General features: G+C 37.6%; 3 protein-coding genes across 8 annotated transcripts; 2 read left to right on the top strand and 1 right to left on the bottom strand.

Annotated features, from left to right (window-relative positions):
• Nucleotides 1–7,966: 7,966 nt before the first annotated feature.
• On the top strand, nt 7,967–30,652 carry LOC102973519 (zinc finger protein 345). Of its 2 annotated transcripts, XM_055079286.1 has the most exons (8): nt 7,967–8,053; nt 8,638–8,692; nt 12,485–12,825; nt 14,766–14,835; nt 16,212–16,338; nt 16,622–16,717; nt 20,023–20,790; nt 30,119–30,652. In XM_055079286.1, the coding sequence occupies exons 4-8, from the start codon at nt 14,827–14,829 to the stop codon at nt 30,244–30,246; spliced, it is 1,128 nt and encodes a 375-aa protein (XP_054935261.1). In that variant the 5' UTR covers nt 7,967–8,053; nt 8,638–8,692; nt 12,485–12,825; nt 14,766–14,826; the 3' UTR covers nt 30,247–30,652. The 2 variants fall into 2 exon arrangements, with proteins under 2 accessions (XP_054935261.1, XP_023988244.1); XM_024132476.3 differs by lacking the exon at nt 30,119–30,652 and having other exon boundaries at nt 20,023–23,379.
• Nucleotides 30,653–43,799: 13,147 nt separating this feature from the next.
• LOC102983850 (zinc finger protein 420) lies at nt 43,800–93,005 on the top strand. Of its 4 annotated transcripts, XR_003676591.2 has the most exons (8): nt 43,853–44,110; nt 45,748–45,798; nt 54,803–54,891; nt 56,161–56,287; nt 69,324–70,850; nt 77,872–77,998; nt 83,018–83,091; nt 92,920–93,005. XR_003676591.2 is itself a non-coding variant. In XM_028478105.1 (6 exons), the coding sequence occupies exons 3-6, from the start codon at nt 54,883–54,885 to the stop codon at nt 77,892–77,894; spliced, it is 1,686 nt and encodes a 561-aa protein (XP_028333906.1). In that variant the 5' UTR covers nt 43,853–44,110; nt 45,748–45,798; nt 54,803–54,882; the 3' UTR covers nt 77,895–78,991. The 4 variants fall into 4 exon arrangements, 3 of the variants coding, with proteins under 3 accessions (XP_007117553.1, XP_028333906.1, XP_054935260.1); XM_028478105.1 differs by lacking the exons at nt 83,018–83,091; nt 92,920–93,005 and having other exon boundaries at nt 77,872–78,991; XM_007117491.2 differs by lacking the exons at nt 77,872–77,998; nt 83,018–83,091; nt 92,920–93,005 and having other exon boundaries at nt 43,800–44,110; nt 69,324–72,013.
• Nucleotides 90,993–110,915, bottom strand: ZNF570 (zinc finger protein 570). Of its 2 annotated transcripts, none has more exons than XM_007117486.4 (5): nt 110,698–110,915; nt 109,746–109,820; nt 105,900–106,026; nt 105,475–105,570; nt 90,993–93,132 (listed from the first exon to the last, which is right to left on the bottom strand). In XM_007117486.4, exons 2-5 carry the CDS (start codon nt 109,776–109,778, stop codon nt 91,778–91,780), a joined length of 1,611 nt encoding a protein of 536 aa, XP_007117548.2. In that variant the 5' UTR covers nt 109,779–109,820; nt 110,698–110,915; the 3' UTR covers nt 90,993–91,777. The 2 variants fall into 2 exon arrangements, with proteins under 2 accessions (XP_007117548.2, XP_028333947.1); XM_028478146.2 differs by lacking the exon at nt 110,698–110,915 and adding an exon at nt 110,600–110,679.
• Between the last annotated feature and the right edge of the window lie 6,395 nt (nt 110,916–117,310).

Here is a 117,310-nt window from a genome sequence, read left to right as displayed (position 1 = left end):
CGCAGGCTCAGCGGCCATGGCTCACGGGCCCAGCCGCTCCGCGGCACGTGGGATCCTCCCAGACCGGGGCACGAGCCCATGTCCCCTGCATCAGCAGGCGGACTCGCAACCACTGCGCCACCAGGGAAGCCCCTCTGGGTGGATTTTTTAATTTTTATTTTTTGCCTAGCTTTCTAGTAAGTATTGTTCAAAATGTAACAATGTTCCTAATATAATATATTATTAATATTTATATGTAATATATTAATAGCATTTTAATATTTATATTTGTGTTAATATATATTATATGTTATATGTTATTATTTTTAAAAAAATTTTTATTGAAGTATAGTTGATTTACAATGTTGTGTTAGTTTCTTTTTCTTTTTCTTTTCTTTTTTTTTTTTTGGCTGCGTTGGGTCTTTGTTGCTGCACGCGGGCTTTCTCTAGTTCCAGTGAGCAGGGGCTACTCTTTGTTGCAGTGTGTGGGCTTCTCATTGCGGTGGCTTCTCTTCTTGCAGAGCATGGGCTCTAGGCACATGGGTTTCAGTAGTTGTGGCACGCGGGTCAGTAGTTGTGGCTTGCAGGCTCTAGAGCGCAGGCTCAGTAGTTGTGGCGCACAGGATTAGTTGCTCCACAGCATGTGAGATCTTCCTGGACCAGGGCTTGAACCTGTGTCCCCTGCATTGGCAGGCAGATTCTTAACCACTGCACCACTAGGGAAGTCCCTATGTTATATATTATTAATATGTAATATATATTAATTGCAATTTTCACATAGTCAAACATTATTTCCTGGAGAGTCTCTCATGGTCTTCCATGTGCCAACTGCTTCTATCTGGACAGATTTTTCTTTATCTCTGTTTCCTAGCTGTTGTCCTAGTTTTCCTGGTTTATATTTACACTGATACCTTCTCTTGCCCCTCTGCCATGTTGCTTTTTCCCCCCTGATTCCTTGTGTAACTCTTTGCTCTTTTAGTACTTGATCTTAACATAACACAACCTCTACTACTCTCTTAGAAAAAAGAAGTCCACAGAAAAGGCTGAAAGAAAGTATTTCCCTCCCAAAGCCATTCAGTAAAGAGTGGAGGAGGAGACTCCTTCAAATGTGAACATGACATAAGACTTCAAGGAACACACACAAAAAATCAAGGAAACATGATACCACCAAAGGAATACAGTAACCATCCCCAAGGAAAAATCAGTAACCATCCCCAAAGAAATGGAGATCTGCAATTTGCCTGATAAAGAATTCAAAATACTTGTTCTTAGGAAGTTTGGTGAGAAAAAAGAAAGCACAGAAAGACAATTCAATGAAATAAAAAAAAATGTACAAAAAGTTTAACAAAGAGATAGAAATCATAAAAAAGAACCAAACAAATTTTCGAGCTGAAGAAAGCAATGAATGAAATGAAAAATGCAATAGGGAGCATCAACAGCAGACTTAATCCATCAGAAGAATGAATCTGTGAGGTCATAGACAGGTTATTTGAAATAACTCAGAGGGGAACAAAGAAAAAAGAATGAAAAAAAGTGAAGAAAATGTAAGGTCTGAAACCATAAAACTATTAGAAGAAACTATTAGAAAAAATCATAGGGAATAGCTTCTTGACACTGGTCTGGGCAATGATTTTTTGGATATGACACCAAAAGCACAGACAACAAAAGCAAAAATAAACAAGTGGGACTACACCGAACTAAAAAGCTTTTGCACAGCAATGGAAATAGTCATCAAAATGAAAAGCCAACATACAGAATGAGAGAAAATATTTTCAAACCACATGTCTGATAAAGCTATTAATATCCATGATATATAAAGATTTATACAACTCAACAGCAAAAACAAACAAAAAGTGAATAACCTCATTAAAAAATGGGGAAAGGACCTGATTAGACATTTTTCCAAAGAAGATATATTAATGGCCATCTGGTACATAACAGGGCTCAACATCACTAATCATTAGGGAAAAGCAAATCAAAACCACATTGAGATATCACCTCATACCTGTTAGGATGGCTTCTATCAAAAAGACAACATAGGGCTTCCCTGGTGGCGCAGTGGTTGAGAGTCCGCCTGCCGATGCAGGGGATGCGGGTTCGTGCCCCGGTCCGGGAAGATCCTACGTGCCGCGGAGCGGCTGGGCCCGTGAGCCATGGCCGCTGAGCCTGCGCGTCTGGAGCCTGTGCTCCGCAACGGGAGAGGCCACAGCAGTGAGAGGCCCGCGTACCGCAAAATACAAACAAACAAACAAACAAACAAAAAAAGACAACATAGCACAGGGAACTCTACTCAATACTCTGTAATAACCTATATGGGGAAAGAATCTAAAAAAAAGTGGATATATGTATAACTGATTCACTTAGCTGTACAGCAAGAACTAACCCAACATTGTAAATCAACTCTACTCCAATAAAAATTAATTTAAAAAATGCAACAGGGACTTACCTTGTGGTCCAGTGTGTAAGACTCCGCACTCCCAATGCAGGGGGCCAGGGTTCGATCCTTGGTTGGGGAGCTAGATCCTGCATGTGTATCACAACTAAGAGTCCACATGCCGCAAATAAAGAAGCCCACGTGCCGCAACTAAGACCTAGGGCAGCCTAAAAAAAATAATAAATAAATAAATATTTTTTTAAAAGACAACAGATAAGTGTTGGTGAGAATGTGGAGAAAAGGAAATCTTTGTACACTGTTATCTGGAATGAAAATTGGTAACGCCATTATGGAATACAGTATGGAGATTCCTCAAAAAATTAAAAATAGAACTATTATATAATCCAACAGTCCCATTTCTGGGTATATATACAAAGGAAACAAAATCAGTATCTTGAAAAGTTATCTGCACTCCCATGTTCATTTTTATTGCAGCATTATTCACAGTAAGATATGGAAACAACCTAAGTGTCCATTGATGGATGAACAGATAAAATGGATATGAGATATTCTTCACTCACTGGGACCTTCTCTTGCCACTCTGCTATGTTGATTTTTTTCTTTTTCTTTTTCTATTGATAGATAGTTAGATATACATACATATAATGGAATATTATTCAGCTATGAGAAGGAAGGAAATTCTGCCATTTGCAACAACATGGATGTATCTAGAGTACATTATGCTAAGTGAAATTGGCCAAAGACAAATACTATATGGTTTAATTTATGTGTATATCTTAAAAAAAAAGAAAAGGTCCAACTCATAGAAGCAGAATAGAATGGTGTGGTTATTAGGGGCTGGAGCATGGAGGAGATAGGGATATGCTGGTCAAAGGGTACAAGCCTTCATTTATAAGATGCTCTGGGAATCTAATGTACATTGTGGTGACTATACTGTACTTGAAATTTTCTAAGAGAGTAGATCTTAAGTATTCTTACTCCCCCACCCCCCAAAAAAGAAAGGTAAGTATTTGAGGCAATGGATATGTTAAATAACCTTGTTGTGGTAATCATTTCACAAAGTATATGTATGTCAAATCATCACTTTGTATACTTTAAATATGCACAATTTATTTGTCAATTATATCTCATTAAAGCTGAAAAATCTGTTTTAAATAAAAGGAAAAACAATAAAAGAGGAAAAAGAAAGAAAAAGCGTTCATAGGAGATACATATTTGAGCCTTTGCTTATCTAGAAATGTCCTATACAACCCTCACATTAGTGTGAATTTTGGCTGGATAAGTAACTCTAGTCAAGAACTCGTTTCTCTCTTATTATTGAAAAATTCATCACATTTTTTTGGTTTTTTTTTCTTTTGTTCGCTTGTTTTTTCATTTCAGGGTACTATTGAGCAGGCCATTGTGTTTCTGTTTCCTGGTGCCTTCATGTGACCTGTTTTCTGATTGTTAAAAATGTTCGGGTCTTCTTTATATTCCTATTATTGTAAAATTTTATCCTTTGATACCCTGCCAAGGGGCTACTAATTATTTATAACTTGAGTTTTCAGGGGAGAGGAGGAAGCAGGAAGGTACTCCTCTTTATTGAGAATATACTATATGCCTGTTGGCTTTTTAATTGGGATATTCATCTTAAATGAATTTAGTATACTTTTAAATCAGAAAGGATCTTGGAATCCTCACTGTGCACAGGATTTTTGTCTGAAAGAACTGGGTTGTGTGAGACCTGCTCACTGATTAACACTAACTCTCTATTCGTCACTCACATCACAGACATTGACCCCAACCTGTTTGCTCTCCATTTCTCTTCTTTCCTGTAAAATTCTCCTGTACTTCCTTACTTTTATCTTTTTTTGGTCTTTCCTTCCATCTTGAAATCATTTATTTTCATTACACAAGTTTTCATTTCAGGAATTTGTGATATTCAAGGATGTGTCCATAGACTTCTCTCAGGAGGAGTGAGAATGCCTGGACTCAACTCAAAGGAATTTGTACAGATATGTAATGTTGGAGAATTACAGCAACCTGGTCTCAGTCGGTAAGCACAACTATCTCCAAAAAGTCTTAGTTTGCCCTCTGGATTATATGCTTTCCCCAAGAAGAATTTTTCAACGCCTTTCATATATCCTATGAATTTCTTCTCCCTATTCCTAAAGAAATGGCTTGAGCTTTGCAGAGTCTGGGTAGCATCGTTGGGCCTAAGGCCAAAGTTCCATCTTCTGTGCTTTTTGTGGCCCTTGCAATAGTGCCATCCTCCTTTATTTGCTGATCACAGGACAGGATTTGAGTGCTGGAACATCTACAACATAAAAATCTTTCTTCTCTCATGAGTAGGACTTTCCATTGCCAAGCCAGAAGTGATCTCTTTATTGGAGCAAGGGAAGGAGCCTTGGGGTGTTTTTGACAGTGAGCTGACAAGGGGCCTGTATCTAGGTAAGCGACTGATAGTCATGCAAGAGGAGAGGAGTGCAGGATGTAACTTAGTTGTTCAATGAGGAGACCATGTCTGAGATATTTTGGGAAATCTCCCCTCAGAGGTCCACAACTATATAGAAAAGTAAACCTCACTATGAGCTTCCAAATGCCCACACCTCCACCTCCAAGATACCCCATCTCTGCTTCTTTTCTCTCATTTTTCCCTCCTATTCATAGCAGGTGATTCTGATGACAAGCTTCTATCTTTATTTGGGATCTTATTCCTTCTTATTGGTTCACTCTCTTTTATCTTTTGGTTTATATATGTGTCACTCCCTTGAACGTTTTGGTATTTAGTATATTTAGTTTTTGGATTCATTACTTCATTTATGTATTCATTCTTTCAACCAACACTCCCTTATATTCTATGTTGTAGAGGATATTTTTCTAGGAGACATAGAGGTTATAAAATAATATGAGCTATTAAGAAATGTATAGCCTGAGGATTGGGAAAATATCTTTTCAAATCATTCAAAAAGTACAATTAATTGTAAGAGGAGTTCACATATTGCAGCCAGAAGAAATGGCTAAGATTGAAAGGTGGAAAAGCCTCACAGAGCTATAATAGTTGGAGCCTTGGGAGTGATTGCAGTCACCTTGGTAGAGAGTTTTGGGTGTAAAGGTTATGTGCTTGTAATGGGAAGGCAAAGACTGCAGATGAGAAAAGATTGAGGTAAAGGTTGATGATCAAACAATTGCATTAATGCATGCAATCAAAATAATAGAGTGGGAGTGAAGGATGATTTAAGGCAGAGGGCACAGTAACTACAAAAGTCCTGAGGCAGGCAGGCTCATTGTGTATGAGAAGCACCAAGGGCCAATCTGTCTAAGACAGAGTAAACAAGGAAAGGAGTACGAGATATGATCAGAGAGGTGTATGTTGGAAAGAGTCAGTTTATGGTGACCTTGTAAATTGTGGTTGAACTTTTTCTGAGTAAAATGGGACATAAATAGAAGATTTTAAGCAGGGCTATGACATGATTTTTATTTTTTTAATACTTTTTTCCCCACTTACAGAAGAGGAAACTGAGGCACAAGGACTTGAAGTAACTTGTCCAAGGTCAACAGCTAGTAAGTTTTGGAGATAAGGTCTGAACCCAAGCTGTACGTGTTCCAAGCTCCTAAGCTATGTTGCCTCTCCAAATCAAATCAAAAGGGTGCAGACAAAATGGACATGTTTTTATCTGAATTACAGGTGAACAGACAGAAGTTAACTTTAAAAAATTAATTTGAAAATGAGTTTTTACAGTCCATAAAGAAATAGCTAGCTATAGCACACATATTACATGCATTTATGTATGTGTGTGTGTGTCTCTCTCTCTTTATATATATATACACATTAGATGTATATAAAAGCATCATGAATTTCCTCCAAAATACTATATCATATGCCTTCCTATCCCAGTAAACTTTTATATATTATATCAGTATTATAGGTACATTATAATATAGCAATTTATGAATAATTAGGTTGCCTTCCAAATCTTCCAATTTCAATTTCTAATTAAAATTGCCATTTTTCTATACCTTTTGTTGTAAATGGATTTTCCCCCATAATTTCTTGATTGATTTTTGTTTTTTGGGTTTTTTTGGCCACACGGTGCGGCTTGTGGGATCTCAGTTCCCAGACTAGGGATCAAACCCAGGCCCCGGCAGTGAAAGCGCCGAGTCCTAACCACCGGACTTGCCAGGGAATTCCCTTTTGCAGGAAATTTCTAAAGCTTTTTCCCAGCAATGCATATAATGCCTGTGCTCAATTTTATTACATTATCTTCTGGAATGTGTACCTTTAAAAAAAATAAATCAATTCTATGTTTTTCAAAATAAGAACATTTTATTTTAATATTTATTTATTTATTTATTTGGTTGTACTGGTTCTTAGTTGCATCACACAGGATCTTTGTCTGCTGCATGTGGGATCTTTGTTGTGGCATGCGGGATCTAGTTCCCTGACCACGGATTGAACCCAGGCCCCCTACATTGGGAGCATGGAGTCTTAACCACTGGACCACCAGTGAAGTCCCCAAAAGAAGAACATTTTTGGCATGGCCAAAAAAAAGAACCCATAATGCAACCATTAAAGCAGGATCCTGGTTCCTCCTCAAGGGATATACATAATAATAACTTTGCGTTCTTCTGCAGGAACTAAGGCTCCCACCTAGGTGGAGGATGGTAACTTCAGGCTGAGCACAAGAGTCCTGGAACACTGCCCTATTACCTCACCACCAATCAGAAGAAAGTCACACACCCTGCAGCCCTCACCTCAAATTTTGCTTGTTAAAACCAGCAGGGAGTTTGGGGTTTTTGAGCACAAGCCACCCATTCTCCTTACTTGGACCTGCAATAAACCTTTCTCTGCTCCAAACTCCAGCACCTCAGTTTGGCCTCACTGTGCTTCAGGCACACGAACTTGTATTCAGTAACAGTTACTCTAAGTTTGAACAATTTATAAAAATTCACCCATCTTTAACGATTTGGGCACTTTTTGGCATGCTACATTCAGAAAGTGGACTTTAAACACTTTATTATTTTTTTAATCATAAAAACTGTATCAGGAACAGCTGCACAACCACACCCCCAAGGTCACAAACTGAAGCAAATGCACTCACCAGCAGTAAAGGGTCACTCTCCTTACGTCCTCCTCCACAGGCCAGGCTGCGGTAACGGCCTGGAGATTCATCTCTTTTAGCCTCCTCAGAATCCGCTCTATCTTCCCCTCCACCTGCCAGAGCCTTCGGACTCTGTGGCGGCATCCACCGCCAAACCGTGGTGAACTGAGGCTGAAAGAACAGGACGACCCCTTTTGGCCCTCTGGGGCTCCCAGTCCACACTACACGTCCCAGACGTCCCCGCGGCCGGAAATAAGCTTCCCGCCAGAGCGCGACCGGAGGTGCCACATCACAGCTGGGACAGCAGACGCGCGGAGTGATTCGCGGAGTCGGCGGAGGACCCGCCGGTCGCGGCTTGTACTCTTGGGAGGAGTACGGTACTGAGAGGGGCTTGGAAGGCTTGGGTAGCTGGCTCTCTCGGATCTTTTGGGTACTGGACTACATTTTCCAGAAGCCTGCGGATGTAACGTCACTTCCTACTAGGTTGTCAGCGCTGCTAATGCTGGAACGAGCTGACCCGCGCAGCGGCTGAGGGAGCGCGGACTGTTAATCTGGACCCGGACCGCTGGGACCCGGCAGGACGCCGGAGAAGCAGAAGGTGAGACGTTGTCTGAGCCCCCGGACAAAGACCGGCCGTGTCTAGAGCCTCAGGCCTCAGCACGCCGGTGTGTGTGTGTGTGTGTGTGTGTGTGTGTGTGTGTGTGTGTGTGTAACGTGACGTGCCTGTGGGACTGCATGATTTTGTGTATGACCACTTGAGAGAGTGGTAATTGTGTCTTCAGACGTGAGAGCGGTTGTGTTGAGCTGCGAGAATGACCAGATAAAGAAGCTTGTCTCCCAGTCACAGACCTGATCTCAGAATGAGAATTTTAGAGCCAGAAACAGCCTCAAGTTCGGGGGGCTGAGAAGAGAGGAGGCAAAAATCGAGGTAGTAAGATTCCAGTCTCCCCTCAGGAATCCACCTGGGGAGCCCTATGCGGATTCTCGACTTCCACTCTGGTTCCCAAAGAGGGAGGGTATCATTACTCAGGTCACTCGCTGAGCTTCGGCTGAGTGTCTACTTTAACTCGTGGGGTGGGGCAGGGGGAGTAGAAGATGTTTGTTTCTAACAAATCAGTCTGGGCTCAAAGAAAGGCTTGGTGTCTCAAGATTATTTAACTCTTACCAACTTCTCTGACACAGGTGACCAGAGGACAAGGGAAGAGTAGCTGTTGGACAACTAAGAGTTTTATCCAAGGTAAGTTGTTTTTCTTTTTTGTCTCTGAATTGCTTTCTGGATTTTCAGGATATATCTTTCTGCCCTCGAAAATCTATAGCAAGGATCCTTTTAGTGATCTGGTTCTTGGGCGTTGCTATTCCTAAGAATAATGGGGATGGGGGGAGGTTAGAGGAATGGACCCAAAGATGTTCCACTCCATTTCTGTCCTTTTAACCTGAGGTACACATATTCATGTGCCAAATATTTTAATGCCGCCTGTATACTTAGTCCTTTTCTAAGATTTTTGAAGGAATAGAATAAATCCCACAGTGAAATTTGAAGCCTTTCTTTTAGTATTTTCTTCTCAATTTTATTGTTTAAGAGATGATATTGTAAGTATTTAAAAGGTTCAAAAGAGCTTTCAGCGAATTCTCCCTCCCAACTCTGCCTTTAGTCACGGAATTTTCCCACTTCAGAGGGCAACCAGTGTGACTAGTTTCTTGAGTACTTCCAGGGAGATTCTATGCATATATTAGTACATGACGGGCTTATTCGTTTTTTATAGCTGAACTGTATTCCATACTTCCATGTTTAAAAACTGACCCTTACTAACTTTCAGATGGCTATCAGTCTTTTACTCTTGTAAACGGTGGTGGGATAAATATAGATGCTCATTTGATGAGTTTATTAGTAGGATGAATGCTACTTTCTGGGCCAACTTATGTGTGGACTTTAAATTTTAATACTTCTTGCTATATTTTCCCTCAGAGAGGCTGTATCATTACTTACTAATCACTATTTTTTGATTTTATGTTTTATTCAAGGTACTTTGCTAGTTGTTGGAAAGCTTAAGAAAATTATTAATATGCTATTGTAGAGTTTTCAAACCATGGTGTTGTTACCTTATTTTTTGTGTGTGTGTGGTAAAATCAATTCACTGAGCCATGATCAGCATTTTTTTAAACTTTTTATTATGAAAAATTCAAACTGTACAAAAATAGACAAGATAGTAATGAACCTCCATGTACCATCCTTTGTTCAGCTTCAATAATGATTGACTCATAGCTAGTCTTGTATGATCTATACCTCTGCCCACCCCAGAATTATTTTGTAGCAAATGCCAGATGTTGTATTACTTCATCCATAAACATTTCAGTGTGTCTGTGAATGATGAGTCATTTTAAAAACGTAATCACAATACCATTATTTTCTCTCAAACAATATTTCTTTAATATCAGATATCCAGTTAGAGTTTAGACTGCCTCTCAGGGCATATCTTTTTTAAATTTTAAAATTTCTTTGAATCTGGGTCCAAATAAGACCTCTTTGTTGCGATTGGTTTATAATGTGTTTGTTGAAGAAACTGGGTGATTTGTTCTGTATAGTTTCCCACAGTCTGGTATCATTAACATGTTTTTCTGTATTTCCTATAGATTAAGAGCCTTAGCCTACATGCACCAATTTGAATTTCCTGGATGGGATCAGAAGGAGATTCCAGATTAATTTTCAACACCTTATAATCCAAATATTGGGGAAGGTTTCCTGGGTAGGGAAAGTTCAGGCTCAAATGGATCACATACCAGGTGGACAGTTGCTTCTCCCATGGGACAATCTATGGTTAATGGGTCTGAGGAGAGTATGTGCCCTCAATCTGACCTACAGCCCTTATGAAATGGCAGCAGGATTGAAAATCCATAAAGTTAGAGGGAGACGTTATTATTAAAAGACCTCATATGTGATGAGTCTTCATGTGCATGGAGGGTGAGACATTCTCCCTCTAAATATAGGAAATAGTGATAAGGAGGTTTTCTAAAGTTTCTTTGAGATGTGAGTCAGACAAGGGGCCTTTTTAAGAGAGATTAAGGCTTGAGGCAAGAGAGAGACACGTGTAGGTGTCCTTTTGCCACACTGCCATTTATTTATTTATTTTTCACATCTTTATTGGAGTATAAATGCTTTATAATGTTGTGTTAGTTTCTGCTGTACAACAAAGTGAATCAGCTATATGTATACATATATCCCCATACACACTGCCACTTAAAAGGGAGCTGTTTAAAGAGACCATTGTGTCTCTTAATTAAGCCAGCTGCCTGGGACCTATTGGGAGATGAAAGTTCCATTGAATGCCTTTCCCAAGAGCCCAGCATTGTGTGTTTTGAGAAGTGAAATGTATGCCTTGGTCACTACTAGTAGTGTCTTGAACTCTGAAGGGAATAAGGATTGTCCTGGTGAATCCTTGTATATATAGAGATGAGTGACTTTGATTTATATTTGAGCATCTGTAAGGCAAGAGATTTCCAGATTTCTTTACCCTTAAAGGGACAACTGTTAGGCAGTGGCCCAAGAGTTTGTAAAAATATGCAGATGGGACCTTTTGTTTGTCAGGACATTTGTGCAAAGATGACTTCCTAAAGTTTGAACACTTGTTCTGATCCTTGGATCCTGTCCTTTATGGGGGACATCCTAGTTAAGGAATGGAAAGCAGCAACATTCCACTTAGCTCCATCACCTATGATGGTGGCAGTGCTATCCATAAAGTCTGTGGGCTCACATTGCTGTTTACTTAGTTAACCCCAGGGGGATTCCTAGTCAAGGGCTCTGAGGGAGGGGTGACCTCCTCTAGCACCATGGCATCTGGCAAGGGTCTAAGGACAGGGAAGACCACTCCCTCCTGTAGTTGGAACATTCCAGAGGGCTCAGGCTTGGCTGAGCCTATGGGATGTACCTGTGCTGAGTTTGTGGGGGTGCTGCCTCCATGATCCAAGGCATAGTAGGCATCTGGGTTCAGAGTGTCCCAGGCTTAGGGTCTTTGAGAGCCTTTATCTCCAAGAGATCTTAGTATGTAGCCAGCAGTTGTCACTCTAATGGTGTATAGCCTAGGGCCAAAAGGGGTACTTTCTTGCATCATAAGCCTGTAGGCACCTGGTGGCCGTCAGAGGGGGTTCAGAGGCATGAGAGGAGATTGTTGCAGCCTCTGCAGAGACGGAGTCTCTGAGGGCACTAACAGGAGTGACTGCTGATGTTAATTTGAACAGATTCTGTTAATTTGTAAGTAAGGAATATGTTGCTTCCAGACCCAAATAAGACTGAAAGACATTATGGGTGCTGAGAGATTTTACTGTAGTTTCTTGACAGTGTCAGGCATAGAGTTGCCCTGTTTTACCAATACTTTTCAGGAATTTAACCAAGGTGTCAGGGCTTTGCATTATGTGTGAGGCAGTGGCCCATGCCTTTTTTTGTGAGCTCTTTTGTGAGTATTTTTATGTCCTTAATGAGCATGTTAAATGAATCTCCTCAGAGGAGGATGTCTTCCATATAATGTCATACCTCCTGGGAAAAGGTGGATGCAGTTAAGATTGTGTACAATGGCAAGGCTACTGAGGTATCCGTGGATAGCCTGGCAAAGGTACATTGTGTTAGACCTTGATAAGAGAAGTATTTAGGATGTGGGTTTAGCAAACTTCCTGTGAAGAGGAATTGAGAGTTTTTAGCCATGACATCAACTTGTGAAATATTTTATCACAGGCTCGTACCTCAAGCCACACACAAAAAATGCACCATCGACCTAAATGTAAGAATACAAGCAGCCAAAGGGGAAAAAATACATAAATTGGATTTCCTCAAAATTAAAAACTTTCAAGCTTCAAGGGACACCACCAAGAAAGTGAAGATACAGCCCACAAAGTGGGACCCGAAATTTGAAAATCAGAAGTTCAGGAAGGGAATTGTATTTTGGAATATATGAGGAATTATTACAACTGAACAATAAATAGACAAATAACCAAAATTTTTTTCTTTTTTCTTCCTTTTTCCTTTTGGCCACGCCACGAGGCATTCCCCGACCAGGGATCGAACCCGTGTCCCCTACAGTGGAAGCACGGAGTCTGAAGCACTTGGACCTCCAGGGAAGTACCACCAAATTTTTTAAATGAGCAAAGAATTGGAATACACATTTCTCCAAAGAAAATACGCAAATGACAAATAAGCACATAAAGATGTTCAACATCATTGGGGAAATGCAAATTAAAATCACGACATACCACTTCAAACCCACTAGAATGAATTTAATCCAAAAGATGGCGAAGATGTGGAAAAAATGGAACTTTGATATATTGGTGGAACTGTAAGATGATGCAGCTGCTTTGAAAAAGAGTTGGCAGTTCCTCAAAAAGGTAAACATGGAGTTACCATATGATCCAGCAATTCTATTCCTAGGTGTATATATCTAAGAGAAATGAAACATATGTCCACACAAAAACATGTACATGAATGTTCTTAGTAGCATTATTCTTAGTAACAATAAGTGAAAACAATGCAAATGTCCATCAACCGATGAATGGGAAAAATGTGGTGTAGCCATACAATAGAACATTATTTAGCAATATGTATAAAGGCAAAAGTACTAATCTATGCTGCAACATATGCTAACCTGAAACATTATGCTATGTGAGAGAAGCCCATCACAAAGACCACATATTGTATGATTTCATTTATATGAAATGACTAGAATAAGCATATGTGTAGATATAAAGAGTGGATTAGCAGTTGCCAAGGTCTGAGGGAACAAGAGTGGGAAGTGACTGCTAAGGGGTATGGGGTTTTGGATAATGAGAATATTCTAAAATTAGATGGTTGTGAGTATACTAAAAACCACTCAGTTGTATTTTTAAAAGGATGAATTTATGGAATGTGAGTTATATGTCAATGAAGCTGTTACGAAAAGAAACAAGTATAAGGAAGATTCTATAGCCAGTGGGTGCAGAGAGTGGTTAAATTCACAGACCTGTTTGCTGATCACATAAGTGTTAATTGTATAAAGAATCTAGCGCATAGTATGTGCTCTGTGAAAATTATTTGTTGTACAGCCACCTTCTCTAGTCATCCCCAGCCTTACATTTAGAGGCAGAATGATGTTCAGCAGGATAACAAGGGAGTGCTGCCTCCAGAATTCCTGAGTTCAGCTGAGGCCATGATTGGATGCAACAGGCAGCCTTCTTCTTTTTTTTTTTTTTTTTTTTTTTGCGGTACGCGGGCCTCTCACTGTTGCGGCCTCTCCCGTTGCGGAGCACAGGCTCCGGACGCGCAGGCTCATGGGCCATGGCTCACGGGCCTAGCCGCTCCACGGCATATGGGATCTTCCCGGACCGGGGCACGAACCTGTGTCCCCTGCATTGGCAGGCGGATTCTCAACCACTGCACCACCAGGGAAGCCCTTCTTTTTTTGTTTTTAATTTTTTGGCAGTGCCACGTGGCATGCGGGATCTTAGTTCCCCAACCAGGGATTGAACCTGCACCCCCTGCAGTGGAAGCGAGGAGTCTTAACCACTGGACCGCCAGGGAAGTCCCCAGGCAATTTTCTGGTAAAGGATACTTTGGGGAAATTCCCTGGCGGTCCACTGGTTAGGACTCTGTGCTTTCACTGCCGAGGGCCCAGGTTCAGTCCCTGGCTGGGGAACTAAGATACCACAGCCATGCAGCCAAAAAATAAATTAATTAAATAAAAATTTAAAAAATTAATTAAAAACAAAAAGAATGCTTTGGATTTGTTCCTTGGTTACTTGATGAGTCTAGTGTGACTTTGCGTGGCCTGGATGAAGCCTACAATTTGGACTCAGAATGCTTCTTGCACCTTGGAATGTGAGAATGAGCCAGGGAGGCACCCTGAGCTATTTAGTGTGTTGGGCCTGGGGGAAAAAGGCAGATCTTTGTTGTGGGAAGTGTTTGTTCCAGGATTTGGCCTACATGGATACAGAGCACTTCTAGGCCTGAGGGCCCCATAACTGTCCTTGAAGCAGGTATGACTTGGATACATTTTGGATCAGAGGTCCCTAGTCTGAAAATATTAACCACTTAGGACAGGTCAGAGAACCCTAAGAACATCATAGGAATTGGGTACTGCTTTAGCATAAATTAATTCTTCTGTATCTATGTTTTTTGGGATTGGGGAAGGGATTTGATTGTTTATATTTCTGCAAATCTCAGTATATATATTGGGGCATGGAAGGGACCAGGTGCCATGAAAAGGGAAGGAAATATTTATCTTAACTTAGTCATTTAGAAGGAAGCCTATTCTCACGGTTTCCTTTTTCTTTCCTGACTCTTGTATTCTCAGGACTCAGCACGTCTCCACGAGAAGAAGCCAGAGGAGGACTAATAATTTGCCCTTCTAAGCCATGCCCCATGTGAGTTGGTGTTTTTTCTTCCCCTCATCAAATAGTCATTGTTTTCTAGGATATGAATGCTCAATATTCTTATCTCCAGATTTTCTGCCTCACTAAGCCCCACCCCTCTCTTCTCTAGCCATATTTAGGGATCCATTTTGCAAATCAGGAAGTGTATTAAGGAAACAGTAGAACCTCTTGTGTCAGAATGTGGTTTGATGAGATGGGACTACACATGCAAAATTCATTCTTTCTCATTGATCTCCATTTTCTGGTTGATTAGGATAGAAGATTGCTGTTTATCTCAGAATGTGGTGAAATCTTTGGTCTGTGAGGCTTTTAAGATTGGAAATGTGATCAAATATAGGATTGAGAACAGAGAGAGAGCGTGTCATGTCAGTGAATACCTCAGAGGTGAGGTAATATTAGTAACAAGGTCCATTTCAAATTTGAATAGAATGTGTAAGTCAGGGGCCACATCTGTGTGAGTTTAGCTCATCTTTCATTGGTTTTCTGTTGCTCAGAATAAGCAAAGTGTACAGTGAGCAATGATGAGTGGTAAAATGATCAGCCAGAGGGTTAGATATTTGTGAATTTTAGAAACAGAGCTGATGTTAGAGAAGGAAAACAAACTAAATACTGGAAAATAAGAAAATGATTACAGGGAATTCCCTGGCGGTCCAGTGGATAGGACTCTGCGCTTTCACTGCCGAGGGCCGGGTTCAATCCCTGGTGGGGGCACTAGGATCCCACAAGCTGCGCTGTGCAGCAAAAAAAAAAGAAAAAAAGAAAAAGATTATAATTACAATATGGAATATTGTATACCTTATAAAAATGATGTCTATGAAAGGATTTGCCAGGACAAGGAAGAATATTATTGCTAAGTTATTCTGAGACTTGAGTTGGAAATAAATTCTTAAATTATATAGAAATCTTATTTTCTAAGATAAACATTTTAAAAGACATTTGAAATGGGCCCATCAGTTTTGTTTTTTTCTCCCTCCCTTCCTCCTTCCATCCTCTCTTTCTTCCCTCCCTTCCTTCCTTCCTTTTTCTTATTTTCAATTCTTTAAAGGGAAGAGGGGAGGAAGGAATTTGCAACTTATTTGAGAATTTGCCTGTGTTATGTGCTTGCACGCAGTATTTCATTTAATCAGAGAACTCCACTTACCTGGCTTTTGTTCATTCTTGTAACTGTTCACAAGAAGCTATGACAGAGTAATAGGAATGTTTAGAAACTGTTTAGGTGCTCTGCATTTATCACACTCCCTTCCTTTCCATTACTTAGCCATATTGCAAGCTTCCAGCTTCAACGTATTTCTGTTTTGGCCACTTTATGTAATACTTTTCTTTATTTATTTCTTTATTTTACCATTAACCCTGGGTTGTCATTTCAGAGTTTGGTGTCATTCAAGGATGTGGCCATAGACTTCTCACAGGAAGAGTGGGAGTGCCTGGACTTGGAACAGAAGCATTTGTACAGAGACGTGATGTTGGAGAACTACAGCAACCTGGTCTCACTGGGTAATTTTGTCTGTTCCCAATAATTCAGCTTCAGTCTTTGTGAAATTTAGAAAAGTTTCCAAGTGCCTAGCTGAATTTCAGACCCCTAGTCCCAAATAAATTTTTTGTGCCTTATAGACTTTGAAATGGACAGCTCCATTGGGCACTTTTATCTACTCTTTTCTTCAGATATCCTTTCTCTGAATCTTTTTGTAATTGACCTTCTTACTTGATGAACAGTGGACTCAATTTTAATTCTGGACAAGCAGAGTGTAACCATATCCATTTCCATTCTTATAAGCAGGATTTTCCATTTCTAAGCCAGATGTGCTCTCCTTATTGGAGCAAGGGAAGGACCCTTGGAAGGTTGTATGGGATGTGACAAGAGGTCTGAGCCCAGGTGAGTAAGAGATGATCAGGCAAAAGGAGGCCGTTGTTAAATTCCTTAATAAGTTGGCCACACCTTTGAGTTATTGGCTCCGAAGTTCTCCTCACAGACCCAACCAAGGCCTTTTAATCTTAGGCCTGTGGAGTAAAATCCCGAGCCCTGGAGGACAAAACTGTTTTAGCATCAGTTACCTAAGGAATCCCCTTCTTTGCTCCATTTACCACTTCCCTTGTTTTCTTTCATGTTCCCCTGTATTTTCAAACAGGGAATAGCCCTCCTTTTTCAATGATAACCATTTTAACATTTTATATTTTTGATCCAGTGAAACCTGTATGAGTCTTTATCCAAAAAATATTTTTAAATACCCTCTATATTCTAAGTATTGAGAATATAACAGTAAACAAGAAAAATTCCCTATCCCTATTGATCTTTCCTAGCAGAAGAAATAGTAACAAATAAAAATATACAAAGGGTGATGAGTGTTATGAAGCAAAACAAAAAGCATAGAGAATCACACAGTAATGGGGGGAGGTGTTCTTATGGAAAGAGTGGTTAAGGATGGCTCTCTGAGGTGCTTGCATTTGAGGGGAGACATGAATAGAGTAAGCCATGCAAATTTTGGGAGGAGAGCAGGTTTTTGTTTTGGGGGGTTTTTTGTTTGTTTGTTTTTTGGCCGCCCTGCGTGGCTTGTGCGATCTTAGTTCCCCAACCAGGGATCAAACCCAGGCCCTCGGCAGTGAAAGCTTAGAGTCCTAACCACTGGACTGCCAGGGAGTTCCCAAGAAGAGCAGTTTAAGGCAGAGGGACTAGCAGTTGCAGAGGAACTGAGGTAGCAGTGAGTTTGATCCTTTTGAGGATCAACAGATAAGTGTGGCTAGGGTGAGTCAGGGCGAACAGAAATAGAAGAAAGTAACGTATCAATATAGATTCATCAATTTTAACAAATGTACTGCACTAGTGCAAGATATTAAGTTATTACTGATAAGGGAACCTGGAGGGGAAGGAAAAGGGAGCATGTGGGAACTCTCTGGACTTAGTTCAGTTTTTCTGTAAACCTAAAACTACTCTAAGAAATAAAATCTTAATTAAAAAACATAAGATAAACTATAGCATGAGTTCATACCAATTCAATTCAAATTCTGAATTATAGGCTTTTTATTTAACCCTTTTTATGATCTTACAGCTGCATCTATTCTCTCCCATGCCAGGAGTCCCAGTTATCAAGGACACTAAGAATGATGCAATTAGAATATCACATAATTACATATTTTATCCCACATTATACAAGAAGGCTCTAAAATAAGAAGATCAGCACTACCACTAACAATATGATTACTCAAAACAGTTTAAGATAATTGTTTTGGCAGTTTTTTGTTCCCTTCATGGGGTATATCTCACAGTCAAATTACTATGCTTGAAAGTTATTTCTAGTATTTTCCTTGTATGGTTATGCCACCAATTGTAAATACTGGTTCTTTTTTTTTTCTTTCAATTTTTAAGCTGTGCTTTCTTGTAATTTAAATTTGTTTTATAATTATTTAATATATTTATATACCACCAAAGTCAAATCTACAAAACAAGTTATATTCAAAGAAATCTGACTTCTATTCCTGGTTCCTCCACCTGTTCCTTCCCTACCCTGTAACTATGGGGTTTACTCCTCCCCCTTTTTAAAATAAAAGCAAATGTATATTATACATTTATACTTCTTCCACCTCCTCTCCTTCCTAAGATAAAAGGAGCATAACTATACATACTTTAGTTGACATTTCTTTTTTTTTTCTTAATTAATTTATTTATTTTTGGCTGCGTTGGGTCTTCGCTGCTGCGTGTGGGCTTTCTCTAGTTGCGGTGAGTGGGGGCTACTCTTCGTTGTGCACAGGCCTCTTATTGCGGTGGCCTGTCTTACTGTGGAGCATGGGCTCTAGGCGCACGGGCTTCAGTACTTGTGGTGCCTGGGCTTAGTTGCTCCATGGCATGTGGGATCCTCCCGGACCAGGGCTTGAACCCATGTCCCCTGCATGGCAGGTGGATTCTTAACCACTGCGCCACCAGGGAAGCTCGACATTTCTTTTTACAATTAACAGTGTATTTCAATCAGCACTTCATATTAATATAAAGAGATATTCCTTTTTAACTTCTTCATAGTACTCCATGATGTAGATATACCATGAATTATTTCAACCAGCCACCTACTGATGGAAAATTGGGTTATTGTTAATCTTTTTCTGTAACAAATCATGCTTCAGTGAAAACTTTCTGCATCAGAATTTTTGAAATTTGCTGGTGCAATTAAAATAAAATTTTGTTTGCTTTATTTTTTTGTTTGTTTTTTGTCCATGCTACGCAGCATGTGGGATCTTGGTTCCCTGACCAGGGATCGAACCTGTGCCCCCTGCAGTGGAAGCGTGGAGTCTTAACCACTGGACCACCAGGGAAGTCCCGCTAGTGCAATTTTGAGATAGAGTTCACATAAGTATAGATATCTATACATATCTATATTTTCCCAGCTTGTCCTTTTACTTTCCTTAATGTGTTTTTGACATGCTAACCTTTTCTTTTGTTTTTGTTTTTTACTGTAACATGGTCATTTTTAAAAATTTTACTTTTTCTACATAGATAATTAATCCAACATCATTTTTTTTTTGGCCCCACCGCACGGCATGTGGGATCTTAGTTCCCCAACCAGGGATTGAACCCATGCCCCCTGCAGTGGAAGCATGGCGTCTTAACCACTGGATGTAGGAAGTCCCAATGTGGTCATTTTTATCAAGTTGTGATTTGGAAAAATTTCCGCATTCCTAAGTTATAGAAGAAGTCACCCAAGTTTTATTCTAGTTATTTCTGTGTTTTCATTTCTCTAAGTAAGGGTATCTGATCCATTTGGAATTTATCCTACTGTAAGCTCTAAGGTACTAATGCAATTTCATCTTTTTTCTGTATGTTTATCCTTATGTCGTATTGTTATTTTGTTTTTGTTTTTTTAAGGGAGAAGGAAGGTTTCATTATTTGCAGCAAGTAAGGAGAGCGCTGGGGATCTTTCCCAAAGCAGTGTCTCCTATGTTTATCCTTATGTTTATCACTTTCATTTATTAAAAATGAGTCCATCTTTTCCCTACTTGTTTTAGCTGCTACCTTTATTGTATGCTAAATTTGCACTTATAATTGTGTCTATTTATGGATTTTTCTTTTCTGTTCCATTGGTTGCACTGACATCTTATGAGTATGATATTCAGTTTGAGTCCACCATTTCTACCTTAGAAGTTTCATTTTTCCAGGAATATGAAAATAGCATTTGTTTACTTGTTATCTTACAGACTGGGAATCCAGATGTGAAACAAAGAAGCTATCATCAAAAAGAGAAATTTATGAACTAGAAGCATCTCAATGGGAGATAGTAGAACAACTTACAAGCCGTAAGTGTGAGTGCAAAAGTTTTCAAGATGATAAGGAATGCAGAGACCAGTTTGAAAGCCATTTAAAAAATAAAGAGGGACTTTTTAGGCAACTAGTAGTCTATGAAGAAATGCCTAATTTTAGTCAAACCACATCCCTTACGTTACAACAGAGAATTCATTCTACTGAGAAATTCTGTGAATGTAAAGCGTGCAGAAAATATTTTATCCTTGGCTTTCAGCAGACTGAACATCAGAAAAATCATTCTGATGAAAAATTCTATGAATGTAAAGAATGTGGAAAGGCCTTTATTTGGGACTCACAACTTAATTACCATCAGAGAGTTCATGTTGCTAAGAAACCCTATGAATGTAAGGAATGTAGAAAAGCTTTTATCTGTGCCTCACAACTTATTTATCATCAAAGAATTCATACTGGAGAGAAACCTTATGAATGTAAAGAGTGTGGGAAGGCCTTTATTCGTAGCTCTCATCTTACTCAGCATCAAAGAATTCATACTGGTGAAAGACCCTATGAATGTAATGCATGTGGGAAGGCCTTTTTTCGTGGCTCACAACTAACTTACCATCAGAGAGTTCATACTGCAGAGAAACCCTATCAATGTAAGGAATGTGGAAAGGCCTTTATTCGTGGCTCTCAACTTACTGAACATCAGAGAATTCATACTGGTGAGAAACCCTTTGAATGTAAGAAATGTGGGAAAGCCTTTAGTTATGGTTCACAGCTTACTCTACATTATAGACTCCATACTGGTGAAAAGCCTTATAAATGTAAAGACTGTGAGATGTCCTTTATTCGTGGCTCACAACTTACTGAACATCAGAGGATCCATACAGGTAAGAAACCACACGAATGTAAGCAGTGTGGAAAGGCCTTTAACTATGGCTCACAGCTTATTCGACATCAGAGGATTCATACTGGTGAGAAACCATATGAATGTCAAGAATGTGGTAAATCATTTATTCGTGGCTCACAACTTACTGAACATCAAAAAATTCACACTGGTGAAAAACCCTTTGAATGTAAGGAATGTGGGAAAGCCTTTATTCGTGGCTCTCATCTTACTCAGCATCAAAGAATTCATACTGGTGAAAAACCCTATGAATGTAAAGAATGTGGAAAGGCCTTTATTTATGGCTCACAACTGTCTGAACATCAGAAAATTCATACAGGTGAGAATCCCTATGAATGTAAGCAGTGTGGGAAGATCTTCATTTGTGCCTCACAACTTAATCTACATCACATTTTTCATACTGGTAAGAAACCATATGAATGTAAGGAATGTGGTAAGACTTTTATTCGTAGCTCACAGCTAACTTACCATCAGAGAGTTCATACTGGTGAGAAGCCCTATGAATGTAATGAATGTGGGAAGGCCTTTATTCGTGGTTCACATCTGACTCAGCATCAGAGAATTCATACTGGTGAGAAACCATACAAATGTAACGAATGTGGAAAGGCCTTTAATCGTGGATCACAACTTACTCAACATCAGAGAATTCATTCTGGCGAGAAGCCTTATAAATGTAATGCATGTGGTAAGGACTTTAGACGTCATTCACACCTTACTCAACATCAGAAACTTCATAATGGAGAAAAACTGTATGAAAAAATTAATTTAGTAAATCCTTTACCTGTTTGCCCATGACATTCAGCTTTGGGATATCAAAAAATTCAGATTATGAATGTGAGAATCCTTTTTTACGTAAACTCATAAATAACTCACCTTCAGAGAATTCACATTTAAGAAAGGCTAGACTACTATAAGTGCAGAATTACTTTCCATCATATTTCAATCCTAGTTAGACATTAATGAATTCATATGAGAGCTCAACCCTAAAATGTAGGGTTCTCTTGTACAGTATCACCTGAGCTCCACTGTTTACTATGTGGGTGTCCCTTTGCAAAAGTTACTTAACCCCTGTTTGTTTTAGTTTCCATTAATATCATATATTTCATCATAGTGTTCTGCAATTTAAGAAGTAAATACATATACCGTAAAGCCTTAATGTGTACTACATAGTTAATGCTTAATAAATGTTAGCTATTATTGTAAACATTACTTTTATTTAGTGTTTTAATCATATACTATTACAGAATTCAAATGAGAAGGAAATTTTACAAATACAGTACATACAGAAAATCATCACTCTTACTAAGCATCAGGTAAATCATTTTGGAACAAAACATTCTAATATTATTAATGTGAGGTTATACCTTGTTCTGAATCAAAATTCTTACTAAAAGTAAACCCTAAGGGGAAAAAAGTGTTTTGCCCTTACAAATAAAGCTGCTTGTGAACATTTTTGTATAAATTTTTGCGTGAACATAAACTTCCATTTCTCTGGTCTAAATGTTTAAGAGAGTAGTTTCTGGGTTATATGGTAAATGAATGTTTCTCTTATAAGAAATGAACAAATCATTTTCCAAAGTGGCTTTTCCATCTTACATTCACACCAGGAACATGAGTGACCCAGTTTCTCTGTATCTCTACCAGCATTTGTTTTTTTCACCACTTTTTATCTTAGCCATTCTGATAGGTTTGTAATGATATCTCTTTGTGGTTATAATTTCCATTTCCCTAGGGGCTAATGATGGTGTGTTTATTTGCCATCCCTGTATCCATTGTGGTGAAATGACTGTGTCTTTTACTCCTTCATTTTTGAATTGTATCTTTTAACTGTTGGATTGTGAGAGAGTGCTTTCTTTATTCTAGACAATACTAGTCCTTTGTTTGATATGTAGTTTGCAAAAATTTTCCCCAGTGCGTAGCTTTTCATCCTTTTAGCAGGGTCTTTTGAAAAGCAAAACTTTTTAATTTTGATAAGGTCTAGCTTATTACTTTTTCCTTTTATGGATCTAGCTTTTGGTGTCAAATCTAAGGACTCCTTTTCTAGCTCCACATCCCAAAGATATTCTCCTACATTTTTGCCTGAAGTTTTCATGGTTTTATGTTTTGCATTTAAGTCTGTGATCCATTTTGAGTTAATATTTGCATACATTATAAACTTTAGCTTCATGTTATCTCTTTGTGTTGCCTTATGGGTGTCCAGTTGTTCTAGTACCATTTGTTGAAAAGGCTACCTTCAATAAATTGATTTTGTGCCTTTATATTTGTGTATGTCTATTTCTGGATTTTCTGTTCTCTTCTGTTGACCTATGTGCCTATCCTTCTGCCAAGACCACCCTTGGTTACTGTCACTCTATAGGATGTCTTACTATTGGGTAGAGTGATTCCTCCCACTTTACCTTTTTAAAATTGACTTAACTATTGTAGGTCTTTTGCCATTTCATATAAATTCTAGAATAAACTAACCTATATCTACAAAAAAAGTTTGCTGAGTTGTAATAGAATTTCAATTTGGGGATAATTGACATCTTTACTCTCTTTAGTCTTCCAATCCATGAACATGATATGTCTCTCCATTTTTAGGTCTTTATTATGGGTTTAATTGTGTTCCCCAAAATATTCAAGTCCTAACTCTCAGTACCTGTGAATGTGACCTTATTTGGAAATAGAGACTTTGCAGATGTAATCAAAGTAAGGTGAGGTCATAATGGATTAGAGTAAGCACTACTCTAATGACTAGTATCCTTAAAAGAAGAGGGAAATATGGACACAGACACATAAGGAAAACCATGTGAAGTCAGAGGCAAGGTTGGAATGATGCATCTACAAGCCACGGAACACCAAGTCTTACTAATAACTACCAGAAACTGGAAAGGGCAAGAAGGAATCATCCCCTAGCACCTTTAGAGAAAGCATGGCCCTGCCAATACCTTGATTTTGGACTTCTAGCCCCCAGAATTGTGAGAAAATAAAGTTAAGTTGTTTTAAACTAAGTTTGTGGTAATTTGTTATGGCAGCCCTATAAAACTAATATAGTCTTTGATTTCTCTTATTAGGATTTGTAATTTTTGGCATACAGATCGCATACATGATTTATACGTGTATATCTAAGTTTCATTTTCTTTGGAAAAGTTGTAAATGGTGTGTTTTTCCTTTTACCTGTTAATCACTAGTATACATAAATTATATATGTACATATACATATATACAAATCAAAATACAAATTATATAATTGGTGAGTTCTACAGCAAAGTCATAGACTAATATCAATATAATTTGTATATGGGTTACAAATAACTTGTATATTGATCTTGTAATCTATTAGCTTGCTGCAGAGCTCACTAATTAGTTCTGGAAGTTTTTGTTTTGTACCTTCCTTGGGATTTTCTACATAGATAATCATGTCAGCTATAAACAGGGACAGTTTTTTTCTTCTAGTCTATCTGTCTTGTTTCCTTTCTTCCCTTATTATGGTGACTATTACTTCCAGTGTTATGTTGAGTAAGAGTGGTACAAGCATATATCCTTGCCTTGTTTCTGATCTTAGGGGGAAACTCTCAGTCTTTCACTATTAAATATTATGTTAGCTATAGGTTTTGTGTAGGTGCTCTTTTTTATTTTTTTATCTTTATATTTTTTAACATCTTTATTGGAGTGTAATTGCTCTACAATGTTGTGTTCGTTTCTACTGTATAACAAAGTGAATCAGCTATATGCATATGTATATCCCCATATCCCCTCCCACTTGTGTCTCCCTCCCACCCTCCTTATCCCACCCCTCTAGGTGGTTGCAAAGCACAGAGCAGATCTCCCTGTGCCATGCAGCTGCTTCCCACTAGCTATTTTATATTTGGTAGTGTATATATGTCAATGCTATTCTCTCACCTCATCCCAGCTTAACCTTCCCCCTCCCTGTGTCCTCAAGTCCATTCTCTACATCTGTGCCTTTATTCCTGTCCTGCCCCTAGGTTCATGAGAACCTTTTTTTGTTTGTTTTTAGATTCCATATATGTGTGTCAGCATACGGTATTTGTTTTTCTCTTTCTGACTTACTTCACTCTGTATGACAGACTCTAGGTACATCCACCTCACTACAAATAACTCAATTTCGTTTCTTTTTATGGATGACTAATATTCCATTGTATATATGTGCCACGTCTTCTTTATCCATTCATCTGTCGATGGACGCTTAGGTTGCTTCCATGTCCTGGCTATTGTAAATAGTGCTGCAATGAACGTTGTGGTACATTGTCTCTTTTTGAATTATGGTTTTCTCAGGGTATATGCCCAGTAGTGGGATTGCTTGGTCATATGGTTCTATTTTTAGTTTTTTAAGGAACCTCCATACTGTTCTCCATAGTGGCTGTATCAATTTACATTCCCACCAACAGTGCAAGAGGGTTCCTTTTCTCCACACCCTCTCCAGCATTTATTATTTGTAGATTTTGTGATGTTGGCCATTCTGACCAGTGTGAGGTGATATCTCATTGCAGTTTTGACTTGCTCTTCTCTAATAATTAATGACATTGAGCATTGTTTCATGTGTTTGTCAGCAATATGTATATCTTCTTTGGAGAAATGTCTATTTAGGTCTTCTGCCCATTTTTGGATTGCGTTGTTTGTTTTTTTCATACTGAGCTGCATGACCTGCTTGTATATTTTGGAGGTTAATCCTTTGTCAGTTGCTTCGTTAGCAAATATTTTCTCCCATTCTGAGGGTTGTCTTTTCGTCTTATTTATGGTTTCCTTTGCTGTGCAAAAGCTTTTGAATTTAATTAGGTCACATTTGTTTGTTTTTATTTTCATTACTCTAGGAGGTGGATCAAAAAAGATCTTGCTGCAATTTATGTCATAGAGTGTTCTGCCTATTTTTCCTCTAAGAGTTTAATAGCATCTGGCCTTACATTTAGGCCTTTAATCCATTTTGAGTTTATTTTTGTGTATGGTGTTAGGGAGTGTTCTAATTTCATTCTTTTACATGTAGCTGTCCAGTTTTACCAGCACCACTTATTGAAGAGGATGTCTTTCCTCCATTATATATTCTGGCCTCCTTTGTCATAGATTACGTGACCATAGATGTGTGGGTTTATCTCTGGGCTTTCTCTCCTGTTCCATTGATATATATTTCTGTTTTTGTGCCAGTAACATACTGACTTGACTACTGTAGCTATGTATAGTCTGAAGTCTGGGAGCCTGATTCTTCCAGCTCCATTATTTTTCTCAAGATTGTTTTGACTATTTGGGGTCTTTTGTGTTTCCATACAAATTTTGCAATTTTTTGTTCCAGTTCTGTGAAAAATGCCGTTGGTAGTTTGATAGGGATTGCATTGAATCTGTAGATTGCTTTGGGTAGTATAGTCACTTTCACACTGTTGATTCTTCCAATCCAAGAACATAGTATATCTCTCCATATGTTTGTATCATCTTTAATTTCTTTCATCAGTATCTTATAGTTTTCTGCGTATAGGTCTTTTGTCTCCTTAGGTAGGTTTATTTCTAGGTATTTTATTCTTTTTCTTGCAATGGTAAACGGGACTGTTTCCTTAATTTCTCTTTCAGATATTTCATCATTAGTGTATAGGAATGCAAGAGATTTCTGTGCATTAATTTTGTATCCTGCTACTCTACCAAATTCATTGATTAGCTCTAGTAGTTTTCTAGTAGCATCTTTAGGATTCTCTATGTATAGTATCATGTCATCTGCAAACAGTGACAGTTTTACTTCCTTTCTGATTTGCATTCCTTTTATTTCTTTTTCTTCTCTGATTGCTGTGGCTAAAACTTCCAGAGCTATGTTGAATGATAGTGGTGAGAGTGGGCAACCTTGTCTTGTTTCTGATCGTAAAATGATTTCAGTTTTTCACCATTGAGAACGATGTTGGCTGTGGGTTTGTCATATATGGCCTTTATTATGTTGAAGTAGGTTTCCTCTATGCCTCCTTTCTGGAGTTTTTATCATAAATGGGTGTTTAATTTTGTCAAAAGCTTTTTCTGCATCTATTGAGATGATCATATGGTTTTTCTCCTTCAATTTGTTAATATGTTTTATCACATTGATTGATTTGTGTATATTGAAGAATCCTTGCATTCCTGGGATAAACCCCACTTGATCATGGTGTATAATCCTTTTAATGTGCTGTTGGATTCTGTTTGCTAGGATTTTGTTGAGGATATTTGCATCTAATGTTCATCAGAGATATTGGCCTGTAGTTTTCTTTTTTTGTGACATCTTTGGTTTTGGTATCGGTGATGGTGGCCTCGTAGAAGGAGTTTGGGAGTGTTCCTCTCTCTGCTATATTTTGGAAGAGTCTGAGAAGCATAGGTGTTAGCTCTTCTCTAAATGTTTGATAGAATTCGCCTGTGAAGCCATCTGGTCCTGGGCTTTTGTTTGTTGGAAGATTTTTAATCACAGTTTCAATTTCAGTGCTTGTGATTGGTCTGTTCATATTTTCTATTTCTTCCTGGTTCAGTCTCGGCAGCTTGTGCATTTCTAAGAATGTGTCCATTTCTTCCAGGTTGTCCATTTTATTGGCATACAGTTGCTTGTAGTAATCTCTAATAATCTTTTGTATTTCTGCAGTGTCAGTTGTTACATCTCCTTTTTCATTTCTAATTCTATTGATTTGAGTCTTCTCCCTTTTATTCTTGATGAGTCTGGCTAATGGTTTATCAATTTTATTTATCTTCTCAAAGAACCAGCTTTTAGTTTTATTGATCTTTGCTATTGTTTCCTTCATTTCTTTTTCATTTATTTCTGATCTGATCTTTATGATTTCTTTCCTTCTGCTAAATTTGGGGTTCTTTTGTTCTTCTTTCTCTAATTGCTTTAGGTGCAAAGTTAGGTTGTTTATACGAGATGTTTCCTGTTTCTTAAGGTAGGATTGTATTGCTATAAACTTCCCTCTTAGAACTGCTTTTGCTGCATCCCATAGGTTTTGGGTCGTCGTGTCTCCATTGTCATTTGTTTCTAAGTATTTTTTGATTTCCTCTTTGATTTCTTCAGTGATCACTTCGTTATTAAGTAGTGTATTGTTTAGCCTCCATGTGTTTGTATTTTTTACAGATCTTTTCCTGTAATTGATATCTAGTCTCATAGCGTTGTGGTCAGAAAAGATACTTGATATGATTTCAATTTTCTTAAATTTGCCAAGGCTAGATTTGTGACCCAATATATGATCTATCCTGGAGAATGTTCCATGAGCACTTGAGAAAAATGTGTATTCTGTTGTTTTTGGATGGAATGTCCTATAAATATCAATTAAGTCCATCTTGTGTAATGTATCATTTAAAGCTTGTGTTTCCTTATTTATTTTCATTTTGGATGATCTGTCCATTGGTGAAAGTGGGGTGTTAAAGTCCCCTACTATGATTGTGTTACTGTCGATTTCCCCTTTTATGGCTGTTAGTATTTGCCTTATGTATTGAGGTGCTCCTATGTTGGGTGCATAAATATTTACAATTGTTATATCTTCTTCATGGATCGAACCCTTGATCATTATATAGTGTCCTTCTTTGTCTCTTGTAATAGTTTTTACTTTAAAGTCTATTTTGTCTGATATGAGAATTGCTACTCCAGCTTTCTTCTGATTTCCATTTGCATGGAATATCTTTTTGTTCCATGAGCACTTGAGAAGAAAGTGTATTCTGTTGTTTTTGAATGGAATGTCCTGTAAATATCACTTAAGTCCATCTTGTTTAATGTGTCATTTAAAGCTTGTGTTTCCTTATTTATTTTCATTTTGGATGATATGTCCATTGGTGAAAGTGGGGTGTTAAAGTCCCCTAGTGTCATTGTATTACTGTCGATTTCTCATTTTATGGCTGTTAGCATTTGCCTTATGTATTGAGGTGCTCCTATGTTGCGTGCATAAATATTTACAATTGTTATACCTTCTTTTTGGTTGATCCCTTGATCATTATGTAGTGTCCTTCTTTGTCTCTTGTAATAGTCTTTATTTTGAAGTCTATTTTGTTTGATATGAGAATTGCTACTCTAGCTTTCTTTGATTTCCATTTGTGTGGAATATCTTTTTCCATCCCCTCTCTTTCAGTCTGTATGTGTGCCTAGGTCCGAAATGTGTCTCTTGTAGCCAGCATATGTATGGGCCTTCTTTTTGTATCCATTCAGCCAGTCTGTGTCTTTTGATTGGAGCATTTAATCCATTTTTACATTTAAAGTAATTTTCGATATGTATGTTTCTATTACCATTTCCTTAATTGTTTTGCATTTGTTATTGTAGGTCTTTCCTTCTCTTGTGTTTCCTGCCTAGAGGAGTTCCGTTAGCATTTGTTGTAAAGCTGGTTTGGTGGTGCTGAATTCTCTTAACTTTTGCTTATCTTTAAAGCAAATCGTTGCTGGGTAGAGTAATCTTGGTTGTAGGTTTTTCCCTTTCATCACTTTAAATATGTCCTCCCACTACCTTCTTCTGGCTTGCAGAGTTTTTGCTGAAAAATCAGCTGTTAACCTTATGGGTATTCCCTTGTATGTTATTTCCCTTGCTGCTTTTAATATTTTTTCTTTGTATTTAATGTTTGATTGTTTGATTAATATGTGTCTCGATGTGTTTCTCTTTGGGTTTATCCTGTATGGTACGCTCTGTGCTTCCTGGATTTCATTGACTATTTCCTTTCCCATGTTAGGGAAGTTTTCTACTATAATCTCTTCAAATATTTTCTCAGACCCTTTCTTTTTCTCTTCTTCTTCTGGGACCCCTATACTTCGAATGTTGGTGTGTTTAATGTTGTCCCAGAGGTCTCTGAGACTGTCCTCAATTCTTTTCATTCTTTTTTCTTTATTCTGCTCCCTGGCAGTTATTTCCACCATTTTATCTTCCAGCTCACTTATCCGTTCTTCTGCCTCAGTTATTCTGCTATTGATTCCTTCTAGAGTATTTTTAATTTCAATAATTGTGTTAATCACTGTTTGTTTGCTCTTTAGTTTTTCTAGATCCTTGTTACATGTTTCTTATATTTTCTCCATTCTGTTTCTGAGATTTGGGATCCTCTTTACTATTGTTACTCTGAATTTTTTTTCAGGTAGGTTGCGTATTTCTTCTTCATTTATTTGGTCTTTTAGGTTTTTACCTTGCTACTTCGTCTGTAACACATTTTTTTGTCATTTCTTTTTTTTTTTTTTTTTTTGATAGGTGATGCTGTCTTCCTGTCTTACTTGTTGTTTGACCTGAGACGTCCAGCACTGGAGTTTGCAGGCAGTTGGAAAGAGCTGGGTCTTTGTGCTGAGGTGAGGACCTCCAGGAGGCCTCATTCCAATTGACATTCCCTGGCATCTGAGGTTGTCTATTAGTCCAGCAGTTTGGACTTGTAGCTCTCACCACAGGAGCTTGGGCCTGACCCTCGGCCTGTGAACAGATCCTCCCACAAGGTACATGGCGCAGTAAAAAAAGAAAAAAAGGAGCAGTACAATTTCAAAGAATAAAAACAAAACAATATTAGAAAGATAAAAAATATATTAGGAAAAATAAAACTATAAGTGGAACAACTGCAACAAGGTAAAATAAAACCACAACAGAAAAAAAAAACGTTGTATGTGGGGGGGAACAAGCCAAGAGGAGAGAACCATAACGAAGTATGAAGAATAAAATAAAATTAGAAAAATAAAAGATTTATTGGGAAAAATAAAAATATAAAAGAATCAACAACAATGAATCAATAAGGTAAAACAGAACCCCAATCTAAAAGAGAAAAAACGAAAAGAAAAAAAAAAGCCCTGGCTATGGGGGTGGAGTTTAGGAAGGGGTGGAACTTAGGCAAGGGCGGGGTTTCAGGTGGGGGGGACCTAGGTGGGTTGGGGGGGTGATGTTTGATTGTGGGCAGGAAGTGGCGGTGCAAAGTTCAAATGTGGGGTGGGGCCTCTGCTTAAGACCTGCACGGAAGGGGAGAGGCAGCACGTCTAAAGGAGGGTCTCTGCAGTGTCGGGTTTTGGAGTTTGGAGGTAGAGCCCTGAGTGATGGAGTGTGGGTGGGGTTTAGGCCCAGGTCGTTGGAGGGGGTCTCCGAGTGTAGAGGTAGGGTGCTGGGTGGGAGTGTAAGGGCAGGGCTTTGGTTCTGCATGGCAGGAGAGGCTCTGAGGGCAGAGGATTAGGCCTAGGAGCCCAACAGTCTCCCTGGTGCCTAAGTGGACAGGGAAAGCACTGGCCCCGCCCCGTTCCCTTCTGTTCCTTTGCACCCCTCCCCACTGTCTCTCACAGGGTCTCCCCTGTCGCCACTGGACCCCTAACCGTGAGTGGGTCCCACTGGGTGTAGGAACTCCTTGCCTCCCCTAGCCACCCCTCAGGGGTGCTGATCCCAGAGGTCCAGCCTTTACTTTTGCTCCCCCATCCCTCCCTCCCACTGCCTCAGGACCCACGTGGCTGGAGGGGGACTAGGTGGGCAGAGGATCAGGCCTGGGATCTCAGCAGATTCCTGGGGGCCCAAGTGGGCAGGGGAAAGCTGGCCACGCTCCCTTTTAATTCTCTGCCTTCCCTGTGTTTCCCCAATTTCCCCCTTTGGGCATAGGATCCCTTCCCCTCCCCCAGCCGTCCCTCAGGGGCGCCAGTCCCATCCCGCCTCCACTTCTCCTCCTGCTTCTCTCCCCTCATGCCCCACATCCTACCCAGTTGCTGGGGGTTTCTCCCATACCCTTAGGTGCCATGGTCCCCCACTGGTGCCTGGTAGGTGCCCTAGTTGTGAGGAGGTGTGAATTCTGTGTCCTGGTAGCCATTTTGACTCCACCCTCCCGGTGCTCTTTTTTAAATTGAAGTTGTTCCCCTCTGTTCCTAACTTCTTGAGGGTTTTTTTTTTTAAATCATGAATGGATGTTGGATATTATCGAATGCTCTTTCTGCAGCAATTGAAATTTTTCTGAAGCAGTTGATCATAGTATTTTTCTTCTTCAACGTGCTGATATGGTGGATTACATTGATTTTTTTTTAATGTCAAATCTGTCTTGTATGCCTGTAATAAATCCCACTCAGTATGTTGTATAATTTGCTTGTTGGATTTGTTTTGCTAACATTTTGTTGAGGATTTTTGTGTCTAAAATTATGAGGTTTTTTTCCCCCAAGTCTTTTTTTTTTAAAGAAGATGTTGGGGGTAGGAGTTTATTAATTAATTAATTTATTTTTGCTGTGTTGGGTCTTCATTTCTGTGCGAGGGCTTTCTCTAGTTGTGGCAAGCGGGGGCCACTCTTCATCGCGGTGCGCGGGCCTCTCACTATCGCTGCCTCTCTTTTTGCGGAGCACAGGCTCCAGACGCACAGGCTCAGTAGTTGTGGCTCACGGGCCTAGTTGCTCCGCGGCATGTGGGATCCTCCCAGACCAGGGCTCGAACCCATGTCCCTTGCATTAGCAGGGGACAACCACTGCGCCACCAGGGAAGCCCTCCCCCAAGTCTTTGTCTCACTTGGGGATCAGTGTAGTACTGGTCTCATAAAATGAGTTGGGAAGTGTTTCTTCTATTTTCTGGAAGAAGGTGTGTAAAATCTGTGTTCATTCTTCAAATGTTTGTAATAAACTGCCAGTGGAGACACCTGGGCCCCAGGATTTCTTTTTGGGGAGCTTTACAGTATAAATTCAATTTCTTTATGGTTATATGGTTATTTGGGATATCTGCTTTATCTTAGTTGAGATTTAGTAGTTTGTAGGGTTTTGTTTTTATTTTTATTTTTTATTTTTAGCCATGCTGCGTGGCTTGCGGGATCTCAGTTCCCCAACCAGGAATTGAACCCGGGCCATGGCAGTGAAAGCGCCGAATCCTAACCACTAGACCACCTCCCTAGTAGTTCATGTTTTTTGAGAAATCTAGAACAATTAGTTCTACACTTGAAAATTTTCAAAACCCCTCCCCTAATAAAATTTTTGAAGCTCATTCTGTGAGGCTAGTACCATAGCCCTAGTTTCAAAATCAAACAAGAGCACACAATAATAGATAATTGCTGTAAATGATAATTGATATAAATACTCTAATTAAAATATAAATAACATCTAACATACAATTAAAAGAATGCAAAGGAATACCACTTATCCAGAATGTCTGATTTACCTTTTCTAGGTTAATTATAATTCCAGAGCTTAGAAATTATATTTCTAAGACTTGTTTATAATGGAAAAATGACTTGACACAGCCTCAAGTCATTTTCATTCCCTTAGTATATGGTTTTGGAATATGATGTGTTTTTCAAGCTTCTTTGAGGGTGACCCAAATGAGGAAATACATTTGAAATGTATTTCCAGTACGTACAAAATTTAAATTAAAATTTCATATAATACTGTTCCTTGGAGAAGTTCATTGAAACCACATTTTCACTGAATGCTTAATAGCTAAGTTTTAAAATTAATATTTGGCTTAAGACAAATGCACCAAAATAAAAACAATTCTGGTATACAAAAAATAATCTGAAAATTTTTTTGTTTGATAGTGTTAAATGGTTTCAAGTTTTTATTCCATCATGAAATTCTGAGGGTTTTTTTCCTCGAGGTAGGAAATCTTTTTTTTTTTTTTCATTTTAGGTATAAGTGACATAAACATTATTTTAGCTTCAGGTGTACATGATTTTTCCATATTTGCATATATTGCAAAATGATCACCACAGTAAGTCTAGTTAACATCTGCCATCAGATGGAGAGGGTGTAGAAAAAAGGGAACTCTCCTAAACTGTTGGTGGGAATGTGAATTGGTGCAGCCACTAGGGAGAACAGTGTGGAGGTTCCTTAAAAAACTAAAAGTAGAGTTACTATATGATACAGCAATCCCACTCCTTGGCGTATATCCCGAGAAAACTCTAATTCATGCACCCCAATGTTCATAGCAGCACTATTTACAATAGCCAAGACATGGAAGCAAACTAAATGTCCATCAGCAGCCAAATGGATAAAGAAGATGTGGTACATATATACAATGGAATACTACTCAGCCATTAAAAGAGATGACATGCCATTTTCAGCAACATGGATGGACCTAGAGATTTTCATACTAAGTGAAGTAAGTCAGAAAGAGAAAGACAAATGCCATATGATGTCACTTATATGTGGAATCTAAAATATGACACAAATGATATATGAAACAGAAACAGACTCACAGATACAGAGAACAGACTTGTGGTTGCCAACGTGCGGTGGGTGGGTGGAGGAGCAATGGAGTGGGAGTTTGGGATTAGCAGATGCAAACTATTATATATAAGATCTTCATACTAAGTGAAGTAAGGCAGAAAGAGAAAGACAAATGCCATATGATGTCACTTATATGTGGAATCTAAAATATGACACAAATGATATATGAAACAGAAACAGACTCACAGATACAGAGAACAGACTTGTGGTTGCCAACGTGCGGTGGGTGGGTGGAGGAGCAATGGAGTGGGAGTTTGGGATTAGCAGATGCAAACTATTATATATAAAATGGATAAACAACATGGTCCTACTGTATAGCAAAGGGAACTATATTCAATATCCTGTAATAGGGAATTTCCTGGTGGTCCAGTGGTTAGGACTGCTTCCACTGCAGGGGGCACAGGTTCAATCCCTGGTCAGGGAACTAACATCCCACAAGCCACACAGCATAGCCAAAAAACAAACAAAAATATCCTTTAATAAACCGTAATGGAAAAGAATATGAAAAAGTATATATAAATGTAACTGAATCACTGCTGTACAGCAGAAATTAACAGTAAATCAACTAAAATAAATTTTTTTAAAAAAGAATAAAAGTTAATTCTGTAATTATCCAACTGAAAATGTGAGAAAAAATGGCAGAATAAAACAAAAGAATGTAAAAACAAGGAAATAATAAAGATAAGAATAAAAAATAAAGGAAATAGAAAAAGCAATATACTGGAGATTAATAAGGTCCCAAATAGGTCTTTGTGTTATCATATACCAAAAATTATTATAAAATAATGTTAATCAAGAGCATGTACACATTACAGGGAATAATAACTTGATCAACAGATTGAATAAAGATATACATACATATAACCTAATTTATGACCATCAATAATAGGGGAAAAGATAGCCTTTTCATATTCTGGGACATTTGCTGCACATGCACACATAAATTACAGTCCTTTATTTTACAGAAAGAGATTGATTCCAAAAGATTTTTTTAAAGTATTATTATGTATTTATTTATTTATGGCTGCATTGGTCTTCATTGCTGCACGTGGGTTTTCTCTAGTTGTGGCCAGCGGGGGCTACTCTTCATTGCGGTGCATGGGCTTCTCATAGCAGTGGCTTCTTTGTTGTGGAGCACAGGCTCTAGGCATGTGGGCTTTAATAGTTGTGGCACGCGGGGCTCCATAGTTGTGACTCACGAGCTCTAGAGCACAGTTGCTTCATGGCATGTGGGAACTTCCTGGACCAGGGCTTGAACCCGTGTCCCCTGCATTGGCAGGCGGATTCTTAACCACTGTGCCATGAGGGAAATCCCCCAAAAGATTTTATAACAACCAAAACTGTGGAAGGCAAAACTATAAACCCTTAAGAAGATAATGTAGGAGACTAAATTTATGACCTTAGTGTAAGATAATGATTTCTTAAAACACAATAAAAGAACAAGTCTTTAAAAAAAATTTAATAAATCTGACATTGAACGGAGAACTTCTATTTATTAAAAGATTCCCTAGAGAATGAAAAGACAAGCTATAAACCTGGAGAAGATATTTTCAACACATATGACTAACACAAAAACATCCAAAATATTTTTTATAAAGTTCTATAATTAATAATGACAACCCAAGAAAAAAATGAGCACAGAACTTTAAGAGGCATTTCATGTTAGACAAATGGCCAATAAACATATGTTTCAAAACAAAAATGAAAAAACTTAACCTTAATCAGGGAAATGCAAATTAAAACCAAAATGAGATTTCATTTCATATCCATATACCAGATCAGCCTAAACTTAAAATTTTCAGAATTTCAAATGTTAGTAAAGAATAAAAATTGAAAAATCTGCTTTGGAAAATATTGCACGTTGTCTAGTATAGCCGAAGATATTTGCATGCTCCAAATACCCTATGTTTAGTAATACCACATTCATAATATATATCCTAGAATAGAGGCTGGCAAACTATGGCCCACTGGCTAAATCCTGCCACTGCCTGTTTTTGTAAATAAAGTTTTATCGGAACACAGCCACACTCATTCTTGTACATATTGTCCATGGCTGCTGTCATGCTACAGTGGCAGAAATGATGAGTTGTAATAGAGGCCATTGGGCCTGCAAAGTCTAAAGTATTTCCTATATGTCTTTATATGGAAAAAGTTTGCAAACCTCTGCGCTAGAGCAACCTCTCCATATCCATCAGTAAACATGTACAAGAATGTTTATAGCAGCCCTGTAATATCAAATTTTGAAACAATCTACATTACTATTTATAGAAAATGGATTTAAAAACATGATATACTCATGCAATACCATACAGCAGTGAAAATGAATTATAGCTATATGGCTAAATCTCACACTAATATGTTGACAAAAAAAGCAAGTCATAGGGACTTCCCGGGTGGTCCAGTGGGTAAGACTCCATGCTCCCCAATGCAGGGGGCCAAGTTTCGATCCCTGGTCGGGGAACTAGATCCCACATGCCGCAACTAAGAGTTCACATGCTGCAACTAAGAACCCGCATGCCACAACTAAGAAGTCCCCCTGCCACAACTAAGAAGCCCGCATGCTGCAACTAAGAGCCTGCGTGTCCCAACTAAAGATCCTGCGTGCCGCAATGAAGATCCAGTGTGCTGCAACTAAGACACTTAGCAGCCTAAATAAATATTTTTAAAAAGCAAATCACAGAATGTATAAAATATTTATATAAAACTAAAATATATGCATAGATAAACAACATAGTTTTGGGGTACATGGTTCAAACTATAAAGAAAAGCAACAGGGCTTCCCTGGTGGTGCAGTGGTTGAGAGTCCGCCTGCCGATGCAGGGGAAACGGGTTCGTGCCCCGGTATGGGAAGATCCCACATGCCGCGGAGCGGCTGGGCCCGTGAGCCATGGCCGCTGAGCCTGCGCGTCCAGAGCCTGTGCTCCGCAACGGGAGAGGCCAAAACAGTGAGAGGCCCGCGTACCGCAAAAAAAAAAAAAAAAGAAAGAAAAGCTACAGAATTATGAACACAAAATTCAGGATAACTATTATGGTTGTGGGGAGAGGAAAGGGAGTAGATATGTAGGGGTCTTCAAAGTTAGTAGTAATATCCTTTCTTAAAATAGGTAGTTGGTACACAGGTTTTGCTGTATTGTGTGAGTCATTATACCTTAAATATATTTAATAAATATTATTTTTTATATACCCAAATTTAATAGGAACTATCTTTGAAAGCTACCAGTTAACAGAGGGAATGAAAATTAAATTCTTTTGCTAGGTCATACTGAAGTGGACTTAATTTTAATTTCCCCCATTGTACTGTAGCTTCTAAGGCAACTTTTCAAATAACATTGTAATAATTCCTGTTAACTGAAAAACTGAACTTTATTAGGCAATGGTTTCACCTTGTGTGATTTCTCCTCACCTAGACTCTTGTCGCTTGTCCTTCAACTACGTTTATCTCATGATTCTATATGGACATTATAATGAGATTAAAATCTAACCATCTTACATATAGCAAAAGATAAGGCACAGGCCAGGCTCTGGCTGTTCAATAACTGAGCCCCATTTCCATGGTTATCAGGAAAGCAAGGCCATCCTAGGAAGACCTAGAGAAAAGTGTGAACGATGGGAAAATATAGCTATGGGCAGAGTTGTCTTTGCACAACTCTGCAAAGCTCTATTTTCTGAGAACATGGACCAAAAATTCAGGCAAGCACTTGGAAAAAACATAAAGGGACAAACAAGCTCCAGATGGTAGATTTAAAATTTTGGTAAGAAGATGTCCTTCTCTAGCCAGATGAGATCCCTCTAGTTTTCCAGCATAGAGTTCAATGATCTCTACTCCTCTTAGAAGTCTTGAAGGTCACTAGCCCCTGCAATGACAAATTCCTAATCACCCAAAGCCAGGATCAAGATCCAGGAGATGGCCATCATGAATGAGGAACTATTCAGATATGTTCCAGCATTCTGACAAGTGTAGAATGATTAAAAGAAATTATGATGCTCAACAGATTCCATGTAATCTTTAATATACATGTCGCAATAAAACATATACCATATTAACAACTTTTAACAACTCAGTCATAAATACTCAAAATGTATTCCATCATTACTTCAAAACACTAATCATCTGTTTTTAAATATTATGAACATTTGAAAGTTATATGAATTTCAATGCAATATTTTGTTTCCAAACACGGAAAAGGCAGATTATTAAACAGTATACAGTATATGACATCATTTTCTGTGACTATATAAATATATAAATGGCATTTGGAAAGAATAACCTAAAATGTGGTTATCTCTTGGCTACGAGATTATCAGTGATTAAGTTTTTTTCTTTTTCTTAAGTTTATTTCTAAAATTTTCAATAATGACCGTTTATTACGCTCAAGAACATGTATATTTTTCAAACATTTTTATACTTGGTTAAATAGAAGCTGTTTTCAAATAATAAAAAAAGAAATAGAGACTGCATAATTTTTAAACTATTGCTATATTTTTTCTAATTGGAGTTTATTGTGAGTTCTTGAAATTTGAATGAGTTTTTTGTTGGTGAAATATACAGTTGTGTGTTCAATTCCTGCCTAAAACATAATTACTGGAAGTTATTTAAACCTTTAGGTACCTAAAATAGTGCTAGTCTATTTAACTTAACTTCTGAACCAGTCCAATTGGACCAAACTATCCCAAACAGCTATCAAGTTGCCTTATTTAACTATCTTCAGTTTTGATTTAATAAGGTCATCAAAAGAAAAACTGCAAGTAAAGCTGACCTCACCAAATGCATTAATATCAAGAGATTCTTTGAGTCCTTTATATTTTGTACATGAGATAACAGTAGTCCCTGTGGGAAGAATATATCCCTCCTCTGAACTTCCAGAACATGTATTTGTAACTTGGAAATGACTTTAATATACTCTTAGAATTACTTCAGTACAGCTTTTATCTTCTTTGCTAGGCTAAAAACAACTTTTCATCTTTGTATCTTTCTTAAGTACCTAATACCTTTTATATTATAATGCTTGATAAATATCCTCATCTTTAACCTAACTCTTCATTTTTATTGATTTCTCAGAAGTAACAATCTGACGGGTGCCCATAAGTGAATGCAAAAGAGTGCTGATGGGAGTATAATTTATTATGTTGAAAAAAATGGCAACATACTGTTCATCATAGGGAATTATTTAAATAAATTGTGGTAAATCTAAACAATAGAATAGGACTATCTATCCAGCCATTCACATATATTATATAGCACATTAATAATGAACATGGGTAGGTATCACCAGTATAATACTGAATTAAATATTTAAGATTCATTCTTGTTAATTTAAAATTTGTTATCTTTATAAATCCAAGTTTATTGGATGCATAACATTCCATTGCATGTGTACCACAAATAACTATATCTTTGTTAAGGATATATATTTGAAAAGATCATCTCAAAAAATCTCCTCAGAAAGTGGCTAACTCCAGGCCTGGGACAGAGAATGTACAATTTAAGTCTTGAATACCTGTGTCAAAAAGTAAGGAATTGCTCAAAGACAAATGGGGATTACAGGAGCCAGCTTGAGAGGTCAAATCTGGACAATTTGAGCAACACAAAGAATGATGGTAATAAATGGACTAAAATACTTTGTTCCTTGTACTAAAATACTTCAAATGACAAAAAAAATCCATCAGTCAGAGATACTCAAAAGAGAAAAACCAGACATAGAGAAGAAAAGGGGGGAAAGGCAAAGCTTTTATATAAGAGAATGATAAAATTAAAAATCACCACTGCAAGCCCTTTTATAACTTATTTAGGCAAGGATCATCAACGGATGCTAAAAACATTAGGCAAAATGATATATGTGAAATGGCCTCAAAATATTCCTGTCAGATTACTTCTTGACTTACAAAGAAAAAAAGGAACTTTTATTATGGAGAAATCAGGTACACACACTACTCGAATCAAAGTGATCAACTTTAGTATTATCAATAATGGATCAAACTTAAATTATGTGCTTCCTGATGTGATACAATAGGAAGTATACAGCACCACCCCTAGTATTCTTGTCAAATATATTTAAACTTAACCTAATCATGACAAAACAAACAAATCCAGAATGTTAGGCACTGTACAAGACAAACGTTCTAGATTCTTCAACTCTTTAAAATGTCATTGTGCAACACAATACAGGTAAGGGGAATACTGCTCTACATTAAAAAGATATGACCTCTCTCCACCATGTGAGAAAACAGCGAGATGGTTACCCAGGAAGGGCTCTCACCAGGAACCAAATCTGCCTGTTCCTTGATCTTGGAGTTCCCAGCCTCCAGAACTGTGACATATAAATATTTATTGTTTTTTTAAAAAAGGGCCCATCCAATGCAATATGTGACCTTGATTTGGATTGTGTATCATATTTTTAAAATAAATTTATTTATTTTATTTTTGACTATGTTGGGTCTTTGTTGCCGCACGCGGGCTTTCTCTAGTTGTGGCGAGCGAGGGCTACTCTTTGTTGCGGTGCACAGGCTTCTCACTGTGGTCGGTTCTTTTGTTGCAGAGCACGGGCTCTAGGCGCACGGGCTTCAGTAGTTGCAGTGTGTGGGCTCAGTAGTTGTGGCTCACGGGCTCTAGAGCGCAGGCTCAGTAGTTGTGGCACAGGGGCTTAGCTGCTCCGTGGCATGTGGGATCTTCCTGGACCACGGCTCGAACCTGCATCCACTGCATTGGCAGGCAGATTCTTAACCACTGCGCCACCAGGGAAGTCCCTGTATCAATTTTTTTTTTTTTAATGCGGTATGCAGGCCTCTCACTGCTGTGGCCTCTCCCGTTGCGGAGCACAGGCTCTGGACGCGCAGGCCCAGCAGCCATGGCTCACGGGCCCAGCCGCTCCACGGCATGCGGGATCCTCCCAGACCGGGGCACGAACCCGTGTCCCCTGCATTGGCAGGCGGACTCTCAACCACTGCGCCACCAGGGAAGCCCCTGTATCAATTTTTTAAAATGCACATATAGGACATCAGGGAAACAACTGCAGCAATTTAAATACAGATTATATATTAGATATTATGAATCAATGTTAAATTTCTTACGTGTTTTCTTGATATTGAATACTCATAATGTTGCACTTACTCATAAACAGAGCAAAAAACAAACAAAAATATGTAAATAGGTGTAGACAGAGATTAAGAAAATGGTGAAAAATGTTAAAAACTGGTGAATGTATGTAAAGGATATAGTGTACATCATTATAATATTCTCTTGCTTTTCCTATAGGTTAAAATTTTTTAAAATAAAAACCTAGTGAAAAATAATTATAAAAATACTAGAGTACCTTAAATACTTTCCTGAGATTACTGATTAAATGTCTGACTCATATGTGCTGGTATAAACCCAATCTATTGGCAGAAGATCAAAATCATTGGCCAGCATTGATAAAGAGTCTCAAAGAAAATGATCCAATGCCAGGAAAAAGAATATACTCACCAGTGCTGTTCATGGGTAACCACTACCACAGGGCTCTAGTTGCTGGGTTGAAGCAGTAACTAATCCTTAAGGGTCTACAAGGTTAAAATAGGCCATAACATAAATCTGAAACTGCCAGCTGATAAACAAGGCACCTGGGGCCTATGAAAAATTATTGCCTGAGTTTCCTTCCTCTCTGCAGTCTTCTGCATGTTTTTCTGGATTTTGTCTGCTTCCACAGAGTTTGTTTCTTGACTCACTTTCTTGCTCCAAAATCTTCAACATCTCCATTTTCTTTTGAATTTTAAAATTAAAATTAAAATACATGAGTAATATGTTTTCCTTGTAAGGAAAAAATAGATTATCAGTAATGCTTAAAGTCCTCTTTGTCACTTCTTCCCCTTTACTGTAAGTCCTCTCTTCTAGCCCCAAAGGTTACCATTGACAGGAGCCATATCCTTCCAAAAAATATATACTATTTTTTATATTAAGTATATTACATGGTATGCTAAAAAAAAGTCCTCCTCAGCTCCTGCAGTCTATATTTCTAAAGGTCTTCACTTTTTTGGGTCAAAGTATCTCTGTCAATCTGATAAAGCTGCCTATACTTTCTCTGAAAAAGAAAAATCACATTTATCTATACATACAAAATGTCACAAGTTTAATATACAATAAGAAGCCCATCCACATGGAACCTATTCATCTCAGGTTAATAATTCCTGTTTTCTACTTTAAACAATAGCCTCCTTTCTCTTGCAAGCAATCATCACAACTACTCAAAAGCCGAAAGAGATAACCCAGAATCAAACAGAGGTAGCTTGAGATCAATGCATGCTGTCCAATTTGAAACCAGAATGTGTCATCTCTTAAAAAAAAAAAAACAAAAAACAAAAAAACAATCTACATCTCCCATGTATACTCTGACAAAATTTTTGCTCCACTTTAACACTTCGACTCTCTCTAAGTCAGTGCAATTTGACCATCTTTATTTCACATAGCTATACTGGATCAAGCACACAGGTTCATTCATTCAACAATCTTGGTCACCAAACTTGCTACTCCATTCACATTATTTGGAAGAGATCAAAGTATTTGGTAAATGGTCCTGAAAATCAGACAAGCTTTATTAGCTTTCCCCTCCGAAGGAGGGGTGAAATGACAGCTCCATCTCCTTTGTGCTGGAAATTCACAAGTTTGTGATTATTTTTTTAAAAAAGGCCATGAAGTCTCGACGCAAGCGAAGACAAGTCCAGGCTTGCCAACAGACCTACAGCCCTAAGTTCTTTTCTCTCTGTGAGCCAAGGTATGTTCAAAAGAAATTGGAGACAAGGGTTTGACCTAGAATTCAGGAAATCTGACTAATGCTGGACTCTAATGAAATTCACTCTTCTTATGCATAAAGTTATTTTATTGTTTTATTAGTTGGATGGCCTCTCAAACTTACCCAATAATGTCCCCTTAATAGTAGAAAAGAAAGAATGCCTACTTTGAAGGGCTGTGGCAGAGGAAAAAGCGGTTACCCTAGGGCTGCCTTTGAAATTATCTTTCTTAAAAAATAAAACAAACAAAACCCAACTATGTTGATTTTACATTCTTCCCCATAATACATTTATTTGATCCAATAGAAAAATCATGTCTAAATTATCTGCCAAATTAATAACCTTTTCCAGATCATCAAATTAGTGTTCAAGGAAGAAATAATTTGACCATCCGTCGTTTTCTCACAGTCACATATATGCTCTTTTGCTAGTCAAACTCCTAACAGACATTCTGAAGATATAGGCACAAGAGAAGTACCTTTATATTGACACAAATCATCACCAGTCACACAACCACACTCAATTATGGCACAAAACAAACTACAAAAGTAGAGGTGCCTTAATATGTCAGACAATCCTACACAGTTATAAAATGCTATTACCGTGCAGTTTCAAGTACGAATAACCTCACACCCAACAGCACGTAGACTCACGCACAGGCAGAAATAACCATACACTCGGCCACTGAGGGACTACCAGTCCACCCGAAAATATCTCGCGTTGTCTCACAAATATTCCCAAGCACCAAAGGGCCTGACAAGGCACACAGAGGGTCTCATGCCAGTCTGACGCTTAGGCTGGTCCCCTGCACCTGTCCCACCGGCGGGTCCCACTTTCTCCTGACGTGTATAAGACCCCAAGCCCACTCAACACTCGCCGCGGTCTCAAGGGCCAACTGCCCCAGGCGAGCGCGCCCCACGCCTGCGCACTGAGCGCAGGCGGGCTCTCCCAGAAATCTCCGGGGCGCGACAGTTGGGGCGAGTTAGTTCTAGCAGCCGGGTCCTCGAACCCAGCGGAGAGTTTGTGGGCTGGGTCTCCTAACGTTCTCGCTGGCCAGCCACAGCCTGCCCGGAGTTGGACTACATTTCCCAGAGCCACCGCGTCGCGAACGCGGCTTCATTTCCGTTTGTTCGCGCGACTTGGGGACCTCGCGTGGGAAGAGGGCTGCGTCTGTGGAGGACTTTGGCCTGGCTCCCGCAGGGCGGGCGAACCCGAAACCGGGCTGGGATCCCTGGCACCAGGTCCTGAACCCTGAACTGCAATCTCTGTCGAGGTGAATATGTCCTGAATGCCAGGGTGGAAACGCTCGGAGGAAGCGTCACTGGAATTACGTGGGTGGCCGTGTCTCCTGGTGTTTTGTGTGTGTGTGTGTGTGTGTGTGTGTGTGCGCGCGCGCGCGACAGCCAGCCTGGTATTGGTGACTGTATGGGAGAATGGTCGTGTGCTACTGTGGTTTTGTGTGTAATGTGTGTGTGTGTGTGTGTGTGTGTGTGTACGCGCGCGCGCGACAGCCAGCCTGGTATTGGTGACTGTATGGGAGAATGGTCGTGTGCTACTGTGGTTTTGTGTGTAAGCGTTTGTGTGTGAGTTGTTTTGACTCTGAGGCTGTGATAGTACGGCTATGACTTTGTTTTTGACCGCGTGCTTACTTGACTGGAAATGTGCTTATGTGACAGTGTAATTGCCTGTGGACTGCGTGCTTATGACTCTGAGGTGTGCGACAGTGTTGTTGTGACAGGGTGTTTGGAAGTGTTTGTGTTACTTTGAGGTTTTGTATGTGTGTTACTAGGGTTTGCCTGTGACTTCGAAGTGTTACGACACTGTTTCTGTGACACGATGTTTGTGATTGCTTGTTTCCTTGACCTGGTACTTGGTTGTGTTTTTCTCACTACCTAATTGGATGACTGTGTGCCGTTTTCATGACTATGAAGAGAGTAAAAGTGCTGTTGTGAAAGGTTATTTTGGGCTGTGTGTGTCCCCAACAGGGTGCTTGTATATGCTTGAGTGATTGTGTGTATGCTTATGTATGATTGTGTTTTAAGACTAGGTGGTCAGACAGTGTAGCATTAACTTGGTGATTGTGACTCTGGCTGTGTGACTGTGGAAATGTGATTGTGTGTGACTTTGTGAGTCATTTGTATATTTTATAGTCTGTGATCTTATGGGAATTTAGTGGGGTACAGAGGTAAAATTGCATTTTGGTAATTTCTGGGGTTCATTCTGTGGCTGAGTCAGCCTATGGGTTAAGAATCCCTTGTGGCTTTGTCCTCCTCTGAGGACTTGACTTATTTCTCTTTTGACCACAGTGATTACCACACCCCACACCCCACCCCCCATTTCACACATTGCCTGTAGTGCTTCATTTTTCATATCCATTCTTAGTTTGTCCTGGGATTGTAGATGTAGCTTCCCTGCTGCTTGCTGGTGCTCTCTCACCTTATAGCCTTAAGGGTTTTTGGATGCAGAGAAGTGACAGGAAGGAAGAAGTCAGAAATTTGAACCCCTGAATGAAGAGTATTAGTTATTTCTAAGGCACAGATCTGGACTTGAGATGAGAATTTTAGAGCTGATAGCACCTTCAAGAGAGGTCACTTGGAAATGTAATGGTATTCCAGGAGTGGGAATACTTCCAGAGTGTGCTAGAGGAGTCAGCCATACACTTGAGAACCTGTAGCATTCCGCTTCAGGACTCCGTCTCCAGCAGACAGCTTTGAATTCAGAAGCAAATTCTAGCCCAAGATGGCTGTGAACTTGGCCCTTCTTTCTAATGCAGAAAGTGCAGAACTGTTCTAGTCTCCTTTTGACTTTCCTCTATGTTAAATGAGGGGTAGATTGGTGGCGTTCTAATTTAGAGTATACCCTAAGAAAGGCCCAGTATCTCATGATTCTTTTTTCTTTCCCTGAGAATAGCGCCCAGAGGAAGAAAGAATGGCTGTTATACAATCAGAAGCAAGCTCCAAGGTGCGTAGATGTTCTCTCTTTGTTTCGTGAAATGCCTTTGTTTTTTCAGGACATAGGAATCTTTGGGTTTTTGCAGGTTTTTTTTGTTTATTTATTTTTGCCTGCTTTGGGTCTTCCTTGCTGTGCACGGGCTTTCTCTAGTTGCGGCGAGTGGGGGCTACTCTTCGTTGCGGTGTACGGGCTTCTCATTGCAGTGGCTTCTCTTGTTGCGGAGCACGGGCTCTAGGCATGCAGGCTTCAGTAGTTGTGGCACGTGGGCTCAGTAGTTGTGGCTCGCGGGCTCTAGAGTGCAGGCTTAGTAGTTGTGGCGCACGGGCTTAGTTGCTCTGCGGCACGTGGGATCTTCCTGGACCAGGGCTCGAACCCATGTCCCCTGCATTGGCAGGTGGATTCTTAACCACTCTGCCACCAGGGAAGTCCCGAATCTTTGCTTCTTTTTGAAATTTCCTAGGTAAGCCTTCTCAAATGATGGAGGGGCAAGGCAATTTTCTGTAGATTGAGAGCTAGGAATATGTGCAGTTAATTGTGATAGTTGCTTCCCAGTAGCGGTTAAATTGAGGAAGAATGGATTTGAGATCCATAAATTTAAAAAGGAAGAGCATGGGCTTCCCTGGTGGCGCAGTGGTTGAGAATCCGCCTGCCGATGCAGGGGACACGGGTTCGTGCCCCGGTACGGGAAGATCCCACATGCCGCGGAGCGGCTGGTCCCGTGAGCCATGGCGGTTGAGCCTGCACGTCCGGAGCCTGTGCTCCGCAACGGGAGAGGCCACAACAGTGAGAGGCCCGCGTACCACAAAAAACAAAAACAAAAACAAAAACAAAAAAAATAAAAAGGAAGAGCTCTTTTGTGTTATTTCTGACATAGCAGCATTCTGTTTTTTTTAACTTTTTAAATGTTTGTTAATTTTCAGAGGTACACAGAAGTGTACCTCTGTACTATCATATGCCCAGCTTAAAAGTTATCACTGCCAATCTTATTTCAGTTATTCTGCCTTCAGTTCAAAATCCCTCCTAATTTGCCTTTTTATTTCTTCTTTGTCTTATGGGTTATTTAGTAACAGGTTATTTAGTTTTCAAACATTTTAGGGATCTTCCAGAGGTGTTTCTGCTACTGATTTCTATTTTCATTCCATTTTATTCAGAGAATATACTTTGTATGACTTGAATTCTTTTAAATTTATTAAGATTTATTTTATGACCCAGAATGTGTGGTCTATCCTAGTACATGTTTGGTGTGCACTTGAAAAGACTGTATTCTGCCACTGTTGGGTGGAATGTTCTATACATATCTGCTAGGTCAGATGGATTGGTAGTGTTTAAATCTTCTGTAACCGTATTGAATTTGTTGGATTTACCTCTTTCTCTTTGTACAGTAGTTTCTATCAGTTTCTGCTTCATTTATTTTGAAGCTCTGTTATTAGGTACATAAATGTTTCAGATTATATGTCCTAATGTTGAATTGACTCCTTTATCATTATGAAATGGTCTTGTAATATTCTTTGCTCTGAACATTTACTTTATCTGATATTTAATATAGCCACTTCAGCTTTCTTTTCATTAGTGTTAGCATGGTATATCTTTTTCTATACTTTTACTTTTAACCTATTTGTGTTCTGATAAAGTATATTTTTTGTAGGCAGCATTTAGTTGGATCTTGTGTTTTTATCCAGTTTAACAATATCTGTCTTTTAATTGGAGTGTTTTTACCATTTATATTTAGTGTGATTATTGGTATAGTTTGGGTCAAATCCATCATCTTTCCATTTTTATTTGTTCCATCTCTTCTTTATTTCTTTTTCCATATTTTCTGCTTCCTTTTGGATTGAGAGAAAGAGTTTCAAAATAACGATACCAACATTTTTACTAATCTTATGAATATAGAAAACAACCAAGACTTCTTGGAGTTCAATGGGATATAACCCACTAAGGATCTATAATCAAATTACTGTGTTTTTAAAGTCACCTATAATAACACCTTTCATATAGTTAAGTCATCAACTTGAGAGACACAGGCTTATTTGTTTCACCTTGCTTTCTACTTTTAGGAATTGTTTTCCCACCACTTTGATTTAATTTTGTTTTAAAATTAAATAAGATATTTACATATTTCTAAAATCAAAACTGTAGAACAAGGTGAATTTAAAGACGTCTAGCATCCATTCCTGTCTCTTCCACCTTGTTTTTCTTCCCTCTGTAGATAACTACCTGTGCTTCTCTTTGGTTTATTCTTCTATTTTTCTTTCAAATGATATATATATGTTTATGTATATGTGTTTGTATGTGTATGTATGTATTTTTTATCATTTTCATTCTTAATCAAAAAGGAGCATTCCTTGTATACTGTTCTGCACTTTCCTTTTTTTTTTCTCACATATTTAATGTATCCCAGAGATCACTGCATAAGCAGCCTATAGAGATCCTCCTCATTCTTTTTAATAGCTTCATTTTATGTTGTGTGGGTATACTGCTTTATTCAGCCAGTCTCCTGCAGGTGGGCATTGGTGGTTTTTTCCCCAGTGTTTTGTTGATAACTGTGTATTGTTTCTATGGTTTACCTTTGGAGCAAATTTCTAGAAGTGGCCTACTTTTAGTTTATTTTAATGCTTTTGACATAAATTCTACCCAAATCACAACCTTGAATAACAATAAAATTGGCCCATTTCCTCATTTTTCCCCTTTCTTACTTTTTTCTCCATTACCCAAATTTTCAAAAAAAAGTCATAGAGTCTGTCTTTATACTGTTAAATATTCTTTTTTCTCTGAATTTATTGAGAATTTCTCTTTTTAACCATAAAATGCCCTTGTTTTAAATTTCAGGAAGCTATTATTTCCTAGATTTATGACATCAAAGTAGTACATGTTTGTTGGAATGATTTAGAAAATACAAAAGGAAACAAACAAGGAAGAAAATAAAAATTACTCAGAAACCCTCCTTTGGAATGAATCATAGTTCATATTTGGAATCTATCCTTCAAGTCTTTCTTTTTTACTTCTTATTATGGAAAAATTCAAACATATGCAAAGTTAAAAGTACAGTGTAAGGCACCCCTGTGTACTCTACCCATCACTCAGCTTCAACAAATATCAGTTTAAGGCTAAACATGTTTCATCTATGGTTCTACTCCTCTCTCCCCCAACCCAAAAAAGCATGGATTATTTTGAAGTAAATTCCAGATATATAATTTCATTCACAAGTATTTTATGGGTGTTTCTAAAATATAAGGACTTTTTACTTTAAAAACAAAAACACAATGTCATTACTATTTAAAAGAAAAAAAGAACTCAGTACTCTCTTAATGTCATAAAATAGCCAGTTAGTGTTCATGTTTTCCCCATTGCCCATAAATATTTTTTTATGGTTTGTTAGAATCAAGATCCAAACAATGAGCTCGGTGCTTGTGATGACCTAGATGGGTGGAATGCGGGGGTGGGGTGGGTGGGAGGGAGGTCCAAGAGGGAGGGAATGTAGGTATACATACAGCTAATTCACTTCATTGTACAGCAATTATACTTCAATTAAAAAAAAAAAACCTGTCCAAAAAAAAAGATCCAAAGAGTGTCCGTTTAATGTAATAAGAAGATATATTTCTTAAATCTTTCTTTTTCTCTCTTCTTTCAGTTTTATTTGTTCCAGAAACAGAGTTTCTTACAGAGTTACCCATATTCTGGATTTTGTTGATTGCATATATGTGGTGTTATTTAACATGTTCCTTTAACCCTGTATTTCTTGTAAACTGGCATTTCTAGAGGCTTGATCAGGTTCAGGTTTTTTGTGGTTTAGCTTGTTTGTTTTATGCTAATCCTTCATACATAATGATACATACATCTATGAAGTAGTGAATATTTGGTTGTTTTCCATTATGTGATGTTAGCAGCCATTAATAATCTTTATTTGGAATCCATTATTTTATCAGAAGTCACAAAATATTATTTAATTCTATCACTTCTTCTGCATTTATTAGCTGGGATACTTCTGTAAAGGGAGCCATCCTCTCATCAATGTCTTGGTTACTCAGAAGTATAGCTTATGCAAAAAAAGTAGAATAAAAGCTTGATTTTACTCTCATTTTTCAGCATCTTCCAAAGTTTATCGTGTGTTTTCCTTTTAAATTATCATTATGAACGTGTAGATTCAAATATATTTGGTATGTTTCAGTCTATAGCAGTTATTCTTATTAATACTCAAACTGTCCATCTGTTGCCAGTGGGATCCTCTTTACTACCTCTGATTTGGCTCCTTCTGAATTCCTTTTGATTACTGTTGGAGTTTGTGGTAGATTCCAAACTTTCTTGTGTGGCAAGATGTTCTAGGCCAATCTTGTCCATTTTCCTGTGTTAAACATGGAGCCCTGGTTCCTTTTAGTGAGAAGTGGTTTTAAGAAGCCACAATTAGGATAGTAGGAGTTCTCATTGCTTCTGGTTGTTATTGCTTGTAGGTCTTTACAGTTGGTTAAATATGTATTTTTTAGAAGGAGAAAAATACATCCTGAGTTTATAATGATATTTCCAATTGAATTTAAAGGTTATAGAGTTTTTCTTAGTTTTTACATTTGTATTTCTTTTTGTACTCTGAAAATCTTTATTCTTAATAACATTAAGATAATTACATACTTGCTTTATTCTCATTGATGTATGTGTGTGTAATCATTTCAGAATTGTCTGTTTTAGAATAACAATGCCAATATTATTAATAATTTATTATTTTATTTAATAAAACTTTTGTTAATAATATTTAATAAATGTATTATTTATTAATATTAATAATAGTATAGTTACTGAAAAACAGCTATTTGGTTATTTGTTATTAGTTATTTGGTCTGTAGGTTATATTGCACTAGGAATCTAATGTCAAATGTACGTACTTGAAAATTCCTTGAAATAACCACTTCCTTTCTGTGTTTATCCTGCTAGTATTATGAACAGGTAAGTTTGTTTCACTTTGCTTTTGGTTCTTAGGGATTTTTTTCCAGTTTGATTTAATTTTGTCTTATAGTTATACAAAACATACAGTTCCAAAGTCAAATGGATTCTATTTGATACCACCTTATAATTTTGTGTGTGTGTTCACGAGAGATATTGAGCTAAAATTTTTTTCTTGCAATATTTTTGTCAGGTTTTGAATTATGGGTTTTTTGCCTCAAAATGTAAAAGAGGCTTCCCTGGTGGCGCAGTGGTTGCGCGTCCGCCTGCCGATGCAGGGGAACCGGGTTCGCGCCCCGGTCTGGGAGGATCCCACATGCCGCGGAGCGGCTGGGCCCGTGAGCCATGGCCGCTGAGCCTGCGCGTCCGGAGCCTGTGCTCCGCAACGGGAGAGGCCACAACAGAGGGAGGCCCGCATACCACAAAAAAAAAAAAAATGTAAAAGAGATTGTCTACTCCTTTTCTTATTTTCTGAAAAAGTTTGTGAAGGAATAGTATTATATCTGCCTTAAATGTTGGTAGAACTTACTGGTGAAGCCATCTGGGTCTTCTCTGTAGACAGGGTGTTTTATTTTGTTTTACTAAAAATTCGATTTCTGTAATATCTGTGGGGCAGTTTATATTTTCTGTTTCTTCTTGTGTGACTTTTGATAATTTGTTTTAAGGAATTTGTCCATGTCATTCATACTGTCAAATTTATTGGCATAGGGTCGCATTATCCTTTTAATGCCTGTAAGATCAGTATTCTCTTCTCCATATTGGTAATTTTTTTTTCTTCATAGACTTGCTAGGAGCTTATCAACTCTGTTAATCTTTTGAAAGAACAAGTGTTTTGCTTTGTTGATTCTCTGTTAAAATTCATTTTGGATCCATTATGGATTTTGTGTTTATTTCTATTATTTCTTTTCCTCTTACTTTGGGCTTCATTTGTTCTTCTTTTGCCAGCTCCTTAAGTGGGAACTGATGGTACACATTCCTTTTTTCCTAGCATTTAAAGCTATAAATTTTCCTTTAAATACTGTTTTTGCTGCAGCCCACAAAATTTGGTAAGTTGTGTTTTCATTGTCATTCAGTTCAGCATATTTTTTAATGTCTTTTGTGATTTCTTCTTATGAGTTATTTAGAAGTGTGTTTAATTTGCAAATATTTGGAGGTACTACTAGACCTTTTATTGTTATTTCTAATTTAATAGTGTGTGGACAAAGACCAGAAAATATACTCTGAATGATTCAAATTTAAAATATTTTTGATACTTTGTTTCTTTCCCACACCTGACTTAGTGCCTAGCCATGCATTGCAGTATCCTAAGGAGTTGCAGTCCAAGGACTCAGGCCTCAGGCCTCCCAGCCAGCCATGCTCTTATGCACATCTGCCTTCCTACCCCAAGTGCCTCCATTACGATACCTCTTTATCAGGCACCAACTTCCTTATCATGTATAGGGAGGCAAACCTTGAAGATACTTTTTCTCCACTGTGACTCAGTACTCAATACTCTTCTACTCCTAGCCCTTCCCCCATCTCCCTCTCCATGAAGTGGGAGGGGTCTTTTGTTTGGTACTCCCTTGGCAGTGAGATGATTCCATAAATCTGTGTTTATCCATTAGACCTTCTCTAGGTGCTGTTCCATGGGGGAAAATGGAACAGTGGGGGAGTCAGCACTGTCTCTGGGTTAGCCTCTTGCTTATACTAGCTGAGTAGTAAGTGATTAAACATTACAGGCTTGACTGGTACTGTCATTTTGGCTGTTGTCTTGTCTTCGTCAGCTTTTCTGACAACCAGCAGCTCAGCTGTCTCTAGCACAGCTCAGCTCTTGACAGTTGAGTGTGGTATTCTTGACAACTGGGTATGGTATCAGTTATATCATGGTACTTGATAGTGTTGTATAAATCCTCTATATTGTTACTGATTTTTAAGAATCTACTTGTATCAATTACTGAGAGAAAGATGTTAAAATTTCCAAATCTGATTTTGGATTTGTCTCTTTCTTCCTTTAGTTCTTTCAAGTTTTACTGTATATATTTTGATGCTCTTTTGTTACGTCTTTACACATTTAGGATTGCTGTGTTTTCTTGATGAGTTTATCATTTATTGCCAGTGTTACTCTTTGTCTATTTTGCCTTATATTAATACAGGTACACAAGCTTTCTTATGCTTAGCATTTGTATGGTATATATTTCTGCATTTAACTTTTTAAAAAATCTTTATTGGAGTATAGTTGCTTTACAATGTTGTATTAGTTTCTTTCTCCATTTAACTTTAAACCCATCTGTTTATATTTAAAGTGCATTTCTTGTAAAGGTCATACAATTGGAATTTGCTTTTTTATCTTGCCTTGACATTGTCTTTTTATTGGAATAGTTGGACTGTTTACCTTTAAGGTAAGTAAAATTTAGTTTAAGCCCAGCCAGGGATGGGAGCATCCATATACATGTCTTTTATGAAGAACTTGGCACTTTTTGGAGTTTAGTTCATTTAAATTTATTTGTGTCTTCAGCTCTGTGATGAATTTTTTTTAAATTCTGAATTTACATCTTATCTGAATTCTTTTTTTATTGTTACGATGGGCACAGTTATCTATTGTAGCTGGAAGAAGTGGAATTTCTAATTAAATATTTATTGATCACCTATATCAGTGATTCTCTGTAGGGGCAGTGACTGTTCCTAGGGATGTTTCCGAAATATAGCTGGGTTCTTTTGAATGTTTAAATAACTGGGTTGAGGGTGAAGGCTTCTGGGTTTTGAAGGACTGAAGCAAACCATGGATCTAGATCACAGCTTAGAAAGCTTTTCTGTAAAGGGCTAGACAGCACATATTTTAGGCTTTATGGGCCGTATGGTCTCTCTTGCAGCTGTTCAACTCTGCCATTATAGTGTGAAAGTAGCCAAAGACAGTATATAAGTGAATGAATATAGATGTGTTCCAGTAAAGCTTTATTTTTAAAAATAATTGGTGGACAGTAGTTTGCCAACGTCTAGATGTCCTGAAGTGCACAACAAAGAAATTGTCTGTGACCTGCAAAATGAGGACCATAGCTGGGAGAAAAATGTGTTTATAATTATCTGGGTCTGGCACGGCACCTCTCACGTAAAGCATTTTTTGCCTGATTTTTGTGAATTGCTGCACTTATCTGTTTTACTATTATTGCATGGTTTTACTGTTAGCTAAATCTTCCAGGAATGCTACCATAGTTTGACTGAGAAAAGACTGTACTTTGTTTTATTCAGAAATTTACTGAGTTTTTTTAAACCATTTAAAAAAGTTACAGCACTGATGGCAACACTGCTTGTGATATGACTTGCTAGTATCACATACTTGTGGAAGTCTTCATTTGTAGGTAATGCATTTCATTAATTGTACACACACATACACACACACGTACCTACATACATACATATATGGCCTTTATTTTAAAATGTCAACTATAAATAAAAGATGTCAACCATATTAAGTTGAATATTGTAATCTTATAAATCTAAATGTGTTCATTTTAAGTAGTTGTAAGCCTAAGTGTTTAACTATTTGAGCCTTCTATGTAGCTGTGTATGGTCATTAACATATTAACATTTAACAGTTGGTCATTATCTCTGTTTTTGGCATAATGTATATAAGTGTGTTTTATTACCTATAAGTTTCATTTCAGAAACAGTAAAGAAGTTGTAAATGTTTCCTCTTTGTATATAGAGAGAGCATTGAGTTTGACCAGGGTAAGAATCACCACCTGTATCTCCCCTGCTTAGTGTATATTTTGGGGATGGGAGAAAGAGACAGGAAGAGGAGAACAACAAAGATAATTCTAGGGCTTCCCTGGTGGCTCACTGGTTGGGAGTCCGCCTGCCGATGCAGGGGGCGCGGGTTCGTGCCCCGGTCCGGGAGGATCCCACTTGCCACGGAGCGGCTGGGCCCGTGGGCCATGGCCGCTGAGCCTGAGTGTCTGGAGCCTGTGCTCCGCAGCAGGAGAGGCCACAGCGGTGGGAGGCCCGCATACCACCCCGCCCCCAAAGAAACCAAAAAAAGATAATTCTAACTTACCCATTTGGAGCTTTGCAAATAGCATGGTCTAATGCTTCTGTTTCTCCTCCCCAGTACTGCCTTTTCCAGACTCTGTGCTTCTCTAAGATAGGAACCCAGAAGATGATCGATCATTTCTTGCAGCTGTAAAAACCATGGCTCAGGTAAATCAGTGTTTCCTTGTGCCCTCTTTAAATAATCACTTTTTTACAGAATACATGCATGTTTGCATTCCTTATTCCTAAAAGTTCCTTCCTGACTCACCCCATTCATGAGTGTGCTTTCCAGTTTTTTCCATTCTTATAAGTGATAGTGTCTTCCCTAAGTATGTCTTTCTAATCTAACCTATATTCACATACTTATGTAATAGTCCAATGAGCATCTGTGACTGGGAACACTGATATAACAAAAGCAGAGTCCCACATTTTTTAAGATTTGTACATACCACGCATGAGAAAACTTTGACCTTCTCATTAGACCTACATTTCCTGGTTAGACAAGATAGGATTTGGTCTTGACTGGGCTTAGTGTCCATACATGGCAAAACTCGTGCTTTGTGAGCTTTTAAGATAAGGAACATATTAGGGATTGAATACAGAGAGATCAGGGATCTTCCCTGGGAATCTGTGATTGATGAATACCAGTAACATGGATCATTTTGAGAGTCAACATTTTGTGCTAATCTTGAATGTGTAAGTTTAGATTATCTTTTCTACCTTTCTGTTGCTTAGAATAAAGAAAATGTAAGTTTTTAAGTGATTAATAGTAACAGGAAAGATCATTTATTCACGTGATGATGCCATTGAGAATTATAAACTCCCAAAAGTAAAAAATGCTTACAAGGTTTTTATGTAGCCTAAAGTGTTCAATGATGCACACTTATTAAGTCACATATATTCATTATATGGAGCTATTCTACAGTCTATTTAAAATATTTACTAAATTATTGGTAACAAGGAAGATGCTTATGATGTAATATTCTGATATAATGATGAACCTGAGGTTTCAATAAATTCTTTAATTTTATGCAAATCTTATAAGAGAGATTTTATAAGGTTTTACAGAAAATTATACCAAATTTTTTCCTTCTTAAATAGAGAAGAAGGAAGAGAAACTTGCATTTGTTGAGAATGCATGATACGTAAGATACCTATTGTACAGGGTGCTTATGTATGCTATTTCTTTCAATTGGGACATTGCATTTACTTTATTAATTCTCAGATTTATATGTAAAATGAGATATTCTATATGCAGGAAATATCTACAGCAACAGGCATAAAAAGGAACTTCAGAAGCACCAGTTTCTTTAGATCCATGTAAGAGGCTTCCCAGCCTATTTGCTCTGTTGCCTTCTTCGTGAGAGCTATCATCTCCCCTTCCATTGAAAAAATATTTTCTTTATTTCCACAACTAGTATTCTGTTTGTGTTTCAGAGATCAGTGATGTTCAGGGATGTTGCCATTGACTTCTCTCAGGAAGAGTGGGAATGCCTGGACTCTGCTCAAAGGGATTTGTATAGAGATGTGATGTTGGAGAACTATAGTAACTTGGTGTCACTAGGTAAGGATATCTACCCCTAGTATTTCAGGATCTACCTTTGGAATGGCTGCTTTCTTTTCTGTTATTTCAAGGTTGTTTTTAAGTGAGTAAATGAATTTCTTATTATTCTCCAAGGAATAGTTTCAAATTACTGGAAGTAGACATGGATGGTTTCATTGGGCACATTTATCTTCTCCAGCCTTCAAATATAATTGCCTGTCTTCCTTGATGAACAAAGGGAGAGAATTGAATTCTGGGATACTTGCAATATTGCCAGAAAAAACAGGCTATGATTCATTGTTACAATTTAGATCTGCCAAAGCAACTCTAAATATTTTTTAATAGGTATAGAAATGTATGGTTTTTCTGACAACAGAAGAGCTTACATTATTTATTTATATAGTGACAGTGTGGATCAATGCATTTCACTAACAATTCAAGTGAACACAATACATTACAAAAAAAATTCTCTTATTTGTGTTTTGCAGTTGAATATCACATTTTAAGAACTTCGTATTTTACACTGAATGAATATGCTAGAACCACCTTTCATTGGAAAATAGCTCAGGAAGAACCTGTGATTGTTGAAGAAAGTTAATTGTTTTTTTCCTGTAGCAACGTAAGGGACAGAGCCTATATCAATTAAAACTTTAATAAGTGATTTTCCCATCTAAATGATGACTTTAGTCTTTGGACTCTTCAAGTCGCTGGAATTTAATTGTCTCTTGCCCCTTCACTTCTCTTTTTCCCCTGTAACAACCCTTTTATGTAAACTTGGGAGTCAGTTCCTTTCCAGATTTTTTTTGTATTTAGACTTACATCATTTGTCTCCGTTCTTTAAAATGTACTCATTTATTCAAAATATATTTATTTATTGAGGGGCCTATTCTATGCCAACGACTGTAGTAGGCATTGGAGAAATAATGGTCTAAACAAGGTTCCTATTCTGCTGAAACTTACATTCTTGTGGGAGAAATACAAAATAAATAAGGAAACAAAAATTTATGTGTATGTGTGTGCATATTTATGTGCATATATTTATTTATTTAATAAATATAAAAATTGCAGGTAGCAATAAACAGTATGAATAAAGGTGAAGTAGAATAGGCAGAGAAAGAACTAAATGGGGAATGGGGGGTAGGTTATTTTAGATAGGTAGATTTTGGAGAAACCTCTCTAAGAAAGTAATATTTGAACAAAGACTTCACCAAAGTAAGGGCGTGAGTCAGACCAGTATCTGGAGGAACAGTATTCCAGGCAGTTGGAGTAGTAGGTGTAAAGGGCTTGGGCTGGGCATTAACTTTGTAGGAGGAACAGAAAAACGTTATATCTAAAGAAAAGTGAATGATAGAGTAATAAGAAATAAGGGAATAGAAAAAAAGGAGTTGAAATTTTATTCTCTAAGGTGGTGCCCTCTGAATCCTGGCTGAAGCAAATGCAAATTCTCTCTGGAGGATAGTAAGAGGGCTTTTAGAATTCTCACAAATTAATCAACAAAAGAGAGCTCACAAAGATCATCAAACCCATGAGGAAACAGGTCACAGGTGAGTTGACAAGTAATCTAAGGAAACAACAGATCGCATGGTAAAAGATTTAACATATTAGAATTTTTAAATGTAAATATAAACTATTGGTGAAATCCTTAAAGAAATAAACTAAATTACAAAAATGAAAAGCAATAAAAGATTTTTATAAAGGAACAGATGTGAAAGAGAACTAAATTGAACATTTCTAAAGGTTCTGTTTAGTTCTTTTTAAAAATAATCGTTCTAAGGTTGATAAATTTGTATGAAAATTATTCTCTTTATAAAAAGACATCATAAAGTAAACGACAAGCCGTGAATTGGGTGAAGATAATTGCAATGCATATTGACAAGAATTAAGTTAGTATCTAGAATATAAAAAGCTCCTATAGATGGTTAAGAAAAAGGTAAATAACCTTTTTGAGAAATTGGGTAAAAGACATTTATAGGCAGTTCAAGGAAAAGGAAATGCAAATAGCCAATAATCATGAAAAACTGTTCAATCTCACTAGCAGTCAGGAAATGCAAATTAAAACCACAGTGAGATAATTGTTTCACACGCCCTAGATTGGCAAAAATTGAGAAGTATCTCAATACCAAGTGTTTACAACTTTCAAATGCAGAAGTGCTGGGGCTTCCCTGATGGCGCAGTGGTTGCGCGTCCGCCTGCCGATGCAGGGGAACCGGGTTCACGCCCCGGTCTGGGAGGATCCCACGTGCCGCGGAGCGGCTGGGCCCGTGAGCCATGGCCGCTGAGCCTGCGCGTCCGGAGCCTGTGCTCCGCAACGGGAGAGGCCACAACAGAGGGAGGCCCGCATACCACAAAAAAAAAAAAAAAAAAAAAAAATGCAGAAGTGCTATATACCTCATTCATAAAAGCCAAAAAGCGGAATGACCCAAATGTCTATCAGCTGATGAATAGATGAGTAAAATTGGTATATCCTTACAATGGAATATTAGCAATAAAAAAGAATGAAGTTCTGATACATACTACAATACGGATGAACCTTGAAAACATGCTAAATGAATGAAGCCAGACACGAAGACTACACATTGTATGATTCCATTTCTATGAAATGTCCACAATAGACAAATCCAGAGACAGGAAGTAGATTAGTGGTTGCCCAGCACTGGGGTGGGAGCTGGGAGGTGAGGGTGGATTGGAAAATGAAAATGGGGAAATTGAAAATGACTGCCAATAGGTATGGGGTTTATTTTTGAGGTGATAAAAATGTTATAAAATTTGATTGTGGTGATTATTGTACAACTCTATGAATATACTAAAAACTGTTGAATTGTATGTAAATGAATGAATTGTAGGTATATGAATTATATGTGAGTAGATCTGTTTTTTTAAGTGTTCTGTACCTTACTGATGTCAGTATCAATTGGCATAATCACTTTGGAAAAATATATAGAAATTATTTCTAAACTTTTAGAAAAGTATTTATTTATTTTTATTTATTTGGTTGCACCGGGTCTTAGTTGCGGCACACGGGATCTTCACTGTGGCAAGCAGGATCTTTAGTTGCAGCATGTGAAATCTTCTAGTTGTGGCATGCAGGCTCTTAGTTGTGGCATGCGGGATCTAGTTCCCTGACCAAGGATGGAACCCAGGCCCCTTGCATTGGGAGCATGGAGTCTTAACCACAGGACCACTAGAGAAGTCCCTATTTCTAAATTTATATGCACTTTGGAAATAGCAGGAGTCCTTTTAAAAATTCCAGATCCCAGGCCACATCCCAGACCAATTAAATCACAATCTATGGGCACGGGACAGAGATATTTTTTGAAGTTCCTTAGGTTGTTCAAATAAATGTTCAGACATGTTTGGTAACTACTGTAATATGATATTATCTGAGAATTTATTTTTAAAATTGTTATTGCCAGTATGCTTGGATTTATTTCTCTCCTATTTTATGCTTTTGGATTACTCTCTTGATCTTCTTTGCTTCCTTCTAAAATCTTTCCTTAATCAGGATGGGTACAGTTTTTTTGTTTTTTGATTTTTTTAAACTCCACTTCCTCCCTTGTTTAGTTTGGAAGATATACACTATTTGTATGCTTTTACTGGTTATCTTTAATTTTTTATCACATGCATTTTATTCATCTTAATGCAAATGCAGTTTTGTAGTGTTTTTTTTTTTTTTTTTTCGGTACGCGGGCCTCTCACTGTTGTGGCCTCTCCCGTTGCGGAGCACAGGCTCCGGACGCGCAGGCTCAGCGGCCATGGCTCACGGGCCTAGCCGCTCCGCGGCATGTGGGATCTTCCCGGACCGGGGCACGAACCCGTGTCCCCTGCATTGGCAGGTGGACTCTCAACCACTGTGCCACCAGGGAAGCCCCTGTAGTTTTTTAAATTATAATGATGTTTGAAAAAATATACATTTTTAATGGAAATTAAATATTTTACTAGATAGTAATTGTTTTTATTAATAATAAAACATAGTTATTCAAGCCACATATAATATTTGGTCTGCATACATACTGCTTTGTAGAGGTCTTGTAATAAACTATATGCCTCACTCTCATCCCTAGGATTTCAAGGCCAACAAGTTAAAAAACACAGATATCAAGGACTGTATCTACCTTGAAATAAATTGGTGGCTGCTGTGGCAGTGAGTTGAGGTTTATAGAGAGATGTGATATTTTCATCTCTATGTCAAATACATATTTTATTTTCACAAAATTCTTGTGAAGCGTGTATATGACTTACTCTTTTTCTACACTTTGACCAACACTAGATATCATCACTTAAAAATATCTGTCAATTTGTAGATAAAAAATTGAATAACATATTGCTGTGATTACCGGTGAGTTTAAATATTTTGAGAGTATTTCTGCCTGTTTTGGTCATTTAATCATTATCATTATTGTTTGTGTCACTTAACAAGTATATACTTAAGAAAGGCTATAGTTAATGTCTCCCTTCTCCCAGGACAATATAAAGAATCTTAGAATGTTTTAATTTTGGTTGATCTTTCCTATTTAATATGTTATTGTTGGCTAATATTTTAGTTCTGTTTTCTTTTAACCTCCCAAAATGGGCATTATTTTTGTTTTACAAAATGGCAATATTTGGTTGTAGATTTACTCACATGAATATCCTTTTATTTGCACACTATTCATCTTCCATCATACCTTCATACTGCGATCATTTTATTTATCATGAAATACATTAAGCAAGACCTATTGTTAGTAAATACTCTTCATTTATATTTCTGTTGTTGTTGCAATATAACCTTGTTTCATCTTCATTCTTGCCTGATGATTTAACTGGGTATGGAATTCTATACTGACAATTATTTTTTTCTCAGCACTCTGAAGATATTATTCCACTGTCTTCTGGCTTCTGTTGTTGCTCTTGAGAAGTCTACCATCTGTCTCATTGTTGTTCCTTTTGTAAGTAATCTGTATTTTCTCTCTGGCTGTTTTAAGATTTTTTTTTTAAGATTTTAATATAATTGATTATATTGTTTTATTTCTAGAACTTTGTTATTTTCCCTCTCCCCTAGATCTTACTTTTTCTTCTATATATTCTCTTCCTCATGGTTTTGATTTTATATTTTATATTTTAATATATTTTAAGCATTTATATTACATGTATCATTCAACAATTACAATTTCTGAGGAACCGGCCTAATTCTGCAGTTTCTTGCAAGCATAGGGGCTCTTGTGTAATGATGAATTATCCATAGCATTTTTTCTTCTTTTCATTGAGAGTCTAGGGCAAGACATAAATGTACCTTGTCATTTTCCTTTGAGAGCAGATGGATTTTTCTTTTCCTTTCTCTGAACTGTAGGCCTTGGACAGTTCTGATTTTGTGAAGAGGTTCAGTGCTAGTCCTTGACCTCTGGTGGGCCCAAGGCTTTTTGTCTCTTGGGTTTTTTTCATACCAGTAAGGTATAAACTTTTAGGCAATTGAAGTCAACAAATGTCCTGAGAGTAGCTGTGACTTCAGAGCATGCTGACCTCTAGTACCTGATGATCTCTTCATTTTGCCCCCTTTGGATCTACTTTATTTTCCTTTAAGCATGGCATACTTGTAAAAGGATATTTAATATATATTATCTAGCATTTCATGGTGTTTTGGGGAAATCTGATTCACCTTTCACGTACTTGCAATATTGAATCCTTCTATCTTTGAACATGCTATATCTACTTTTTATGTCCTTCTGTAAAGTTTCATTGCCTTTTTAAAAGGTCTTGCACATTTCTTGTTAAGTAATTTTCTCAGTACTTTATAAATTTTGTTGATATTATAAATAGGAATATTTTGTTCTCAGACAAAAATCATATATATACATATGTATATACATAGAGCAAAATATTGCTTTCTGTAAATTGATAATAACCTTATAGAAATATCTAATAGTTTTGTGATGGATCATGTTGGACTTCTAGGTAGATAATTTTGCTCTCTACATATAATGTATGATCCCTTTCTTTTCTATTTGTACCATTTTGTGAAAACTAATCAGTAGGAGCTGAGTATTTGACTGTATCACAATTTGAAAACAATTATTGTCTTTTTTCAAACTTTATTGGGAGTGCTTCTAATGTTTAATTAAAAATTTTTTTATTAAGTATGTTTCTATCGGTTTCTGGTAAATACCCTTAATTAGGTTAAGGAAGTGCCATTAGAGTTTTTAATAGATGGTCTTAAAATACCTTTTCTGATGTTGAACTATTTCTGCATTTGTGGGGTAAACCTTATTTGATAATGATGTATTAGTCCTTAAATACACAGCTGGATTCTATGTTGCTAATATTTTCTTTTAAAAATTTACCTATGTTTGTTTGTGAGATTGGATTAGTTTTCCACAGACTGGATTGTTTGTGAGCTTTCTTTGTCCAGTTTTGTTACCTGAGTTCATTTAACTTTGTAAAATGACTTGGGTGGATTTCCATATTTTTTAATGTTCAACAACAGTTATATATGATCTTGCCAATAATACCATCAGTCATCAGTATCTGTTGCCTTTTAGGAGCACAGACATTGAACTCAAATTTTAAATTCTTAAACAGGTGGCCCAAATGGTCAGTTATTGAAATCAATCAAGATCTCTAAAACAAAGGAGCCTCAGTGTGGGGAGACAGCCTGATTCAGCCTGCCTCTTTGTCTAATCATGTGCCTGGCAATGTGTTTATTGGATCCAGACATGGTTGAAGTGAATACTCTTGCATTACAAAAAAGAAAAAAAAAGCCAACTGTAAGGCTTACACTATATGAAGGCATGGAGAAGAGTTGCAGAACTTCTGTGCCGTCTCCAGGTGCACCACCCTTCTAGCACTTCAGTGTGTTCACTGACCCAGAAGCTCTCTGAACACCTTCTGTTAGGGTTTTTCATGGAGGCTTCATTATATAGGCATGATTGATTAACTCAGTGGCCATTAGCAATTAATTCAAATTCCAACCTCTCTCCCTTTTCCAGAGGTGGGGAGTGGCTGAAAGTTCCAATGCTTTAATTACATGGTTGGTTCCCCTGGCAACCAGCTTCTGTCCTTGGGGGCTTTCCAAAACTCACCTCATTAACATAAACTTATGTGGTTGAAAGGGACATGTTATGAATAACTAAAAACATTCTTTTTACCTTTATCACTCAGGAAATTCTGAAAGTTTAAGGAACTTTCTCCCAGAAAACAGGGACAAAGTCCAAATATACTGCTTTTTATTATATCACAATATTATACTCCTCTACTTTGACTGTGGATTTATCAGTTTCTCTTTGTATGGCTATCAATTTTTGCTTATTTACTTCAGAGCTAAGTTGTTAGTTGCCTAAGGCCATGACTGTTCTGATTCCTCTTGCCTGACTCTAAGATGATTGCCCTGAGCTGATTTCACTGGAAAATGATAAAGAACTTCTACAAACTTAAGCTTCATCAATCTACCTTCCTGCACGCATACTCATTCTGCCTCTTTTCCTATTATCATAGATGACTTTCTGTGCCTTTATCTAAGGCCAGTACCTCCACTTATATACTAAATGCCAGTCCTACTCATCTGTTTGAGGACATTGTTGAAGTGATTGCTCTCTTAGTCTCCTGAAACATCAGCTTGTCTATATCTGTTATAATCGTTTTTATCAGCATATTACCAAACTCAGGTTCGGCTATTCACCACTCGAAAGCTAATACTTGAAAGACAAGTGTTGGTTAGAAAAGAAAAGGTTGCTTTATTCAGGAGGCTTGCAACCTGGAGAGAAGGAGGAGTTGTGTCCCAGAACCAACTCCGAAGATTCTGCTTGACCGTGAACGTTTTTAAAGGGACAAAAGGGGAAACGATCTCAGTTAATCATTAAGGTAGGGGGTCAGATTCCTCGTCATTTTCCATTACGTGCAGACTTACTGACTCTTAGGATCTTCCTTTAGATGCTGTCTTGTTCATGTAGTTTGCTTGTGGGATTACTGAAGGGAAGGCTGGGGAAAGGATCTAGTCATCTGTTAATTACTTATTCTTCATTTCTGCTTCTTTAAGGAAAGAATCAACAGATTAGGCAGGGCATTGTGTGATCAGTAGATTTCAAAGGTGTGATTGGGCTGGAGCTTAGTTAAGCATGGGGGCATCTGGTGTAAAAGTTAGTTAAAATATAGCTTTGCTGAAGTGACAAGGCAAAAGGCCTTCTGCAAAGTGCTGGTTCCTGCAAAGAGTTGTTTCCTGCAGAGAGCTACTTACAAGCACACAAACATGTAACTTCACTCATCTTAAAAGGAAAAACAAAACAGATACAAATCTCTAAACACATGTTTTCCTCTTGGTACAGCCCCATTTCTCTGCTACTTGCTACAACAAAACTTCTCAAAAGAATTTTCCACGCTCCCTACCTCCAGCTCTTCTCCCATGCTCTCTTAAATCTGCTTCAATCAAAATTTATCCCCATTTCTCCACTAAAACTATGTTGTGAAGATCACTAGTATCCTCCATATCACTAAAGACTTTGTTAAATTAGAAGTCACCATTTACCTTATCTTTCCGCATGTGACATAATTGATCATTCTTCCTTAAAACACTTTCTTCACTTGGCTTCTTGGAGTCCACACTCTCCTAATTTTTCTCCATCTTCCTTGTCATTGGCTGCTACTTTTTTTTTTTTTTTTTGGCTGCTCCTTCTTAATCTCCTTTGCTAGTTTCTTCTCATCCACCTGACCTCTAACTGTTGAAGTGCCCGAGGGCTCAATCCTCAAACTTCCCTTATCTTTTCTTCCCTTCTCTTCCCATCTCTTCTGTATCCAAAGTTTCCCTGGATGATTTCATCAAATCCCATAGTTTTAAGTGTCATCTATTTGTCGACAATTTCCAAATTTATAAATCTAATCCATGTATGTCCCCAGAACCCCATATACGCCTGTCTACTCAACATCTTTACCATGTAAAGTCCAAAACCAAATAGTTCAAAACCAAACTCTTGATATTCTCTCCCAAACCTTCTACTATAATGAGAAGTTCTCAGTAAACAGCACATTTATTGTTCTGGATGCTCAGGCAAAATACTTAGAGTTTTCTTTGACTTTTCTCTTTCATATTGCATGTCCAATCCATCATCAAATCCTCTTCATTATACCTTCAGAATATATCCAGAATGCAGTGACATCTCACTTTCTCCACCCCTTCCTCCACACTCTAGCCTGAGCCATGTGGATTATTGCTATAGCCTCCTAACTTCTATCCACCTAGCTTCTGTATTTTCCCACTGACTATGTTTTTTTTTAAATTTAAACAAAACAACCAGAAGGATCATTTTTAAGCAAAGTCAGATTTTGTCATGCTGCTTCTCACAACCTTCCAATGACTCCCCATCTCAGAGTAAAAGATTTCTTAAAATTGCTAAGACTAAGATTTCCTTGTCTTTTTCCTTTGACTCCAGAGGATTTTTTTCCTCCCTCTGAACTGTAAGCTTTGGATGTTTCCAATTTTGTGAAGAGGTTTATTTCTAATCCCTGACCTATTATTGGTCCAAGGCCTTGTCTCTTGGATTTTTTTTTTAATCATTAAGATTCAAATGTAGGCCATTGAAGATAGCAAATGTCCTGAAGATAGCTGTGGCTTCAAAACATGTTTACCTCTGTAGTTTCTGTTTTTTATTTCATTGTGTTCCCTGTGGATCTTCTTTACTTTCTTTTATGCTTGGCTTACTTTTAGAAAGTGGTTTGTCATGTTTTATCCAACATTTTTTTGTGTGTTCTTCAGGAAATCTGATGCACCATTACATATCGAGTGTATCCACTGTCACAGTCATAATATACAACAGTTTCATTACCCCCTTAAAATCCCTCATGCTGTCTCTTTGTCATCAAATCCTTTCTCCCTCCAACCTATGAAAACTGACCTATTTTCAGTCCTACAGTTTTGCCTTTTCCAGAATATTATACAAATGAGAATCGAAATTTATAACCTTTGGGGTCTGGCTTTTTTCACTTAGTAAAATATATTTAAGATTTATCTATATTATTGCATAAATCAATAGTTTGTTTCTGTTTATTGCTGAGTATTGTTCCATTGTATGGAAATACCAGAGTTTGTTGATTCACTCACCTTTTGAGGGACATCTGGCTTTCCATTTTTTTGGTGATTATAAATAAAGCTACTGTAATTTTTGGTGTACAGATGTTTATCTGGATATAAGTGTAGATACCTATGATTGCTGGATCATATGCTGCGTATATGTTTATCTTTATAAGAAACAACCAAACTTTTTCATCATGGTTGTACTGTTTTGCATTCCCATTATGTAGTGTATGAGAATTTTGTGTGTGTTCTTTTTTTTGATCTATATGTCCATCCAATCTACTCTTTTTAAAATAGAATACCAGGAACTTTATCACTCCAGACTCTTTCACTTATATTGAATAATTGCTTTGTTTTCTCTCCAACATCCCCAGCGTTCCGTAAGATTACAGAAGCCTTTTGTTATGCCTTTGACCTGTAGCAGTGCCTGAGAAATGATAAAAGATACTGGGATGAACAAATAGAATTGCCTTGGATAGAAGAGTAAATAAGAAAAGACATGAGAGGGCATAAAGAAACAAAACAGGGTGAAGTAAAAATAAGTAAACAAAAGCAACTTGGTATTTTAATTGGTAAGGATAGGGAGAACTAAAGAAGATAACCATGGTTAGTACCTAGGAAGTAGTATGCAAGAGGCTAGGCAGTTGGAGAGGTATATGATCACTTTTTGCATTTTTATCTTAGATTTAGTATGGATATACTTTTTTTTTTTTTTTTTTTTTGCGGTATGCAGGCCTCTCACTGCTGTGGCCTCTCCCGCTGCGGAGCACAGGCTCCGGACGCGCAGGCCCAGCGGCCATGGCTCACGGCCCCAGCCGTTCCACGGCACATGGGATCCTCCCGGACTGGGGCACGAACCTGCGTCCCCTGCATCGGCAGGCGGACTCTCAACCACTGCGCCACCAGGGAAGCCCTGGATGTACTTTTGTTTGCATCTGTAGGGAGGTATTGAGGAAGACACAGATCAGTGGTTTCCAGGCATCTGCCCCTAGGGTGAAGAGAGATCTACTGCAAAGGGATGGCACAAGAGTATCTAGGAATAATAGAACTGTTGTTGTTTATCATTACTGTGGTGGTGGATACATAACTACAGCCCTCATAGGTCCGTTTCTTTTGTCTTTTTTCTCCTGATTTTTACTTAAGTTGTCTTGTATCCTCATTCACCTGGTCAATTTTTATTGAGTGCTAGACACTGTAAAGAGAAATTATAAAAGCAATTTTAAGCCTTCATCTTCACTGAAGATTTAGGTTTGCTTATGGCAAGCGATCTTGAATTACCTCAGTCCAGATATCTGAGTTTGAGATGATTCAAATATGATTCATCCTTCAGACCCTGCCCAGACTGGTCTACTGTTTCTCCCTATTCCTCATTGTAGCCCTCTGGGCTCCCAACCCGAAGTATGGAGAATTTATGTTGAGCCTTGTTCTCCAATTATTGTCACCCAAGACCCATGAAATGGTCCAAAACACTGTTTAGTTTCTCCACATCTCACTTGCCTTTTCTAGAATTGTAAGACCTCCCCAAATGGAAAAGTAGCCCCAAATGTTGGGCTTATTTCCCTGAGTTTTCATATTTTTCAACTTTTAGCCCACCAACTCTTTATTCTTATATGAATTCTCTAATGCTTTCAGTCAGGTGCCATTTTATATTTTGTCCGATTTGTATAATTGCTCTCATCATTAGAAAGTTTCATTTAAATTACCTAGTCTTCTGTTACCAGAAATAGATGTTTAAGATTCGGGAACTGGCATTTAGATTGAGACCTTAGGATGAGAATTGGCTTATATAGAGTATCTCATTCAGAGCAGTCCAGAGACGTAGGACAGGCTCTAGGTAGTTGTAAGTTGAAATAGGCTTTGTGATTTTCAGAGCTAAAAGGAATCTAATATGTTTGGCAAATAGTGAGCAAAGCTGAGAAGGCTCATGGGGAATCGGATACTTAGGTAGGAACCATGGAGAGCTTCCTCAAAGTCATGGAAGGCATTTGGATTTTATTTTAGAAGTTTAATTTGGAAGCTATTTAAAAATTTTAGGCAAAGATAGTTAATCATAATCTGAATTTGAATCAGAATCTGTTAGTGGAAAGCATTAAAACTAGAGATTTCCAAGCTCTTTTTTCTGATTCACTAGATCCAGATTCAGTTAGTTTTGTGTGGTTATTTGGGAATCTTTAAGGTCCCTAGGTGATTTTGATCCCCACCAAAATTTGAGAAGTATTGACCTAAAAGATTTTCTTAATCTCTTCCCTTATCTTCTTTTTTTTAATTAATTAATTTATTTGTTTTGGGCTGTGTTGGGTCTTTGTTGCTGTGCGAGGGCTTTCTCTAGTTGCAGCGAGTGGGGGCTACTCTTCGTTGTGGTGTGTAGGCTTCTCATTACAGTGGCTTCTCTTGTTGCGGAGCATGGGCTCTAGGCACGTGGGCTTCAGTAGTTGTGGCTCATGGGCTCTAGAGCTCAGGCTGAGTAGTTGTGCATGGGCTTAGTTGCTCCACAGCATGTGGGAATCTTCCCAGACCAGGGATCAAACCTGTGTCCCCTGCATTGGCAGGTGGATTCTTAACCACTGCACCACCAGGGAAGTCCCTTCCCTTATCTTCTAAGTATAGTTTTCATTATTCTCTGATCACTCATGTGCCCTTTATACATATTAATATATGAAATCATTCTAAGCTAATGTTTTTTTCAAACTCTGGGTAGCAACACATTACTGCAGCATGAAATCAGTTTAGTGGTTTTTGACTTTTTGTGTGTGAGAGAGAAGGTGGGGTGGAGAGGGAAAGATGACTAGAATAGTGTAGTGTAGAATAGAATAGAAAACAGAATAGGTATTGTTTTATGAAACTTTGCATGTATCAGGTTGTGATGTGAAAGGTATGTAGTACACAATATTTGAAAAACTGAGGTAAGCCAGTTATTTCCTATGGATATTATTTCCATATATATTTTTTCACATATAGTCTTTTCTACTGTGGAAGGTCTTTTGAAATGACAAAAGAAATTTTTGATGTTCTCTTATTTTTCAGACTTGCCTTCAAGGGGTGCAAACAAGGACTTAACTCCAAAAGAGGATACTTATGAAACAGAATTATCCCAATGGGAAATGAGTGCCCGGCTTGAAAACTGTGATCTTGAGGAGTCCAATTCCAGAGATTATTTGGAAGTCAAAGGCACACTGGAAAAGCAACAAGAAAATCAGGAGGAATATTTCAGTCAAGGGATGATCATATATGAAAAAATGTCTATTTTCAATCAGCATACTTATTTATCTCAACTTCCCAGGTGTCATTCTACTGAGAAACCCTATAAATGTAAGGAATGTGGGAAGGCTTTTAGACGAGCCTCACACCTAACTCAACATCAGAGTATTCATACTGGTGAAAAACCCTATGAATGTAAGCAATGTGGGAAGGCCTTTAGTCGTGATTCACAACTCAGTCTTCATCAGAGACTTCATACTGGTGAGAAACCCTATGCATGCAAGGAATGTGGGAAAGCCTTTACTCAGAGCTCACAACTTATTTTACATCATAGGATTCATACTGGTGAAAAACCATATAAATGTGAAGAATGTGGGAAAGCCTTTATTCGAAGCTCACAACTCACCCGACATCAAAAAGTCCATACTGGGGAGAAACCTTATGAATGTAAAGAATGTGGGAAGGCCTTTACTCAGAACTCACAACTTACTCTGCACCAGAGACTTCATACTGGTGAGAAACTCTATGAATGTAAAGAATGTAGAAAGGTCTTTACACAGCTCTCACAACTTATTCTTCATAAGAGAATTCATACCGGTGAAAAACCCTATGAATGTAAGGAATGTGGCAAAGCTTTTATTTGTGGCTCACAGCTTTCTCAACATCAGAAAATTCATAATGGGGAAAAGCCATACGAATGTCAGGAATGTGGAAAGGCTTTTATTCGCGGCTCATTACTTATGCAACATCAGAGGATTCATACTGGTGAAAAACCCTATAAATGTGAAGAATGTGGGAAGGCCTTTATCCGTGGCTCACAGCTTACTCAACACCAGAGAATTCATACCAATGAGAAGCCCTATGAATGTAAGGAATGTGGAAAGACCTTTAGTCATGGCTCACAACTTACTCAACATCAGAGAATTCATACTGGCGAGAAACCCTATCAGTGTAAAGAATGTGGAAAGGCCTTTAATCGTGGCTCCCTCCTTACTCGACATCAAAGGATTCATACTGGTGAAAAACCCTATGAGTGTAAAGAATGTGGAAAGACCTTTAGTCGTGGCTCAGAACTTACTCAACATGAGAGAATTCACACTGGTGAGAAACCCTATGAGTGTAATGAATGTGGGAAGTCTTTTATTCGTGGCTCACAGCTTACTCAACATCAGAGAATTCATACTGGTGAGAAACCCTATGAATGTAAAGAATGTAGAATGGCCTTTACGCAGAGTTCACATCTTTCTCAACATCAGAGACTTCATACTGGTGAGAAACCCTACATATGTAATGAATGTGGGAAGGCCTTTGCTCGTGGCTTACTACTTATACAGCATCAGAGAATTCATACAGGTGAGAAACCATATCAGTGTAAGGAATGTGGGAAGGCCTTTATTCGTGGTTCACAACTTACTCAACATCAGCGAATTCACACTGGAGAAAAACCCTATGAATGCAAGGAATGTGGGAAGGCCTTTAGTCACGGTTCTCAACTTACTCTACATCAGAGAATCCATACTGGTGAGAAACCCTATGAATGCAAAGAGTGTAGAAAAGCCTTTACTCAGAGCTCACATCTTTCTCGACATCAGAGAGTTCATACTGGTGAGAAACCATATCAGTGTAAGGAATGTGGGAAGGCCTTTACCCGTGGTTCACAACTAACTCAACATCAAAGGGTTCATATCAGTGAGAAATCTTTTGAATATAAGGAATGTGAAATAGACTTCAGTCATGGCTCACAAGTTTATATATGAATTATCTGATGCTTGTGACTAATATAGAGAGCCTTCTCTGGTCATTAATTCATTATCATCAAAGAATTCTTAAAATGTGAATATGCAAACACATTTGCTTCATAAAGTTCAGCATCAGTGAATTTGTATGGGGGAAAGATAATGATAATGTAATCCATGTAGAAAAACCTACTAAACTTTAGCAAATTATAATAGAGAATAATTCTGTTAATGTAAATATAGGAAGACTTTTAGCCATAGCATGTCTTTTTCAACATTATCTTGACTCAGTTGATTTCCTTTGTGACATTTAACATGATAATTAACCACTGCTTTGGTTTAATCAATTATCAGATAGACCTAAGACTAATTCCTTATAAGATTCTTGGAAGTATTATGTAAGTTATTACATAATAAAGTTCTTAGGACAGTGCCTTCAACATAGCATATCACAGATATAAGCTATCATTATGACTCATGTTATCTTAGAGAATTTGCATGAAAGGAGGACATTTATTAGTATAATGAATGTTGAGAATCTTTCATTAACATTTAACCCTGATTTTTTGAGTGGGGGGCACTGTATGCTATAATGAATATGAGAAAGCTTTCATTCACATCTCATCCCATATGCTGTATGAGGAAATTCATAGTATAAAAAAAAAAACCTGTACATTTAATCAGTGGATTGTTGAAGAGGTGTGAAGTGAATTGTAACAAAGTCCAAAAGCTTATATTTTCTACCATCTCTGACCACAGTTCAAGAATGTTACTTAGAAATGAAAAAAAATGGATAGCCAAAATAAATCTTTATAGTAGGAAATTTAAAACTTGAATGCACAGCTTTTGAGTTAAACTAAAAAACTGACATTATAGACTATTTTGCAATGAAAACTGATAAGAATCTGTGTCAGAGACTGCTATTTCCCTACCCAATATTCATTTTCCCTTCTTCAGTAATAGAATTCTTGGCTGAAACGCTATCTCAGCCTCCCTTGCAGATCCACAAGATTTAAGTGGTATTTGTATGAATAGGACATTTAAGAAATCCTTATTTCCTCTCTGCACTTTTTTTGTTTCCCTGCCTACAATGTGGATATTTAATCTGCACCTCTGGCAATTTTATGGGGACTTTGAGAATGGTATCTGGGTATTAAGGATGTTGGAGCAGAAATACAGAACACGTCTACACCTATGCTGATTTTATGAAACAGCCATACCAATTCGGGTCTGCCTGCCTTCTGTATTTCTTTATATAAAATTAAACTTCTTATTTGTTGATGCTGTTGTCATTTTGTTACTGACATTAATAATTATTATGGATATAAAAGTTTGTACCTGGAAGTGGAGTGCTGTGGGTAAAAGAAATCTCAAATATGGCATTAACTTAGGGCAATGGAGAATGAGGATCTGCTCATTTTAGGCTAGGAAACTGAAATGAGCAGACTCCTTACCATCTTACAAGGAAGATCTTGTACCAATTAAGGCTGTAATGTTAGGGGAAATGGAAGGAGTGATTCAGAATGTGTGTGTTGGATGTTTCTTGCTGCTTTCAGTAATGTCCTGTGAAAGAGATGAATTTAGTGTAGAGTTAGCTACAGAGAGGCTGCTAGCAGAGATGGAAAGCGACATTGCTTTGTTAAGAGATCCTATGTCAGGCCTGCAGGTGCTCAATCCAGGTTGATAGTAAATTCACAATTTTGAAACTTGGGGGATTCAAAACACCAAACTGATTCTCTACCCCCAACTGAAGCCACTTATAGTGATTTAAAGTAGCAGTCTGAACAAAAAATGAGACCATTGCCCCAACCATGCAAAGGCAGTGAGCCTCCTAGCAAAGATGACTTTAAAATGCTTTCCCCACCCAAGCCTGTCATTCTAAAATTAGTTATATTTATTAAGTATTTACTGTATTCCAGCTACTATCATAGGTGTTTAGGATATACTGTATTAATGAGCAATTCTAGCAGGAGGAGATGGAATAATAATAAATTGTAGAATATGTTAGAACAAATGGTATGGGGGGAAAGGTCATTCAAAAGGAGTTGAGAGGAATATGATAATATTTGTTGCTGTATGAAATAAAATGATCAGAGTAGACCATGGAGAAGGAAAGATTTGAGTCAAGATTTGAAGGTATGAAGGAGTAAGTCTGTGGTTATCTAAGGGAAGAGCATACCAGACAGAGGAAAAAGCTAGAGCAAAGGCTTCACAATGGGACTATGCTGGTGTATTTGAGGAATATCAGGGAAGCTATTGTAGAGGTCTGTGCAAGGAGATGATTGATAGAGGAGGTCAGATAACAGGGCCATATCTTGTAGGGCCTTGTAAGTCATTGTGAGCATTTTGGATTTTATTCGGAGGCAAATGGGCAGCCCTTGGAGAGTTTTGAGCAGAGGACATGATCTGACATGCTACTATTGTGTTAAAACAAACAAACAAAAAAACTAAGTGGGTAGGAGGCTGTGGCATTAATTCAGATGAAAGATGATGGTGGCTCAGACCAGGATGGTAACAGTGATAAGAAGTGGTTGGATTATAGATATATGGTAAATGTGATGGAGCAGGCAAGATTTGTTTAGGGACTAGATGTCACTTGTGAGAGGAAGATGAAAGTCCAGGGTGACATTAACTCAAAGGTTTTGGTTCCAAGCAACTGGAAAGATGTGTTCCCATCAGCTGAGATATGGAAAGCTACAGTTCCATCAGTTTTGTGGGAGAAGACTGGGAATTCAGTTTTGAACGTATTTGAAATGTCTTTTAGACACAAAATGATAATGTTGAGTGGGCACTTGGTTGTTCTAGCTTGTACCATGGTAGAGATTATATTAATTTGGTAGTTATTGCCTATACTTATTTAAAATAAAGAGGCAGGCTAAGATTTTTAAGGACCTACATGTAAATGAGAGCAGAAGAATAGCAAAGACTGATCCACAGTGTGTTCCAACATTAAGAGTTCAAGGATAAAAGGACAGACCAGCAAAAGACGCTAAGGAAGACCATGAGATGGAAGGAAAACAGAGTCTGACATTACAGAAGCCAAATGAAAGTGAGTCAAAGGAAGGATGGTCAGTGGTATCAGATACCATTGTCAGGTTACATAATTATGCAAGGCTTGAGAATTGGCTACTGGATGTAGCAATATTGATGTTACTGTTGACCTTGAAAAGAGCGGAGTTATTTTTGATGTCTTTGTTTTAGTGATTGAAGTGAAAGCCTGATAAGAATAGAAATTGGATACACTGTTCGGAGATGTTTTGCTGCAAAAGAAAGCAAAGAAGTATGTTAATAATTAGTGTAGCAGTAGGAATAGGAGTGTTTTTGTTTGTTTTCAGGATGGGAGAATTAATAGCAATTCTGTATGCTGATTGGAATAATCCAGTAAACCGGGCGGGTGGCGGGGGAGGCAGCGAGTGGATGATTCAGGACAAAGAAGTGAGAATTACTGGAGCAATGACCTTATATAGGTAGAGGGGGTAAGATGAGTGGATGGGAGGATTAGGTTTTTAGGTGATACCATGGGAGGCTTATTCCTGGCAATAAAATGGCAGGATATGGGGTGCAGATGCTGGGAAGTGAGTAAATGACATAGAAGAAGTCTTGGGAAGTGTTCTGATTCCTTCAGTGCTTTCATGAAGTGGTAAGCAAGGTTAGCTGAAAGTATGGGAGATGAGAAGTTTGGGGTTTAAAAGAAAAGAGAGAGGAAATAGACACTAAAATGAGATATTTTATGTACAGTATAATTAATGCCTGGGAACTTTAAAAGGCTAGAAAAGTGAAAGAGCAAGGGGGCCAGTAAGCAAAAGAAATCATCAGGTTTAAAACTGTATTTACCCAACGATCTTTGGCATTGTAATTAAACAATAGCAAGTAGTTTGAAAGCTTCCTGAGGGAAAGCTTTGAGGGAAATGTGCTGTTAATGAAACCCTATCCTAGCCTGCAAAAGCCTATGACTCAAATCCCCCAAACAGTCCCCAGGCTATGGTACAAATCCATCAGGAAATGACCTATTTATGTAAATTGTCCATATGAAACTACATATGTTATGAAAATGTATATACATATATAACTCGAATGTAGTCTTTTTCCATTTGTTTTTTAAAAATATATAAACTATATATATGTATATTTTAAATGTGCCTTGCTTTTTCACTTAACATGTTTTGGCAATCGTTCAAGTTTCTATTGCTGCGTAATGACTGCCCCAAACTTGTCTTAAAATACAACAATCATTTATTTAGCTCACACATCTACAAAAATTTGCACAGGGCTTGGCAGCAACAGCTCATCTCAAATGGGGTGGCTTGAAAGCTACGAGTCACTTGATGGCTGAAGGCTAGAATCATCAAAAGAATCACTTGCTCACATGCCTGGCAGTTGATTCTAACAACTAGACTGCAGGATGGTCAGCCAAAATACCTACATGTGATAACTCTATGTGGCTGCTTAACATGATGACGAGGTCCAAGAGTGTGTCCCAAAGAAGATAGAAGTGCATGTAATTTTTATGATCTAGCCTCAAATCACATAACATCATTGTGTCGTACTCCTTTGGATGAGGCAGTTACAACTCGGTAAAAGAAGTGTCACAAAATAAGAAGAGCTAGTAGAATAGGATATGTTGTGGCCATTATTTGGAAAATACAATATGCCATAAAGATGTTTCCAGGGGACTTCCCTGGTTGTGCAGTGGTTAAGACTCCGAGCTCCCAATGCAGGGGGCCTGGATTCGATCCCTGGTCAGGGAACTAGATGCAACATGCATGCCACAACCAAGAGTTTGCATGCCACAACTAAGGAGCTGGCAAGCCGCAATTAAGGAGCCCACTGGCCGCAGCTAAGAAGCAGGCGAGCCACAACTAAGGAGCCTACCTGCCGCAACTAAGACCCAGCGCAACCAAATAAATAAATAAAAAGATGCTTCCATACCTAGCCTTGGAAGTCACATAATTTCACTTCTGCCATTCTCTATTGCTTTAAGCAGCTACACCTTTTTTAAAATTTCTGAAGCACTTATTTTTTATTATTGAAATATAGTTGACATACAATAAATATGTTGTTTCAGGTGTACTATATAGTGATTTGGCATTTGCATACATTATGAAATGATCACCATGATAAATCTAGTAACGTCCATCCCCATGCAAAGTTATTACAATATTATTGACCATATTCTTTATGTTGTGTATTGCATCTCCATGGCTTATTTATTTTATAACTGGAGACTTGTACCTCTTTATCCCCTTCACCTATCCCCCTGCCCCAAACACCCCTTCCCCCCTCTGGCAACCACCCATTTGTTCTCTGTATCTATGAGTGTTTTCATTTTGTTTGTTTTTTAGATTCTACATATAAGTAAGATCATATGGTATTTGTCTTCGACTTATTTCACTGAGCATAATACCCTTTAGAGCCATTCATGTTATCAAAAATGGCAAGATTTCATTTTTTATGACTAATATTCCATAGAATATATATACCACATATCTTTATCCATTCATCTATCGATGGACACTTAGGTTGCTTCCATATCTTAGCTTGTAAATAATGCTGCAGTGAACAACCGGGAGCATATACCTTTATGAATTAGTGGTTTTGTTTTCTTTGGGTAAATACCCAGGAGGAAATTGCTGGATCATATGGCAGTTCTATTTTTAACTTTTGGAGGACCTTCCATACTGTTTTCCGTAGTAGCTGCATCAATTTACAGTCCCACCAACAATGCACAAGGGTCCCCTTTTCTCCACATTCTTGCCAACATTTGCTATTTGTTGTCTTTTTGATGATAGCTATTCTGACGGGTGTGGGGTGGTATCTCATTGCAGTTTTGATTTGCATTTCCCTGATGATTAGTGATGTTGAGCATCTTGTCATATGTCTATTGGCCATCTGTATGTCTTCTTTGGAAAAATGTCTATTCAGGTCCTCTGCCCATTTTTTAATTAGGTCGTTTGTTTTTTTGATGTTGAGTTGTATGTGTTCTTTGTATATTTTGGGTATTTACCCCTTATTGGATATATTATTTGCAAATATTTTCTCACATTCAGTAGGCTGCCCTTTTGTTTTGTTGATAGTTTCCTTCACTGTGCAAAAGGTTTTTAATTTGATGTAGTCCCATTTGTTTTGTTTTGGCTTTTGTTCCCTTGCATGAAGAGACAGATCAGAAAAAATATTACTAAGATCAATGTCAAGGATCATACTAGGCAGGCATATTTTGATGGGAGAGTGTCATGTTTTAAGAAAGCATATAAGATGGGATATATTTCAGTGGGCATTCTCAGAAAATATATTTTGTCCCTGAGAGCTTCTCAGATATGAAGAGTTCTTTGTTCTTATGGTGGCATATTATTCTTATATATTACTCTTTTGTTGATGTACCATAATTCTGACAGAGTTCCAAAATTCTCATTTTCCTCCTGGGCACCTGGCTACCCAGCTCGATAACAAATTTCCCATTCTCCCCTACCAGTTATGGTCCTGTGACTCAGTGAAACATTATCAGAAGTGATATGCAATTTCCCTCTCATTTGCTCAAAGATTAATTTCTATAAGAGTGTAGAAATAAATCCTAATGCATCATTAATTCCAGTTAAGGTAAATATTTAATGTGGCTATTAAAGGATATATTTTACTTCCAGTTCTAGATCAAGATGGAGTATAAAGAAATATCAAACTGTGGTAGAAGAGTAACCGCAAGATGTAAAAGGACTCTGAAGAGTACCCAAACGCTGAGCGAGAATATCAAAGAAAAGATAAATTTTGAAGGTGGGCCCCATCTCTAACTCTGGGGTTCAGTTCAAGTTTCACAGAAGGTGTGGTTTCAGCCCACTGGATGGTGGAGAATTTTGGTGGGTTTCCAGGGCCAGAGCTGATCTATAGTCATTGAACAAACAGGAAACCTTTGGGACACAACTGAATTGCAACTGGTATAGTTGAGGTGCTGGTACAAGATTTTGAGAACACGGTGTCTGCGTTGAAAGGGCCATGGGAACCTGCCAGGGCGTAAGTGACCCACAGCTTGTGTGTGGGCACCTAGGGAGAGTCAGAAGCTGCTGTGGCCCAAGGACTACAGTTCACATTATCTGCATCAGGAAGTTAGTCTGTTGGCCTTGGCTGGGCTGCAGAGTTCCAAAAGACTATGCTCTCTAGGTACATGGCTGGGGCAGAACAGCACTGAATGTTCTCACATACCCGCACTACTAAACACTCATACAGGAGGAGCAAGAAAAAGCAAAACACTGCACACCAGGTCCAGTAAGAGAAGCCTATTGAAATGCTCACTCTAAAGGAGAAAATGCTTAGAAGCCAGTCCATTATAGTAAAACAGGTACTGAAGTTAAATTTGGAGCTGTGAGGCAATAAATTGATAACTGGCACAAGGGTGGATGAATATCTTCAAAATGCAAACTCCTTTCACTCAGAAAAACTCAAATAAGTGAGTTGAAAAGTGTAGAAATCCATACGCATTTTACAGAAAAGAAAACCTAAATTATCAATAAACATAAGAAAAATTGTTCCTCCTCATTAGTAATCAGGGATGTGAACCAGAACTACACAGACACCTGCTCACAAATGTCTATTGGCAAAAATTAAGTTGGCAAGTATCAAGAGTTGGTGAGGATTTGGAGAAATGGTAATTTTATCTGTTGGTGAGAGTGAAAATCATAACTACTTTGGAAACATAGGTAATACCTATTAGCTTTAAAGATGCATATGCCCAATGACTTAGTATATAGACATATTAAGCATATAGATATAGAATAGATATATCCCCTATAGAAAACTTACACAGATATACCAGAATGTAAATACAAATATGGTCCTAGTGACATTGTTCATTTTACTTGTATTTCAGTCTTAGAACTATATAATTAAATGTTTATAGAACATTCTACCCACTAACAGCATAATATACATTCTTTTAAGGACTCATAGAGCATTCACCAAGATAGATTGTATGCTGGGTCATAAAACAAACATCAAAAGATTTAAAAGAATTGAAATCATATAGATATGTTCTCTGACCATAATGGAATCAAACTAGAATCAATAAAAACAGAAAACAATAAGAAAACATCAAACACTTGGAAATTAATCCACAGACTTAAATAATTCATGGGTCAAAGAGGAAGTTTCAAGGGAAATAAAAAATGTATTGAACCGTAAAATTGAAAGTCCACAAATATTCATATCAGCTTTGTTTGAAATAGCCAAAAACTGAAAACAATTCAGATGTCCTTTAGCAAGTGACTGGTTAAAAAAAACATGGTACATCCACACCATGGAATAATAATCAGCAATTAAAACTTTAAAACAAAGAATGAACTATTGACACACACAGCAACTTGGATGAATCTCCAGGGAATTATGCTGATTGGAAAGAAAAAAAAAATCTCAATAGGTAACATATGATTCCATTTATATAACATACTTGAAATACTAAAATTATATGATGTAGAAAAGATTAGTGGGTGCCAGGGATTAAGGATGGGGGAATGAAAGAACAGGAGGGATGGGGGTAGTTATAAAAGGACAATGCAATAGATTCTTGTGATGAACTGTTCTATATTTTGACAAAGTTGGTGGATACACAAACCTACATATGATAAAATTGTATAGAACTAAACACACAGAGACATGTAGATACACACACAAATGAGTACAAGTAAAACTGGGAAAATCTAAATATCATCAGATTATATCAATGTCAATATCCTGGTTGTGATATTGCCTTATAATTTTGCAAGATGTTATTTTGAGGAAAATTGGGTAAACCATTGGATATGTATAATATGTAATAATATATAATAAGTATATTAAATGCTGACTTTCAGTCATTTTACTGAAGTTTTCCCAGTAAACTTTTTTTAAGATAAATTTATTTATTTATTTATTTATTATTTATTTTTGGCTGCATTGGGTCTTTGCTGCTGCGCGCGGGCTTTCTCTAGTTGCGGCGAGCGGGAGCTACTCTTTGTTGCGGCGCGCAGGCATCTCACTTCAGTGGCTTCTCTTGTTGCGGAGCTCGGGCTCTAGGCGCAGGGGCTTCAGTAGTTGTGGCTTGTGCACTCTAGAGCACAGGCTCAGTAGTTGTGGCGCACTGGCTTATTTGCCCCACGGCATGTGGTATCTTCCCTGACCAGGGCTCCAACCCATGTCCTCTGCATTGGCAGGCAGATGCTTAACCACTGCGCCACCAGGGAAGCCCTCCCAGTAAACTCCTGATTGGATGAAGCTTGCCCTCTCCTAGATTCCTCCAGAAGGATTATGGGAATGCATACATATTGAAAACTATTTTTCTATGGCCTTGTATTGGAAGGAAAACTTGGCTGGATACAAAATCCTTGGTCCACACTACCTCTTGAGTTTTTTAAAAATTTTGTCCCATCTTTGCATTTCTTTTTAGTTTTTGATAAGTGTAATGTCACTACCCTCTCCTCCCAAATGGAGAAACTAATAAAAACCTATGATTATGCTAGAATTTTGAGAATATTTTCTTTACATTTCTAACTAGTTTCACTATTTTATTTTATGTATCTATTTATTTTTGGCCTCACTGTGAGGCATGCAGGATCTTAGTTCCCCAACCAGGGATCGAACCCAGGCCCCCTGCAGTGGAAGCATGGAGTTCTAACCACTGGACAGCCAGGGAATTCCCTAGTTTCACTATTTTATATTTTTACATTTTACACTCTTCTGGCCTCACTAATTAAACTATGATATGCTTTAGAACTAATTCATATGTTTTATCTCTCTTTCCATACTGCTGGTCATAATATCTGGTACCAAAAAAAATGTAGCCAATATTGTTTTACTCAATCCAAATAAATAAGTTTTTTAAAAAGATACAAGTTAGGACTTCCTCGGTGGTTCAGTGGGTAAGACTCTGCGCTCCCAGTTCAGGGGGCCTGGGTTCGATCCCTGGTCAGGGAACTAGATCCCACATGCCAGCCACAACTAAGAAATCTGCAACCCTGTGTGCCGCAACTTAAGACCCGGCGCAGCCAAAATAAATAAATAAATATTTTTTAAAAAAAGATCTCCCATTAAAAAAAAATGATACATGTTAATGGTGTGTGGAGAGATAGTTCTTAAAACTTTGCTAATTCTTTGAAATTTTAAAATATATGTATCTCTAGAACTAAATATATAAAAAGGCAATTTCCATTGGTAAATAAGAATTTATAATAAAAACGCATTTAAGAATGTATTTGATGGGAAATCCCTGGCAGTCCAGTGGTTAGGACTCAGTGCTTTCATTGATGTGGGTCTGGGTTTGATCCCTGGTTGGGGAACTAAGATCCCACCAGCCACGCGGCAGAGCCAAAAGAAAAAGAAAAAAAAGAATGTATTTGATGAAATAAAATTTATATTTTAAGGCAGGAGAAGAAATTTTAAACAAAAAATTCTCTCTTTCTCTGTCCATTTGGGCCACCTTCCCCCCTCCGTAATGTGCAGTGTGCATCTGCTTTGTATTTAGTTTAATTTTTAGTAGTATATGACTGATTCTCTTTTTTCCTTTTCTGTATATTTTTAGTTACTTTCTTAGTGTTGGCCTTGGGGATTACAATTAACATCTTAAATTTTACAACATAGTTTGAATAATACCAACTTAGCCTCACTAGTATACAGTCTGCTCCTGTACATCTCTTTTCCCCCTCTTTATATTATTGTCACAGGTTATACCTTTATACATTGTGTATCCATTAACATAAATTTATTCTTTTTTATGCTTTGCTGTTAAGTCATAGAGAAAAGAAGAGGGGTTCCAACCAAGTACAATAATACTGGTTTTTATATTTTCCTATGTATTTATGACTTCAAGTTACTATCTAGTGTCCTTTCATTTTAGACTAAAGCATTTCTTATAAGGAAGGTATTGAGAGTTTAGCTAAACTATTTCATAACATTGCTGCCTTGGCATCCATTTTGTGTAGTCAAGTGACCTGCGAGGGCCTTGAATTAACACTAGCTCCCCCACCAATCACATGCCATAAGTAACTACCCAGAAAGTCACAAGTAAATGTAAGTTCCTGATAGGACCCCCCCCCCAACAGCCTATGTAATATACAGACTCCCCTGCCTCCTAGGGCCTTCCCCTTGTGTTCTCCTTTGATAAGACCTCCACAAAGCTTACTGAAACTCCATTCTTTTTGGTTTGAATCAACCAATCTGGCCTTAGCATGGGAACCCCAAAACACTGTGCCCATAGACCATAATAAAGGCATGTGCCCTACATCCTTCTGTGCTCTCTGCCTGCACCCTTGACCTCCCTGCATGGCCCCTTGAGGTGTGCTGTGTACCTCCTCCAGGACCTGCGAGTAATAAACTTCTCTATTTCAATTCCTTTGTGAACTTTTTTTCAACTGCAGTTCACCATCCAACACCCTGGGGCTCTTAAGTAGCCCCAAATGTTAATTTAACGAACTCACAACAGAAGGTCTACTAGTAAACTCCTTCAGTTTTTATCTGGGAATATCTTAATTTCTTCTTCATTCTTTTAAAAAATATTTATTTATTTATTATTTATTTATTTATTTATTTATTTCACTGCTCTGGGTCTTAGCTGCGGCACGCGGGATCATCGTTGCAGCATGTGGCTCTTAGTTGTAGCATGCGGTATGTAGTTCCTTGACCAGAGATCGAACCTGGGCCCCCTGCATTGGGAGCACAGAGTCTTAGCCACTGGACTACCAGGGAAGTCCCCTCTTCTTCATTCTTGAAAGATAATTTTGCTAGCTGTAGAACAACTGTCAACATTTTGTTTTTGTTTTTCTCTTTCAGGATGTTAACTATACCTCACTGTCTTTCACGGTTTCTGATAAGAAATGAGCTGTTAATCTTATTGAAGCTCCCTGGTATGTGACAAATTGATTACCTCTCGCTGCTTTCAATGTTCTGTCTTTTCTTTGCTTTTCAGTAATTTAAATATTACATGTCTCAGTGTGGACCCCTTTGAGCTTATCCTGCTTGCAGCTTATTGAGAGTCTTGGATATATATATTTCATTTCTTCATCATGTTTGGAGAGATTTTGGCAGTCATTTCTTCAAATATTTTTCCTGTTCTTTTCTCTCTCCTCCTTCTGGGCTCCTATTATACATATATTGGTATGCTTGATGTTGTCACACAGGTCTCGCAGGCTTTCTTCATTTTTCTTCACTCTTTTTTCTTTGTACTCTTCAGACTAGATCATTTTAATTGCCTTATCTTCAACTTCACTAACTTTCCTGCCTCCCTCAGATCTGCCATTGAACTCCTCTAGTGAATTTTTCATTTCAGTTATTGTACTTTTCAGTTCCAGAATTTCTTTTTAGTTCCTTTTTATAATTTCTGTCTTTTGACTGACATTCATTTTTGTTCACATATTTTAAAAATTTCCTTTACTTTTTTTGTCCGTGGTTTTCTTTAGCTCATTGAGTATATTTGAGATAGTTGGCTTAATGTATTTGACTAGTAAATCCAATGTCTGGGTTTCCTCAGTGATAGTTCCTGTCAAATTCTTTTTTAACATATGAATGGGACATACTTTTCCTTTGTATTTATATGCCTTGTAATTTTTTGTTGAGATGTGGACATTTTGAATAAAATAACGTTGTAACTGTGGAAATCAGATTGTTCTCCTCCTCAGGGATTGCTGATTTTTTTTGTTGAGGACTGCAGCCATCCATTTGTTTAGTGACTTCTCCAAACTCTTTTTGGAAAGTGTGTATTCCATGTTGTGTATGGTCGCTAAAGTTTCTGTCTCATTATCTCTGAGGTCAGGCAGAGATATTGATTAAAGATTCAATCTATCAAGTAAATATAACAATTATAAACATATATGCACTGTCTTCGCCTAGGGTGCCATAACAAAATTCCATAAATTGGGTGACTTAATAAACAGAAATTAATTTTCTTATAGTTCTGGTGGCAGAAATTCAGAGATCAGGGTGTCAGTATGGTCACTTCTTTGTCCAAGCACAGAGAAATAGAGTGACCAACCTCTCTGGTGTCTCTTCTTATAAAAGCACTAATTCCATCATGAGGTATCCAGCATCATGACCTCATCTGACCCTAATTACCTCCCAAAGGCCCCATCTCCAAATACTATCACATTAGAGGTTAGGACTTCAACATATGAATTTAGAGGTCACACAAACATTCTGTTCATAATATGCTCCTACAAACAGAGCTGCAAATTATATGAAGCAAAAAATGACATGATTGAAGGTAGAAATTTTTACACAATAGTAGTTGGAGACTTCAATACTTCACTTTCAGTAATGAACAGAACAATGAGACAGAAGATCAGTAAGGAAATAGAGAACTTGAACAACACTTTAAACCAACAGACATATACAGTACATACCAAATAACAGCAGAAAACTCATTTTTTCTCAAGTGCACATGGAACATTCTCCAGGATAGATATATAGTAAGCCACAAAACAAGTGTTAGTAAAATTTAAAAGACTGAAAATATACTAGGTATATTTACCAATCACAATGGAATGAAACTAGAAATAACAGTAGCAGTAGGCAAGTGGGAAATCCACAAAAAATGTGGAAATTAAACACACTCTTAACCAACGTATCAGAGAAGAAATCACAAGGGAAATTATAAAATGTCTTGAGACTAATTGAAATAAAAGCACAAGATACAAAAACTTATGGGATGCATCCAAATCAGAGGGGAAGTTATAGCTATAAATATTTACATTAAAAAAAGAAGAAAAACTCAAATCAATAACCTAACTTTAGGGACTTCTCTGGTGACACAGTAGTTAGGAATCCGCCTGCCGATGCAGGGGACAAAGGTTCGAGCCCTGGTCTGGGAAGATCCCACATGCTGCGGAGCAACTAAGCCCATGTGCCACAACTACTGAGGCTGCGCTCTAGAGCCCACGAGCCACAACTACTGAGTCCGTGTGCCACAACTACTGAAGCCCGCGTAACTGAGAGCCTGTGCTCCACAACAAGAGAAGCCACTGCAATGAGAGGCCACCACAATGAGAAGCCTGTGCACTGCAACAGAGTAGCCCCTGCTCGCCACAGAGAGCCCGCGTGCAGCAACAAAGACCCAACTGCAGCCAAAAATAAATAAATAAATAAAATAAAATAATAATAACCTAACTTTACACCATGTGGAACTAGAAAAAGAACAAGCTAAACCCAAAGCTATCAGAAGAACAGAAATACTAAATATTAAAGCAGAGATAAACTAAATAGAGAATTCTATGTAAAAATAATCAACAAACCCAGAAGTTGGTTCTTTGAAAATGACAGCAAAATTGATAAACCTTTGTCTATGAGTATAAAGAGAGAGACAGAAGAATTAGATCACTAAATCACTTTCAGAAGTGAAAGTAGGGATGTTACTATCGATTTTACATAAATAAAATGGACTATAAGAGAATAATACAAACAGTTGTTGGCCAACCAAAGGGATAACCTTGATGAAATGGGCAAACTCCTAGAAATACACAAAGACAAAAACCAGCTCAAGAAGAAATAGAACATCTTAACAGACTTATAACAAAAAAGGAAATTAAATCAATAATCACAAACCTCCCAACACAGATAAGCTCAGGACCAGGTGGCTTCACTAACGAATTCTAGAATAATGAACACCAACACTTCTTAAAGTCTTCCCAAAAATTGAAAATTGAATTTAAGGGAAAACTTCCAAACTCATCCTATGAGGTCAACAATAGCTTGATATCAAAGCCAAAAACAAAAAACAAAACCAGAAAAAACTCCTAAAAGCCAGTATCCCTTATGAATATAGATGCAAATATCCTCAACACAATACTAGTGATAATATGCTAGTTATACACTGTGGCCAAGTGGAATTTATCCCAGTCCTGTGAGGGTGTTTCAATATATGAAAACCAATGTAATGTGCTACATTAATAGAAAGAAGAGGAAAATCTGAATAATCATATCAATTGATGCAGAAATATGTCTGAGTTAAAACTATAAATCTCTTAGAACAAAACATAGGTGGAAATCTTTGTGACCTTAGATTAATGGTTTCTTTAATATGATACCAAAAGTATAGCAATAGTAGAAAAAATAGGCAAATTGGAATTCTTCAAAATTAAAAACTGTTTTGCTTCAAAGGGCGCCACCAAGAAAGTAAAAAGACACTTATAAAATGGGAGAATATGTTTACAAATAACATATCTGATAAGTAACTTGTCTGAGTCCTTTTGCTATAAGGAATTCCATAGCTGAGTGGCTTTTACACAACAGAAATGTATTTCTCACAGTTTTTGAGGCTGGAAAGTACAAGATCAAGGTGCTGGCAGATTCCATGCCTGGTGAGGGTCCACTTTCTGGTTCTTAGATGGATGTCTTTTCACTGTGTCCTCACATGGCAGAAGGGGCAAGTGAGCTCTCTGGGCTCTTTTATAAGGGCACTAATCCCATTTGTGAGGACTCTGCCCTCATGACATAATCATCTTCCAAAGGCTCCACCTCCAAATACCATTACGGTTTGACATGTGAACTTTGGTTGGGTGGGGGACACACCAACATTCAGACCATAGCAGAATTTGTATTTAGAATATATGAAGCACTCTTACAGTTCAACAATAAAAAGAACCCCACTGTTATGGACTGAGTGTGTCCCCCACCCCACCAGATGCATATGTTGAAATCCTAACCCACAACTGGAAGGTGCAGCCTTTGGGAGGTAATTAGGTCATGAGGGTGTAGTTCTCATGAATGGCATTAGTGCTGTCAAAAAAAAGAAACAAAGAGATGAGTTTTCTCTTGGCTATGTGACGATATAATGAGAAGGTGGCCATCTGCAAACCAGGAAGACTGTCTGTACCAGACATCAGATCTACCAGTGCCTTAATCTTTGACTTCTAGCTTCCAGAGCTATGAGAAATAAATGTTTGTTGTTTAAGTCACCCAATTTATGGTATTCTGTTATAGCATCCTGAACTAAGACACCAATTTAAAAATTTGAAAAGGATTTGCATAGACATTTCTCCAAAGATATACAAATGGCAAATAAACATGAAAGGATGCTCAACATCATTAAGGAAAGGCAAATCAAAACCATAGGTAATAAGTACCACTTCACACCCACCAGCATGGTTATAATCTAAATGATGAACAATAATAAGTGTTGGTTTAGATGTGGGGAAATTGGAACCCTCATACATTGGCACTGAGAATGATGTGGTAACTGGAAAACATTTTGGTAGTTCCTCAAAAAGTCAGACGTAGAATTACCATATGATCTATGGGACTTCCCTGGCGGTCCAGTGGTTAAGACTCCATGCTTCCACTGCAGGGGGCACTGGTTTGATCCCTGGTCGAGGAACTAAGATCCTGCATGCCACTCAGCGTGGCCAAAAATGAATAAATAAATTAATTAATTTTAAAAACAGAATTACCATATGATCTAGGAATTCCACTCCTAGTTATATATCCAAAAGAAATAAAAATATATGTCCACACAAAACTTGTACACAATGTTCAGAGCAATAATATTCATAATAGTCAAAATGTGGAAACAATCCAAACGTCCACCCACTGATGAATGGATAAATAAAATGTGGCAAAACCATAAAGTGGAATATTTGGGGCAATAAAAGGGAATGAAGGGCTTCCCTGGTGGCGCGGTGGTTGCGCGTCCGCCTGCCGATGCAGGGGAACCGGGTTCGCGCCCCGGTATGGGAGGATCCCACGTGCCGCGGAGCGGCTGGGCCCGTGAGCCATGGCCGCTGGGCCTGCGCGTCCGGAGCCTGTGCTCCGCAACGGGAGAGACCACAACAGTGTGAGGCCCGCGTACCACAAAAAAAAAAAAAAAAAAAAAAAAAAAAGGGAATGAAGTTCTTACCATATGATTCAGTAATTGGGTTCCTTGGTATTTACCCAAAGGATTTGAAAACTTATGTACACACAAAAACCTGCTCATAGATGTTTAGAGCAGCTTTATTCATAATTGCCAAAACTTGGAAGCAACAAAGATGTCTTTTGGCGGGTGAATGAATAAACAAACTGTGGTACATCCTGCCAATGGAATATTATTCAGTGCTAAGAAGAAATTGGTTATCAAGTTATGCAAAGACATGAAAGAAATTTAAATTCATATTACTGAGTGAAAGCAGTCTGAAAATGCTACATACAGTATGATATCAACCATATAACATTCTGAAAAAGGCAAAACGAAGGACACAACAAAAAATTTATTGTTGCCAGTGGTTAGTGGGCAGGGATAAATAAATGGAACACAGGGAATTTCGGGGCAGTGATACTACTCTGTATATTATAATGGTGGATTTGTGTCATCATAACGTTATCCAAACACATACACTACACAATACCAAGAGTAAACTCTAATGTAAACTCTGGACTTTGGGTGATAATACGCCAATGTAGGTTCATCACGTATAACAAATGTACCACTCTAGTGGGGAATGTTGATAATGGGGGAAGCTAAGCATGTGTGGGGGTGGGGGTCATATGAAAAAAATCTCTGTACCTTTCACTCAATTTTGATGTGAACCTAAAACTTCTCTAAAACATAAAGTCTTATTTTTTTAAAAGGAGAATGAAGTACTGATACATGCTACAACATGGATTTTGAAAACATTATGCTAATGGAAAGAAGTCAGTCATAAAACACAACATATTGTATAATTCCATTTATGTCCAGGATAGTCAAATTCATAGAAGCAAAAAGTAGATTAGCGGTTGCCAGGGCCTGGAGTGGCTGGGGGGACATAGCGAGTGATTGTTAATCATATTGATGATAAAATGTAGTACACACAAATGGTAACTATGTGAGGTGATGGATATGTTAATTAGCTTGATTGTGGTTATCATTTCACAGTGTACAAATATACAAAAACATTATGTTGTACACCTTAAATATATATAATTTTAATTTGTCAATACTACCTCAATTAAGCTGGGGGAAAAAAGGAATGATGGGGAAAAAAAATGCAGTTAAGTAGGCTATAAAACTCTCAGTGTAAAAATATAGTCATTCTCAAAACTGATTCCTGGAAGGATAGTCACCAAATTGTTAACAGTGATTGCATCTGGAAGGCAATTGTATACGAGCTTCTTTCTGAAGAAAATGGTGACTATGGATTGGATGAATGGTGAATATGGCATGCCTGAGGTATAGTGAAGGAATAACTGACAAAAGCAAACATTACATGTTTTTTTAATTATGAAATAGTTTAAACATATAGAAAGATACAGAGAATAAAAACCCACAACCAGCTTTATCAATTTAGAACTGGCCAGTTATTTTTTAAAGAAATTAATGATTAAAAGATACCTCCCTTTGCATCCTTTCCTCAATCTCATTTTTCTCCCTCCCCAGAGGTCATCACAATTTGATGATTATTTCCATAAATGTTATTACACTATTTCCATATGGTATTTAGCCATGAAAAATATACATAGTGTTGATTTGCATGTTTTCAAACTTTATATAAATAGGTGGAACCATATCATATAAAATACCCTCTAGTACGATTTCAATATTGTTTCTGAGATGTATCCATATTGATAAAAGTATCTCTAGTTCATTAATTTCAATTCTAACTTATTTAAACCCTAATGATTGTTTTGCTTACCCTAAACTTTTCATTTTCACAAACAACACTGAAGTGGGTCTTCATGTACATCTCCCTGAACACATAAGGAGAGGCTCTGTAGAGGTTTAAGTGTGGAATTGCTGGGTCAGAGTATCCACATCTTCAACTTTACTAGATATTGATAAATTATTCTTTTTAAAAAACTATTTTCAACTGCACTGTATGAATATTCCTATTGCTCCACATCTTCTGAGTAATAGGTACTGTGATGCTTTTTTTAATGTGATGATTTTGAAATAGTTCATTGTGGTTTTATTTTTTTCCCTTACTGCCGTGATGTACATTGTCAATTATTTTACTACTCCCAAATCCATCCTTTCTCTACTGGTATAAACCAACTTTATCATATGAAAAATTTCTACAAATAGATTAGATTCGATAATTTTCTTGTTCTTTAGAATTCACACTTCATAGATGAATTTCAAAACAAAGCTGTGAAATTAAAGGGCAAAAAGGCCCATTGAGGAATTTTGGTTGGAACTGCAGTGAAGTTGTAAATTAGGAGTAACTGATACCATTGTTATTTTGAGTCTCTTCAGCCTAGGCTATATAATACCCTTCCATTTATTTTATTGTTCTTCAGTTTTCTGGGCCTAGAAAATCTATTGTTTTAACTCCATGAGGACATGGTCTTTGTATGGATCACGTTATCTCCTCATGTCTACATCAGTGTGTGGCAAACAGTAGTTACTCGAAATTCACTGAATGAAAGTATATATATGCATGTGTGTATATATATAAATGTAGTCAAACTACATTTGACTGTAGTTTTCTTCCCTCAGTCCCCTTTTGGTTTCAATTTTATAATCACTTGATAAAAATTTATAAACTTTATACGTTTTCTATAGTATGAAAGTTTAGATGCTTTTGAAATCACCTAGATTCTCCCATACAATTACCTGGGACTAATGTCTTTTTATGCTACAGTATAAATTTGTTTATTGGGTTTTTGGAGTTAATTGCAATACTCTCTGTTCTTTTCTTGATCTAGATATAAGTTCTGTATTTTTCTCAGTGAATCTTCATTTTCTTTAATTAGTTTATCCAATTGTTTCTTTAGAAACCTCCTAAAACTGGTTGTAAGTGTTATAGTTCTACTACTTTTGTCTATATCAATTACTCACCTAGAGTACAAATAAACACTCCCACATATATTCTAAAGTTCTTAGGTTTCCCCAGTTCTGACCTGCTGCTTCCCATGATGTTCTGCTTTGTCCACTAAGGAATCTTGTTTTAGCTGTAAGGATTAAATGAGTTAATATATGTTGAGTATGTAGAACAGTGCCTGGTGCAGAGTAGGCACTCAATACATGTTAGCTATTATTATTAAATTGAATATCTGCTATATTTGATGCACTATGTTAAGTACTTTGCATGCAAATTTCTTACTTAATATGCACCAACCTACAATAGACACTATTTCATTTAATACTCACATTTCTACAATACAGTATCCTTTATTATCCCTATTTTAAGAATTAAAGAAAACCCTGAGGTTTAGATAAGTCAAGCAAGTTACTCAAAATCACACAATGCTACAGTAGTGGTAGAGCTATGATTTTCCAGAATCTAAGCTCTTAGTCCTGGGAAGTGCCTAGTGCCCAGAGAGACTGGAATAAAATAAGGCTGAAAGGTATCTAAGAACCAGATAATGAAGCTCCTCATAGACAGTTTTAAAGACTGTGGATGCTAGCTTAAGAACAATAGCAAGCCAAAAAACCTCTTAACTGGAGGCAGTGATGTGTGTATTCTTACACTTGAAAAAGATCAGTTTGGGTGCATGGTGGGAAATGAATTTAGGGGACCAAAAGTTGATACAGGAAGACCTGTTAGAAAGCTATAGAGTGAGCCAGGTGAGATGAATCTTAGACTAGGATGACAACATTAGAGATGGAGAAAAGAGTATAAATTCCAGAAGTATTTTTGAGATAGTCTACAGGACTTGGTGATTGACTGGATTGGGTGGTGACAGTGACTCCCCAAGATGGATTCTCTGATGATGAGCAAGGTGTGCATGCTGCCTGAAGGTTTTCTTGCATTCCTTACATTCATAGGGTCTCTCTCCAGTATGGATTCTCTGATGTTGGGCAAGGGATCCACAGTAACTAAAAGCCTTTCCGCAAACATTACATTCGTAAGGCTTCTCTCCAGTATGAACTCTCTGATGTTGAGTAAGGGATGAATCATTGCTAAAAGCCTTCCCACATTTAATACATTCATAGGGTTTCTCTCCAGTATGAACTCTCTGATGTTGAGCAAGGTAGGCAATCTGGCTGAATGCTTTCCTACATTGCTGACACTTATAAGGTTTTTCTCCAGTATGAATTCTCTGATGTTGAGCAAGGTGTGAATTCTGGCTGAACGCCTTCCCACATTCCTTACATTCATAGGGTCTCTCTCCAGTATGTATTCTCTGATGTACAGTAAGGTATGCACGAAGGCTAAATGCTTTCCCACAGACATTACATTCATAAGGTTTCTCACCAGTATGAACTCTCTGGTGTTGAGCAATAGATGATCTATTGCTAAATGCTTTCCCACATTCAATACATTCATAGGGTTTCTCTCCAGTATGAACTCTCTGATGTTGAGCAAGGTAAGCAAACTGGCTGAAGGCTTTCCTACACACTTTGCATTCATAAGGTTTTTCTCCAGTATGAACTCTCAGATGTTGAACTAGGTGTGCATTCTGACTGAAGGCTTTCCTACATTCCTTACATTCATAGGGTTTCTCTCCAGTATGAATCCTCTGATGTTGAACAAGATTTGATCTCTGGCTGAAGGCTTTCCCACATTCTATACATTTATAGGGTTTCTCTCCAGTATGAATTCTTTGATGAAGAGTAAGGGATGAGCTCTGACTGAAGACTTTTCCACAGTCATTACATTTCAAAAGTTTCTTCTCTGTATAGATACTCTTGGGCTTAACAGCCATTAATTTTTTTTTAAAGCTTTTATGTGTGTTATGTTTATGTACTTTCTCCTCTTTGGGGATTATCTGTTGTGTATGAAGTAGTGTGCTGGGATGGAAACTTCGCCAAGTTTTGTTATATTCTTGTCCTCTTTCATCAACAGGGGCTTCTTCATGAGTGATTGTCTTTTCCTTGAAACATGCCTTCTGATTCACTGGTTGCCTCTCAAAGTGGCCCTCACATTTCCATTCTTCTTTCAAACTGGAGTACTCAAGGCCACAGCTTGTAAGTGTTTCTATTACTTTCTGAGATGATCGCACTTCATAAATGTCCTGCTTTGGGGTTAACTCTTCAGTCTCACACACAGATTCCCAGTCTGAAAAATAATAAGAAAAAAAATGTCTACTCTATTATGTACCAGAAGGTGCATTTATGAAAGTAGTTCTGAAGTGTGTAAGAACAGAAACTAAAAATAGGTCATAGAGAAACTTGAGGAGGAATGATTTGAATTATAAGAAAATCAATAAGGTAAATCTCAGGTCAAGAAGGACTTATGTAGGTGACTGGACTCAGTTATAATTTTGTGCATGTATGAATAATACAGGAACTGAAATAATCTCCATTTTTATAGTTACTTCTTTCAAGAACATTCATTGAACCTTGTACCAGGTACTGTTCTATATGCTTTCATATTGGAGTAAATGAAGATCCTTACCTTCATGGATCTTATGTTCTTGGGGGAGACAGAAAATAAATGCTAAATAAGTAAATTTTATTGTATGTTAGAAGGTACTAAGTGCTATAGAAAAAGAAAAGCAGGGTCAGAGAGATCAGGAGTGTTGGTGAAGTCAAAGGTAGGAATCATTAATAAGTTAACCTTAAAGCAGGACTTCGCTGGTGGCACAGTGGTTAAGAATCTGCCTGCCAATGCAGGGGACACGGGTTCGATCCCTGGTCCAGGAAAATCCCACATGCTGCAGAGCAACTAAGCCCGCGCATCACAACTACTGAGCCCACATGTCACAACTACTGAAGCCTGCATGCCTAGAGCCCGTGCTCCACAACAAGAGAAGCCACCGCAATGAGTAGCCCATGCACTGCAACAAAGAGTAGCCCCAACTCGCCACAACTAGAGAAAGCCCGCATGCAGCAATGAAGACCCAACTCAGCCAAAAACAAACAAACAAACAAAAAATTAAAGCAAAGATTTGAAGGAAGTGAAAAAGTTAGTTACTTAGATATTTAAAGAAAGAACATCCTGGGCAGAAGAAACAGCCTAAAAGTAGAAGCATGTTTGGATTGTTTGAGGAATAGCAAGAAGGCCAGTGTGGCTGGAGAGGACTGAGTAGTAGGAGATGAAGTCAGGGGGTAAAGGATAATCAGATTATTAAAGCTTTATAGGCCACCTAAGAAATTTGGTTTTACTCTGAGTGAGATAGAGAGCCACTGAAGTGGTATGAGTACAGAAGTGATATCTAGTTATGATTTAATGAAAATACTGGAAGGTGGAGAGCAAGGGGAGAAGGAAGGGGACCTACTATTGTAGCAAGCAGTGTGAGAAATGATAATGATTCAGACCAGAGAGATATCAGTGGAGGTACACAGAGGTGGTCAGATTCTAGGTATATTTTATAGGAAAAGCCAGGAGGATATACTGACAGATTGGATATAGAATGTAACAGAAAGAGATGAGACAAGCATGTCTTCAAAGTTTACGGTCTGAACAATGGAAGGATGGAATAGCCATCAACATTGATGGGAAAGGCTATGGGTACAGCAAGCTTAGGTAGTGAGGTATAGAAGATCCAGAGTTCAGATTTAAACATCATAAACTTAATATGTGTTTTAGACTTTGAAATGGAAATGTTGAGAAGGCAGATGGACACATGAAACTAAGTTTAAGGTAGAGGTCCAGGATAAGGGGTTGATATCCAAAATATATAAATAGCTCATACAACTCAATATCAAAAAAACAAACAACTCGATTAAAAAATGTGCAGAAGAACTTCTTTTCCAAAGAAGACATACAGATGGACAACAGGCACATGAAAAGATGTTCAACATCACTAACCATCAGAGAAATGCAAATCAAAACCACAGTGAGATATCACCTCACACCTGTCAGAATGGCAATCATCAAAAAGACCACAAATAACAAATGTTGGTGAGGATGTAGAAAAAACTGAACCCTCCTACACTGCTGGTGGGAATGGCAATTGGTGCAGCCACTGTGGAAAACAGTACAGATGTTCCTCAGAAAACTAAAAACAGAACTACCATATGATCCAGCAAAACCACTCCTGGTTATGTATCTGAAGAAAATGAAAACACTAATAAAAAAGATATATGCACCCCAATGTTCAGAGCAGCATTATTTACAATAGCCAAGATATGGAAGCAACCCAAGTATCCATCAACAGATGAATAAAGATGTGGTATATATATACTGATACAACAGAATACTACTCAGTCATAAAAAAGAATGAAAATTTTGCCATTTGCAACCACATGGATGGACCTGGAGGGTATTATGCTTAGTGATATGAGACAGAGAGAGAAAAACAAATACTGTATGATATCACTTGTATGTGGAATCTCAAAAAAGACAGAGAAAGACAAATACTGTATGTTATCACTTATACGAGGAATCTAAAAAATAAAACAAACAAATGAATATAACAAAACAGAAACAGACTCACAGAGAACAAACTAGTAGTTACCAGTGAGGAGAGGGAAGCAGGGAGAGGCAAGATAGGGGTAGAGGATTTAGAGGTACAAACTACTATGTATAAAATAAATAAGCTACAAGGATATATTGTACAGCACAGGGAATAGGGCCAATATTTTATAATTATATAAATGGAGTATAATCTATAAAATTAAAAAAAAAATTTTATGTATTTATTTTTGGCTGCATTGGGTCTTTGTTGCTGCATGCGGGCTTTCTCTAATTGTGGTGAGTGGGGGCTACTCTTCGTTGCAGCATGTGGGCTTCTCATTGCGGTGGCTTCTCTTGTTGCGGAACACAGGCTCTAGGCGCGTGGGCTTCAGTAGTGTGGCACGCGGGCTCAGGAGTTGTGGCATGCGGGCTCAGGAGTTGTGGCTCGCGGGCTCTAGAGCACAGGCTCAGTAGTAGTGGTGCACGGGTTTAGTTGCTCTGTAGCATGTGGGATCTTCCCGGACCAGGGCTCAAACCCATGTCCCCTGCATTGGCAGGTGGATTCTTAACCACTGCGCCACCAGGGAAGCTCCTCTATAAAATTTTTTAATCACTATGCTGTACACCTGAAACTAATACTGTAAATCAACTATAATTCAGAAAAAAAAAAAGCCAGAAGTCTGGACTAGAGATTTTTAAATTGGGAGTTGCCAGCATATAGATGGTATGTAAAGAGACTAAATTACTAAGAGAATGAGTGTAGATAGAAGAGAAAGGAGCAAGGAGTGAACCCTGGAGCACTCCAACATTAAGATATTCAGGAAAAGAGAAGAAACCCAAAGAGATCAAGAAGGACAAATGTAAGCAAGAAAAAATCAGGGCTGAGAACATTAACACCACATGATATTAAAGGTTATAATAAAAATCAACTTGTTCAATGATTTACACTGAAGAAGTATAAAATACACTTTCACAATAACATACACAGTTTGGAATACATTATTAAGAAATGTCACAGAGGGGATTCCCTGGCAGTCCAGTGGTTAAAGGCTCTATGCTTTAACTGCCGAGGGCACAGGTTCAATCCCTGGTCAGGGAACTAAGATCCCCCAAGCTGCGTGGTGTGGCCCCCCCCTAAAAAAGGACAGCTAGTAATAGTAACCATTAATAAGAATTATCTTTCTTTATATACAAAGTATACATTGGGACTTGCAAAACAACACATATGAATAATTAGATAAATAAAAGAATAGAATATAGACTAGAATATAAAAGCTATATGGGAAATTACTGTAGTATTTATACTTTTTTTCAAATAAGAATATTATTTTGCAATTTTAGAATCAATTTTAAAAAGCAATAGAAGAAAGCATAGAGAAAATAATTAATCTCAGAAGACATCTTTAACATTGACAACAACAACAACAATGAAGAGGGAAAAAACCCTAGAAATAAACTTTATAAGAAAAGAACAAAAGCTTTACAATTCTAATGATGGACCACCCCAAAATTTTTGAATAAAGGGAGAAGATGCACACTTTGCTTTTGTATATGAGGAACCAACAATGTAAAGCCACAAAGTCTGACTAAATTTACCTATTATGTCCATTCAATTACAGTCAGAGCGTATTGTGATTTCTTAAAAGAACTGTGCAATAAAGAATTTGGCAGGCCTTTGTCCCTACTTCCCAGGAGGTAACCTCTAAGCCATCTAAACTCCTGGAAGGAGTGTCTTTGTTATTCATGGTGAGCCCCTTCGACTACACCTGATAGTTAATACTAATAAGGTGACTGATGATGAGCCCCTAGATAGTTTTTGCTAATGAGATAAACGACTCAAGTTGGAGGCTAACCATGCTGGAAAGATGAACCATATGATTAAAGGGTTGGAGCTTTGAGCCACCATGATATCAGTCTGACTTTTGGGAAAGGAAGGCAGGCTGGAGATTGAGTCATGTTGGGTAATGATTCACTCAATCATGCCTACATAATGAAACAAAACAAAACAAACTCTGGACACTGAAGCTTGTCAGAGCTTCCCTGGTTGGTAATATTCTTTTGAATACTGAGATGCCTGGTGGGCCCTTAGGACAACAGAAACTTCACATTTGTAACTCTCCCAGCCCTCACCCTTGGTGTCTCTCCTTTTGGCTAGTTCTGATTTGTAGTCTTTCCTACAGTAAAGCTGTAATGATAATATAGCTCTTGCCCTGAGTTCTGTGAGTCATTCTAGTGAATTATTAAACCTGAGGGTGACTATAGGCACTCCCAAACATGTAGCCAGCAAGTCAGAAATGAGGGTGGCCCTGAGGATCCCCTAACTTGCAGCTGGTGTTTGAAATAAGCACAATCTTGTGGAATGCTGTCCTCTCAGATTTTGCAGTTTGGCAAACTCAATGCAAGAATTTTATTTTATTTTTTTAAGGAATTCCCTGGCAGTCCAGTGGTTAGGACTCGGCACTTTCACTGCATTGGGCCTGGGTTCAATCCCTGGCTGGGGAACTAACGTCCCACAAGCTGTGTGGCATGGCCAAAAAAACAAAAACAAAAACAAAAACACCATGAATAAAAAAAAAAATTTTTTTTTAAATCCTAACATTCATCAAGAAAATAAACATGAATCCAGGATAGACTATATGTTAGCCATAAAACAAGTCTTAATAAATTTCAAAAGATTGAAATCAAATTAACTATCTTTTAAAATCATAATGGAATGAAACTAGAAATCAATAGCAAAATAAAAATTGGAAAATCCACACATATGTGGAAATTAAACACACACTTAAACAACCAATGGGTCAAAGAAGAAATCACAGAAGAGTTTAAAAATATCTTAAGACAGGGGCTTCCCTGCTGGCGCAGTGGTTGCGCGTCCGCCTGCCGATGCAGGGGCACCGGGTTCGCGCCCCGGTCTGGGGGGATCCCACATGCCGCGGAGCGGCTGGGCCCGTGAGCCATGGCCGCTTGAGCCTGCGCGTCCGGAGCCTGTGCTCCACAACGGGAGAGGCCACAACAGAGGAAAGCCCGCATACCACAAAAAAAAAAAAAAAATCTTAAGACAAATGAAAATAAAAATATGACATACCAAAATTTATGGGATGCATCAGAAGCAGTGCTAAGAGGGAAATTTATAGCTGTGAAGGTTTACATCACAAAAGAAGAAAGAATTCAAATCAACAATATTAACAAACTAGAAAAAGAGCAAACTAAGCCAAATCTAGAAGAAGATAATAAAGATTCAAGCAGAGATAAACCAGATAGAGAATTTAAAAAGCAATAGAAAGAATCAACTAAACCAAGAGTTGTTTTTTCAATAAGATCAACAAAACTGATGAACCTTTAATAAGACTTAGAAAAACGAGCAATTCAACTAAAGTCAGAAATGACTCTAGCCAGAGCAATTAGGCAAGAAAAACAAATAAAAAACATCCAAATTATAAAGGAAGAAATAAAATTGTTTCTGTTTGTAGACAGCACGATCTTACATGTAGAAATCCTAAACACTCCACAAAAGAAAAACAAACACCTGTTATAACTAACAAACAAATTCAGCACAGTAGCAGAATACAAAGTCAACACACACAAATCAGTTGCATTTCTATACACTAACAATGAACAATCTGAAAAGAAAATTAAGAAAACAACTCCATTTACAATAGCATCAATAAAGAATAAAATATTTAGGAATTAATCAAGAATGTGAAAGACTTCTACGATGAAAATTACAAAACATTACTGAAAGAAATTAAAGATATAAATAAATGGAGACATTCTGTGTTCATGGATTAGAAGTTAATACTTTTAAGATGTCCAAACTATGCAAAACTATCTAGAGATTCAATGCAATACCTATCAAAATCCCAATGCTTTTTCCAGAGATAGAAAAATTGATCCAAAAATTCATATGTAATCTCAATGGACCCTGAACAGTCAAAAGAATCTTGAAAAGGAAGAAGAAAGTTGGAGGTCTCACACTTCCTGGTTTCAAAACTTATTACAAAGCTACAGTACTCAAAACAGTGTGGTGTGACATAAAGATAGATATATATACCGATGGAATAGAAAACAGAGAGCTCAGAAATAAACCCTCACATATGTGGTCAAATGACTTTTCACAAGCATGCCAAGACCATTCCACAGAGAAAGGACAGGCTTTTCAATAAATGGCGCTGGAAAAATTAAATATCCACATGCAAAACAAAGAAGTTGTTACACCACATACAAAAATTAACCCCAAATGGATCAAAGACTTAAACCTAAAACTTAAAACTAAAATCTTAGAAGGAAACATAGGGAAAAACCTTCATGACATTATATTCGGCAATGATTTCTTGGTTATGATACCAAAAGCACAGGTAAGAAAAAAGTAGACAAATTGGACTTCATGAAAATTAAAGACTTCTGTGCATCAAAGGACATAATCAACAGAGTGAAAAGGCAACCCATGGATGGAATGGGAGAAAATATTTACAAATCATGTATCTGAAAAGGGGTTAATATCCAGAGTACATAAAGAACTCCTAAAACTCAACAAGAACACAATTAGATTATCAGACTGGACAAAAAAATGTTTAGCTATATACTGTTCACAAAAAGAACACATAGAAAGTAAGAGAGTAAAGGGGTGGGAAAAACTAAACTAAGGAAATACTAACAAAAGAAGGCTAATATGGTTATATTAATATTAAGCTAAATAGTTAAGGGAAGAATCATCACTAGATTTAAAGAGTAACAATAATATAAGAATTCACCAGAAAGATAATCTTTCTGGGATACCAGAAAGATAATCCCCCAAACATGTCACCTTATAAAATACTTTCAAAATACTGCTCAAAGAGATTTTTTTTTAATCAATAAAGACACAGAAGAATTGACCAGCACAATTAATGAGCTTAATCCAATGAACATATATCAAATGCTGTACTCCACAAGCAGCAAACAGACATTCTCCAGAACACACAGTGTATTTACCAAAATTAACCCCTAGGACGTAAAAGAGGTTCCAAAGTTTTTCAAAGAATGCATGTTAACTAGACCGTATCCTCCGATAACAATGTAGTTAAACCAAACAAAAAACTTCAATTTGCAACTTAAAGCTTCCAAATAATTTATAGTCATAAAAAAATCAATGGAAATTAGAAAATGTTGATATACAATGATAACAAAAATACTACATATCAAATATGTGAACTATATTCCTAATATAGTTTTAAATGCTTATAATAGAAAAGAGAAAGCCTCAAAAACACTGAATTATTTAAGTTTAAAAGCCAGCAAAAGAGAGAGAGAGAGAAAATAGCATAAAAAATATAGGAGAAATAAAATAGTAGAGGAGAAATACTTGAAAAAATTTTAAAGATAAATTAGAGAGGATCAGTGAAGTAAAAAATATCTGAAAACATTAATAAGTTGAAAGATTTGTTTCTCCCTTTTTAGAAGGAAAAAGAGGTCATAATTACATATACTACCAACTTCAGATAAGAGAAAATAATGAATAACTTTATCTAATAAATTCAAAAACTTACATGAGAATTATAAATTTTTAGAAAAAAAGCCATAACTCCATGACTACAGGAAGAATAAAAAACACAAAATCTTATAACAGAAATTGAATTATTAGTTTAAATTCTTTTCACACACAAAAAATCCCAGGCCAAGATGAACAAAGTTCTACCAAACATTCAAAAGACAAATTTTTAAAAATTTTACCCAAATTCTCCTAAGGAAGAAAAAGAGGAATACTCACCAACAGATTTTATGAAACGAGGACAACCCTGATTCCAAAATCTGACAAGAAGAGTACATGAAGGGAAAAACTGAAGGCCCACCTCACTGACAAACATAGATGCAAAAAAACTAAACAAAATATTGGCAAATAGCAGCTAGCTATGAATGGAAAAGATGAAGATGGGTTTGTTTCAGGAATACAAGATTGGTTCAACATTAAAAATGTCATATGTAATTCACTACATAAACAGATGAAAAAGTAAAAACCATCTAATCATCTACAGTTACAGAAAAACATTAAAACTCAAAAGCTTTATACAATCAAAACTCTAGCAAACAGTAATGAAAGGGTATCTACCAGAAACATTTAAACATCAGAATTATTAATTACAAAATATTAAAGCACTTTCATTGAGACCAGAAGTTGATAAAAATGCCTGCTATCACTACTTTGGTTCATACCATATTGGTGATCTAAGACAGGGTAACAGAAAAAAGAAATTAAGGGTATAAGAATTTAAAATAAAGGAACTGCCATTATTCAGAAACATGCCCGCCCACAGAAGAAGCCAAGGAAATCTAAAAATTACTAGTATTAATGGGAGAGCTTGGCAACGTTGCTGGATATAAGGTCAAAGTACAAAAGTTAACTTTATTTCTATGTATGAGCAACAAATTGAAAACACAGACAACATTTAACACAGGAACAAAACTAAAATGCCTAGGAATTAATCTAATAGAAGATGTGCATGGCCTTTATGGAGAAAATTATAAAACACATTTGAAGGAAATTTAAATACCTAAGTAAATGGAGAGATAAACTATGTTCACAAATTTAAAAAAATTCCAAAATTGATATATAGAATAAAATTTGGACCAAAAGCCAATAGTTTTTTGTTGTTTTCTAGTGGAAACTGACCTAAACTTTAGTTAGATGGCCAAAGGGCAAACAAGAAATTCTGAAGAACATAAACAAGGTATAGGGACTTACCCTAACAGATACTGAAGTATTACATTAAAATATTTAAGATAGTGTGGTACTGGCATAAGAAAACAGAGATCAATGGAATGGAACAGAGCTCAAAATCAGACCCATAAATATACTATAACCTGATATATTAAGAGGTAACATTCAGAACAATAAGCAAAGAGAGCTCATTTCTTCAGTAAATGTCTGGGACATTTGGTTTTAGAAATTAAATACTTACTTCAATCTCAAAAACAATTTCAACTGGATTATGGCCCTAAATGTAAAAGGAAAATCTTTAGAAGACAATTTGAGAACACCCATATGACTTCAGACTATAGAAAGGTTTCTTAAAACAAAATATCAAAATCAAAAACATAAGCTACACAAATCAAAACCACGAGATATCATCTCATACATTTCATAATGGCTACCATTAAAAAGACCACAAATAACAAATGTGAAGAAAAGGGAACCCTCTTGCACTGCTGGTGGGAATGTAAATTGGTACAGCCACTATGGAAAACAATACAGTGGTTCCTCAGAAAACTAAAAATAGAACTACCATATGATCCAGCAATTCCACTCCTGGGTACATATCTGAAGAAAACAAAAACACGAAGTCAAAAAGATACATGCACCCCAATGTTCATAGCAGCGTTATTTACAATAGCCAAGATATGGAAGCAATCTAAGTGTCCATTAACAGACGAATGGATAAAGATGTGACATATATACCTATATATATGTATGTATGTGAATATATATAATGGAATACTACTCAGTCATAAAAAAAGAATGAAATTTTGCCATTTGCAACAACATGGATGGACCTGGAGGGTATTAGGCTTAGTGATAAGTCATACAGAGAAAGACAAATACTGTATATTATCACTTATATGTGGAATCTAAAAAATAAAACAAACAAATGAACATAACAAAACAGAAACAGACAATGAACTAACGGTTACCAGTACAAAGACGGTATGGGGGAGGGGCAGGATAGTGGTAGGGGGTTAAGAGGTACAAATTACTATGTATAAAATAAATAAGTGGGAATTCCCTGGTGGCCCAGTGGCTAAGACTTGGTGCTTTCACTGCAGTGGTCCTGGGTTCGATCCCTGGTCAGGGAACTAAGATCCGACAAGCCACATGGCACAGCAAAAAATAAATAAATAAATAAGCAACAAGGATATACTGTATAGCACAGGGAATATAGACAATATTTTATAATAACTTTAAATAGAGTATAGTCTATAAAACTATCAAATCACTATGTTGTACACCTGAAACTAATATGATATTGTAAATCAACTATACTTCATAAAAAATATATATATTCCCAAAACTGAACAAAGGACTGAGCAAGCACTTCACAGAAGAGGAAATCAAAATGGCCATTTATATATATAAAAAGATGCCAAATTTTTTTCGTAGTCAAGGAAATTCAGATGACAAGTATAAGGAGATAATATTTCATACCCGTCAAATTTGCAAAAAATTTAAAAATTTGTCAATTCTGAATGTGGAGCAATGAATACTCTTACACACAGCTGTTAGAAATGTAAATTAGTACAAGTAATCTGGAAAGTAAAATAGCATTATGTAGTAAATTCCTGGCTATATTCTCTACGTGAACTCCAGCATATGTACACCATCAGTCATGTATAATAAGGTTCATAGCAGTAACATTTATAATAACATAAAACTGAAACAACTCAAATGCCCTTCAATGGATAAATTGTGATTTTTCACAGTGGAATACATTACATTTCAACAAGAAAAAAAAATTCAAGGAAAAATAATTACTAAAGTCAACATGGATGAATCTCAGGAATATAATTTTGAGTTGAAAAAAGTCAGAATTATCTGTACACTATATTTCCAATATATTTCCATATATAAAAAATTGAAAATATGCAAATATAAGTATTTTGTTTAGGGCTATATGGCACCAACAAAAGAAAAGTCAAGAAATGATAAGCAAAATTGTAGGATAATGGTTACCCTAGTGAGTGGTAGAGATGGTCCAAGAGTAGGGAGTGATATATCACTAGGCAGGGGCCCTTGAGGGCCTAAAATGGCATTGACAATCTTCCATATCCTAAGTTAAGAAGCAGGTATATTTTTTGTTATATTATTACCTAAAGTACATATTTAGTCTAATATATTTATGTGTGTATGATTTATTTAATAATAATTAATAAAATTTAGCCATGTATTCTTTGATACTACAGTTCCATATCAAAATTTTTCCTTAGAAAACTGAACATGAACATAAAAGATTGGGGAGAGGTAGTGGAAGGGGTGGGGATGAGTTGGGGAGTAGTGTTGACAGAGATGTTTACAATGACCCTAATTATCTTCTGAACTTTAAGTCCTTCATTTCACCTTAATGCTCCCTATGCCTATCTGAAAATCCTTCCTACACCACAAAGCTAACCTCTTAATCTCTTCTCCCTCAAATGTTTTCTAGTTTCTGACCTTTTTTTTTTGGCCACACCACACTGCATGCAGGATCTTAGTTCCCTGACCAGGGATCGAACCCACGCCCCCTGCAGTGGAAGCGAGGAGTCTTAACCACTGGACCATGACCTGTGTTTTTGTTAAAGACCATCTTCCCAACTAAACAGACTCCTCTCTCACCTCTCTGAGCTTCCTTCATGTCAGCTTTCTTTTCATGTGTGCCATTTTCAGCCATATTTTATCTCTGCTACAAGCCTATCAACTGTTTGATTATTTACCTAAATGTATAATACCCTAGCATCTTGCAAGTACTCTGTTTAAAGTACAAATTCAATAAATGTTGATTAAAGGAATGAATGAACTGACCATTAAGAGAAAAATGAGGCATTTAGAGATAAACTACTACTATTATAATACTAACAGCTAACAGCTTTTGAGCTCATGAGATAGGAACTGTTGAAAACACCTTAAAAATATTATCTCATTTTATAGATGACAAAACAAAGGCACAGAGAGGTTAAGTAACTTGCCCAAAGTTCCATGGCATGTAAGAGTCAGGATTTGAACTTGTTACTTCAGTTACAGCTGTTTGTAGTTCATCAAAAGTTCAAAAGTTCATCAGATTAGGAAAAGATTTTTTAAAGACTGGAAGAGGTTTATGAGACTGGGAAGGAAGGGGACTCAGAGAATAGATAAGAGGGGGCAAAATGTGAAAGGAGAGACAGTTTAGAATATCAACTTTGGGAGAACACACTAAAAGGACTCAAGTTTCTACTAAGACCTAGGACATTTGAGAGGAACATGCCAACAACAAAGAAGAGTAAAGAGGTGTGATACCTTTGAGTCAAGTTGGGCTGTCACCTGCAAAGGTTTCTGCCTGCCTATTCCTCTTCACTCACCTGAGCACAAGTCTTTTGTCAGCTCTGTCTTTACCATCCAGGGCTCCTTCCCTTGTTCCAACAATAATATCACACTTGGTTTAGAAAAGCAAAGTCCTGCATATAAGAAACAGAATTTGGTCATGCTATAGATATCCCAGAACTCACATCCAATTCTTTGATCATCAGGGAAGAGGGAGCTTGCAGTAAGCCAGAGAAAACTGTGATAAGGACATGTATTCAAAGGACAGGGAAACTGAAGCTTCCAATACAGATTAGTAATAGACCTGTTCACTGCCAACTCCACAAATATTAACCCGTTACTTTGGCACAGGCAGCAGACTTTCAGCCAAGCACTACAGATGCTATCCAAAAATTCACAACAATGGTGGTAGCAAAGTGCCCCTTATGAGTATAAGCTCAATTTTACAAGAAGATATTCTTACCCAGTGATACCAAGATCCTGTAGTTCTCCAACATCACATTACTGTACAGATGCCTCTGAGAAGAATTCAGACAATCCCACTCCTCTTGGGAGAAGTCTACAGCCACATCTCTGAAGGTCACCAACTCCTGAAATGAAATAAATAAATGAAGTGAAACAACCTCATCTCTTCCCATACTCATCTCATTCATTCTGCCCCAGGCACACAGGGCTCTCCCATATATTATATTCTCAAATATGTCAAGAATGTTCCCCCTCAGGGCTTTTGTACTTCTCAGATCATTCTGTATACAAAAAAAGCAATGCTCTTACCCCAGTTGCCTATTCCCCTAACCCTCCTTATTTTTCTCCATGGTACTTAATTATTTTGTTATTTATTGTCTGCTCCCCACCTCCATTAAAATGTAAAGTCCATGAGGGCAGAGTATGTTTTTGTTTCGGTCACTGCTATATCCCAGTTATAGAACAGTATCTGGCACACATGAGGCATTCAAATATTTGCTGAATAAACTGAATTAATGAATGAATGCTTTGCAAAGTTCAAGAAGCTATAAGAGGATCAAAAATGAGACCATAAAGTGCTTGCTGTATCTCTGAAAACTGTTCTAGATCAAGCAAAACAAATTATCAATTCCATTAAAATTCAAACACTTTTATAGAGTACTTAAAATTTTGTATAAAGAAATAAGTGTTCCACTCATAATACTGTTTTTGCTTATAGGGGCTGAGCAAAGTTCTTAAAAACTTGGAGCTATGCTATGATTCAGCTGGATTCCAGGCTTCTATAATGTGACCACCTGATGAAAGCTAACATACATTATGTGTTTGTGTGTGGAGATGGATACACACAAACATATACACACTCGTAAATAGTTTTCTTTTCTTACAAAATTAGAAGAGGTGAATCTGTCAAAGCAAGATTTTTAATTGGGCATTTGATACAATTTTGTCATAGTTAAAAAAACTGTCTCTACAAAATAAAAACTCTTAAAATGTTTTTTCAACACACAGTAACTTTTTTTCTTATTTAATTATATGAAGTAGTTTGTGAATTTCTCCCTCTCTGCCCTAGCAATAACATCCTTCATATACTGCAGAAACGCTCCTGTTAAGACTTTGGTTCATGTGGTATACATGCTTCCAAAAATGTTTTCCTTAGCTTACATAAATATGTATAATAAATGTATAAATTTTTAACATACACATTTTTTCACTGAGTCTTATTTATACAATGAAAATAATTACAGTGTCAACATAAGGAGCTTAAACTCTAACCTTAAAATATTTGACTTCTAACAAAGAACCTCTTAAAATATTTGAACTCTAACCAAATACTTGGTTTCAAAATCCATTCATAATTATAATCAAACCAGTCTAAAGAGAGTCAACAGTTCCCTTAACGTTTTTGCCTTACAGAAACATGATTCCCAAGGGAGAAGACAACTTTCCCTGAAGCCCTGTCATGTGGTGACTGTCTTATTTCTCACATCCCTTGTACACAGCATGTGGAGGTGAGGTAGGTGACCTCTTTGCTCCTTACACTTGTTTCCATACCATTGCCCCACCCTCTTTCCTAAAATATACCTAGTTTTCAACCTCATGAAATCAGGCTATGTCACTATCACTTCTTGTTTCCATTATCTACCAATTCCTGGTAGATACAAACTCTGTCGTTACTTGAACACTTCAGCATCTGGCTCACTGTTACTCTCTCCAATGGTACTCCCATTAAACACAAGCTTTGGTCATTTCAATATTCATATAAATAACCCTCCCAACAGCCTGGCCTCTCAGTTCTCTGACCCCATCTTCTCCAATAAGCCTGTCTTCCACACTTCTACAGTCGCTCACTTCATGATCATGCCCTAGACCTTGTCGTTACCAATAAGTACAAAACCCTCCATAATCTCAACTCTCCCACTCTCACTTCCACCTCCTATATTCCAGTTTTTTCCCTCTGGTACCCCAATTAGGATAATTCTTCGACCACACTAGAACCTACAAATCACTGATCTCACCACATTTTCACTGTTCTTCACCCCCACATACCCTCACTTCCTAGAACAACCATTTGTTATAATCACTCCCACGCATATACCCTCAACTGCCTGGCTCCCTCTCACTTAACTATACTCACCTGGTTAAACCACAGCCATCACTCATACTCTGTTTCTTGAGGCTGCACAGCTGAACTTTGCTAGAGAAATCATGCTAATTGGTCTCACTTTAAATTCACATCACTAACTTCCAGGGGGCCAAAATGATACATTTCTACCTACCTACATGATACATTTCTCTAGTCCATTCATTTCCCCCACCCTCCTAAATGACCATTTGATACTTTCTTCTCTCTCCTCAATCTTCAATACCTCCTCCCCCATCCTTACTCTCAGCTGAGGATCTTGCTTTGTCCTACTGAAAAAACAAAAGCCATTTTAAGAGAATTTCCACAAATTCCCACAACATCTACATATCTACTTGCATCTGGCCCATAAACTCTAACTTGATCCTATTACTATAAATGAACAGCCCACTTCCCTAGCAAAGGCCAAACCCCTCCACTTGTATCCTAGACCTCAGCTGCTCTCAGCTACGCAAGCACAGTGTTCCAGTAATTCCCTCCTCTCTCCTCTTCAATTTCCCGTTCCATTGAATCTTTAACATCAGCCCACAGACATATACCCATCCTTAAAAAACCTTGTTGACTACAGTTTCTCCTTCAGTTACCACTCATTTCTCTTCTTCCCTTACAGCTAAACTATTTTAAAGAGTTGTCTATACTTTCCATTGTTTCTCTCCCTGATGTGAAGAGGAATGACATAATATGACATACGTAACAGGATCACTTTGGCTGCTTTGTTGGGTATAGACTAAAGACAGTTAGGGTGGAAGTAGAGGGACAAGTTAGAAGAGCATAGCGATAATCCAGGTGAGAGATGTTGGTTTATACCAGAATGGAAACTGGTGGTAGTAATAAGTGGTCAGGTTTTGGATATATTTTGAAGACAGGACAAACAGAATTTCCTAATGGAAGATTTTTAGCTTGAACATCTTAGATGGGGAAGTATGTAAGAGTTTTCTAATTGATTTTCCTGTTTGTATCCTTGTCCCATTCAGTTTATTTTCAATAGCAGCCAGAGTGATCCTATTAAATGGGAATCAGATCGTGCCACTCCTATGCTCCCAAACTTCCAATGGCTCATTTCACTCAGTTTGAGACATCTAAATTTGAGGTATCCATTACACAACCAAATGAAGATGCTGAGTAGGTAGTTGGATATATAAGTCTGGATTTCTGGGTTGTATACAATTCGGTAGTTGTTGGCATATAGATGGTATTTAAAACCTTGAAACAGAGTGAGATCAACAAAGTAGTGAGTGTAGAAAGAGCAGAAAAGAAGATTAGGATTAAGCCCTCTTAGTTAATAGGTGCTTAGCAAAAATTTGTTGAATGAATGAACATTTGGACAGAGACCAGAATGAAGAAGTTGGTCTGTATCTGGGGGAACAGCATTCTAGGCAGAGGGAACAGTAAGTGCAAGGTCATGAGTTAAGAATGTACTCAAATCACTACAAGGAAGCTAGTGCGGCTGGAACCAAGTGAGTGAAATACAGAGTGGGAAAAATTAGATGAGGTCAGAGCGTTAGCCAGGGACCAGTTTATGTAGGGCCTTGCAGGCCAAGGCAAGGACTTCAACATTTATCCAGAATCAGGTGGAAATCCATTGGAAGGTTTTAAGAAGTGACATGATTGGTCACCCAGAAAAGTTTCAGCAGAAGGAAAATTAATGTCTGCTTGTTTTGAAAAGCAGGAAAATATTTCAGGAAAGAGAAAACACCAGCTCACCTGGTACATGGCCTTAAGAAGTCCAACAGCCATTCTTTCCTCCCCTTGACTCTTCTCTTGGGAAATGGCAGTGTCCTTAGATGAGTGAGATGGGTAAGAGAACATGAGAAACTAGGCTTTCCTTGCAGCATCCAGAATCACTAGCCTAGAATTTTTCTGCTTCTCTTTCCTCTGTTGCACCCCTCCCTCCAATAGAGAGAAGACAGAATGGAGACCTAGGAATCTTCTTGCATGCAATTTAACCTGTGCCTCAATCACTTCCTAATTTATTATTTTAACAAGAGATTTTCTAGATTTTACAAATAAAAACTCCAAGTAATGTAATCATTTGCATAAAGACACACAGCTAATAAATAACAGCACCGAGATCAAATACAGGTCTTCCTGACTCCACTTTCCTTCTCCTCTCCAGTAGATCAGTGGTTCTGAAACTTGGTGGCACACTGGCATCACCTGGTTAGCTTTAATAGATACTGGTGGCACAGAGTCTCACTCAGCGCCTCCCCCCCCACCCCGCAAAAAAAAACCAAAAAACACATACACACACTCACAGATTCTTAAAAACTACAGCGCCAACCACCATCTTACACAGATCACAGCGGCCACGGGTACGGGCAGTTTCACACCGTCACCCTCTCCCATAGCCCCCAGCCTCAAATACTAGGGTATCATAACCGATGATCTCACACTCCAGTCACAAAGAGGCCGAGGATTCAGGAACAACGGGAGACAGAGAGTACCCTCCCGCCCCTGCTCACAGTCTCGCCCTCTGTGGCACCAACCATCGACTCACTCGCACCCACAGTCACACAGATACGATGTGTACAGGCACATCGGCTGACAGGCTCACGCACCGTAAGGTCTCAACCCCGTCTCACACGAAGAGTCACACAGAAGGCCCGGGGACCGACGTCAGGGTGACCCACAGGCCACTCCTCAACCCACTTCCTACCTGCAGAACTGAAGTGCCGGAAGACCAGGTCCAAGCCCGGAAAACTCGGGTAACCTCCTCTCGGGCCCACCTCCTGCCCTGAATCTGAGGGAACCCAGCCTCCGCGGGCCCGGAAAGAAGCGATCTGGCCTCCGGAGGACACAAAGGGGCAGCGGGCCCAATGCTCGCGGGGGCCACTGGGAAATGTAGTCCTGACCAGAAAAAGGCTCGGCACCCGGGAGTTCTACTGCCACAGCTCAGCTGCTCTGGAGGTTCGTAACACCGCCCCCTCTGCCCCGGCTCTTGCCACGCCGACCTCTCCCTGTCCTTGCAGAAGGAGCCTGGAAGTCCTGATGATTCCTCTCAGCTCCGAGCCTGGGTCGGCCACAGAGACTAGCCGAGCGTCACACTAGACGGTCTGGGATTGAAGTGCGCAGGCACAGGGTTTCGGTTCACCTCCCTAAGCAACGCAGTAGAGAATTACAAGCCTTGGGCTAGTCGTAGGGGGCCGGGTGGTGTGTGGGAGCGCGCTAGTGCGCTCGCGTCTACACAAAGTGCGTGAAGAGTGAGTTCCTCTTTTTGAGCTGGGGAACCTGAAAAAAGTGTGTGGTGTGTGGTGGGCAGTTGGGAGTGGAGTGCGCAGGTGCATTATGCTTCCACCCAGTCCCGCCTTCCCTAGGGCGTTCTTTCTCAGGGAATGGTTTACCTTGAAGGTAGGAAGGGAGGGGTCAGGGTAGAGAGTATCATCCTTTGCATATGGTTCCTGTGTTTGTGATTTAGTGACGGTGGATGTGACTGTGTCCCCTCTTCCTAAAATGGCTCCTATGTCGGGTATCTTCAGAGTTCCCTACGTTCAGATACAAATGTCACATCTCCAAGAGGGCTTCCCTGATTACACTTCTCCCCCGACACTCCACGGCTCCTTAACCTGACTCTTACCCCCTTAGAACAACAGTGATTATATTTTAAGTTTTTATTTAAGTTTCTGTCACCTGACTTATTTTGTGAGTTAGTGCACCACCCTTTGATTCTGTCATTGTGTGTGTGTTTGTGTGAGAGTAACTATGCAAAACTCTGTGTGTTGGAGTGAGCATGGTGCATTTCTGTGACTATGTGTGTGATTGTGTTATTGTGTGTGACATTTGTGATGTTAACTGTGAGAATGTGCTATATGATAGAAAGTGACTGACTGGTGGAGAGCGGAGTAGGACTGTGGTATGATAGTGTGTATGGCAGACCGTGAGGATTATACTAATAGATGTAGGTTTGTGTAAAGAATGCTGCCCTGTGGTATCCGATTAGAAAGCACCTACTGTGTGCCAGATGCTATTTGAGGTGCTGGGATAGACACAGAGAAAATAAGCTTTAAAAAATGGTGAATAAAATATTAGTGAGTGGAAGGGGAAATTCAAGAGACCTATTATATGTGTATTAGGATAACAAATAGATATCTGGATCTACACAAAGGAGTGAAGAGCACCAGAGATGGTAACTACAGGGTTAACACATAATACTATTTTCTTATTATTTAATTATTGACAAAATACAAATTACTGTTTAAGCAAGAATAAAAACAATGTAGTTAAGGGTATCTATATTATTAATATATATGTTAACAAATATAGAAGCAAATTGTATGACAACAATAGCACAAATGCCAGGAGAAGTGCGTGGAAATAAACTAATGTAAAGGTTCCAATAGTCTATGGGAAGTAATATAATATCACTTCAATGGACACTGTGTTAAGTGAAAGATGTACACGCTAAGCCCTAAAGCAACCACTTAACTAACAAAACAAAGAGTTACTGCTAATTATCCAACAAGGGAGATAAAATGGAGTCATGAAAATTACTCAGTTAGGGCTTCCCTGGTGGCGCAGTGGTTGAGAGTCCGCCTGACGATGCAGGGGACACGGGTTCGTGCCTCGGTCCGGGAAGATCCCACATGTCGCGGAGCGGCTAGGCCCGTGAGCCATGGCCGCTGAGCCTGTGCGTCCGGAGCCTGTGCTCCGCAACGTGAGAGGCCACAACAGTGAGAGGCCCGCGTACCGCAAAAAAAAAAAAAAAAATTACTCAGTTAATCCAAAAGAAGTCAGGAAGAGGAGAAGGGAACAAATTACAGGTGGGAAACAAATTGAAAGATAGAAGGTTTATATCAATAATCAGATTAAATATAAATGATCTGAACATCCCAATTAAGAGGGACTGAGTATCAGGTCGGATAAAAAAGCACAACTCAACCATATGCTGCCTATGAGAAATTCACTTTAAATATAACTATACCAATAGGTTAAAAGTACAAGGATGGAAAAAGATATACCATGCTAATGCTGTGTAAAGAAAGCTGGAATGACCTTGGATTTGGCAGTAGGTTCTTAGATATGACACCTAGAGCACAAGCAGCCAAAGAAAAAATAGATAAATTGGACTTCATCAAAATTAAAAACTTTTGTGCATCAAATGACATCATCAAGAAGGTGAAAAGACATCCCACAGAATGGTGAAAATACTTGTAAATCATATATCCGATAAGGGTTTAACACCCAGAATATATAAAGAACTCCTAAGGCTCAACAACAAAACGACAACCCAATTCAAAAGGTGAGCAAAGACTTGAATATATATTTCTGCAAAGAAGATATATAAATGGCCAATAAACACATAAAAAGACTAAACATCATTAGTAATTAGGGAAATACAAATAAAGCTATGAGATACCACTTTATACCTACTAGGATGGGTATTTTCAAAATAACTGAAAATAACACGTGTTAGTGAGGATGTGCAGAACTTGTAACCCTTGTACAATGATGGTGAAAATATAAAATGGTATAGTTTGGCAATTCCTCAAAAAGTTTAGCATAGAATTACCATGTGACCCAGCAATTATGCTCCTAGGTATATATCCAAAGGAACTGAAAGCGGGGACTTGAACAGATACTTGTATTCCAATGTTTAGTGAAGCATTATTCAAAATAGCCAAAAGGTGGAAAAAACATGAATGGATAAACAAAATGTACTATACACATACAATGGAATATTATTCAGCCATAAAAAGGAATAAAGTTCTGACACATACAGCATGGATGAAGCTTGAAAAATTTATGCAAAGTGAAATAACTCATATGCAAAAGGACAAATATTGTATAATTCTGCTTATATGAAATATTTGGATTAGGCAAATTCATAGAGAAAGAAAATAGATTAGAGGTTACTGCGGGGAGGGAGGAATTGGGAATTATTGCTTAGTGGTTACAAAGTTTCTATTTGGGTTGATGAAAAGTTTGGAAATAGATAGTGGCGATGATTGCACAACATTTTGAATCTACTTAATGCCACTGAATTGCACACTTAAAAATTGTTAAAATGGCAAATTTTATGTTATGTATTTTACAATAATATAAAAATGTAATAATGTAGTATACCAAAAATCATTGAATTACATACACTTTAAATGGGTGAATTATATGGTATGTAAATTACATCTCAATAAAGCTGTAAAAAAAAGAAAGCTGGAGTAGATATAAATATCTACAAAGTAGGTTTCAGAGCAAAAAATATTACAGAGATAAAGAAGATCATTTCATAATAATAAAGTGGTCAGTTCATCAATAGAAAATAACAATTGTAAATGTTCATGCACCTAATAATAGCATCAAAATACATGAAACAAAAACTGATAAAACTGGAAGGAGAAAGAGATAAATCCACTATTACAAGTCAGAGATTCCAGTAATACTCTCAGTATTTGCTAGAACAAGTAGACAGAAAATCAGTTAAAACATAGAAGATTTGAAAACACTGTCATTTGAACTAGTTGATATTTGCAGAGCACTACAACCAACAACAGCAAAAAATACTAATTTTTTTCAAGTGCACATGGAACATCTACAAAAATAAAACATTCTGGGCCACAAAACAAGCCTCTTTCCACAATGGAATTAAATTAGAAATCAGTAACTGAAAGATATCTGGATAATTATTGAATATTGTTATTTGGAAATGTACACATGTCTAAATAACACATGGATTTAAAAAGAAATCAGAAAGGAAGTTAGTATGTTGAACTGAAAGAAAATGAAAACATATTACATAGCAATTATGAGATGCCACTGAAACTGTGTTCAAGGGGAAATTTCTAGAAACTAGATGTCTATATTAACAAAAAACAAAGGTCTCGAATCAATGACTTCATCTTCCACTTTAGAAACCAGAAAAAGAAGAGCAAATTAAACACAATGTAAGCAAAACAAAGGAAATAATAAATATCAGAGCAGAAATCAATGAAGTAGAAAACAGAAAAATAAAGACAAATCAATGGAACCAAAAGTTAGTTATTTGAGATTAATAAAAATGGTAAAACTGTAGCAAGACTGGTCAGGAAAGAAATGGAGCTATATCAGGAATGAGAGAAGTGACATCACTACAGATTCTACAAATGTTAAAAGGATGACAAAGTACAGCATAGAAACTTGAATCCAATATATTAAACAACTTAGGTGAAATAGAAAGATTTCTTGAGAGACACAAACTATCAAACCTTACTAAAGAATAAATAATTAACCTGAATAGCCCTATATCTATAAAATAAATTGAATTTGGAATTAAGAACCTTCCTACAGGGACTTCCCTGGTGGTCCAGTGGTAAAGAAACTGCCTTACAATGCAGGGGATGCGGTTCGATCCCTGGTCAGGGAACTAAGATCCCACATGCCGCAAGGCAACTAAGCCCGTGTGCCAAAACTACCGAGCTCGCGCGCCTCAACTGGAGCCCACAGGCCGCAAACTACAGAGCCCACGCACCCTGGAACCTGCGCGCCACAACTAAAGAGAAAACCCCCACGCCACAACTAGAGGGAAGCCCATGCACCACAACGAAGAGCCCGCGTGCTGCAACTGAGACCCAGGCCAGCCATAAATAAATAAAATAAACAAATAAATAATAAATAAATCTTAAAAAAAAATCCTTCCTACAAACGAAGCCAAGTCCAGATGGCTTCACTGGTAAATTCTATGAAACATTTCTATTTAATTTTAATTTTAATTAAACATTTAAAATTCTCTTAAGCATTTAAAGAATAAATAATAACAATTTTATACAAACTCTTGCAGAATATTGAAAAGAAGGAAATTCTTCCCAATTCATTCTATGAGTTAACTAGACAAAATTACCCCACCTTCCCCACCCCCACAAAACCTACAGATTAATATCCCTCATGAACCTATTTGCAAAAAGTTCTTAATAAAATTTTAGCAAATTGAATCCAACAATATAAAAAAATGATAATGCAACAATGGCCAAGTGGTGTTTATCCCAAGAATATAAGATTGGTTTTAAGATTTGAAGTCCAGTGTAATTCAACATATTAACAAACTAAAAGAGAAAGAAAATACATATTGCCATCTCAGATGCAGAAAGAGCATTTGACAAAATTCAACATCCATTCTTGATAAATACACTTAGCAGAAAAAGAAAAAATCTTCAACTCAGTGAAGGCCATCTACAAAAAATCTTCAGCTACCATTTCACTTAATAGTACAAAACTGAATACTTTCCTTCAAAGTAAGATCTTGGCAAAGATATTCGCTGTCTCCACTTCTGTTCAATCTTGTATAGAAGGTTTTAGCCAGAGAAACCAGGAAAGAAAAAGAAATAAACAGCATACAGATTTCATAGTGTGATGAAGAGCCTAATTTCATTTTTTGATGTTTGCCTGCTCATAGCTTTAAAAAAGAAAACCAAACCAAGAAGTTTATTTAAACAACAAGTGCTTGTCTTGAAGAGAAAACTATCTAGGATTTCTTTCTTTTTTAAAAATTAATTTTTAATTGGAGTCTAGTTGAGTTACGATGTTGTGTTAGTTTCTGCTGTACAGCAAAGTGAATCAGTTATACATATATCCACTCTTTTTTAGACTCTTTCCCCATATAGGTCATTACAGAGTATTGAGTAGAGTTCCTTGTGCTATACAGTAGCTCCTCATTAGTTATCTACTTTATATATAGTATTGTGTTCATGCCAATCCCAATCTCCCAATTTATCCTACCTCCCCCTTCCCCCTTGGTGATCATAAGTTTGTTTTCTACATCTGTGACTCTATTTCTGTTTTGGAAATAAGTTTATTTGTACTATTTTAGGATTTAGTTCTTTTAGAGTAATTTATCCCTACTTAAAGAGACTACCTTACTTGTGACATCTACATAGAAAAAAGTCATGAAATTGTCCTTGGTTTAACAATGATAAATGAAAAACATTAAAATTCTCCAGCTGAACAAGGTATGCAGGATTTTTTATATTCCTTTTTTTTTTGTTAAACAGCGAGAGCAAAATAACTTACTGGCATATAAAGATAAGAGGTGACCAAGCATACCACTAATGGAAAGGTGACATTTTCACAGAACTAGTATTTTCCCCCATCCCATTTTCATTTGATGTCAATCAAAACATACCATTGGGGCTTCCCTGGTGGCGCAGTGGTTGAGAGTCTGCCTGCCAATGCAGGGGACATGGGTTCGTGCCCCGGTCCGGGAAGATCCCACATGCCGCGGAGCGGCTGGGCCCGTGAGCCATGGCCACTGAGCCTGTGTGTCCGGATCCTGTACTCCGCAACGGGAGAGGCCACAACAGTGAGAG

This window comes from Physeter macrocephalus, chromosome 17 (assembly GCF_002837175.3).
Source record: "Physeter macrocephalus isolate SW-GA chromosome 17, ASM283717v5, whole genome shotgun sequence".
Classification (NCBI taxonomy): domain Eukaryota; kingdom Metazoa; phylum Chordata; class Mammalia; order Artiodactyla; family Physeteridae; genus Physeter; species Physeter macrocephalus.
The sequence above is the reverse complement of the archived record's forward strand: the minus strand, read 5'-3'. Positions and strand labels throughout refer to the sequence as shown.

What these genes read in the sequence shown, in the direction of transcription:
- LOC102973519 (XM_024132476.3), top strand. An exon ending in CAGCAACCTGGTCTCACTGG is followed by an intron (nt 16,339 to 16,621) that starts GTAATTTTGTCT and finishes TCTTATAAGCAG; the next exon opens with GATTTTCCATTTCTAAGCCA. An exon ending in GACAAGAGGTCTGAGCCCAG is followed by an intron (nt 16,718 to 20,022) that starts GTGAGTAAGAGA and finishes GTTATCTTACAG; the next exon opens with ACTGGGAATCCAGATGTGAA.
- LOC102983850 (XM_007117491.2), top strand. An exon ending in TAGTAACTTGGTGTCACTAG is followed by an intron (nt 56,288 to 69,323) that starts GTAAGGATATCT and finishes CTTATTTTTCAG; the next exon opens with ACTTGCCTTCAAGGGGTGCA.
- ZNF570 (XM_007117486.4), bottom strand. Translation starts at nt 109,778, where the DNA reads ATGGCTGTTGGACTTCTTAAGGCCATGTACCAG. An exon ending in TTCTTAAGGCCATGTACCAG is followed by an intron (nt 106,027 to 109,745) that starts GTGAGCTGGTGT and finishes ATTTCATTTCAG; the next exon opens with GAGTTGGTGACCTTCAGAGA. An exon ending in GACAAAAGACTTGTGCTCAG is followed by an intron (nt 93,133 to 105,474) that starts GTGAGTGAAGAG and finishes ATTATTTTTCAG; the next exon opens with ACTGGGAATCTGTGTGTGAG.